The sequence below is a fragment of the Rhinopithecus roxellana genome, chromosome 13 (genome assembly GCF_007565055.1).
Source record: "Rhinopithecus roxellana isolate Shanxi Qingling chromosome 13, ASM756505v1, whole genome shotgun sequence".
Taxonomy (NCBI): Eukaryota; Metazoa; Chordata; class Mammalia; order Primates; family Cercopithecidae; genus Rhinopithecus; species Rhinopithecus roxellana.
Genome location: NC_044561.1, coordinates 20,181,673 through 20,301,906, shown reverse-complemented (window position 1 = coordinate 20,301,906; position 120,234 = coordinate 20,181,673). Strand labels below are relative to the sequence as shown.

Here is a 120,234-nt window from a genome sequence, read left to right as displayed (position 1 = left end):
GGTAGCAGGTGCAGAGGGCCCCGGGTTCCCACCCAGTCTGTGCCTGACACAGGTGGGGGCAGGGTCTTGGAGTGGCCGAGGGGAGAAGCACGGCTGGGATGTGGGAGGGGGCTTCCTGGTGCCCAATGCCCCTGCCCGGTGCTGCGTGGCGAGGCTGTTGGGGCCTGAGTCACAGCTGACAGGGCCGCGCCCAGCCTGCCTGAGTGACCCAGGCCGGCATAAGGCGATGACTGGGCAGCCCTCCACATGACCGCAGGGGTCGGCCTTAGGTGTTTTGACTCAGACCTGCCACAGGCCGTGTGCAGCACAGCCAGCCTCCCCTTGTCCCTGTCCCCAGAAGAGTCACAGGGCTGCAGTTCCCCCAACGAGACACTGGGCCCCCTCCCAGACCAACACTCCCTGCCCTAGCACCTACCTCCGAACCTGGGGTGCCACCTGGCCATCTGATCCACCCTTGCCACAAGCTCCAGGGCCCCGCCTGCCCAACCCCCTCCCTCAGAGACCTTCGCCCCTCCCCGAGCCCAGCCCTCCTGAGACGTAGGGAGCTGTAGGGAGCCATAGGGAGCCAGGCCAGCCTTGGGAGGGCCTCCCCACTCCAAAGGAGCGTGGACTGTGACCCTTCCTCGGCACTGAAAAAGGGCTTTTGTGGGGATCCCATGTCCCAGCCCCTGGGACGACGTGGGAGGCAGGCAGGGCAGGTGACAGGACAGGGACAAAGAGAAAAGAGCCGAGAAGAAAGAAAACCACTAAGGAGGGAAGGGGAAATAAGAGAGAGCCTCAGCCACGCTGGCTCAGGGACGGCCCTGCCATCAACGTCGTGTCTGTGCTGTCTCCCAGGGAATCTTTGTCACAGCTGGGAGGTGGGCCAAGTTGGCCCCATTGTACAGAGGGGAAACTGAGGCTCGACCCGGGCAGGGTACCCAGCTAGGGGGCTGAGGTCTAACTCGTTTTGTGTAACTCTAAAGTATTTTAAACTCATCCCTGGGAAGAAAAAAAATCACACTGAAGACCTGCAGCAAAGAGTCTAAGGCCACAGAGGCCCACGGAAGGCCCGGGTTCGCATCCTGGCTCTGCCGTTTCTATGCTGAGAGTTTGTTCTGTAGATTAACAAAATGTGCCAGGACCCCTCCCCGCCTTTTCCTGTAGTTTTGCTGTCCTAGGGAACTTTTAACCCATGTGTGTGACATGCAGCATTGACTGAGAGTCCCAGACCTCTGCTCTGAAAAACTAAGAAAAAGAGAACCCAGCTTCGAGTGGATTCAGTGGCTGGACTGCACCAGGATCTCTTTATGTTCCTTAGCCTGGTGCCAGCGGACGGCTGCTCGTGACCCCTTTGTCCCTTATGTGAGTCAGTGCAGGGAGCACACACTTCATGGAGGGCCCCCTCCCTCTAGGGAAAATGTGCCTAGCAGAGAGTCAGCTCTTGCGCACTGTGGCAACAAAGCAGTAGTTGACACTAGTAGACTGCTGCCTCTCATGGTGGATGGTTGTGGGGACCATCACACAGCAGTCCGTGTTGTGGAGTCGGCAGGGTGATTCAACAAGGCCCCGTTCTGCCTCTGTCTGATGGAAACTCCACAGTGGCACTCTGTAAGCCACCCACAGCACCGGGGCAGCCCCACAAGCCCCCCTGGGTGGGAGAATCACAGAGGTGGGGCATCTGAGCTTGGCCTCAAGGGCAGGAAGATGTAAAAAATGGGGAGAGGGGCCAGGAACAGAGGCTGATGCCTGTAATTCCAGCACTTTGGGAGACTGAGGTGGGAGGGTTGCTTGAGGCCAGGAGTTTGAGACCTGCTTGGGCAAAATAGCAAGATCCCATCTCTACAAAAAAACAAAAATTTAGCCAGGCATGGTGGTGCATGCCTGTTGTCCCAGCTACCCAGGAGGCTTAGGTGGGAGGATAGTTTGAGCCCGGGGGGTCGAGGCTGCAGTGAGCCACGATCGTGCCACTGCCCTCCAGCCTGGGCGAAGAGCAAGACCCTGTTTCTCCAAAGGGAAAAAAGAAGAGGGGGAATAGGGAGCTCAGGCTGCATGCAGGGGTGCGAGCAGCTAAGTGGATGGAATGCAGAGATGACCTGGCAAAATGGGCCATGCCTGAGAGCTGGGGGCCTCGGATGCTGCAGCCAGAAGTTAGGAATGGATGCCCTGTGCACTAGGATAAGAGGGAGTTCCAGAAGGTTTGCGTGCAGGAGAAGATAGGATGATAGTGATACTTTTAGGCTGTGTCCAGGGAGCCAGAGCCTGGCAGGCAATGGGGTGAGGAGTCGCCTGCAAGAGATGGGTATGGGAGAGACCACAGGACCGAGTGATGGAGGGGAGAGGAGGGGCCAAGGGAGACAAAGGCAATGGGCTGGGATGCTGGAACTTTAGTAGGGGCAAACAAGAAGCAGAAAGCAAGTGTAGGGTTTGGGGGCAGAACGGTGAGTCTGGCTTCAAGGCACCACTAAGCCAGGAGATTATCCTGGTAGCTGAGTCTGTAGGATCCGGCCTTGGGAGGGATCAGACTGCAGGTGGTAGTTTGGGGTTACCTGCACCTGTGACTCCTCGGGAGATGTTATGGGGCGACAAGTCCTCATAGATAGTGTACTTGAGACCCCTTCCCAGAATCAATCTCCCCCATCTGTTTCCTGTGGGGTGGGTGTACTCTAGTTCAAAGTCAGCCCCAGACACCTCTCCTGGGCGGTGAGAGGTGGGGGACGGCCAGGGGTGGGGGCAGCCATGCTGGGCTTCCCAGCCCTTCCCCCATAGGCCAACCTCTGCCCTCCTGGAGGGCAACCCCAGCACCGGCCACATCGCCTGCTCCCCTTCCGCTCCAGAAACCCGAGTGTGCCTGGGTTTTGGTGTCTGCCACCTCCCACCCACAGCTTCCCAGCAGCTGAGGTCGAGGAAACCCCCTTCCACCAGCTGGAGCAGGGAGACACACAAGTGAGGGCAGCCCCTCTGCTGTTGGCGGGGCCTGGAGCCAGGGCAGGCCAGGTGTGGGAGTGGCACCTGTCTAGGACGGGCTCCCTGGTGTATGCCTCAGTGCCTCCGCTTCCCCCCAGCAACACACTTGCCTCTGTCTTCTCCTTGGGGCTGGGAGGCGGGGCCCCACCTGCCCTGCTCTTCCTTGAGCACCTACTGTGTGCCAGGCACCATGCGGATGCAGGGACAGCATCAAGCAAAGCAGACTCAGTCTCCGTCCTCCATGCTAATAGGAGACACAGTTGGGAATGTGAACACCAGAGTGCGTGCTGCCGGAAGGGAGGGCGCAACCAGGTTCCCAGACCCAGACTCTGGACGGGCGAGAAAGAATTGCTAAGGATGCATCCTCCAGCTGAGATCTTACAAGGAAGGAGCTAACTTGACAAACAGGATGGGGAACAGCATTCCAGGCAGAGGGAACAGCGTAGGAAGAATCCCTGTGGTAGGAAGGAGCCCCGGGCACTTTGGGAGCCAAAAGATGGCCGTTATGGTAGGACCCCTGAGGGCGAGGGGGAGCCCAGTGGGGACCGCGGGAGGCCCTTGCTAGGTACTTGGTAAATAGGCTGCAATATGTCAGGCAGCTGCCCGGGAAGACTGCTGGTTGGGAGTTAGGGGCCTGGAGTTCTAGCCTCAGCCCTGCACTACTTTGCTCTGTGACGTTAAGCAAGATGCTTCCCCTCTCTGGGCCTTTGGGCAAATCCTGATGCCCTCACTCGTGATACTCTGATCCCTGAATGCTCAGAGCCTTTGCCCTAGCTCTTCCCACCTCCCCATCTGCACGTCACTCAGACCACAGTGTGGACGTCACCTCTCCAGATACCACTCTGGCCACTCGCAGCGCCTGGCTCTCCCGCCGCTGTTACATCACCCTGCTTTATTTTTGCTGAGCTCATCCTGCAATCTCAGATGCTCCTGTTGGTCCTTGTGCCTGTCTATTGTCTGTCTGCCCCTTGCCCTGGAGTTCTGTGCCTTCAGGAACTCATGAAATTGTCAGCCAAGTTATAGAGGAGGAGGGGTACCAGGAGGATGCTCCCACCCAGGAGTCCTATGGCCCTGAATTCAAACTGTGCCCATTCCCGGTTAATTTGGTCTAAGGATGTGGGCTGGCCACTCAGGTTCTCTGAGCCTCAGTCTTCTCATCTGCAAGATGTGTCATGTCTGTTGCAGGGAGCTCTGCACTGGCTCTCCTCCACCCTAATGTCAAGTCCTCCTGTTCCCATCCCATCCCCAGCTATTTTTGCCATTTCAGGAAGTAGGGGTAGCCATGGACCGATCCAAGTCAAGCTCACCTGCCTCTGGGAGCCCTTGCCTCAGCATGTTTTCGGTCTATACATGCTCGCCCGGGCATTTGGGAGGAGCCCAGTTTTCTGGGGGCCAGATGGAAACCCTAACCCCTTGGGCTCTTCAGGAAGCAGTTTTAAGCACAAACCAGGTCACTGGCCCTGTCTGAGGCAGGATCTGTTATTCTTTTGTTCATTCCACAGATGAGGAAACAAAGGTTCAGAGATGTTGAAGAATTTTCCCAAGGTCACCCAGATAGATGGAAAGGGGCTGAGACAGGATTTCAAGCCCAGCCAAGTCTCTTCGTCCCTCTGCACACAGCCATTCCTCATGTCTGCTGCATGCTCAGTCCACATCAGGCAGGATGCTGGTGGCAGGGGTGTAGCTGTGAACTCACTCTTTGATTCATTCCACAAATGCCTAGGGCACCTTTCATGTTCCAGGCACCGGATGTGCCCGTATCCCCCCAGGGTGATCCAAGAACATACACACGTATGAGAGGACACACTGGCACACACCTAAGCTTGCACATGTGCAGACACGCATGCAGAGACACACCCAGACATGTCTGCACGCATTCATAAATACAGATACAGACATAAACTTCCATTAGGACACTGACATCCAGGCTTCGAAATTAGGCAAGAGAAATACACATGCAACACACATTGGTATATAACACACATCAGCTTCCAATGTCCATCATTATGCAGACCTCAACCACATACCCATGGGGGCCCAGAAGCAGCCCACACACTCAAGCCTTTCTTCCTCTCCTCTTGCTACCACATCTTGACACCCCTCATCCCCAATATGTCAAGGGAGCCCCATTCGGCCATAACCAATGCCCTGTCTGAGTTTGACACCCCACCCCACCCCACCACAGTCACAGCCCCCGACAGCTGGGGTATGTGATTTCCCTTCCTGAGCACAGCAGAGACCTCCAGCCCATCCCCAGAGCGTGGATGCTTTTGGCCTTGCCCACCTAGGGTTCCTCCCCTCTCTAAAAGTCCACCCCAAATCCTCTCCCCCAAGACAACCGAGAGACACAGAGGCTTTAGAAACCAGGCAAGTTTTAAATATATGTTTGCACAATATTAACATTAAATATACATCATAAATAAGCCTTATAAATATAAAACTGATAAAAATTGATAAAAATCGATAAATTAGTCATGTCCCTCCAAGGAATTGGCCTCGCAGCTTCTGAGACCCCCTCTAGGAGGGCAATGGCTCCTGCGTGAGAAAATTCCAGGATTCACCACCAGGGGGAGCAGCCAGCAGCAAGGGCCCAAGACTGGGGCTTCCCGGCGCTGGGAGGTGGGTCTCCTTTTACAGAGACCTCCGTGTACACCACCCAGCACCATTTGCACCACATGTCCTGAATTGCAGATTTTAATATCCACCCTATGTCAGGGAATCCAAGCAACTGACAGGCAGTGGGGGCCTTGTACAGCCTCTAACTCCCTAGCTTCACAAAGAGAAAACAGGTCCAGAGAGGTAAAGTGACCTGCCCCAGGCCACATGGCGACTTCGGGGCTGGGCTGGGACCTGAGCTCCATTCTCTGGACCCCCGGATCAGGGCTCCTGGGACACCCTGCTGCTGTTACAGCTGCCTAAAGTGAGGTCACCCAGACATCCAGGTGTCTGGCTTGGGACGTGATGAGGCATAGGAGGCCAGCTCAGGCTGTGACCTCCCCTTCAGAACCACGGAAAGGAGGAAGTCTGGGGGCAACGGCCCTGCAAGTCATAAGAGGGAAGGACTGGCAGGCCTCGGGGAGCAAGGCAGGGGGGCAGTCAGCCTGGCCATGAGTCAGCCTGTGTCATCAGACCCCTGAATCAATGGAAAGTCGGCCCCGCGTGGCCTGCCTGGCCACCCCACTGGGTCTGGGGAACTTGGGGCTAGGAGGGGTTCAACAGCCTGACTCTGTCCCACAGCCTGGAGGAGGTAGAGGGGTCTGCCCAGCTCCTACCTCTTAAAGTGCACTTCTCAGTGGCGAGTAGTAGAGGGGAACAGGTTTGGGGACCTGGGAGTTGTCATCCTGAGATGGTTCCTCTCATCCACAGAGCACCTGCCGCATCCTTCACCAGCAAGGGGTGCTACTGAGGCTACCGGGGCAGCTGTCCCCTGGGCATGAGTCTATTGCCTTTCCTGGAGGGTCTCGTCCTGCGCACCCCCTTCCGCAGGGCCTGGTGGGGACTGTGTCTCCGGCTCCGGTTCGGGCTCTCCCCCCACTTGCTGAAGACCCGCCCCACTGAGTGCATGAAGCGATGGTAGCCACGCAGGAACCTGCAGCCCTCCAGCTTTCGCTGAAAAACATCCGAGGTAGGGGTGGGGGTGGGCGGCTGAGAGGCCCCCCGGCCGGCCTTTGTGGGCTCAGTCATGTCTGAGTTGTCCAGCAGCTGGGCCATGCAATAGATGTTGTTCCTGAGCCCGAGGACATTCGGCCTCGCCATCTGCAGCTTCTCCAAGTCCTCTATGTTCAGCCCAGACCTCTCCAAGTCCTGGGCCTTGGGGAGATGCTGCTCTAAGTCGGCCAGTCTGTGCAGAACGCAGCCCAGTGTGGCATTGAGCGTCTGTAGGAAGCCCCGCCTGCCCAGCCCCCTTAGGGTCTCCTCACTGGGGAAGGCCCCAGGGCTCTCCCTGCAGTGCTCTCTCAGTTTAGGAATATCCAGGCCTTGGATACGTATCTGGGGGGAACAGGAGGATCACAGGGTGAATGCTGAGGACCCGGACCACACTCACAGACAAGTCAGCCTTGGAATGCTAGACCTCATGCACCCTTATCCAATCTCCCACTGGACGGATCCGGAAACTGAGACCCGAGAGGGAAGAGGACCCCAAGATCACTACAGGCAAGGTCGGAGGGATGTTGGGGACCTGGCTGGTGGGATGCCTGTGGAGAATGGGGAGCTTCAAGAGCGCTGGACTCTGTCTTGCTCACTGCTACATCCCAGTGCCCAGACCAGAGCCTGGCAGGTGTGCAGGAAACACTGAGTAAGCAGATGAGGGCGGTGGTGGTATCTGGAGTCCCGCCCCGGGACCACAGAGCTACGGAAGCTGGAGGGTCAGCCTTAGCTCCTCAAGGTTAAGGCTGGAATAACTCAGTGACTCAGTTCCCTTACCTGGCCATATGGAGTGGGGCTGGGCCTGTCCTCCCTGCTTCTCACTCCCTTCCCCACAGTTCTCTGAGACTCAGATGCCACAAGGGCCCAGGTGCTTACATAGGGGTCCAGGAGCCTGCTGGTGTCCTGCATGAGATCTGTCTGCTTCTGGAGCTGGCCAAGGAGCATGCGGTACTCTTTCGAGCAGCTGCCCATAGCCGCCATGCTTGCCATGCTTGGAAACAGGAGTGCAAGGACCAGACCTAAGGCAGAGAAGAGGGGTATCACCCAACTTGGTGAGGAAAGCCACAGATGGGAGCCTCAGGGAGAGGGTTCAAGAGGGCCTTGAAAGGTGCCTCCTTCATCCCGGACTTTGTGTAGTTGAGGGCGGGGGCTGGGCACTGTGTGGCATGGTGTGTGCACAGGTGTGCCCACCAAGGCCACCATCATCTCCCCAGTAAGTCACTGCCCAGGGCCTGACACAGCAAGCAGTGGGAGGGACTGAGACAGTGGCTGCGATTTACCAAGTAGGTCTTTGAGCAAAGGCTGCAGCGCCTGACTGGATCCAATCCTGCCTACCGCATGGTTCTAACCTCGAGAGCTGACTCTCTGCAAGGTGGGACTGGCTCCCTGCAAGACCACTGGGCTAAGGACCGGCCACCAGCCTAGAACCCTGCCTTGTCAGCTGCTCTGGCCATCCAGGGAGATGGGCCTGAGAGGGCTTCAGGGCAGGCATCCCGGGAGCGGCTCGTGCCCTCAGCTCTGTCTAGAACCAGGAGATGCCGCCTTTCCAACCAGAGGCGCAGCCTGGAACAGATGCGGGAGACCTTCTAGTCCACGTCCCCACTTTCCTGACAGGTAAACCAAGTCTCAGGAGAAGGTCCTGCACAGGTCATAAAGGCCAGGGTTCTCCCCTGACCTCTCATGCCTCCCTCCTCTCTCCATAAGTGGTTCCTTCTGTCGGGCCCACCAGGGATGCTGTGAACCTGTCAGAAGGCGTTGGGGGTGGATACAGTTACGGCTCTCTACCACCCCCAACGGGGCACCGGCAGCCACGTGGTCGGAAGGGGCCTGTGGCGCAATGGCCCGGAAGGCAGTGACACCATCGTTCCCGTCCTAAGAACCATCCGGCCCTTTGGGGAAGACTGGCTGCTGGGGAGGGCCGAGGGGCCGGGCACCCAGACATAGTGACCCCAGAGCACCTTCGTCGCCTCCCCAGGTATCTGCTGCCGGGTTCTGGCAGGGGCCTGTGCGTGTGGCAGCGCACGTGGGACTAGTGTGTCTGCGTGGCTGTGCATCTGGGTCTGTGTGCAACATGAGGGAGAACTGCTCCCTTCACCAAGGGGACTGTGGTCTGCGTGTGGGGGTTCCTGGGCTGGTGAGATGCAGGGCTGTAGATGACGTCATATGGTTCTGTGTGCATGTGGCCATGTGGGTGTGGCTGTGCATGCTGTGTGATTGTGTGGGCTCTGGGGCCCCCAGGGCCGGGTGACTTTCTATTCATCCGGGGCAAGCTGGAGGCCCCACAATCCCTCCACACCTCACGCCACTTCCCTGCCCAGCTTCTGAGCCTCCCTCTCCTGCCTAGCCTCTTCGCCCATCCTCTTCTCTCACTCCCTGGTTCCCAGAGTTGCCTCTACATCTCGACATCACCTCCCCCTGGAAGCCTTCCAGGGATGCCCCTTCTCTACCTGTGGAGATGCCAGGTTCTCAGTGGACCGCTCTCTGCCTGACCTTCTGGCTCTCTCCCCTTCTCAGCATCCTTCTGCCTGGCGCCCGGCCTCCTCCGGTCCCAGAGGGCAGAGGGTGCCTCTGCTTCCCACCGGCGCCTGTGGACAGACCCAGCAGGCGGGTTCTGGCGGGGAGGAAGGAAGTACTTACTGAGTAGCGTCCTCCGTGTGAGCGGTACCCCCATGCTGGGTGCCCGTGCTCTGGCCCGCGCCCGCTGGGGGTGACACCTCTCGGCTGGGAGCCCTGCAGGCTGGCAGCCACTTTATGCCCGCTGGGGCGATTGGCCAACACCTCATGAGGTGGGTGGGGATGGGGAGGGGGGAGGGCAGGCCTTCTGGGAACATGACCCCAAAAACCAAAATTTCCACGGGCGGCCAATGGGCACTGGGCGGGGTGTATGCCCGCTCCTCCTCCTGTTTTCTTCGAATTCGTTCTTCGAGGTCAGCCCTACGCCCAAGGATGATGTAAACCGCAGCCTCAGCCTTCCTGGGGTGAACAGGGAGGAAGAGGGTCCATGCCGTCTTCGGGGAACTGGGCCAGGGATGGGCAGGAGGGACTTCAAGGTGGGCCTCTGGAGGCCCCAGGCCAGTCTCGGCCCAGGAGCCACTGGCCTCGCAGGACACAGTGGTTGGGGGCTGAGGGGGGCGAGACATCTTCCTTCTTGAGTGCCCTTCCTGCCCTCTCGCCAGGGCTGTTGGGACATCTGTGAGCGGAAACCACCGGGCTCTGGGCACAGAGCCAGACGCAGGCTGGCAGCCCCGAGATTGTGGTTCAGGCCCCAGGACCAGCATCCCCCAGCCCAGCTCCTGACCGTCTCCTTTCCCCCATTGTGCACCCTCTGCCAGGCCCACTCCCCAAAGCCAGGCCCTGTCTCTGTAGACAGGCTCCACGGGGGAGAACTGGACACTTGGAGCAAGAGAAACAGGAGGCCAGCGTTCAAGCCTGCTGAGGTGCTATGTGACCTGAGGCAAGTCATGTAAACTCTCTGGGCCTCAGAGACCCCCAACTATAAAATGAGGAGGAGAAAAGTCTTTCCCAGCCCACCTCACAGGGTTGCTGCCATCATGGACATAAAAGGAAAAGACCTTTGAAGGAAAAAGAAAGATGAAGGTCTGATTCCAAGTATTAGCTGTCGAGGGGGCGGGATGGGGGAAGGAGAAGATGGGGAAGCTGTGAGCTCAGAGGGGAAGCCGGGAGGGGGAGTTGCCGCCTTGACGGTTGGGGACCAGGTTTCACTTTCTCTGAAAGATAATGATCTTAGGTTGGTCCTCTGCGAAAGGGCCCTGGGAACAGCGCCTCTCTAGTCAACTTGTTACTTTACTGTGGGGTAAACTGAGGCCCAGGTGAAGGCAGACAAGGAGGCCAAGAGGCTGGCCCAGGCCTATAGACTCTGCCTGGTGGCTTCAGCACATCTCCCAGGCCCAGAGGAGGGTCCTTGGCCTGCATCCTAAGGAACCCCGGGTGGGAGGAGGCCCTCAGGAGTCTGGGGAGTCATGGTGGGACCCCTGGAGGCTGCCAGGGAGGCCTAAGCTGCTCCAGCTGGAGGGAGCATGGGGTCTGGGGCACCTAAGCAAGGAGAGCGGGGGCAGCCAGAAAGGAGGAGGTTGGATGCACCCTATCCATGCCTGCTCCCGATGTCCAGTGTGACCGCCAAGGCTGTTGCCATCCATTCTCCCCATCACTTATTCATTCATTCGACAAGCCTTTATTTGGTTCCATGCTGCACCAGCCACTCCCAGGTCTAAGGATGACGTAGTAGAGGCAAAAATAGGCGACTCCACGCCCAGGAGGCTGCTCTTCAGCCCCTACCCACTCCCGGGAACCCGGGCTGGGACTCACCACACCAGGCCTCATAACTCCCCCTCGCCACCCCCAGGGGCCAGTTCTGGATTCTCATCCTGAGAATGTCGCTTCTGCTAAAGTCCTCATCTCCATGCCCACCCCCACAATGCCGTTTCCTGGGGCCACGCCAAGAGGGGATCCTTCTCCATTTCACATCCCTGATCTCATCTTTTTTTTCTCTTTTTTAAATGCAGGATCTCGCTCTGTCACCCAGGCTGGAGTGCATGGCACCATCGTAGCTCACTGTGGCCTCCAGTTCCTAAGCTGAAGCAAGGCTCCCTGCCTCGGTCTCCTGAGTAGCTGAGACCACAGGCATGCATCACCATGCCCAGATAATTTTTTTATTTTTTGTAGAGACGGGGTCTCGCTGTGTTGCCCAGGCTGATATAAACTCCTGGGTTTAAATGATCCTCCTGCCTTGGCCTCCCAAAGTGCTGGGATTACAAGTGTGAGTCACAGCACCCAGCCACCAATCTCATCCTGCAACAGCCACGGGAGAGAGAGCTGCTGGGCAGAAACGCCTCAGCTCCCTTCAGTGAGGAGCCCGAAGCTCTGAGAAGTTTAGGGGCTGGCTCAAGGAAGGAGTGCCAGATCTGAGCAGAGGGCTCCAGGCATTCTCAGCTATGGCTGACCGACCACCATGCTTGGCAAGAAACAGCCACATGCCTTTATCTTACTCTATCCCCACTTTGGTCCTGGGAAGCCATGCTGTCTCCTCATGGCACAGAGAGAGGAGGTTGCTTTGTCTGAGGTCACCTACGAACTGTTAAGAGGAGAGGGGCATTTGACCAGGCATGGTGGCTCATGCCTGTAATCCCGGCGCTTTGGGAGGCCAAGGCAGGTGGATCATTTGAGCCCAGGACTTCGAGACTGTGTCTTTACAGAAAATTTAAAAATAAATTATCCAGACATCGTGGTGCATACCTGAAGTCCCAGCTACTAGGGAGATGGAGGCAGGAGGATCACTTGAGCCCCAAAGGTTGAGGCTGCAGTGAGCCATGATCATGCCACAGCACTCCAGCCTGGATGACAGAGCAAGGCCCTGTCAAAAAAAAAAAAAAACCCCACCCAGAAAAGAAGGCGTTCAAATGAGGCCCCCACTCTTTGCACATAGCTTATGAGGGTGTCAGCCACAGGGCCGAGGACCCAGGGTCACTGAAGGTAAGGAGAGCATGTAGATTACATTGCGAGGGCTCCCATAACAAAGTACCACAGACTGGGGGCTTAAATAACAGAGATTTATTTTCTCACAGTTCTGGAGGCTGAAGTTTGAAATCAAGGGCTCGTTCCCAAGGCCTCTCTCCTTGACTTGTCCATGACTGTCTCTCCCTGTATCTCCACATCGTCTTCCTTCTGCTTGTCCATGGCCTAATCACCTCTTTTTTTTTTTTTTTTTTGAGACAGAGTCTACGTCTGTCACCCAGGCTGGAGTGCAGTGGCACGATCTCAGCTCACTATAACCTCTGCCTCCTGGGTTCAAGCGATTCTCCTGCCTCAGCCTCCTGAGTGGCTGGGATTATAGGAATGTGCCGCCATGCCCGGCTAATTTTTGTATTTTTAGTAGAGACAGGGTTTCGCTATGTTGTCCAGGCTGATCTTGAACTCCTAACCTCAGGTGATCCACCTGCCTCGGCCTCCCCAAGTGCTGGGATTACAGAAGTGAGCCACCACACTTGGCCTTGCTGCTTCTTATGAGGACACCATTCAGATTGGATTAGGGCCCACTCAGTGACTTCATTTTAGCTTAATTATTCCTTTTTTTTTTTTCCAAGACAAGGTCTTGCTCTGTTGCCCAGGCTTAAGCGTACAGTGGTGCTTTCATAGCTCACTGCAGCCTTGAACTCCTGGCCTTAAGCAATCCTCCTGCCTTAGCTCCAGAATAGCTGGGATTACAGGTATGTGCCACCACACCTGGCCAATTTTACCTTAATTACTTTTTTTTTTTTTTTTTTGAGATGCAGTTTCACTCTGTCACCCAAGTTGGAGTGCAGTGGCGCCAGTTCGGCTCACTGCAACCTCTGCCTCCTGGGTTCAAGCAATTCTCCTGCTTTAGCCTCCCGAGTAGCTGGGACTACAGGTGCCCATCACCATGCCCAGCTAATTTTTGTATTTTTTAGGAGAGACGGGGTTTCACCATGTAGGCCAGGCTGGTCTCGAACTCCTGGCCTCAAGTGATCTGCCCGCCGTGGCCTCCCAAAGTGCTGGGATTATAAGCGTGAGCTACCACACCCGGCCCTTGATTACTTCTTTAAAGGCTCAACTTCCAAATACAGTCACGTTCTGACACACTATGGTTAGGACTTCAACACATGAGTTCGGGGGAGACAGCATTCGGTCCATGCAGCCTGCAAGAGGAGGGCATGACTGGAGGGCACAGGGGCTGGGGCCACCATCAGAGCATCCAGAGTGCAGTGATACACAGGAGGACAGGGAGTGACCTGGAGGTGAGGAGGCCTGGCTGCTGACCGTCCCAGCCAAGCGTGAGGAAAGATGCGTCAGCATTTCTGGTGAGGTCAGCAATCAATGACGTCCCTCTCACCAGCAGGAAAAGCTTGCAACATGGCCCAGCCAGTATAAATAGGCTCCCCGACCACAGGACCCGGGCTGTCCCCTCTTCCCGGGCCACGTCAGCCAGGCCCGCGTGATTTGGAGAGGAAGAGAGGACCAGCTTGGTTCCTCAGAACTGCTGCTTCCTTGCTTTCCGGCTCACCCTCTGGCTATGGGGGCCCTACCCCTTTAAATGCAAGGACAGAACCTGAGATGGCCTGGCAGGGCCAGGTCAAAACTGGAGGCTGGGGAGAGGTGCTCCAGTGGGGAGAGAAGGTGGCCCCCAATCTGCTGGGAGGAAGGTGGAGATCAATCCAAGTTCCATCTCAATCGGCCTGTGAACCCAGTGTCCCTGGACCAGTCATATCCCCCTTCTAAGCCTCGGTTTCCTCTTTTTAAACAGCAATGACAGAACTGAACAACAATGAAAAAGACAAGCAATCCAATTTTAAAATGGGCAAAGGATTTTAATAGACATTTCTCAAAAAAAAAATAAAAAGATATACAAATGGCAAACAAGCACGTGAAAAGATGCTCAACACCAGGGAAATGCAAATCAAAACCATGACGAGAAGCCATATCACATCCACTAGGGTGGCTATAATCAAAGGTAGATGATCATACGTCTAGCGAGGAGATGGAGAAATGAGAACCCTGGGACATTGCTTGTGGGACTCTACAATGAATGGTGCCGCCAAATTGGAAAACAGTTTGGCAGTTCTGCAAATGGTTACACACAGAGGCCGGGTGCAGTGGCTCACGCCTGTGATCCCAGTACTTTGGGAGACTGAGGCGGGCAGATCACTCGAGGCCAGGAGTTTGAGACCAGCCTGGCCAACATGGTGAAATCCCATCTCTACTACAAGTACAAAAAATTATGCAGGCATGGTAGCGGTCGCCTGTAGTCCCAGCTACTCGGGAGGCTGAAGCAGGAGAATTGCTTGAACCTAGGAGGCAGAAGTTGCAGTGAGCCAAGATTGGCTGCCACTGCACTCCAGTCTGGGTGACAGAGCGAGACGCTGTCTAAAAAAAAAAAAAAAAAAAAAAAAAAAATAGAGATATCATATAATCAACAATTCCACTCTTAGATATGCACCCGAGAACTGAAAACAGGCTAGGCGCGGTGGCTCACACCTGTAATCCCAGCACTTTGGGAGGCCAAGATGGGAGGATCACTTGAGCCCAGGAGTTCAAGACCAGCTTGGGCAACAAAGTGAGACCCCGTCTCTACGAAACATTTAAAAATTAGCTGAGCATGGCGGCATGTGCCTGTGTGGTCCCAGGTCTCAGGAGGCTGAGACCAAAAGATCACTTGAGCTGGGGAGGTCAAGGCTGCAGTGAGCCATATTCATACCACTGCACTCCAGCCTGAGTGACAGAGTGAGACTCTGTCTCTGGACAAAAAAAAAAGAGAGAGAGAGACTGAGCACGGTGGTTCACGCCTTTAATCCCAGCACTTTGGGAGGCCGAGGCAGGTGGATCACCTGAGGTCATGAATTCAAGACCAGCCTGACCAACATGGTAAAACTCCATCTCTACTAAAGATACAAAAATTGGTTGGGTGTGGTGGTGCACACCTGTAATCCCAGCTACTCAGGAGGCTGAGGCAGGAGAATTGATTGAATCTGGGAGGTGGAGGTTGCAGTGAGCCAAGATTGTGCCATTGCACTCTGGGCTGGGCAACAAGAGCAAAACGCCGAAAGAAAAAAGAAAGAGAGAGAGAGAGAGAAGCAGAGAGGGCAAGAAGAAAAGAGGGAGGGAGGAGGAAGGGAGGGAGGGAGGGAGGGAGGGAGGAAGGAAGGAAGGAAGGAAGGAAGGAAGGAAGGAAGGAAGGAAGGAAGGAAGGAAGGAAGGAAACAAAGAAACGTACATCCACACAAAAACTTGCAAATGTTCACAGGAGCAATTATTCAGCATAGCCAAACAGTGGAAACAACCCAAATGTCTGTCAATAGAAAATGGTTAAACAATTAAACAAAATGTGTTCTATCCATACAAAGGGATATTAAGTCACAAAAAGGAATGAGGCATTGCCACGTGCCACAACATGCATGAACCTTGAAACCATGATGCTGCATGAAACAAGCCAGACACAAAAGGCCACATGTTGTATGATTCTTCTGCGGGAAATGTCGGGAATAGGCACATGGAGAGACACGGAGAATACACCAGTGGCTGCCGGGGGCTGGGGCATCCAGGGCTGGGGAGAGACTGCTAATGGGCACGAGGTTTCTTTGGAGGTCATGAAGATATTCTGGAATTACATAGTGGCGATGGTTGCACAACCATGTGAATATACCCAAAACCCCCAAATCATACACTTTGAAATGATACATTTGGTGCTAGGTGAGTTGCATCTGAATGTTTTAAAATGCAGTAGCAAATGCACCTTGTAGGACAGTCAGCAAAATGCAATGAGGTGAGCACGTGAGTGCCTGGCACATTGGAGCAGGTGCTTGGTCACACTTACCCACCAGCCGCCGGGGCAGACGAAGGCGGGCATTTGCTTATGTCACACGGTGGCTTTGAGGGTGATTGGGAAAGGCGGTGTTACATAAACCCCAGGGTGAACAAGGAGCCACCAAGCACCCTCCCCAGAAGGTCATCGAGGTTACATTGGGATCGGGGGGGATCCCTTGGCTTGCAACATCCACAGAGTTCTTCTGGGACCTGGAGTGTCCACCCACAGGTGTAGGAGAAGGAACCCTGTTCTGTGCAGTAACCTCCAACTGTCAGCGTCACGGCAACTGAATCCATAGGTCCTCAGACAAGGCCCCACCACTGTCTACTCTCTGACTGGCCTGGTGCTCTCTTTGAGCCCGGGATCCTGTCCTGAGATGAGGGGACATGTGAGATGACCATAGAGTGCCCACAACCCTATAGAGCCAGGCAGAGCCCCCTAGCGGCTCTAAGCACTGAAATACTACCCTCAGCATCAAACAAGGATACAACCCTCAGCATCAAACAAGGATAAGGAAGTCTAGTCTGACTTTTCTCTTGATGACAACATACCATACCTATTTTGAAACGTCAGAGTCTGGCCAAAAATGTTTGGGTGAATGGGGTCATCATTATCAGGAACATTTCTGGAGCAATCTCTGTGTACTGGTCCCGGTCCTAAGCATTGAATCCTTGCAACCACTTTAGGAGACAAGTATCATTATTTTGTCCTGCAGATGGTGAAGCTGAGGCCTGGGAGGCAGAGACCTGGGAGGGAGCAAAAGCACACTGGAGCCCAGGCACCCCTCCTAGAGCCACAAGATCGACCCACATGCCCAGTGGGTTGTCCAGAACTGATGTTGCCAAGTGGCTTGAGGAAAGCAAAAACAACAGTTTGGAAAAGAAGCCAGGAGAGGGAGGAGATTCCCTGTCACAGTGGGAGGCCAGCCTGGGCGCAGGACGGCACAGGCCTAGTTTAGAGAATGGCAGGTGTGGCTAGAAGTCTGACAGGGAGGGAGGAAGATGAGGAGTGAGGGGTAATGGCATCCCACTGGGCTTTGTTGCTCTTGTGGCCCCTAGGGAGGGGCTCATACAACATAGTCGGGTCCATTCCCTCTGCTTAAACAGTCCCTGTCTTCCCATTCCCATTCTGATAAGGCCAAAGTCATTACCACGGCCACCAGGTCCTGCCCACCTCTCAGCCTCACTAGTACCTTTCATTTGCCTGCCTCTTTCTCTGGCCTTCCTCAGTCCTTCCAGGAGCAGCTGTCACCTCAGGGCCTTTGCACATGCCGTTCCACTTCCTGAGCACCCTACCTGTGACCTGCCACCTAGACATCAACATCCAGTCCACGCTGCACCTTTTCAGGGAATACCTCCCTGACCTTCCTCACCCCAGGCTGGTCCCCACCCACCTCCTGGGACCCTCCCAGAGTATCACGTATCCCTCCTCACCATGCTCTTCAGAGGTGTACATTTTTACAACTATGAGGTTGTCTCTCCAGCCAGACTGGAAACTCTCAGAGGGTGTATACTGTGGTTGTGGCCCCTACCCCCATTGCCTCTCCAGAGCACAGCAAAGCCCCCAGAATGTAATAGGCTCTCCATACATTTTTTTTTTTTTTTTTTTTTTTTTTTTTTTTTGAGATGGAGTTTCACTCTTTTTGCCCAGGCTGGAGTGTAATGGCGCAATCTCGGCTCACTGCAACCTCCACCTCCCGGGTTCAAGTGATTCTCCTGCCTCAGCCTCCCGAGTAGCTGGGATTACAGGCGTGTGCCATTACCCCGGCTAATTTTGTATTTTTAGTAGAGATGGGGTTTCTCCATGTTGGTCAGGCTGGTCTTGAACTCCCAACCTCAAGTGATCCACCCGCCTCGACCTCACAAAGTGCTGGGATTACAGCGTGAGCCACCGCGGCCGGCAGTTCTCTTTACATTCTTGGTGAACCGATGAATGCATAGCCATAAAGCTGGAGCCATCTTTAGAAGCCTGGGGAAAGGTGAACTGTGGTTCCTAGGCTGCCAGGACCCAGAGGTGTCCCTGTCCCACATCTGGTGAACCCAGAGCCAGGCCTCTGGAAGTGCAGGGCCATCTCGCTGTGGGCAGGAACAAGTCTCTCAGACCCTTTTCCATGCATTCTCCCGGTCCCCTCTCCCAAAGAAATCAGAGCTCTATCAATCACAGTCCATCAGAGCGTGTGATTCTGTTTCTGGGAAACTTCAATTTCAAAGATGCTGAGTTTCCTTTTGTGATCATTTTGTTTAAAGGGAAATCAAAATCTGCTCTTTCAGTCACTGCAGAGTTCAGCACTTTCCTGGAAAATTGACTAAAAAAGAAAAAGCCACTGGTACTTCTTTTAAAGAGTTCGCTTCAGAATGAATTCCACACGAGTGGCACCTGACGGTCTGAGAGAAAGAGATTGGTCTTCGTGGAAAGGGGCAGTCCTACCTTTTGCAAAAACAGACAAATCACAGTGAGTTCTCAGTCTGTCATTTGACCTATATTTGAGTACCCACTGTGTGCGTTGGGCACAGGCTAGGTGTGGAGGATAAAGTAGAGAGAAGGAAAATGCTTCTGGTCAAATGAACCTGCACCGAATGTCTTTTTATAGCCAGGTTTTGAAGGGTGAGTAAACGCACATGCTCACACATGTGCATACAAGGGCCAACACCCGGCACATGGAAGGGTCTGGAAGACCCATCGATGGACCACCCATTTCTCACCGCAGGCCACAGAAGGGAGCACCTGACTCACCTTCGCTTTTGTGGTGTAGCAATGCACCTGTGTCCTGAACAGGACCAATCAGAATCCTTCCCTGGGATGACGTCAGACTCAGGAAGCATACGTTTGTCACATGGCTGGGATATCACTAATCTGCCGCTATGGAAAACCACCTTCCCCAGCCTCACAGGCGGAGGTGGGGGGTCCTGCAGAGTGGACAAGAATGTGGCCAGCGCAGCCAGGGAGGCTGAGGGGTCTCCCTGAGCCCTGAGCCCTGTTGAAGCCAGGGACATACACGTGGTGTGTCCCAGCCACATGGGACAAGACATAGGTCCCCTCTTTGCTAGCTGCGCTGGTTTTCTGGCACTTGGAGCTAGGAGTCCTTCGTCCCACACAAGCATGAACATAGAGGCAGGAGGCACGGAGGACAGGGAGGAAGGAAGTTGGTCGGACTCAGAACCTTCTCTTGGTGCCAGGTGCACGGGCACAGCAAGTGCCGCAAAACCTCAGAGTCTTTGCCCAAGAAGGAGACAACTGCAGAAGATGGTGGGAAGAGGCCAGGGTCCCAGTGGGGCTGTCTACAAATGACAGCCCTGATCCCAAGGGGAAGTCTGGGACACAGAGGTGGGGCTCCCAGGGAGGCTGACCACCACCTGGGGGAAGTGCCCTGGGACAGGCGCTGTGGAAGGTGGCTTGCCTCCCCGTCCTGGTCTCGGAGAGACACTAAGGAAACTCTGGGTGTTTATTCTGATACAAAAAAAGAGAAACAAATCAGGTAGTTCTAAGGGAGAGAGAAGGCCATCAGCACTTGCTCCACCCAAAGGCCTGCTGGTGGCCATTCAATGGGTGATAGAGGGTGACTGGCCAGGGCCAGGACACTCTGTCCACAGAACAAGCATATACAGAAGGAAGGCAGAATAATGTGTCATTGAACAAAAGTGCTGGGCGCCTCCACAGTCAAGAAGGCAGAGCCTAGTAACCGAGAGGTGAAAACAACCCAAATGTCCTTTAACAGATAATACAGCTGGGCGCGGTGGCTCATGCCTATTATCCCAGCACTTTGGGAGGCTGAGGCAGGTGGATCACTTGAGGTCAGGAGTTCAAAATCAGCCTGGCCAACATGGTGAAACCCCATCTCTACTAAAAGTACAAAAATTAGTTGGGCATGGTGGCGGGTGCCTATAATCCCAGCTACTCAGGAGGCTAAGACAAGAGAATGTCTTGAACCCGGAGGTGGAGGCTGCAATGAGCTGAGATTGTGCCGCTGCACTCCAGCCTGGGCAACAAGAGTGAAACTCCGTCTCAAAAAAAAAGAGAAAAGAAACAAAATGTGGTCTACCCAAACCATGGACTATTATTCAGTCATAAAAAAGAGTGGAGCACTAACACACCCTGCAACGTGGATGAACCCCAAAGACATACATACACATGTATACAAGCATACATATGCAGAACCAAAGAATCTAGATGCAAAAAGTCACCTATTACACAATTCCATTGCAAGAAATATCCACCATGGGCAAATCCATAGAGACAGAATGCAGACTGGTGGTCACCAGGGGCTGGGGGAGAGAGGAATGGGGAGTGGCTATTAATGAATATGGGGTTTCTTTTTGGATTCATGAAAATGTTTCAGAAATAGATAGACAGTTGTGCAACATTATGAATGTACTAAAGGGCTCCGAATTCATTTTCTTGTTTTTGTTTTTGTTTTGTTTTGTTTTGTTTTTTGAGACAAGGTCTGGCTCCTTTGCCCAGGCTGGAGTGCAATGGCATGATCTCAGCTCACTGCAACCTCCACCTCCTGGGCTCAAGTCACCTCAAGCCACCCCCTGCAGCTGGGACTACAGGCACATGCCAACACGCCCGGCTAGCTTTTAGTAGAGATGAGGTTTTGCCATGTTGCCCAGGCTGGTCTCAAACTCCTGAGCACAAGTGATCCACCCACCTCAGCTTTCCAAAGTGCTGGGATTACAGGCTTGGCATCCAGCCCAATTAGTCATTTTTAAAATGGCTGGTTTTATATATTATGTGAAGCTCACTGCAATTAAAAAAAAATTTTTTTTAAGGCAGAGTTGAAAAACACAACCACCCCAGGAAAGCCAAGGGGGCTGGAAGACAGTGAGTCAGACGGCAAGGGGGCAGGAGAAAGTCCAAGGGCCTCCCCTGGCTCTTCCTGTTTTATTGCCTATTGTGCACTTATCTAAGAGCTTTTATTCATAGACACAGAAAAGCCTCACTTAAGTTGCAAAGGCCGAGGCATGCTGGATTAGGACATGGCCTGATGGCAGCTGGGAGGGCGGCTTTCCTCTTTGGGAGAGAACAAGCATGGGGAGGCGCCAACCAGAAAGCTGGTACAGGCTGGGAGGTCTCAAAGGCAGATCTTGTGAGCAGGGGGCTGTGATCAGGGAGGGAGAGGACACACTAGGGTTGAGACTGAGGCAGAGAAGCTGCGAGGAGTCTAAGGCAGCAACAGAGGAGACAACACCGTGGCTGAATTCGGTCCCTGGAAAGCATGGGGTGCCGACTGCGGGGGAGCACTGGGCTGGAGAGCTGGGAGGGTGCGGGGGCTCTGTGTCAGGGTAGGCTGACTGAGCAGAGTCCAGGCTGAGCAGCTCTGGACACAGTGGGCAGAAAGGAGGGGCAGGCATGCTTCTGGCTGCAGACAGAAGGAGACAGAGAAGGAGAGGAGGGAGCGGATAGGAGGGAAACCGGAGAGGCCAAGGCTGAGGAATCCAGGGCAGGAAGGTGGAAGGTAGAGGGTACTGGTGACTGCAGGGGAGCTGGGCCTTCTGAGAGCTGGGCACTAGAGCCAGCACTGGGGGAGGTGGAAGTGCAGCAGCAAATGTCCCCTGATCAGGGAGAGGCAGGGAGGCCTGAGGGCATGTGGGTTCAGGGTAGAGAAGTAGGCAAGAGGGTACACACGGGTATATGTGTGAACACAAAAACGTGAAAGATGGCCGGGCACTGTGGCTTATACATGTAATCCTAGCACTTTGGGAGGCCGAGTGTGGATCACCTGAGGTCAGGAGTTCGAGACCAGCCTGACTAACATGGTGACTAACTTGACTAAAAATACAAAAATTAGCCAGGCATGGTGGCACGTGCCTGTAATCCCAGCTACTTGGGAGGCTGAGGCAGGAGAAGCGCTTGAGCCTGGGAGACAGAGGTTGCAGTGAGCCGAGATCGTGCTACTGGACTCCAGCCTGGGTGACAGAGTGAGACCCTGTCTCAAAAAACAAAACAAAAAAAAACATGGAAGATGCCTCCACGTGCACATACTCTCAGAAACATACAAAACCAGCCCTGACACATAGAAAAACAGACTTGCAGAAACACAGGCCCCCCACCAACACTCACATGTGTACACACATGCACAGATGCACAGACACATACAGCCATATATATGCAGGCAGGCACACATGCAGAAAGGGAGCCAGTGTTCTTATGTAAGCAGATACATGTACAGCCACAGCCAGCCAGACCTCTAGTAGAGGTCTGAGTACACACCCACACCAGGACACACCGTCACTTCTACATGTGTGTAAACTGTCTCACATACATGCGCACCTTCCTGCCAAAACAGACTCATCTGTAGACACGTATACACAGAGGTGTGCACTCACTGCGAAGGCAATGCTGTCCACACACACCCAAGCAGAATGCACCCATGCAGTACACACACCCATGCAGCTTGCAGACATCCCCACAGCACAGTCACCCATGCAGCACACACATCCACATAGCACCATGACCAACCCCCGGGAAGGCAGCTCTGGGTACCCCATAAGAGGCAGCCTGGCTCTGGAACCCCAGTACCGGGGCTTGCCTGAGAAAGTGAGATGCAAACCGCGGCCATTGCCCAACATACCCACCCTGCCAGCCCCGGGTCAGGAAGGAACCAGGGCCAGGCCTCGCGTGCCCGCCCACACATCTGTTGCCACCAGCAGCAGACACCCGGCCACCGACGCAGACAGCTTGGATTGCAAGGGATCTTGCAAAATCTCCCGTCCCTCAGGGTTCAGCTAAAGCGTCTCTTTGCCCAAGGAAACTCCCCAGGATCCTGTAGGGACTCCTAACCTTCTTTTGGAATTCTGGTTTCACATTGCCCAGCTGTGTGACATTGGGCAAGGCACTTCACCTCTCTGTGCTTCACGTCCACCTGGGTAAAATAGGGATAACAAGAGCATGTGTTGAATATGCAGTCATGCACCGCATAACATTTTTGTCAATGATGAACCACATATATGACGGTGGTCCTATAAGATTATAATAGAGCTCAAAGGTTCCTGTCGTCTAGTGATGTCTGGATGATCCGACCTTGTATAGACCTAGGCTAGTGTGTTAGTGTGTGCGTGCTGGTCATAGTTTTGGTGGGTTTTTGTTTTTGTTTTTTGAGACAGTGTCTTGCTCTGTTGCCCAGGCTAGAGTGCAGTGGCACAAACACAGTTCACTGCAGCCTTGACCTCCTGAGCTCAAGCAATCCTCTAACTCCAGCCTCCTGAGTAGCTGGGAGCACAGGTGTGTACCACTATGCCCAGCTAATTTTTATTTTTTGTAGAGACGGGGTCTTGCCATGTTGCCCATGCTGGTCTCGAATTCCTGGGCTCAGGTAGTCCTTCTGCTTTAGCCTCCCAAAGTGCTAGGATTATAGGCGTGACTCACTGTGCCCGGCTTGGTCTTAGTTTTTCAACAAAAATGTTTAAAAAGTTTTTAAAAATTTAATTTTAAAATAGAAAAAAGTTTATGCAGTAAGGATATAAAGAAATATTTTTGTATAGCTGTACAATGTGTTTTAAGCTGAGTGTTAATACAAGAGTTAAAAATTTAAAAAAAAAAAGTTTACAAAGTAAATGTTACAGTAAGTGAAAGTTCATTTATCATTGAAGAAAGAAAAATATTTTTAATAAATTTAGTGTAGCCTACGTATACAGTGTTTATCAAGTCTACAGTAATGTATGGTAATGTCCTAAGCCTCCACATTCAACTCACCACTCACTCACTGACTCACTCTGAGCAACTTCTAGTCTTGCAAGCTTTATTCATGGTAAGTGTCCTATACTGGTATTTTTTATTTTGTTTTGTTTCTGAGATGGAGTCTCGCCCTGTCCCCTAGGCGGGAATGCAGTGGTGTGATCTCAGCTCACTGCAACCTACGCCTTCCAGGTTCAAGCAATTGTCCTGCCTCAGCCTCCTGAGTAGCTAGGATTACAGGCGTGCACCACCAGGCCTGGCTAATTTTTGTATTTTTAGTAGAGATGGGGTTTCACCATGTTGGCCAGGCTGGTCGCAAACTCCTGAACTCGTGATCTGCCCACCTCAGCCTCCCAAAGTGTTGGGATTACAGGGGTGAGCCACCACGCCCGGTGGGTGTACTGTTTTTATAATTAATTAATTTATTGACAGAGTCTTGCTCTGTCGCCCAGGCTGGAGTGCAGTGGCATGATCATAACTCACTGCAGCCTTCAACTCCTGGACTCAAGTGATCCTCCCTCCTCAGCCTCTTGAGTAGCTGAGTAGCTAGGACTACAGGCACACACCACCATGCCCAGCTTTTTTTTTTTTTTTTAAGACAGAGTCTCATTCTGTCACCCAGGCTGGAGTGCAGTGGTGTGATCTCGGCTCACTGCAACCTCCGCCTCCCAGGTTCAAGTGATTCTCCTGCCTCAGTCTCCCTGGTAGCTGGGACTACAGGCACGTGCCACCATACCCAGCTACTTTTTTTTTTTTGGTATTTTTAGTAGAGAAGGGGTTTCACCATGTTGGTCAGGATGGTCTCAATCTCTTGACCATGTGATCCACCTGCCTCAGCCTCCCAAACTGCTGGGATTACAGATGTGAGCCACATGCCCAGCTATTTTAAAATTATTATTATTATTGTATAGATGGGCTTTTGCCATGCTGTCCAGACTGGTCTCCATCTGGCTAAAACTGCTAGGCTCAAGTGATTCTCCTGCCTCAACCTCCCAAAGTGCTGGAGTTACACGGTGAGCCACCACACCTGGTTATGCTTTTTTTATACCGCATTTTTACTGTGCCTTTTCTATGTTTAGGTACACAAGCACTTGCCATTGCATTACAACTGCCTACAGTATTCACTACAGAAACATGCTGTACAGGTTTGTAGCCCAGGAGCAACAAGCTAGCCCAGCTAGCCCAGGTGTGTAGTAGGCTATCCCAGCTAGGTTTGTGTGAGTACACTCTATAATGTTCACACAACAACCAAATTGCCTAAAGATGCATTTCTCCGAACGTATTGCCTCTCTTTAAGCAACATGTAGACTGTATGGATGTGAATTAACCAAGCACAACACCTGCCCTCCCATACAGGCAAATGAGGGAAGCGGCTTCCCTGTGCTTGCTCAGTAAGCCAGCCACAGATGGCTCAGCATCCCCTGGTACCCCTTTCTCCCCTTTCTCCTGCCTCCTGCTCAGGCCCTTCCCACCGGGCAGAATCCTGGGTCCCAGAGGAAGATGAAGAGCACGTACAGTTTCTTCTCACCTCTACAGAGGACCAAAAAGCCAGCTGTGGAACCACTTGGCAAGCATGGGACCTGGTGGGCCCGCCTGCCAGGGAGGGAGATGAGGACTTTAAATCCTGAATCTCTGCTCCAGTATTTCAGAGGAGGGGAATTTAGGAGCTCACTTCCTCTGTCTTGGCATGAAGATGAGAAAGGGTGGAAGTAAGCCGCTGACTCTCCCTGGCTGAGGTTTCCTCATCTCCCGTCCCCACCCACCCAGGCCCACATCCTCCCTGCAGATGCTGGGCACTAGGCTGGTAGTTGGAGGGCTGAGAGCCCCTTCCCTCTCCCTGAGGGACCATGGGCAGGCCCCTCCCTGGGACCTGCTGCCATCTTTATGAAGACAGGCACTTCGGCTCCCCAGCCTGTGCTGATGTGGACAGGTGACCAAGAGCTCCCAGGGTGCAGGATGTGGGCTGCGTGCCAGAGAGTGCCGCCAACCTCAGTTATGAATGACCCACATGGAGCCCAACCCCAGACCCAGGCTGACCAGACCAGCTTTCTGTGCCCCAGGACTCTCTGGGGGCCTGGATAGGACAAGGAGGTAGCTCTGTGTGTCTCCACCTTAACTTGACAGAGCTCAAGGTCAGTCTGTCTGACCTGACACACAGCATCAGCTGCGTGTAAGATTCAGGGTCACATTCCTGGAAGGCGCCCCCACCTTCTCACCTGTGTGTCCCTGGGACACCTCCCAAGCTCTGTGCCCCTGAGTCCAGCTTGTTCTCATGATCTCCCCAGCACTCCTAGGAAGATGGCCCTATCTGTAGCCTGCTGGAGGCAAAGAGCCGGCCCAGTGACTCCTAAGGACCCTATTATGTCGGAGCTAAAAATCCTCCACACAGACACACGGGTATGTGGCAGAGACACACGGGCACACTGACCTCAGGCCTGTGTGTGAGTCAGAGCAGCCCGCAGTGATGCGCCTGTGGCCCCTCACCCAGGCCAGCCGCCTGGACAACCCCAAGAACTAGCCGAGGCCAGGCTGGGACTTGGTATGAGGGACCCAAGAGAGGCCTGAGGCCCTTGGTGAGCCGGGGTGACAGGAACACCAAACCAGGCAATGACTCACAGGCAGACAGACAGATGGTGAGACCCCCAGGGCTGGATGAGGAGCTGGGAGCCCACTAGCTATAGGTTAAGCAGCCCCAAGAATCCTGACTCTGAAGCCCCCACTTCAAGCCCAGACATCCCCCAAGCCAGGTCCCACACCAGACCCTCAAAAGAGAGGAACTGGGACTCTCACCCCCCTCAACCTCACCCCCCCAACAAGAGACAAACTCGGCCTGGCGTGGCACTTTGGGAGGCCAAGGCAGGTGGATCACTTGAGGTCAGGAGTTCAAGACCACCCTGGCCAATGTGGTGAAACCCTGTCTCTACTAAAAATACAAAAATTAGCCTGGCATCATGGTGGCCCCCTGTAATCCCAGCTATTCAGGAGGTTGAGACAGGAGAATCTCTTAAACCCGGGAGGTGGAGGTTGCAGTGAGCTGAGATTGTGCCACTGCACTCCAGCCTGGGCGACAGAGCAAGACTCCATTAAAAAAAAAAAAAAAAAGTCAAACTCCAAAGAAATGCCCCCTTCCCCGTGTTCCTGAAGGAGCTGTCTCCTAGGTCTCCATGCACATGGGAAAACTGAGGCTGAAGGGAAGGGCTGGCCCGGGCAGCCCCTGCTGCTCACTCACCAGGCTGTGCTGTGCTCTTGGCTCCTGTGATCTGCAGCTCGAGGCCCCAGACCCCTGGTCCCCAGGAGCAGGGCGGGCGCATTGCCAGAGGCCTGTCCCTGTTCTGGCTTTTCTGAGGAGCCACCACGACCTCTGAGTACACAGAAGTCACACCCTTCTTCCCTGCCTGAGCATGGGCGGGTCTGGGCTGAGGGTACCCGATAGTCCCCCTGGGGCATCTGTGGGGCCTCATCAGGCCATGGCAGGATCCCAGCCTCACCAAGCAGGGTGGCGGCCCCCGAGGAGAGAGCGGGCTCCAGGTGGCCTCCAGGTCCCTGTCCCGTCCTCCTGGCCCTGAACCTTAGGAGTGACTCCAGGAGAGCCCCGGTGGTAAGAACCGACTGATCTCTTAGCCAACAAGAGGGACAGCCAGAACTCAGGCAAGGCCCAGAAGAAAGCTGGCAGTGGGCTAGAAGAAAGCAGGCAGCAGGCTGGAAGAAAGAAAAGTGCTTTTGGGCCCTCCTTGGTGGGTTTCATAGCAGGCTGGCCATATCCACAGTGACAGGGAAGGCTGGGAGACTCCCCAAATAGGAGGGTCTGGGAGTCTCTGCCCAGGTTCAGAACCCTCTGGGCTATTTGGAAGCTATTCTGAAATCTGGGAACACCCCAGATTTCAAAGGCAGGCATGGGAATGGGAATCACGTGACTTTGGCTAAGTCATGTCACCTCTCAAAGCTTCGGTTCCTCATCTGGAAAATGGTGATAGTTTACTGAGCTGTGGTGAGAGGTGAATGAGGCAAAGCCAGGTGAGCCCAGCCCCCAGCCAGCTACACAGAGAGAGACCAAGACCTCAGATAGAGGGGACCATGAGGTGGAGCCATGGCTGAGACTCAGACCCAGAGGACCCCCAAGGACCATAGCCCAACCCAGTCACTACAAAGTCCTTTATTAACAAGTCAATAAAAACAGAAGAGAGAGATGTCAAAATACTTTTCTCGGAGGTCCCAGGAGGGACAGGCACTGTCAGGACTCACCTGGCCAGGGAAGGCAACCCCACCAGAGGCAGAACAGAGGTCAGGGCCCTGTCTGGGGGACAGCTGGCCCAGGAAGGCTGGGGGGATGGCTCGGGCCTCAGGCAGGGACTGTGCAAACGCCGAGGCCGCGCAGGGAGTGATGGTTTGGGGGCTTAAGCCCCAAGCACCGTGTTCCCCTGTGTGGGCAGACATGCAGTCAGGCTAGCACCTGCCCACTCCACCTGCGAGTGCACACAGGTGTCTGCGTAAAAGCCGGTGCCCGCACGCAGCTTACGTACAGAGAGTGGAACGAGAGTCCCCGGCAGAACAGGGGGCTCATTCCAGAGCTTAAGGAAATAGCTTTAGAGAAGTCTTTGGAAGCCTGGGTCAAGGGGAGAGCAGGGTGGCTGCTCTGTTCCCCACGGGACTCAGGAAGCCAGTCCTTCCTGCCGCCGCTGGAGGACCTCGATGACGCTGCCGATACCGTCCTCGGGCACCTGAGGGCAGGTGGGCAGGAGGGAAGGGTCAAGGCAGAAGCTGACCAAGGCCACCCCTGACTTCCTGGCCCAGCTGAGACCACCTCCAGCCGCCCACATTTCTGGGCCTCACTCTCCCCTCAGGAGCTCCCCAGCCCCAGCCCCTGGTGCTCACCAGGGCGTGGTCGAAGTTGAAGGTGCTGATGTAGTAGGCAGAGATGTCAGCAGCTGCCAGGGGACCCGCGATCTGCGCCACGATGCCACATTCATCTGAGGGTGGTGGAGGAGGGGCACATGTGGCACATGCCGGTTGCTCCCCAGACACTCCCCAACCCCCCAACACCGGGAACGGCCCTCACCAAAGCCCAGGGGCTGTCCGCCGATGCGCACCATCCTCCACAGCTCCCCTGAGGAGCTGGTCAGCAGCAGGTCACTGGGGAACCTGGGGAGGGAGATGGGTGATGGGCAGGGCACCCCCATCCACCCCTGCCTGACCATGAGCTCTGGGACAGGTACACCTGCTGACCTCAAAGTCTGATGCCCCACCTCCTCCCTGCCTGGACTGGCTGGGGCCTGGGGCCCACCCGGGGTCAGGGGTCACCTACTTTTTCTGTGTTTCAGCATCCATGACAATGGAGATATAACCCTCGATGAGGGAGAAGGCAAAGAACGTGATGGAGCTGGGTTCAGGACTGCTAGAGGCTGCCTCCTTGGGGGTGCTGGGGAGGGATGGGAGGTTTAGGGGCTCTGCCAGGCACCCAGCCTACTGCCCCTGCTGGAGGACCCCGATCAGCCTCCAGAACCCTGAGAAGGAGCTGGCATGGTGGCCTGGGCAGGCTCTGCTGTCTCTGCTACCCGCCCAAGGGTCCAGCCCTCTGGAAGGTGTGGGTGGGGACAGGGAAGGACAATGAACCCAGCCTGTGCCAAAAACAAAGGACCCCACGGTTAGCGGGCCAGACCAGGGCACGGCTCAGAGGACACCACTGGAAAGGGATCCAGCTTTGGGGCAAGAACCTTCCCCGAACATCAGTGAAGCACAAGTGAGTGTCATGGGCTGCCAGGAATCCCAAGAGAGGACAAGGGAGAGTTGCAAAACTGATGGATGGGCAGAAGGTGGGGGGACAGAGTGTAGGGAACAGTGGCGTGAGGACAAAGATTAAGTTCCAAGGTCCACCTGTGTGAGTAGAAGAGGACATCTATGAGGGTGGTAGCGATGGCTGGAAGCGTCTCAGGGTCCAGTGTGAGGACACAGAAGCGGTTCTGTGGGCTCTGGATGGGATGCACCGTGGGGCTGGGCCCTGCTGGAGGACAGCAGCAGGTGAAAAGGTGTCCGTGGGCTGGGGCGCCCCCTGGTGGCCAGTCAGGGAGAGGCGTGGGCCCGGGGCGGGTCTTGCTATCCAGGAACTGGCCAGGGTCCTCCTGCCCCATTGCGGCCTACAAGGGAAGAGATCCAGTGGGAAGAGGAGGCCCTGCCCAAGTCCAGGTGTCAGAGGGCGGCCCTCACCATGCTGACTGCGGGGAAAGCCATTACTGGAATCATCCCTCGTCACAGGCACAGGCTCTCCGCCCACCTCGCGGTAAATGTCGAACTCCTGGGCCAGCGTGTGGATCACTACGGACAGGTCCTGCTCCCGCACCTGGGCCACAGCAGATGGCACATCACATGGGCTCCCAGGTACCTATATCCACCCTGCTCTGCATCAGCACTAGCAGGAAACTCACCAGGATGAAGTCCGTCTGGTAAGTGGACAGCATCAGCACAGACACGTGGTGCTCGGCCAGTGGCGCGATGACCGAGCGGGCGATCTTGGTGACCCCAGCAGCCTGCACTGCCGCACCGCTGTGAGACGACACGTTCAGCACCAGCCATGTGGCCTCCGCTACTTGCAGAAACTCAGATGGGGGCAGCTCTGTGGGCAGGGGACATGTCAGGTCAGGGTCTGCAAGGCTGGCCCCTGCCCCTCTCTGAGCCTCAGTTTCCCTCTCTGTGCCTCGGAGGGCTCCATCAAGGTAAGGGCAGGTCTGGAGGCTGGGACTGTCTCCCCCCAGCTCTGCTCCTGAAGTCCCTATGTTTGCAAAGACTGAGAAAGGCTTCAAGTGCTGGCCTGGTGGCATAGAAACTTCCCACTTAAGATCAGAGGTCCAGATTCAGACAGACCTGGGTTCAAATCCCAGCTTTGTTAATTTGTCTTGTGACCTGGGGCAGGTGATTTGAGTCTCAGTTTCCTCATCTGTAAAATGGGACGACAATATCTACCTCACTACCGTGTCTTCTGTGGGTTAGCAGAAGCTTTATACCACACGGCACCACCAGGGGGCATTCGCAGATCAGGTTGGCTGGGGGACTGCCTTCCCCCTTTTGCAGACCCAGACTTCCCTGAAGTAAAAACAGGGAAACTAAGGCCTGCCGTGGAGCAGGGGGACAGGCCAAGCTCCAACTAGCTCGCCTGAGACTCCAAGCCTGTGAGGATGGGCCGGGCCAGCAGCAGGAGGAGGAGCTGGGCGTCAGCTCCAGGGCCCAGGGAGGGCCCAGGCTGGCGTCCAGTGCTGAGCAGGGGCCAGGGCCTGGGTGGCTGCTATTCACCCCAGCACAGCCAGGAGGCCTCCAGGACCCTCCCCTGAGATGGCTGCCTACTCCTGCATTCCTTCCCTCAGACTCCTGGAGTTCCCAGACCAGCAGGGGAGGAGGTGACCCAAACCAGGGAGATAAGACCAGGAGGAAATAATACCCAGGGACTTCTAACAGCAGCACTTGCCTGGAACCATAACAGAGGCCCTTCTGCAGGCCTGACTGCTGAGTGCCCTTCAGCGGTTTTGAGTTTATAAAGCCCTCATGGGACCCTGTTTATCAGAACCAGAACTAGACCCATTTTACATAAGAGAAAACAGCTCAGAGAGGGGAAGTGATTTGCTCAAGGGCACACAGCCAAGGAGTGGTGGAGTAGGATTCGAACCCTGACACATCTGCTTTTAAGGCTTAAGCTCTTGGTACGGATCCCAGCAACTGGTGAGAACCCTACAGAAGGGGAGTGCGACAAGCCCCTCCCGTACTCCCGTTCCCCAGACCAGCCCCCACCTTTAAAGCCCTCCTCATCCACCATAAGCGTGTAATCCTCAGGGGTCTCCGTCAGGCTGAAGAACTTGCACCTGGTTGGGGGTGGGGAGCATCTTCAGTTTCGTGTGGAGAACTGGGGATCGGGAGTGGATTTCTCTCCAACTGCCCCGAGACACCCCTGCGACCCCGGGCCAGCGCCTTCCTGCCCCCTCGGCCTTTAATTTCCAGGGCAATGGGATGTTAGGCCCATCTCCGGGGTTGGGGGCTACTTTCCGGCCTCCCGACCTCTCCAGGGGCCTTCCACCCCTCTACTCCTCGAGGGAGGAGAGGTTCACACCCGCGGCGACAGCCTTAGGGGCGTCGGACCTTGGACCCCCTAGTCCAGCCCCTCTGACCTGAAGGGAGGTGTCCTGGAAGGAGCTCCCCGGAGTGACCAGGTAGGAATGCCCACATTTGACACCACTGAGTTAAGCATTGCCCATCCCAGGCTGTTTGCGCTTTGCCCCTTGGAGGGGGCCTCACGGGGCCGGATAGGCTGTGGTCCCCCAGGCCGGATGGCGGCCGGAAGGGGAGAGCCCTCCCCACCCGCTCCCGCCCCCCTGCCTGCCTGCCTTACGGCGATCCTAATCCTCCGACCCTGGCCCCGAGCGACAGCAGAGCCCCCAGCCCCCATCTGCGCTCCCGAACCCGGGCGCGCACCGGCTGCGGTGGGGCAGGAAGAGCAGCTTGATGAGCGGGTGGGTGTAGAGCCAGAGACCCCGACGGGCGACGCTCAGCACCCGCACCCGGTGTTCTAGGATGTGCAGCTCCATCGCGGCTCGCGCGGACCCGACCCCACCGCCAACTAGACCCAGGCCGCGCGGGAGGCGGGGCGGCGGGGGTGGTGCCCGAGCCTTAAAGGAGCCGCTGCGCGGCCGCGTCCACGCCGCCCGCTACGCGGCTGACCCACCCGCCCAGCCAGGCGCGGCGTCCAGCTCTTTGACGGCCACGCCCCGCGGGAAGAGAAGACTATTGGGTGGTCACGCCTCCTCCTAATACCAGAACCGCTTTCCAGCCCACCGAGACCGCCCCGAACGGCTCCGCCTTTTTTAGCACTGGCTCGAGGATAGACCCCACCCCGTCTGACTCCTCCAGGTCCCGCCCCTGACGCGCCCCCTCCCTGGGCTCCGCCCTTCCCGCGGAACGCCGGCTGCGGAGCGGGTGGGAGCATCCCGGAGGCTAGGGGACGTTTCTGTCCTTCTGGCACACACGTGGGTTTTATGATTGAGGTCCTTGAGACAGAAGGACCACGAAACGAACTGGAGCTCGGCTGGGACCAGAACGCTGCCCCCAAACCCCTGAAGCGATGACAGGCATAGGTCGGCTTTGCAGCGGCCGTCCACCGGGCACCTTTCGCTCTCCTTTCGCTCTCCTGCCTCTGATGGCTGCAGGGGGCAGGGCCGCCAGCAAATGATTGCGATTGATACCTACCCTTCCCCGCTTGCGAGGGGGCTGCCAAGTTGAAACTTGGCCTGGTAGCCCCACTTGTTCCTTTCATCCAACTTTCAAAATAGAAGGCTCCCCACCAGGGACACACAGAGATAGAATTCTAGCCACCTCTGCTGAGCGACATACTTTGGGTTAGGGGGCTGGAGGTGGCCAAGGCCTAAGACTTGAGGTCCCTCGATACAAACAAAACCCAAAAGTGCTTGAGCCAGTGATGCCCAGTGCTCAAACTTTGGTGGGGGAGGCCCATGCAGCTGAGGTTCAGTGAGTACTCAGACCTCAAGCCTGAAACTTGAGCCCCAAAGCCTGCAGCCGTTAGCTGGCCTGTGCACATCTAAACTTGCTTCAGGTTCAAGGAGGCCCCCGGCACTGGCAGACACCCCAGATCTTATCAGGCCCCCACAGGTCTAAGAAGACCCCAAGGCTGAGCAGGCATCAGCATGTCCATGTTGGCTCCATGCAGGGCCGAGAATGCTCCAGGGGACCCTTGTCTGCCCCGAGCACCCTGAGGCCTCAGATGTGAGGCTTTGAACCAAGTAGATTAAAGCAGGCCTCAGGCCTGATTGGGACCCAGCAGGCCTGAGCAGGCCCTCTGCCTGCTCTGGAGCCCCCACCACAGGCAGATAGAAGCCAAGCTAAGCCTCCTCCCTGGACTCTCGGGCTTGACACATTCCTGTGGAACACTGTGTAGCCACCACATCCTGGCCTATCCCCTGGAGGACTAGGGGAAGGAGGAGCTTCTCAAAGGCTGAGCCCATCTCATCAATGGCAGGTGCAGATAGAGTGGGAAACCACAGGGCTGAGGGGAAGGAGGCAGGAAGTGCGGTGGCCTACCCTGATAGTCTCTTGAGACCCTTCACCTCCCTAGGCCTCAGTATCCCCAGCTGCACCAGGACAGGATGTTCCAGGCCCAGGCGAAGCCTGAAAGCTCCCAGGGAGGCTCTGCTCCTCCCTCTCCTGCCCCCTCCCGCTCTGGCCTGGCCTGGCCCAGCTTGGTCATCTGCCAGTAACAGCGCTATTGTTTGACTGGAAAAGCTGCTTCCTCAGCAGAAGGGGGGCCTCTCCCAGGGACACCCTGTCCTTGCCCTCACCAGTCATCAGGTTGTGACCGCAGTGCCTGCCTGGGCCCTCAAGGGCAGAGTCAGGTCTCCTGGAGCCCTGGTCAGGAGAGGAAGCTGAGTGAGGGGCTCTTGGTGCAAATCTGGCTGAGGCTGGGTGGTTCCTTTCCCAGTCAGCTCATGTTTCCTCATCTGTAAAATGAGGCTAATCAAGCCTACTTGACCAATTCAGCCTGGCACTTGGCAAGTGTTCAGTAAATCGAAAGTGGCATTTTATCAAAGATCCACACTTCGCCCCTCTCCCTGAGGGCTGAGCCTGTAAGGACATTCACGGTGCTCCACCCTGGGCCCCATCCCTGACCCCAACCCAGAATGAGCTCTCAGAAACTTACTGGAGCCTGAGGTAGCATCCAGGGCAGGCCTTGAAGGAGGAAGACCCTGAAACCTCCTCCTTAGGAGTCCCTGCCCCCTTGGTGGCGGGTGAGGATGAGGCCTAGGGAGCATACCCTGCTCTGCCCAGCACTGAGCTCCAGCCCTGGCGTCCCTTATGTCTACCCTGGCAGAAGGTAGACATAAGGCAGTGGGGATGGGATGAGTGAAAATGGGGGTTAAGAATGGGGACTGGCCAGGGACTTGGCATGTCCTCTGGTAAAGGTACCTCTCAGAGAGACTCTGGTGCTGGGCTGGAGCCCAGGAGGAGGGGCTCTGTAGGGCAGAGAAGAGATGCTGAGCACCAAGGTAACCAAGGTGGTATACGAGCTGTCTACACAAGGCTGTTTATTTCTGTACAAAACCATGTTTCTATTTTACACAAAGTACACCCCACCCTTTCCCCTCACACCAGTACCCTAACACTGGGGAGCATCCCCCCAGGAGGAAGGGGCTGAAGGAGGCCCTACCCCCAGGCCCTAGCTTCTGCCTGCCCTGGCTGGGCCACCCCGAGTGCCACTGTAAAGAAAATAAATAAGGAGACTCAGGCAGAATCTGTGTTGGACCAGCCAGACTCCAGCCCAGTGGCCAGGCAGCTTGGTCCTCAGAGGGTGGGCAGGCCGTGGAATGTCAGTTCATGAACCGTGTAGGTATGTGGAGACCCCACCCTGGAGGCCTGAGCTGCCAGGGTTACAAGTAGGTATCCTCACTCCCTTGGGATGTCAGGCTCTCCTGGGAGCGGTGGTGAGCTGAGACCTGGGGAGCCGAATCCTGAGGGGCTGAGTCCTGGGGGCCTGAGTCCTTCGGGGGCACATGCTGTGGGGGACATGCATCTCCTGCAGCGGCCACCACCATGGCTTGATTTGGGGCTGGGGGCTTCTCCAGCTGCCCTCTCGCCTTCATCTGCTTCCGCTGCTCCTTCTGGGCCTGCTTGGGTGGCTTGGGCTTGGCTTTGGAGCCAGGGAGGGGGACATCTGGGGGCAGGCGGATGGACGGTGAAGGTTGTAGGGCAGGCCGGGGACCGGGTTCTGCGTCCAAGATGGCCTTGGCACCATGCAGCCTGGGCGGGGAGCAGCACTGCAGCTCACCCCGGGTCTCCTGCCAGCGCCGCAGCTGGATGAGGTGTTCACGCTCAATCTGGCGCTCTGTCACAGGCAACTCCACCACCTATCGGGGCAGTGACACAGGCAAGTGGGCGCCAAGAAGAAGGACCTTCCCCTTCTGCCTCCCAGCCTGGGCCCCCAGTCTTTCTGAGCATCCCCCAGCCCTGGCCACTAAACACTGACCTCAGGAAGGATGAGGGTCTAGTCCCAAGCTGCAGTCACAAGGCCCAGAGCTGAGTGCTAGGTGAGCTGGACACTTGAGACTCACCGCCTCAGAGGAGAAAGCTGCCCACATCTTCACGAGTCCACCTGCCTGACTATGGGGCTGAAGGGTAAGACCCAGATAGACAAAAACCTGCTCTCTGCCAATCTGTCCTCCACCACTGCCCAGGGCAGCCTGGCTGCTTAGGCTCAAACTCCAGCTCCACCTGGGTGGGTGACTTTAAGGGGAGTTGCTTAGTGATTCTGCCTCTGTGAGCCTCCATTTCCTCATGTGTAAAAGCTGGCCACGCATGTTCCATCTAATTGCCCCTGAGAGACAAGTATCCATAAAGAAAGAAGAAAGGGAAATAAGAGCTAAGGCTGTGAATGGGGTACCAGGGAGGAAGAGGGGGCCGTGGGTCAGCACTCTTCATTCCCAAGCGGCTCAGATCCAGAAGGCCCTGCAGAGCCAGGCCTCTCTGTGTCCCATGCTCCTCACCAGACAGAAGGATGAGGTCCACCCACATGTTCTGGGCCGCCTAGCAATGGTCCTGGCATAGGTGACCCACCCTCAGGGGCTGAGGGTTAGAGGGACCCCCTTCAAAGGACCCCCACCTGTCTTCCTCCCTCCCCGTGGTAAGGGGCAGGCGCAGGCTGTACCTCCTGGACCAGGAAGGCCTCCTGCATGATCTTGGGGCTGAGGCTCCGCAGTCGCTCGATGGTCTCATACTGGCCCTGGCAGGCTTTGACCTTCTCGGGGGAGCCCAGCGCATGCTTCAGCAGCACCAGCCCTACCCGGAAGATGATCTTGACTCCTGCATGGGGGATGGGCAGTTAAGTACAAGGAGCCTTTTGGGAGTTTCTCTGTAAAGAGAGGCCCCCCTGTGGGCCTCTGTGGGCTGCTGGGAACAGGGGTGCTCCCCCCAAGCCCAGCCCAGTACCTTCGCAGAAGAACATGTCCCAGACGCGTAGCACAGAGCTCCAGGGCAAGGTGCGGGAGAAGGCGCACATGAACCACTCTGTCATATAGAGGAGTGGGTCGATCTTCTGACGGCTGAGGTGCTTGTGGGCCACCGGCGACACCTTCTGCAACAGCGAGAAGAGGATCTCCCCATCCAACTGGATCGCCTCCTGGGGAGACACCAAGGCCACGGGACCATGACCGTGGGCTGCAGGAGCCAGGGCAGGGACTACACCCCAGCACCCAGCACCCAGCAGGCTCAGGCAGGTACCGCCTGCAGGGTGTCTGCCTTTGCCAGGTGCTAGGATACAATGATGAGCAAACCAGAGCCAGCTGGTCCCCCGGAGTAGCTTATCCCAAGAAGGGCACATGAGCAAAAGAGGCTGGGGAGGGGAGGGGCTGAGTGCCTCTAACAAGGCTGGGGCAGGACTGCTCTCGAGCATGTGCTGGAGGGCCTCATCTGTCTGGGTCAAGAAAGCTCCCTGAGGGCTAAAAGCTGAAGCAAAAGAGAAGTTTGTAGGGGACAGCACGGGGATGAGAGCTTCCAGGCAGATTTTAGCCTAGGCCAAGGCCAAGGGAGGGAGGAATTTGGTGCCCTGGAAGAACTTCAATCCTGCCAAGTGGCCAGAGCACCTAGAAGCTGAGATGAAAGTCAGTGTAGAAGGGATAACATCGCAGTCCAAGAGACCTAACCCTGGCAAGCCTTGGGACTTCAGCCTGAAGGCAACATAAGGCCGGGCAGTTTTTAACCTGGGCAGGAGTTACTATGAGAGAAGGGCCTGGAGGGGCCACAGAGGGTGTCCAGCCTGGGGCAGGTCCCAGGCCAGGCGACCACTCACCAGTTTCTCGCTGTAGTAGCCGGGCAGGTACTTCTCACAGATTTGTACCAGGCACCAGAAGGCTTGCTGTGGGCGAGAGAGACGTGAGGCCTTGCCATTGGGGGTTCCCCACCCACCCTTCTGCCTGCCCGGGGCCTGGTGGTACCTCAGCAGGCATGTGCATGAGCAAGACGGCGGCAATGGGAGCCTGGGCCTGGCAGTAGCCCTCCTCGGGCCGGTACAGTGTGTAGGCCTTCAGCACACGGAATAAGTCCTGCTGGCTGTGGAGAGGCCAGGCAGAGCAGTGACGACCGGGGTGACTCTGCTACCCATGGCCTTTACCTGTGCCCCACTGGACCAGCCTGCCTCAGAATCTGCATCTCCCTTGAGAGGGGAGGTGATCTGCTTGTGGTCACCAAGGGATCAGTCTCCTACTGGAGCACATGGACTCTCATGTGCCCAGAGGAAGGAGGTGGGGAAGGTCTCCCCCATGACAGGGGAGGGCAGAGGCTCAAAGAGAAAACAGGGAGCAGGGCCAGGGAAGGATGTAAGGCTGTGTCAGGGCTGGAAGTACGGGCCCCTCACTCAGCAGCTATGGCCCCTTGGCCAGGCCAGCTTTGTCCCTGCGTCTGTCTTGGTCCCCTTGCCTGCCCCATCTCTCCCCTGCATACCTTCCACTCACCCACCTCCCTCTATCCCTCTTTCTCCCCAACAAAACCTGTTTCCCGAAGAGAGCCAGGCTGGGCAAGCTCTAACACTCTGGAGTCAATGAGGAAAGCCCCCCCTAGAGGTAAGAGGAGATGCTGAGAACATACATCAGAATCAAACCAAAAAAAGGGAAATGCTAAGAGTGGAGTTGGGGGCACCCAGCTTCTGAGGCCCTGAGCTCACTGTACCTCCTCAGACCCCTTAGAGACAGGGCCTAAAGACACCTCCCACCTCACAAGGCCCAGCCTGCTCACCCGTGGCCCCCCCGGGACACAAACATCTCATGGAATGGGAACTGCCGGTGCAGGTCACGCTCAATCACGTCCAGCCACTTGGGGTCCCCAGGGGACATGTCCAGCTCCTAGAAGCAAGGGCACATATTAGAGGCTGGGGAGGATGGAGGTGGGCATTGCTGCCAGGACATGACTGCCCAGGGATTAGGGGAGGGAGGCCTCCACCAGGGGCAGTGCCCACCCAAGCCCATCACAGACTGGGCCTTCCCAAGGACAGGAAGAGAAGCTCAGGTAAGGACGCCTGGGCAGGGGCAAAGGGGCAAAGAGGGAAGAGCCCTGGAAACCTTAAACCTGGCTCTAGGAAGACCGATGCGGGCAAGAGTGTCTACTCGAGCTGTCGCTGGAAGGACCTCTAGACATTTCATTCAGGAGTCAGTTAGATACATTGTGTCACATCCTTAAGACAGAAGGCTGCTTCTCTCAGCAATAGCTACCAGCTGTTCTCACTTCTCTGAGCCAGGCGCTAAGCTGGGCACAGGGTATCTGTGGACCTCACTGATCCTTCTCCTCAGCCTCCCGAGATAGGACCTATCATTATACCCTGTTTGCAGATGAGAAAACTGAGTGTCAAGGCCTCATGGCTAGAAAAATGGTGGAGCTGGGACTGGAAGCCAGGTCTGACTCAGAGCCGTCCATCCCAGCTCCTCAGCTACGTGGCTCCCTGTGCAGGTGGTGTCACCTATCCAGGAAGTGGAGTGTGTGTGAGATCTGCACAGAGCTCTTTTTGGAAGGACATGACATCTGTCAAACCTTAACCTCAGATACTTCTCTGGGTGCCGAGGTTTCAACAAAGTTTTACTCTTTTCTTTGAACTTCTGTAAACATTTCAGTATGGACACCTTTACAAAACAACAAAACCATTACAAAAAGGAAAATCTTTTCTTGGTCATTTGAAATGTTCTCCACCTTGATTTGCATGTTGGTTACATGAATGTGTATTATTTATCAAAACTCACCGAACTGCATGCACATTCAAGATCTATGCATTTTATTGTATGTAAATTCATACCTCAATTTTTAAGAAAGAATGAAAAAATAAATAAGGAGGAAGCCCAGAGGGCTGAGCAGGGAAGCAGAGTATTCACCAGAGGAACCAGAATGTGCTCAAAGGCATGGCCCAGGCACTTTCATGGGGGTGTTGGTTTAAGTACAAGTTGCCTGCAGGGCAGGGGCAGCATCAGGAAAGGCCCTCAGGAGGGAGGCCAGGTCCTCGGCAAACATACCCAGTGGGCACAGACCCAGGCCCTGCCCTGAAGAGCAGGTGACTTCACACAAGCCCCTTTCCCTCTCTGGCCCTCAGTGGGAGTGTCCTAGCACTAAGCTCAAGAACCTAGGGTGCCAGGAACTTGACTAGAGAGTAAGGACTGAGAGGAGCGGCTGACAGAGTGTTCAGGGCTGGAGGGGACAGGGAGGGGCTGGGGCCTCCACACAGAGCCCTAGAGCAGCCACATAGCGGAGAGATGGATGCGTGCCTTTGGAGCCCCAAACACACTTGTGATGGGGGTCTGTACTGTGCACCTCTAGGTACTGTCTGAGCAGCAGTGCAGGTTTGCTTTTGTCAGAAAGGGGAAGAGGGCCCCACAAATTCTCCTAGCAGTTCCCATGAGGTAGAAACCCAAAAACCCCAAAAGTCAGTTTCTAGGATGTGTTCATCTGGTACCTCAGCAGCCTAAGGCACTTGGCCACACATGGTTGGTGAGAAAGGAAAAGGGGGTAGCTGCAGATAGAAAGGGCATCGGCAGACAAGCAGGTACCACGGTCACGGGGCCTATAGCCTCCACGAGCCTGAGGGGTACTGGCACCATCAGAATGTGAAGCCAGAGAAGAAAACCAGGTAAAAAAGGACAAGGTGGTCCTGCCTGCCCAAGGAAGGAGGAAGAAATAGCACATGCAGGAGAAGAAGGAGCCACCAGGGCCTGCAGAGTCTGCCCTGAATGCTGAGGTTGGGATGGGCCACCTGGACTGGGTATTGAATGGAGGGCCCTGTGGGGAGAGAGCACAGAAACAGGTGCACGCTGCCATCACAGACTGCCACTGTGCCCTGCCTCGGCATAGGACCCACAGCAACCAGGGGAAGCTCCTCATGCTTCCTCTGGGTCACCACAGGCAAAAAAAAAAGTCCTTCCAGGTGTGCTCACCAACCATTCTTCCAGCCCCCAGGACCGTGCCGAAACCCATCACCCAGCTTCGGTGCATCAAGAAGGCCTTCTCTGCAAATCCACCTCCTCACACGAGCAACCTTCCAGACCCCCCGGGGGTGGCTGATTCTTCTCCGGAAGCACAGCTCTGCATGCACATGCACACAGCTCTGCATTCTGCTGCACACACGCTCACACTTGCTGAACCACACAGCCAGGAGGCTGGCCAGGCTGCCCACGCTCTTGGCTCTCATGCCTGGCTCTGGCAGCCTGACATTAACTATGGACTTGGACTGGGGCTCCCACCCCTGAGCCTCCCGCTTTGCCCAGGATGCAGCCCCTCAAAATGGGAGAGATGTAGCCACTAGGAGGAAGACTCTGGAGTCGAGAGGCTGCTCCAGTGGGACCTGGTATTGGTACTCTGGGGAATAATCCAATCAGCCAGATTCAGACCTACCCCAGCCAGACACTCTACCAGCTTCCCTGCCCCTGCAAGTCCACGTGTTGCCAGCAAAAAGCTCTCACCCTCTCTAGGTCAACAGCAGGAACTCTAGGCTACCTTGCCCTGCTCCTGCCCAGTCATCTCAAGGAAAAGATTTGGCAGGACAGGAGTGTTCACTGAAGAAGCATGCGATATGTCAACAAAGAGCTGGTGGTGGGCAGCTCTTCTCTGTCTCACTGTCTGCCTGTCACCAGTCCCAAGGACCTGTGAGAAACCCTGATGCCTGGGGCCAGATCTGGCAGGTAAGCTAGGGCAACCCCAGGGAATCCAACTGCTTCCCCATAATTCCCTAAGGGAGCAGGCTGGAGGAGCTGCCCAGCTCTGAATGGAGAGGTATTTTACTCTGGCCGGCCATGGGGCAGGGAGCAGCAGGAGGAGTATCGGGACAGGAGGAGGGATGACAACAGAGGACACCCTCTCTGGCCACTGAGTGGCATCTGACCCCTTGAGATACTTGGGCAGTTCCCTTCAGCCCCTTTGGGTTTGGCTCTGCTACACCCAGGGCTGATGACCTCAAAAGACACACAGGTGGGTTGTGCTGGCCAGGCTTGGACAAGGCAGGAGAAAGTAGAGGATGGGAGGCCAGGAGACATCAAAGGACCTGTGGTCCTGCTGGTCAAGCCCCCAAAGGCCCAGAGCACAGGGCCCAGAGCAGTCAGGGAAATGGTCTGAGTGTCCCCTCGTGATCACCAAGAGCAGGGATGTAGCCTACTGAGCCCAGGAAAGCAAAACCTGAGTGGTCATCAAGAGAAAGAGCTGGAATAGGGGGTAGCAAATCTGGCCATTCCACTGAGGGCTGCTCAGGGCTGGAGCCTCAGTTGTACAGAGCCTCCAGGAGACACAGGTGCCCAGGACTGGGCCAGTGTGGCCTGCTGGGGCCTGGGCAGTTTGGCACATGACTGGAGGTTTTGTGGACTGCTCATCCTGTGAGGTTCAGGTGAGCACATGGAGGATTGCTGCCATGGGGAGGACGCCCAGAGATGCGGAAGGGAGGGCAGGACAAAGGAAGGGAAACTTACCTCAAACTTTCCAGGGTTCTGCTGTAACTTCACTTTGCCTCCTGACAGGTATTGCCAAGCACGGCCCCGCAGAGAAGGCGGGATGCCCTTTTGGCACCGCAGACGAATCTGAAAACCAAAAGGACAGCTGAGCCCATGCAGCCACCCAGGCAGCTCCCCCAGCCCAGACCCTTTCCCAGTGCATGGTGGGCCCTCAGTGCACACAGCAGCAAGAGCAGAAACAGGGAGAAAAGAGGACTTTCGCCGGGCAAGGTGGCTCACGGCTGTAATCCCAGCACTTTGGGAGGCCAAGGCGGGCGGATCACCTGAGGTCAGGAGTTCGAGACCAGCCTGGCCAACATGGTAAAACCCTGTCTCTACTAAAAATACAAAAATTAGCTGGGCATAGTGGTGGGCGCCTGTAATCCTAGCTACTTGGGAGGCTGCGGCAGAGAATCGCTTGAACCCAGGAGGCAGCGTTGCAGTGAGCCAAGATCACGCCATTGCACTCCAGCCAGGCGACAAAAGCAAAACTCCGTCTCAAAAAAAAAGAAGACTTTCCTACTGTTGCTACCATGTAGATCCTAAGGTGTGGGGAGAGGAGGTGAATGCAGTTAGATATGCTAACACCAGGTGATGGCAGAGTCCCACATCCCTGGTGACAACACGGGCATTCCTGAGGTCTACCATGGAATTCCAGACCCTCATAACTATCTTCTGAATCAAAATGGAACCCTACAGGCGGGCACGCTGGCTCACACCTGTAATCCCAGCACTCTGGGGAGGCCAAGAAGGGCAGATCACTTAAGGTCAGGAGTTCAAGACCAGCCTGGCCAACATGGTGAAACCCTGTCTCTACTAAAAATACAAAAAATTAGCCAGGCATGGTGGTTGGCACCTGTAATCTCAGCTACTTGAGAGGCTGAGGCATGAGAATTGCTTGAACCTAGGAGGTGGAGGTTGCAGTGAGCTGAGATCGTGCCACTGCACTCTAGCCTGGGCGATAGAGTGAGACTCTGTCTCAGAAAAGAAAAAGGAAAAGGAACCATTACAAGTTGGGTGAACCCCATGGTCTGTCGCCTGGGAGGGCACTGCACTGTGTGCGGCTCAGCTGCACCCCAGGGAAGGTAGCTCATGTGCCCAGAGGTGTTGCCCAGGCACTTTCTTTCTTTTTTTTTTTTCTTTTCTTTTTTTTTTTTTTGAGACGGAGTCTGGCTCTGTTGCCCAGGCTGGAGTGCAGTGGCCGGATCTCAGCTCAGTGCAAGCTCTGCCTCCCGGGTTTACGCCATTCTCCTGCCTCAGCCTCCCGAGTAGCTGGGACCATAGGCGCCGCTACTTCACCTGGCTAGTTTTTTGTATTTTTTTTAGTAGAGACGGGGTTTCACCGTGTTAGCCAGGATGGTCTCGATCTCCTGACCTAGTGATCCACCCGTCTTGGCCTCCCAAAGTGCTGGGATTACAGGCTTGAGCCACCGCGCCTGGCCAGCCCAGGCACTTTCATGCAGGTATGTTGGTTTCAGCAGCCATGTGGTAGGATACCGCCAGCCTAGAGGGGAGAAATCTCAGCAGAACTCAGAAAGAAGATGGGAGCTGCTCAAATGGCTCCCTCTTTGTGTTGATCAAGAATCCCTCTCTCCTCTCATTGACCCTGAGCTCCCAAGATCACTGGCCTGGGGCATAGGCAGCTGGCCTGAGTGTGAGTCCTGATCTCAGCCGTTGCTAAAATGGCCCAGGTCTTCCCTGCCATTCGCAGAATGGGAGAAGTGAAGGAGGAAGTATTTGAGGCAGCTCATAACCCAGAGCTAGTGCTTAATTCCGGCTAGTTGTTTTTATCAGGAAAAGTTTTCCACTGACAAAACTCAATCTGAAAACTATCAAGACTATCATGTCTTTTACAAATGGGGAATTGAGGGTAGGGGAAAATTCGTGGGGGAAATTTCATCACACAAGCAGAGTGGGGGTAAATGTGTCATACAATCAGAAACCCTACTATCTCCTAGCTGTACTGCACAGACTGAGGGATCCAGCCCCGTGTACTTTCTACATCACCAGTGGGCTCCTCCTGGGCTTGGGACCAGAATGATGCTCTGAAGGCAGTTGCCCTGACCCGTCGAGGTGAGCGAGGACAAAGGCAGGGGCATCGCTCCTGTGAAATGCTGTCGTGGGGGAGGGGCGAGATGGCCAATGATACTCCCTCAACCCCTGCACTAAGCAGCCTGACCTGGGGATGAGCACTCAGGGCATGAGAAGAACATCTGGATCTGGGTTTGAATCTAGCGCTGACCTTCAGCCAACCACTTCTCAACTGTAAGATCTGAATGCTAATACCTCCTACTGTGCAGAGTTGCCAAAGGAGTCCATTCGAGAGGGAAAATGTGCTTAGTGTGGGGCCTGACACACTGTCTGTGTTCAGTAAGTAATGGCTTCCTCTCTGCCCCTCCATCCCAGGAGGATGCTTGACACAGAAGCTCAGGACCTCAGCTCACGCCTAACTTCCCCTCACCTAGAAACCCCCTTCAACAGTCCCCCTGGAAGCTCTCAGAGGAGGGAGCACAGAAGCCCTGGCCTTCCTGGTGACCAGTGCAAACAAGAGAAAACTTTCCAAGGGTCAGAGAGAGTCAAGAACCAGGAAGGAGCCAGGCAGACAGGCTGAGGGTGGTGGGGGAAGAGTAGCGGTGGTGGGGGAAGAGTAGCAGTGGCTGGTCACAGGTGCCAAGTGAGAGCTTCTGGGACTGCATAGAAAGAAGGCAGAGGAAGGGGGCTGAAGGGAACTGCCCAAGACTCAAGGAACAGTTTCCTGCGGCTGTGGGACAAGGGTCTCCTTAAGGAAGCCAACTTGGGCAGGCTTTGGCAAAGGGATATGCTTTAGCCCAAAGCCACAGGCCCTTCAGGCTCTCCCACAGAGCCAAGCTCAGCAAGAGGCAGCCCCACATCATCACAGCCCCCATCATACTTGGCCTCCTCCAGGAGAGCCCTGGAACACTTCGCGGGGAGCAAAGAGCTGGGAGTACTGCCAGCCTTTCCCACTCTGGCCTCCTCAGCATAAAGGTGCTGGAGAGGGTCATCCCTACCCTGCCTGCCTTAGGGAGGATGGTAGGGACCAATAAGGATAAAGCATGAGAAAGTATTCCCAGAAACCACAGGATTACCATTCTCTGAGGCCAGGGCTTGGGAAAGGAGATCTCTGATGAAAGCTGAGTGAGGCCACACCCTTGCCTGCTGAACTCTGTGAGGACAGGGCCACTGCTTAAGCCTACCCCAGGGCAGGGCCCTGTGGGAAGACAGCATTCCAGCCCCTGCCCTGCCTCCCTGCAGGACCAGAATTCTGTCCTAGACATGGCTGGGAGTCGCAGAAAGGAAGGCACCCTCCCAGCAGGACTATGTATGAGTCCAGGAGAAGTGTTGGGTCTGAGCCCACTTCCTGAAACAGGTATTACCCTTCCTGTGCCATGACTTCCTGACCAGAGGGAGAACTCAAGCCTCCACAGGCAGGCTGGAAGAGCACCCAGGGCAGGGCTCGGTGTGGCCACAGCTGAGGTGGCAGGACGGGCACCCAGGATGGTTCTGGGCTGGAGAGAAGCAGTGGGTTAGGGCCTCTGAGCATGGTGGATTGAAGCACTTCCTGTGGAGGCCTCAGCTGGGCAGGGGCAGGGGCAGGTCTCGGGCTCTAACCACAATGCCAGGAAAGAAAAGGGGAAGTACCCGCTGCTACTCTGCTGAGAGGTGCTCCCCAAAGCTCCCCTCTGGAATCCCTATTTTCAAGAACACAGAAGGTCCCTGCCAACCACCAGTCACCACAACAGATTGCTGGAGAGCAAGCTACAGCTCAGAGTAAGAGCCAGAGGAACCATGAGGCAGGGAAACAGAGCCAGAGTCAGGCAGGAAGCAGCTGAGGAATAACTGTCTTAACATTGTTTTTTTAAAAAAGAGATAGGCTGGGTGCGGTGGCTCATGCCTGTAATTCCAGCACTTTGGGAGGCCGACACAGATGGATTGCTTGGGCTCAGGAGTTCCAGACCGGCCTGGGCAACATGGTGAAACCCCATCTCTACAAAAATTACAAAAATTCCCCAGGTGTGGTAACATGTGCCTGTGGTCCCAGCTACTCGGGAGGCTGAGGTGGGAGGATCACTTAACTCCAGGAGTTTGAGGCTGCAGTGAGCCAAGATCATGCTGCTATACTCCAGCCTGGGTGACAGAGTGAGACCCTGTCTTAGATAGATAGATAGATAGATAGATAGATAGATAGATAGATAGACAGACAGACAGACAGAGAGAGAACAACAAGCAAGAGCCCAGGTCTGGGTGAGCCTCTCCTCTCATAGCACAGGGCTTCACCATCTATGACACCGTCTACGAAGCACTTACCACCACTTCGTGGGGAACAACAACAGGATTATCACTCCCATTTGGCCAGAGAAACTGAGGTTAAGAGGGTGAGGTGACTTGCCCAGAAGTTCTACAGTTAGCCACAGGTGTGAAGAAAGGAAAGGAGTGGGGCTGGGCCCAAGTCTATATACCTGACGGTCAGTCCGGAGCTTTCTGTGAGGCCTTGCAGCCAGCTGTGCCAGCCTGGACCAGACCAGAGTGTCAGCTGATGAGAGCGGGCAATAGGGTTCATTCTGTGCATTTGGGAACTTGTACAGAGAGACCCTAGCTGTAAGGCTCAGAACAGGCCTCCTCTAGGCCACGTAGTAACACCACCATGCCGGGGGCAGCCAAGGACATCAACACACACACTTAAGAGTGGTGGGCAAGAACATTCCCACAGGGCAATCGAGCTAGTGTCTAAAGATAGCCTAACTCGAAAAGGACTACTGGATGATTTCATTTTTGTAAGACTATTATTAAACTGTGAGGTTACTTTCTTCTTTCTTTGGCCAGGAGTCAAGAGGGAAGTCATCAAATTAATCTAGAGGATAAAGAAGGCCTCGTACTGTGGTGGTTAAGAGGGGAGGTGCTAAAGGTACACTGCTTGGGTTCAAATTTTGATGACCAGGCCATCAGTAAAGTGGGGATACTACTATTACTAACCTCACACTAGGATGCTGTAAGGAATTATCCCAAGCACAAAGCAAACGTTCCATACATGCTAGTTACTGGTAGTATTGTGAAGTCCTCCTTGATAGCTGGTAAGCAGCACTAAAGTCCTTCTCCTGGGAAGGCTATAGGAAAGCTGTGTTACAGCTGTTGGCTAAGAATGGCTTTGAGGTTTAGCTCCAGGACAACGTTCTGCATGAATCTGAAGTCACTGTGTGAGGGCCCAACCTTCCCCCTGCCTTCAAGTCAGCTTCTGTCTTGCACTGGCAGTTGGAGGACACCTAAGGCATCTGGCAGTTAGAGAAGCCCCTGCTTTCCTAAGCTGATGAAGTTCCTCCCTCCTCCTCCTCCTCCCCAAGCTGCCAACTCCCAGCCCGAGACCTGAGGCCAGGCCCCTCACCTTTTTGTGCTTCTTGGCCATCCATTTGTCCCAGTTGTTGAGCATGTCCAGCCACTTGGACTCCCTCTGCCTCAGCACCTCCAGGGGGACTTCCTCCAGCCTGTGGAGCAGAGGGCAGGGCCTGTGAGAGGTGCCAAGGGAAGCAAAGGCCCTGACTTCGTTCCCAGCCGCCAGCCTGGTCAGACCTCCATTCTTCCTGCCTACCATCCCTACTGTTCCCCTCAGGACTGCTACCTCGGACCACCGTCCTATTGCAGAGGAGAGGGAACACGCCACCTCCCCACCCACTGCCTCAAGGCATAGGCTAGAGACACAGCAGGTGGTTCAAGTGCCTACTCCCCTAATGTGGTCAGGGGCCACGGTGCCTCTCTGGGGCAGAGGCTGAGTGAGTGTCTGCATCTGTGCACCAAAGCAAAGCATTCCTGTCCTGGGTCTGCCTTAGTCAATAAGCCTCTTCGGAGGGCCAGTATACAAGGTGCAGAGTTGAACACAAAAACTAGTCAAACGAGTACAGAAATAATATGCTCACCTCTTTACTTGAGCCAAACTCATTACTCAGAGTTTCCCCATTTATGCCCTGGCCCTTTCCCACCTCTCAGCCTTTACTCATGCCAGTCCCTTTGCAGGAATGTTTCCCAAATTGTCTCTACCCATCAAATCCTACACACACTTCAGAGCCCCATCAAATACCACTTCTTATATTTGTAGATCTACTGACTGGGCAGCTAGCACAACTGTGTTGCACTGTTCTAGGGCGAGGGACTCTGGGTTGTGGGGATGCCGTCCCATGATTAAAACAAAGTCCTGACCCTCTTGGAGTTGATGTTCTGGTGGGCATTGAATGTGGGGAAAACACCTCAGCACCAAGGTGCTTTTTTGTGCTTTCTTAACAGAAGAAGATATTAATGACAGACGAGGAAACAGGCTCAGAGAGGTAAGATACCCAGGAAAGGTATCTTGCTTAGCGTCCAACAGCAAATCAGTGGAATAACCCAGACTCAAATCCAAGTCAGGTCCCAGCCAAGAGCCAGCACACAGTGCTGCCTGACCTCTCAGAAAGGAGCACAGGGTCGGAGGCAGCTCAGAGGAGGTTCTCAGGAACAGGACACGGTGGGGCTGGGGCTTGGCCCAGGCCTGAGTCTCTGGTCCTCTCTCTGCCGGAAGGAAATATGCTACTGTGACTTTTACTGGTTGGAAGAGCAGAGGGAGGGGCCCTGGCAGAGCTGAGGCCTCTAAGACACAAAAGGGAAGGTCTTCTTCAGTGCATTTTATCTGGGGAACTGCCCAGGCCTGAGAGCAGCCTTGGAACTGAACATCTGAGGAAGGACTACAGCCTAGGCAAAGGAGGCCCCCTCAAAGCACTGAAACAAAGCACCCCCCACCTTGAACTGCTGCCCCTCTCACCACCTAGAGGCAAAACTAGGGCATGAGTTACTCCTTTCTATGCTTTTCCTGATAAGAGCAAAGCAGGGACCACGCCTTTACAAAGGGTCAGGTAATTTACAAAGGGATGTGCATCTCCGGGCAATCCCCAAACATCCCAGGAGCAGAAACTAAGGGCCCACACCTCCCAGGCCATGGTACCTTCCACCACCTATAATGCACTGCTTATGCAACAAGTCAGGGGAACAGCCTTCTAGTTAACCAGTCAGAAGGGTGCCCAAACTGAGTCAACAGGAAGTTCTGGCAGTTATGGATGTAGATAATGGCTGATCCAACATCCCCACCGCACAGACGAAAAAAATGAGGCTTACAGAGGGCAAGGTTTTCACTTGAGATTACCAGTTTCCAAAGAACTCATAGGTGATTAAATATGTCTATTTGATACCTCAACCCTCAGTCTGGCTTTATTGATAAAATGTAACTGCAGGGACTCAGAGACACCCATTCTCCCAACTGCAGATACACAGAGGAACATGTTAAATTCGGAGTTCTTTTAACTGATGCCAGATAACAGCTCTGGCAGTTTCAAACCCCCAATGTCAAACCTCAAACCGGAATTTCAAAAGAGTACAAAACAAACTACCATATTTCCTGGATTCTAAGACACCACTGATTTTAAGCTACACCATTGATTTCGTAAGATCTCAGAAACAAACAAAAAAGCCACTACTACTTTAAATGTGCATGTCAATTGAAAGATCTGTTTTGATCTTTTAAATCCTAAATTGGGAAAATTTTGAGGCAATATGGCCATCTGAATGGCCTTTCCTTTAACAGCAGAGGAGTTTAATGTACCTGGAGATGGTGAGAAAGAAGACACTGGAGGTCTGGCTGTACCTGGCACTCAGCGTACCACGTGCTCTCTAATGGCAGGTAGATATCTCTAGGCACAGGATGTGCTCCTGAAACACTGCAGGCTATATATATATATTTTTTAATCAGAAGGTTCACATATCCTTCAGTTAACTCAGTCAGGATCTTAGAAAGCATCTGATCCAATTGCTTTCTGATATAGAAATCCTTTCTACAATAGGCAAGTCCCCTTCCTTCTCTGAGCCTCAGTTTCCCTATATGCTTGTGCAGCCTATCTTATGAATTGGACCCTCTAAGGATGCCCAGAGAGGAGCCGTGAGATGAAGCTGGGGCCAGAGGGGTCCCTGAAAATAGTGTGACAGTGTTGAAGCCCTGAGGTGGCTTCCTCCTGACAGTGGAGAGGGCAGGAACCAATTGCTAGTGAGAGAGAAGCTGGCCTGGTATAAGGGACCAAATGGCCCACGGGGGATGTCGCAAACCTGGCGGCCTCACTCATCCTCCAGGAAACCCCTCCTTCCTTAAGGTAGCCTAAGGGAGTCTCTGAAGCCAAAAGAGACAAGTGAGACCAGTTTCTTGTGGCTCAGTCACTGCTGGAACTCCTCCAGGGGTGGGCCTTCCTTACCTCCAGGTGAAGTCACCCTACTGTTAAACAATTTCCACTGCTAAAGCTTTCTTCCCCACATTATGCCAAAATTGTCCTAGTAACTTCTACCTATAATCTCAACACCCCTTTTGAGGTCACACAATTCTAGACCCCTCCCATACCAGGCGCACACATTTTTATCCCTCATCATCCACTCACCCCTACCTGAATGCCCTTTCTTCTCCCTTCTCCAAGTAACAGTAACCCTTCAGAGCCCAATATTACATTAAAAACCACAACTACAACAACAATAATATCAGCAACAGTAGTTACCATTTGTAGATTATTTACTACTTATAATTTTCTTCTCAATGCTTCACATACCTTTATCACATGTACCTTTTGTAATAACCCTACTATAACATCATTCTCCCCTTTTTATTTTATTTTTTTGAGACAGAGTTTTGCTCATGTTGCCCAGGCTAGAGTGCAATGGCACGATCTTGGCTCACTGCAACCTCCGCCTTTCGGGTTCAAATGATTCTCGTGCCTCAGCCTCCCAAGTAGCCGGGATTACAGGCGCCCATCACCACACCCGGCTAATGTTTTGCATTTTTAGTGGAGACAGGGTTTCATTATGTTGGCCAGGGTGGTCTTGAACTCCTGACCTCAGGCAGTCCACCAGCCTTGGCCTCCCAAAGTGTTGGGATTACAGGCGTGAGCCACTGTGCCTGGCCCATTCTCCTCATTTTAAAGTAGAATTCGAGGCTTAGTAAGGTTAAGAGTGTTCCTTAAGACCATATAGCTATAAGTGGCAGAGCTGGGACTCAAACCCAGGCCTGACTGACTCTTAACAGCTCATGCTCTTGACCCTTGTACTACACTTCTCTGCCTCCACAGGCCAAACCCTCAGCCTCCACACAGCCTGCATGCCTGCCTGCCTGCGCAGATCTCGTAAAATGTCCTGAAGATCTTCATCCTGGCTTAGAACACCATGTCTCACACTTTTTAAACTGAGACCCACACAAACACACATACACACACACAACCAGGACACATTTTAGGAAACGAGTTGCCCTTACATGTACTAATGCACTCTGATATTTCCAGATTGATTTTACATTATTCTATTCTATTGTTTTAAATGCTGGTCACAAGCCCCTAAAACTGATTTCAGCACCAACTGATAAATGAGTCAAGTCATTAAGTGTGAAATACGTACTTCATTACCACTTGCTCATATTACTCAGCACTGTCCCTCCCCAAATGGACCAGGTCTTGAACTTCTTCTGTGACTGCCACCGCACCCCGCCCCCGCAGGTGTTCAACAGCTGCCCGCCTGGCTTTCTCCATGACATCATTACCCTCATCTGCACTACATCAGGGCTACAAGTTACTTCTGTCTTAGAAAGTGTACGTGTCCCTCTAATAGCTCAGTGAAGTGGGGCCCTCACAGATTAATTACCATTTCTATTTGGCCCATGACAGACTTGGCCTGATCAGAGAGGTTGTATGACTTGGACAAAGTCACAAAGCTACTAAGTAAGTGGCTGACCCAGGGCTTCCCCTCTGTCACAGTGGCCAATATGCTACTTCTAGCTCCCCGGGGAAGGCTGTGGGGAAATCAGGCCCTTCTCCAGATGCTTCTGTGTGGCTCTATCTCTGGCCCCCAAGCCACTGGAGACAGTCTAACCCCCTCCTCCAGTGTTCTGACTGCCCCACTGAGTGGCCTGCCCATACCTAGCAATGCTCAGAGACACCATGGGATGGTTTGCCAGCACAACCTCAGTTGCAAATGGTAAGCCTGGGCAACCTGCCTTTTTTTGTTGTTGTTGAGACGGAGTCTCACTCTATCACCCAGGCTGGAGTGCAGTGGCGCAATCTTGACTCACTGCAACCTCCGCCTCCCGGGTTTAAGCGATTCTCTTGCCTCAGCCTCCCAAGTAGCGGGGGCACCACCACACCCAGCTAATTTCTGTATTTTCAGTAGAGATGAAGTTTCACTATGTTGGCCAGGATGGTCTCAATCTCTTGACCATGTGATCCGCCCACCTCAGCTTCCCAAAGTGCTGGGATGACAGGCATGAGCCACTGCACCCGGCCAGGGCAATCTGCCATTTGCTTGCAGCCCCAGCTTCTGAGGAGGAAAGGCTTAGAGGAGACAAAGGTGGCACCTAATCACAGATCTTGTCAGGCTCCTGGACTGGAACAGGCTTAGCCATGCTGTGCCATGTCATGGTCCAAGGCAGCAGTGACTCTCTGCTGACCCCATTCTCTGTAGGTTTCCAGTTTCCCAGCGTTCTCCCAAAACCCAGAGGCTTGAGGCTTCCAAAAGTTTAGAAGGACAAGACTGCTTCCCAGGCTACTGAGACCAAGGGCTGGGGTTCTCTCTTCCCTTGTCCTTCTAGACATCTGCTTTCTGCCCAAGCATATCTCAGCACCTCTGGCTAGGCAGGTTCAGCAAGGGCAGTGCCCATGCCCATCACCTCCTTATCCTAGCCTGTCGTGGGAGATAAACCTGGATATCAAAGAACCCATCTACACCCTCCTCCAAACCTCACTCCCTGAACCAGCTCAAACAAAGAGAAACACACCCTAAGCAGAAAGTCTGAGGTCACAGACCACAGGACTGATCCTCCTCTCACCCACTGGGGAAACCAGGTGGGGTGCAGGGTAGAAGAAATGGAGTGGAGACTTGAAGTTAACTGAGCTAGTACTCCAGTTCCTCCGTCTACTAACTGGGAGACCATGTGCAAAACATGTGACCTCCTAAGCCTCAACTTCATCTTTAAGTGGGGTCATAATGCACACCTCATCTTTTATAGGGCTGCAATGAGGAATAAATGTGTATAAGGGCCCAGCCTGGTAGGTGGCCAGCAAATGGCAGCTATTAGGTGACTGGTATTTGCAGCTTAACTAGCACTTTCACATCTCCTTCCTCATCTGACTGGTCCCCATACACAGGCCTTTGAGGAAGGCAGGGCATGATTACCACCATTTTACTCATGAAGCAATTAAGGCTCTGAGAGATTACTTAATTTGCTCAATGGTAAACAAACTCTAACTCCTGGCTGCTGATCCCAGCTCTACAGCTTTACAGCTGTGTGAAACAGGGCTGGCTGTTCTGCTCTCTGAGCTTCCAGTTCCTCATCTGTAACCCAGGAGGAATGCCACCTCCTCAGAGAGCATGGGTAAACATGATGTGAGGCAGTAAGAGCTGACACATTTCATGCGCTGGCCGTGTACTAGCTCTGCCAAGCACTACACAGGCACACAATCCCCCAAGGAAATAGCTTTAATTATCTCCATTTAATAGACAAGAACACTAAGATTCAGCACAGTGGAGTAATATGCCCAAGGTTACATAGCCTGGAATTAGAGGCTACCATCCGAGCACTAAACTCTTCAAGACATATAAAGTCCCCCGCTCACACCACGGCTTCAATCCCTGTCACATTCTCTTCCCTCTTCTTATCACCCTCTGTGCCGAGAAAGGCAGGAGTGAATAATGTGAAAATAACCCCTCACGCTTGGGTCTCCAGGATGGAGAGGAGGCAGCTGGAGGAAGTCCCACCAAACTGTGGAAAACTGGGAAGTGGATGTGCAGGGGGAGCAGGGCCATCACCAATCCAGAGGGCTTCCCTCTCCACCCAGAGCCTGAAAGTGAAGTGAGGACAAACAAAAGGCTGACCTGTTTTGCATATTAGGCAACAACCTCTGGAGTTCACTACCCTAAGAGGTGGTAATGAATGAAGGTATAAATGGCTTTTAGACCAGTTCCATAAGAAGTGAAATGGGAAACCAAAGTGCAGGAGAGGGTAGGCTGGTGGTGTGCAAATGGCTGTCAGGACTGGGAAACCTATGAGATCATGCAGTGAGGCCATCCCCTCCCCAGAAGGTAAGCAGTCTGCCTGAGGCCACGCACGCTGTGAGTTGGTAGGAAAAAGGAAGACGGTCTGCAGCAGCCTGGCACTCCCTTCTGGGGCCCGGCCACCCCTGCCTGGGAGCCGGCTGGCAGTGTCCAGGCTCCCTGTCTGAGTGAGAGAATCTGGCTTGCTTCACTCTCCCTCCTTCCCAATGCAGGCTAATTCTGGGGCTGCCTGTCTTCCCCATGAGGAATTCCCTGGCTCTGTTCCTTCCAGTGCTAGGTCAGTGCACAATGGTAAACAGGTTCTCTCCACCCTTTACTGGCCTTGGTGCCCTGGACCTGTGCCCAGCTCTCCACTCCGCTCAACTCCACCCTACTCAGTGTGAGAAATGGTTCCTTTAGGCACCAGCCTTGCTGGCTCCCAAAAACAAAAACCAAGGAACCCACCCTCCTCTGATGCACTCATAGGGAAGGGCACAGAGCACAGAAGAAACTCCAAAGCAGTTCTCCCTGACGACTGCAGAAACGTGTTAGACGGGGTCTTGCTCTGTCGCCCAAGATGGAGTGCAGTGGCAAGATCTCAGCTCACTGCAGCCTCCACCTTCTGGGCTTAAGCGATCTTCCCACCTCGGCCTCTCGAGTAGCTGGGACCATAGTCTCATGCTACCACGCCCCACTACATTTTGTATTTTGTGTAGAGACAAGGTTTCGCCATGTTGCCCAGGCTAGTCTCAAACTCCTGGGCTCAAGTGATCTGCCTGCATCAGCCTCCCAAAGTGCTGGGATTACAGGCATTAGTCACTGCGTGCCGCCCGAGACTATTCTCAACAGAAGACATCCCTTCTCCAAGTCCCAGCTCCCACCAGGCAGAGTGCTGTTTGGAATTCCCTTGCTGGTGACTGGGTCCTTGGATCACAATCTCACTGCAGGCACCCAGGGGCCACCCTGACTCATCCTTACCAAACTGCTAGATCTCATTGATAGATCTTACCAAAATTAGTCTTGACTCACTGTTTATATAAGGCCCCTCCTCTACCCAGACTGGTCCATGGCTCCCTACTGCCCTCATTATCCAACAGAAACCTCACAATGTGCCACTGCACCCTAGACTGGGCCACTGGGTCACAGGGCAAGACCTTTTCTCAAAACAAACAAACAAAAAAACAAATAACAAAAATAACAACACCACAAAAAACAAAGAAACTTCAGGCCCTGGCTCTCAAGGCCCTCCTGTTCCCCTGCACATCCCTTTCTCCCCTAGTCCCATCTCTAGAGGACCCTACCCTGAGCCATCTTCCTTCAACCCCCATTCAATTTTGGTGCCATCATCTTGGGAAGCCTCATTCCGAGCTCCTTCTCATCTCTACAAAGCCTCTCCTAACTACTCCAGGGACAGAACACAATCAGCCCCTCATTATATTCCATGCACACCTTTCTAGAGCCTGTGTTCCAGGCTCTGAATCTACAAAGATGAATAAAATGTGGTCCCTGCCCTTGAGGAGGTCAATCTGGCAGTGACAAATGGGTAGGTAAATAATTAGCACACAGAGAGGAAATGCCATCACAGGTGCATGTAGAGGGGGCTAGGAGACTGCAAAAGGACCCCAGGGTGAGGATGGGCTGTTTAGAGAAAGCTTTAAAGGGGAGTTGACTTTTAAATTGGGGTTTGAAGGATGACAGCAAGTAGCTAGGCCGAGAAAGGGGAAAGGACACACCAGGCAAAATAGTACGTTCAAATGCAAGTTAATAGGAAAGGGAATGACTTGTTCGGGGAATGTGAGCAGTCCAGTGGGACAGGTGGAGCTTCTCCACCGGAAGGCTGTTCTGCAGAGGCAGCATTTCATGAGAAGGTGCATTCCTGGAGGGCAGGGGCTCTCTTGGCCTCATTCTCTGCAGTGTGTTCCAAGCCTGATACCTAGCTGGTGCTCAACAAATACGTGTGTGAGTGTGTGTTGTTGTTTTGAGACGGAGTCTTGCTCTGTCGCCCAGGCTGGAGTGCAGTGGCGCAATCTCAGCTCACTGCAACCTCCGCCTCCCGGGTTCAAGCTGTTCTCCTGCCTCAGCCTTCTGAGTAGCTGAGACTACAGGCATGTGCCACCATACCCAGCTAATTTTTGTTTGTTTGTTTGTTTATTTATTTATTTTAGTAGAGACGGGGTTTCACCATGTTGACCAGGATGGTGTCAATCTCCTGACCTCATGATCCACCCACCTCGGCCTCCCAAAGTGTGGGGATTACAGGCATGAGCCACCTCGCCTGGCCAACAAATGTGTGTGTTGACTGATTCATGAGCGTGGTGACCTCAGACACTCTGAATTTCATTAAGTGTTGTCAGCAGTAAGGAGGGAATATGCTCCTCTCTACCTTGAGATCAGGTGGGTAAAGCATAGTAAGAACTTGATAAAGAGCATTCCCTCTCTGGCCTGGTACCAGCTCTAGATCCTCCTCAAAGCCCAGCACAGGGCTGAGCACAGATCTGCTTGATGATGGCATTTTATAACATTACAATTCTAATATTCAATTAACTTAACTGAATTCTGTTATAACACTTACCAGTCGCTTGCACCAGACACTGTTCAGCACTTAACTTACATTATTTCATTTAATCCTGACAAGCCCATGAGATAAGTCCTCTAATTATCAACTCCCTTTTGTGAATAAGGAAACTCAGGTTCTTCAGAAAGACAATAACTGGCCAAAGTCCAAGTCAAGCAGGGGATGGCACTGGAAAGTGAATCCAGGCCCTGCTCATCTCTCCCTCTGTCACTCAACTCCACCACCAAGTGCTGTCCAGTAGGCTGGGGATACACAGGCTTGCTCCTGAGGAGCTTGGAGCTCAGTGGACTCAGAGACACAAACTGTGTGACGCTTGGCAAGTCACTTTGCCTCTCTGGGACTTGGTTTCTGCCTCTGTAAAATGGGGACTACAATGATAAATGCTCTCACAGAATTAAACGAGGTGATGTAGGTGAAAGCCTCGTCCACCATATAGGCTCCTGTATGGAATGGCATTACAGTGACTATCCCGGGAGGATGGAGGGGTCACTCAGAAGCAGAACAGGAAGCTCAGGATGAAAGTCTACATGGTGCCAGGCACAGTAGCTCATGCCTATAATCCCATTTTGGGAGGCAGAGGCCAGAGGATTGCTTGAGGCCAGGAGTTTGAGACCAGCCCGGGCAAGAGAGTGAGACCTTGTCTCCACAAAATTCTTTTGAAAATTAGCCAGGCGGCCGGGCGCGGTGGCTCAAGCCTGTAATCCCAGCACTTTGGGAGGCCGAGACAGGCGGATCACGAGGTCAGGAGATCGAGACCATCCTGGCTAACACGGTGAAACCCCGTCTCTACTAAAAATACAAAAAAACTAGCCGGGCGAGGTGGCGGGCGCCTGTAGTCCCAGCTACTCGGGAGGCTGAGGCAGGAGAATGGCGTAAACCCGGGAGGCGGAGCTTGCAGTGAGCTGAGATCCGGCCACTGCACTCCAGCCCGGGCGACAGAGCAAGACTCCGTCTCAAAAAAAAAAAAAAAAAAAAAAGAAAATTAGCCAGGCATAGTGGTACATGGCTATAGTCATAACTACTCAGGAGGCTGAGGTGGAAGATTGCTTGAGCCCAGGAGTTCAAGGCTGCAGTGAGCCATAATCGTGCCACTGCACTCCAGCCTGGGTGACAGAGGGAGACCCCGACTCAAAAAAAAAAAAAAAAAAAACCCCACAAAAAAACCACAGAGGAGGGTAGTGGTTAATTATTAAGCAAACTTGGACTCCTTCCCCAAGTGAATGCCACCACCCAGGAGGACAGAGAGGCCCCGGGCAGCACTCTGGTTGCAAGCCTTGAGTTGAATCTTTCGGGAGGCCCACCTTTGCTCTTACTTCTGCTTATCTTTACAGACCAAGGAAAGGGAAGGTCAGGCCCTCAGATCAGAGCCCTGCTCCAGATGACTCAGTGAGGAACTCATGGAAGGATTCCCAACCTGCCCTGGCAGGCCAGGAAGCTCCAGACCACAGGCTGAGTGGGACTGGCTCCTGCCTAACCCTCATGGTCATGAGTAAGTTGGAAGAGCATGTGAGGGAAGCCAGATCTTCAACCCAAAGCTGCATTGCTCCCTTACCATTATGCTAAATGCCTGAGGTGAAATCTTACAGGGTAATTTACACTTGAATTGTGAGAGCCACCATGTTCCACAGAGACCTTTGTGACAGACACTGTGCTGGGTGCTTTACTCACAACATCTCCCTTAATCCTAATAATACTCCCGCTCCCAATGCCACTGCCACACCCAGCTAATTTTTTTGTATTTTTAGTAGAGAGATGGTTTTGCTATGTTGCCCAGGCTGGTCTTGAACTCCTGGACTGAAGTGATCTGCCCACCTCGGCCTCCCAGAGTACTGGGATTACAGGCGTGAGCTGCAGTGCCGGCCTAGGTTCTCCTTTTTTGTGAAGCCAAGACAGATGAAAGGGAAAGCAGCAGCATTCTCCAAAAGTGGCTGGCCAGGGAAGATCGCTTCTGGACTCAGTGTCCAAGGCCCAAAGCACTGAGGAGGGACAGGAGTTCTCCAAACTTATGCTCCTTCACTGGGCCACTCACGATCCAGCTGCTCCTGCCTTCTCTTGGGGTACATATGAGGAGCTGTGTGTGGAGTCCTGGGACAGGAATTGTGTCATCATTATGACAACTTAGCAACAAAAACAACCTGAGAAGCCTGGTAGGAGAAGTGTAGACACTTGGGGCTGGGCTGAAGTCCTAAGCTGGGACAGGAAGGGAAGGAGGAGAGACCACACAGTGGTCACCAACTTTGGTAAGATGGGAAATTGGGAAGGAGGAGTGCTAGGTGCCAGGCCCAGTTCCATCACTTGTTCACCTATGGTTTCCTTATCAGGAAATAGGGTAAAATAATAGCCTACCAATTTCCCATTGCTCCCATAAGGGTCACTGAGAGGCAGTGGAAATGAAAGCACTTTGCAGACTAAAGAGCTAGATAAATCAAAGCATCCCTTGATTTGATTACATCCCCAGAGACCTGAGGGACACCAATCCTGCACACAAAGAGAAGTCCAGCCTGGTATGGTAGTTCATGCCTCTAATCCCAGCACTTTGGGAGGCAGAGGCAGGAAGATCACTTGAAGCCAGGAGTTCAAGACCAACCCGGGCAAAAAAGTAAGACCCTGTTTCAATCAATCAATAAGAGAGGTCCTCTCACAAGAGGAACAGAGCATGCTAGGAGCACTGGCTTCTGTGGCATGTGCCATGGTGACCCCGCTGAACTTGCGTGGTACTACATACAGAACTTCTCAAAGCACTATTTTTTTTTTTTTTTTGAGATAGGGTCTCTGTTGCCCAGGCTGGAGTGCAGTGGTGCAATGGCTCACTGCAGCCTTGATTTCCCAGGTTCAAGTGATTCTCCTACCTCAGTCTCCTAAGTAGCTGGGACAACAGGTGCACACCACTATGCCCAGTTAATTTTTAAATTATGGGATGTAGAGATGGGGTCTCCCTATGTTACTCAGGCTTCAAAGTACTTTTCATATACACCACGGTCAGTTTCAGGATGTCAGATGTAGCTGTCTTCAAAACCATCCCACCAAAACTGCCTTAGTTGGCTGGCATAGTGGCTCATGCCTATAATGTAAGCACTTTGGGAGGCTGAAGAGGGAGGATCGCTTGTGCCCAGGAGTTTGAAACCAGCCTGGGCAACATAGTGAGATTCTGTCTCTACAAAAAGTAAGAAAAATTAGCCAGGCATGGTGGCTTGAACTTGTAATCCCAGCTACTCAGGAGACTGAGGTGGGAAGATCGCTTGTGCCTGGGAGGTTGAGACTGCAGTGAGCTGTGATTGCACCACTGCATTCCAGCCTGGGTGACAGAGTCAGACCCTGTCTCTTAAAAACAAACACACACACACACACCTACAAACTGCGTTATTTTTATGTGGGGGAAACTGAGGTTAAAAAAGTTAAGCAACTTTTGCTGGGCATGGTGGCTCATGCCTGTAATCCCAGCACTTTGGGAAGCCGAGGTGGGTGGATCACCTGAGGTCAGGAGTTTGAGACCAGCCTGGCCAACATGGCAAAACCCCGGTCTCTACTAAAATGCAAAAATTAGCCAGGGATGGTGGCGGGCACCTAAAATCCCAGCTACTCGGGAGGCTGAGGCATGAGAATCACTTGAACCCGGGAGGCGGAGGTTGCAGTGAGCCAAGATCAATTGTGCCATTTCACTCCAGCCTGGGCAAAAGAGCGAAACTCCATCTCAAACAAAACAAAACAAAAAAAAAAACAAGATTAAGCAACTTTCTCAAGGTCACACAGCTAGTTAGTGGCTCAGTAAGGCACAGGGCTAAGGTCTCCAGATCTCTGTTCAGCAGTGTTTGTTTACACTATGTTCCCAATCCAATTATTTAATTTGATCCTCACAATCCTTTGTATACAACCACACCTGGTAACTTCTTTCTCTTTTTGAAATTTTTTTTAGAAATGGGGTCTCACTCTGCCATCCAGGCTGGAGTGCAGTGGCACAATCATAGCTCACTGCAGCCTCAAACTCCCAGGCTCAGGCTCAGCCTCCGTAGTAGCTGGTACTACCGGCACGCACCCAGCTAATTTATTTTTTAGAGACGGGGTCTCACTATGTTGCCCAAGCTGGTTGAAACTACTTGTTTAATGTCTGATTTCCCTGTGAGGGCAGGATCAGGTCTATATCCTGAGCCTAACACAAGGCTGCACATATATTAAGTGCTGGGTGAAAAAAACTGAAAGCATTAGCCCCATGGTTGGGTGAGGGATGTGCCTAAGTCACATATTACAAAGGTCAGTGGTGGAGCCATCACTGACACTCTGACCCCTGTGCCTGGTTCAGAGCCCTTTCTCAGGGCTCTAGCCTAAAATCCACATTTCCAGCCAGAATCTCGCATCTCTGAGATGCCCCTGGTGGTGCCCCTTTAAGTGCTGAGGAGTTTGCCTTCTCATAGGTTTTGTCCCAGCCAAGGCACCACCTCTAAGAACAGAATAAAGGTGCGAGGTGAGGTCAAACAAGCCTCCAGTTGCCATCTGCCTCCCCTTGATCAGTGTATGCTGTGTCCAAAGGCCCAAACCCTCCCCAGTTGCCATACCACCCTAAGGTAGGTTTTCCATGACCTCAGGTCCCACTCCTCTCTTCTGGTTCTCCTTGCATCCTTCCTTGCCATCCAACATGTCTGCCAGGCAGAGACAAGGAAGCTCAACACTGCTTAACCTATTCCTTCCCCAACCAGGTCAGCCGACCCACTCTCCTGCTGGAAGGAGATAAAGAACCCCTTGATGTGCCCTGGGCAAGCCAGCCATACCAGGCACCTTGGGGAGCCCAGAGCTGTGACAAAGCACAGTCACTAACAGCCCACTGCCCACTTCAGAGGAAGGCCACAACTGGCCTTGCTTCCTTGTAGCCAGAGGGCTCTAGAATGGACTCTGTAAGAGGCCGAAGCCACTTCAGCTAGTCCAGAGTCTTCCTGCTTCTCCATCAGCCCACATGGCAGTCATGAACCAAGCCCTAATGATTTGCCAGGCTCTTTATCCTCACTGCTCCAGACCTCTTCAAGGTCTCAACCTTTTAGGCCATCCTTGATTCTCCCAACAGGTCTCACTGCCTGCAGTCCAGCTCCTCTTTAGATCATCTTCCATGCCAGACCTGAACTAACTTTTATGCAGTTAGTTCAGGTCTGGCATGGAAGATGATCTAGAGGAGGCCTCTGCCTGACATTCAAGGCTAGACTCGGACCGCCCAACCCATTTCCTTAACCTACCCTTGCTTCGTATCATCCTACTGCCTCCCGTTCTTCTTGTCGTCTCTGCCCTTGGCTCAAACAACTGCTTTTGGGAGGGACTTTGCACATGGGTCCCCTCTCATCCAAAGGACAGCCCTGCCTTGCCTCTTCTGAAACCTGGATCAAATGCTACTACTTTCTAGGCTCCTGTAGGTGGGGCTGGCTGCTTTGTCCTCTATACTCCCAGGGGAACTGCATGCCTCGATGACAGCCTTCATCATTCAACACTGGAAAGATTTGTCTGTGGTTCTATTTTTCAGCAAGTCTGTGAGTGCCTTGAGGGCAATAAAACATAGACATCTTGTTCAGTTCTGTATCTCTTGCCCAAATCACAGGATCTGACAGAGTAGATGCTCAATAAATGTGTGGTAAATAAGCTTACTGCTAAGATGGATAAGCTGGCAAAAGTAAGCCTTGGTTTGCTCTCCCAGGCTGCTGGGTCTGCTGAGTCTTTCTCTACCTGAGGAGGCATTGAGTGCTAAGCTATGGCAGCCTCTGAAGACCTGGACAGGGCACAGAATGCAGTAGGGTAGGGTAGGAGGAGGAGAGATGGGAAAGGGAAGGATGAGACAGAGAAAGCCAAAGTTGGCATGAAATCCTAGGTGGGGGCTTCTAAGCAGGTTAAGTATCAGGAGCATTGACTTGCCAGTGGGGTGGCCAGTACAGTTTTCTCCCTGCCAGAGAGGGTCTCTGGGCCCAGGATTGCGGCAATAGATTTACCAGGGGCAGACTAATCAGTTAGAGGAGGCCTCTTACCCCTCAAGTGTACTGTCTGCGGGATAAAGTGATCAGCTAGGATAATGGATGGATGATGGCAGGGCTCTGCTCTGGTTGGCAATGCATCCTGAGCCTGGAGGCTCAATTACCTTGACTGAGGAGGAGAGAGGGGAAGAGAATGTGCAGTGCTATGCAGCTACAGGAGCACTGGGTGAGAGTCGGAGGACCTGGGATTCCTCTTTGATCTGGCTCCACAGTTCACTGACAGCAAGAGTTCTCCAACCTTCAGATTCCTCACCGGTACAAGCAACATAATCCCTGCCTCATCTACAAAGTAACACTTCTTCCAAAAGGCACAGACTAGATATCAAAGTCAAATGGCCATTATGCAGTATGTTGGGGTCAGACCAATGCAATCCGGACTCTGGCCTATGGGAGAACTAGGCCAGGCCTGATCTGGCCATGCTTCCAGGATCTCTCCCAAGGATTTTCCTCCCTGTGCGTTTCTCCTGCTTGATGGCCATGACCTTTCATTGTACTGAGACCTGCTTTGCCCTCCAGACTGGGAGGGGGAGGCAGCTAGATTCCTGCTAACTTCTGCCCTGGGTGTGGGGGCCTTAGGGACTGGTAAGCACCTGGCACCCTGCCCACTGCCACCTTAGCAAGGCGTAGTCACTACTGGATTCAGTGTCAAGAAACAGGTTCTAGTCCCAGTTCTGCCATTTACCAGCTGGCAAACCTTAGGCACCTTCTCCTCGGTCTTCAGTATGCTCATTCACAGAATGGGGATAACCACCCCTCTCAGGGGAAGTGAGGATTCACCATGGGTTAGGGTTCATTCCTGCCCACAGGGGCTGGGCCTCACTGACACTCATCATTATAGCCAAAGATGGAAGTAGAAAATGAAAAGATAGAACCACAAGCCGCTCCAGTCTTTAAGAGGGAGAAGAACTGAGCACCTACCCTGTGCCAGACTTTTTCAAACATTAGTTCATTTAAACCTCAAAATGATCCTCCAAAGTCAGTGTTATCATAACCATTTTGCAGGTAAGAAACTGAGGCTCAGAGAAGTGAAGCAACATGTCCAAGATCACACAGCCAGCCAGACTCTGGAGCTTGTGTGAGGAGGGAGCATACAGCACCTTCTCTCGCCCACCTCGATATAAACAGATCGAGTGGCTAGGCCAGAGCCAGGACTCACTGCCCCTCGGGAGGTCCTGTTTCAGGCCCAGATGCTGGTAGGACAAAACATCAAGTAGGTGCTACCGTCTTATCTCTTTCCCACAGCTTAGAGTTTCCCAGTAGGCGGACACACAGGCACCTTCCCAGGGTAGCAGCTGGTGTGCCGGCTCCCTCCTTTACCAAGTCAGGTCTTGTCTGAGGCCCTAACACTCACAGCGCCACCAAACCGGATTTTCCTTTGAGGCTAAGAAGGGAAAAATGAGAGAAAATGGGAGGCCTGCAGTCTAGAGTCACAGCCCAGGGCCCCATATATATAAATGCCTCCTTCCAGATGGGCCACCCAGGGACCACCTCATTGCCAGCTCCATGTTCTCCTGGGATCTGTAACAGCTCAAGAAAAGTAGATGCTCTGAGTTTACAAACTAGAGAATAAGGCAAGGAGTCAGGATCTGGCCTGCCAGGAGGGCCCTGACCCCACTCCAATAAAAACCGGCACACAATAAACTATGAGGATGCCAATTAAGCCAGTTCTATGATTTCCAAAGTTGGCTAGTAATGAAAGGCCCAGGGAATGGTAACTGAAGAAGGCAATACTGCTGTTCCAGATGTTTCTCCCTGGGTCCAGCTCAGATCCCTTGCTCCCATAAGAGGAAGCCAACACCCATGGGATCCCAGAGAGCATAGCTCCTCACCTCATCTGGCCTGCAGATTGAGTGGACTGAGGCTGGGTGAGAAGCTCTCAGCCTCAGGAGGCCAGACCTGACAATCATAAAGGAAAACGAGAAGGTCAGGGACCACCTCTCTCAGGTCACCTCCCTCGGGCCAGCAGACCTGGTATACAACTTGTATCCTTCTTTCCCTTCCTGACCACTTCCTCTATGCTACAGAAGGGCCACCAAACAAGTCTGTTCTTCCTACCCCAAAGTGACAGGAGGGATATCATCACTCCTCCCACCCTTTCCTGCTGAAAATATGTCTTTTGCCTCATCTGGTCCCTCCTGGACTTCCTTTTTTTGAGACAGGGTCTCATTCTCTCACCTACACTGGAGCGTAGCAGCATGATCTCAATTCACTGCAACCTCCACCTCCCAGGCTCAAGCGATTCTCCTGTCTCAGCCTCCTGAGCAGCTGGGATTATGGGTGTGCACCACTACCGCCTGGCTAATTTTTGTATTTTTAGTAGAAATGGGGTTTCGCCATGTTGGCCAGGTTGGTCTCAAACTCCTGACCTCAAATGATCTGCCCGCCCCGGCCTCCCTAAGTGCTAGGATTACGGCCGTGAACCCCTGCACTTGGCCCTTCCTGGGCTTCAATGACCAACTCGGTCTCCAGCCAAGCCAGAAGAACTAATGCTGTGGGCACTCTGCTCTATGCCTATGCCACCCACAGGATCATTTACTGGCTAGCTGCTTTCTTGCCTGTGGCTACTACTCAAAAGCAGACAAGGACCATCTCAGTCTCACTAAAGGTTCCCTGCAGAGTAGGCTCAAAAGACAGATAAGGTGAAGAAATGGAAAGGCCTAGGACTGGGAATCAGGAATTCCAGGTTTCTCACAGGCCTCCAGTTTATCTGTATGCTGATGGCCATCTCTAAGGCTCTAAGGTCACTTTCAGCATTTTTTTTTTTAGGCAAGGTCTCCCAGGCTGGAGTATAGGCATGATTTCAGCTCACTGCAACCTCCATCTCTTGGGCTCAAGCAGTCCTCCTACCTCAGCCTCCCGAGTGGCTAGGACTATAGGTGTATGCCACAAAACCCAGCTAATTTTTGTATTTTTTGTGGAGATAGGGTTTCACCATGTTGGCCAGGCTGGTCTTGAACTCCAGGCGGACTCAAGCAATCTGCCCGCCTCAGCCTCCCAAAGTGCTGGAATTACAGGCATGAGGCACAGCGCCCAGCTTTTTTTTTTTGAGACAGAGTCATGTTCTGTCTCAAAAAAGAGCTGGGTGGAACACAGTGGCGCAATCTTGGCTTACTGTAACCTCTGCCTCTACTGCAACCTCCGCCTCCTGGGCTCAAGAGATCCTCCCACCTCAGCCTCCCGAGTAGCTGGGATTACAGGTGCCCACCACAATGCCCACCTAATTTTTTGTACTTTCTTGTAGAGACGGAGTTTCACCATGTTGCCCAGGCTGGTCTCGAATTCCTGAGCTCAAGCGATTCACCTGCCTCAGCCTCCCAAAGTGCTGGGATTATAGGTGTGAGCCACCATGCCCCACCACTTTCAGCTTCCTAACTTGAAATGTCTCCCAGTAAATAAGTATTAATTACTCCACCGCAGACTAAGGAGAAAAAGGTGAATGAGCCTCTTCCTAGTCCTGAAGCTAATCAGTCTAATGAACTGGTAATGACAACATACTCTTACCTTCTGGGCCACTTCTATTAGCCTCATATACTGCTGAGAGAGTCGAAAGTGCTGAGCTAAGCCAGGGAAGGTAAGAGCAGGCAGGTGACTGCTAAGACACTTCTGTTCTACCTGTCTGACACCTGATATCCTGCAGGGACCAAAGGCCATATTTATGGATGGTGAAGGCAGTGGAAACTGTACTGAACTGGGAGTCAGAAACCCTAAATCCAAGTCCTAGTTCTGCATTAATATGCTATGATCTTAAGTTATTCTTCTCTCTGAAGAGAGAGAAAAGGTCTGAGCTGGTCAATCTATTAAGATCCCTTGCAGGCCAGGCACAGTGGCTCATGCCGGTAAACCCAGCACTTTGGGAGGCCAAGGCAGGCGGATCGCCTGAGGTCAGGAGTTCGAGACCAGCCTGGCCAACATGGTAAAACTCCATCTCTACTAAAAATATGAAACATTAGCCAGGCGTGGTGATGGGTGCCTGTAATCCCAGCTACTCAGGAGGCTGAGACAGGACAATCACTTGAACCCGGGAAGCAGAGGTTGCAGTGAGTCGAGATTGTGCCATTGCACTCCAGCCTGGGTGACACAGCCAAACTCCATCTCAAAAAAAAAAAAATGTATCCCTTACAGTGCAGTCTATGGTTTTTTGATATACTCATGCCATGTAGCTAATAGTCACCTGAGTAAGGTAGCCTGTGACCTGCTTTCTTACCCCCAGGGCCTGGCAACTTCCACAACCAAAATGTCTTGAGACAACCTTTGGCCCAGGGTAACTGAAATGGACTTTTAATCTGGAGTCAGAGTCCCCACCATCACCACAGTACCCATGAGTGCTAACGTTTCACTTCTCTAGCATAGAACATGGACTCCTAGCCTTCAACCACGAGACTGGGTTTAGGGCAGTCACCCTGAAACTTCCCATAACTTCCCCTCTATGGCCTTGGGCAGGGACTTACTCTTGGCTTTTTTGAAACCACAATATAAACTAAGTAGGGAACGTCGAAGCTTTCAGATACCAGAGATTTTGGGTTGACTGACAGGCTCCAGAAAGTGAGAGAGGGAGAGAGAACTGGACCTGGGATCCCAACTCAGTCCCAGCCCTACAGACAGCAGCAATGTAGAGGGTGTCTGCAGAGCCACATCCCAGGTTTGTGGTTGTGGGGTAAGAAAGACAGATGTCTGGCTGCCTGGTTGGGGACTACAGCCAAAGGGAGGTGCTTACACTGGGGCCTCACTCTGCCCATAAATAGCAGAGATATGCCCTCATTTTTCTCTTCATTTCTCAGACCCTTAGAAGGAAAGAAAGAAAACTAACATTTTCTGGGCCACCACTTGTGCCAAGTGCTGTGCTAAGCACCTTCACATATCTGATCTCATTTAACCCCCAGAGTAATGTTGGGAAGTGGGTGTTACTGTTGCCCTTTACAGTCAGTAAACAAGCTCAGGGATTCAGGATCTTGCCCAAGGTCACAAAGCTAGCAAGTGTAATTCCTTTTCCTAATATATCTCATTGCTCTGCACCCCAAGATGTGGTTGATTGCCTGATAAGCATGTAGTAGAAATTCTCGTGCCCTAGCATTCTCCCACGAATCTGAGCTCTTCCTTCCAAGGTCCCATAAATGCAACTGGGAACTCCTTTCCCAGATCTCAAGACCACACTCCTTCCTGGGCCCTAATCCCAGGTGACTGCTCTTCAATTCAAAACACTCCAGGTCCCCACTAAGTTCTCACAAGTGAATCCCTGGGGAACTGCGACAAAGCATCAGTCACGGGGAGGGTTCAGAATGAGGGGTGCTCTCTCTGAGTCCTGGACTAAGCTTAGCCTGCTGTGAACCAGTAGGGAGGTATTGGAGGAGACAGATCCAGTGGGTGAGAGGGAACTCCCCTTAGGGGAGGGGCCTGGATTTCTCCAAGGAAGAAGGAGGCCTGGTGAATAAGAGGCTTTAGGGCTGGAGAAAATCCCGGAAGTGACAGGGGTTCTTAGACAGTCAAAGGGCTTCCATAAGTCATGAGAGAGTCTCGGGTGACCTTGGACAATCTCAATTGGTCAGAGACGGGGAGAAAGGATATTCTCTGGAGTAGGGTCATGGCAGTGCCTCAGGAGCTCCGACTGGTGATTGGGATGGAAAGCACACATCAGGAGGGAGCCTTGTCAGTTCTGTGCACAACACTGGTCTCACATGACAGGACAGCTGGGATGGGAGTGGGGTATGGAGTCCATCTTTCCTAAGGGGACCACCAGCCTGTACACATGATCTCTGAGGCCTGGGCTCAGGGGACTCTGTGGGGCAACGTGCGGCCCAGCTTGGAGGCAAGGTGCTAGCCCACTGCCCCACATTTCTCTGTCTGCTAGCTGGGTGTCTGGGTGCTCTCGGGATAGGACATCGGGGGATGCTATACGAGCAGGGACCCTGCTGTCTCCCTGCCTGCCCCTGTCCCATGCCCAAGATCTGCCTTTGGGAGAAGGCGTATGTTCCCAGGACACACAAAGAGCCCATCTACTGGCTCCTGGGGCTGCTGGAGCTGATGGTCTGTCCTAGTGGTGGTGCTCCCTGTCGCCCTGTAGGTGCTGGGAAGGGGGAGTACCTGCCCACCTGTTGCCGATGCCAGTGGAGGAAGCTGTGTATGAGCGGGTAGGGGGCCATTTTCTGACCCTTCCATGAGGAGAAGGGACTGTCTGTCCCAGGATGGGGCTGAGGGGAGGGAGGCGACCAATGTCAGTCCATCCAGAGGTATGTGTGCCTCGAGGAAAGGGTCAGTCCTGGGAAGGGGTGGGGGCAGGGCAGTCAGTCCTGAAGTCGGTCTGAGGTCTCTTGGTGTGGGGGCAGTGTGGGGGGCGGGGAGACAAAGGCATCTGTGGATTTGTGGTAGGGGGAGGGATGGAGAATATGTGTCTATGGAGGGGGGCGCCAGCCATCTGGGAGCCTGTCGGGGTGGCAGAGACAATCCTCCCTAAGGCCTTGGAGGCAGGGGTGGGTTTGGGGCAGTGTCTGTCATTCTGTTCCACTGTTGGGAGGAGGGCACAGTCGGTCCTTCCTGGGGGCGGGTCAGTCTGGAGGGTGGAGGTGGCAGGTGGAGGTGTGGACCCGTCCGCCCTCTGGGTCGGAAGTAGGACTGCGAAGGGGGCGGGTCTGGGAAGGCAGGGGTGGTGGGGGTGGGGCAGGAGAGGGAAGGGGGATTAGTGGTCCCTGCTTGGGAGGGGGACGTGTCGGCAAGTCCCGAGGCCGCCTCCGTCTGTGTCGAGGCCCCCCGCGTGGGTACCGCGCTCAGTCCCGACCCCCAGCGCTACTCACGCGCCTTCGGCGCCCTGTGAGCCCACGATGAAGCCGAACTTGTCGATGCGGCGCTCGGCGAAGCCGTTGGCCTCCGAGTCGGATCCGAGAGAGCTGAGTTCGTCGGTGGTTGCGGCGTCGGGGCCCTGGGCCAGGCTCTCCCGGGTTCCCGACAGGCTTTCCCCGGCCGCGGGCGCGCGCGGCCCATTCTCTCCGTTGCTCTTCGCCATCCCGGCCGCGCCCGCCGCCTGAGCCCCAGCGGCCACCTCAGCCGCCCGGCTGCCGCCGACGCCCCGCCCACGCGCGGCGCCTATTGGCCGCCGCAAGGGAGGGGGCGGGGCTCCAGTCCCACCCGGGAGCTCTCCCCCCACGCCCAATGGGCGCCGCGGACCCCGAGCCCCGCCCACCTTTCCCTGGCGGGCCCCAGCAAGCCCGACGTGAGGAGGCGGGGCAGCCGTCAGCGCAGCCCTCCCCGCCCTCCTCCGGGCTGCCAATCACAAGAACTCACCTGGACGAGCTCGGGCCTTTCCGGGTTAGCCCTAAGGGGGGCCTGTCACCTACTGCAGAGCGCGAGCCAGAGGCCCAGGGCTTCCTCCATGGATTCCTCATCTGCCTCCTGAGCCCCGCTCCTTGCGAGACCTCAAGGACGTGGTAGGGATGTTTCCCCCATTCATATATGAGGAACTCTGAGGAGGCCCAAGTGAGTTCAGGGACACAGAGCGGCTTAAAGGCCCAGCCTGAGCGGGAAGTTTGGCAGTCCCATCGCACTCACTGCTTCTGGGGTTTTAAATTATCTCGTGAGACCTAATTATTAATATTCACCAGCGTTTACTGAGCCACGCACGCCCAAAGCTCTACCTACGTTCTCCTGCAGTCTTTTCCCCAGCAGTTTTATGGAACATAAACGTACCATAAATTCACGTTTAAAGTGTACACGATTTTTAGCATATTTACAGTTGTGCAGCCATCACAACACTCTAATTTTAGAACATTTTCATCACCCCTAAAAGAAACCCCTACCAATTAGCAGTCACTCCGCATCCTGGCTTCCCCAGTCCCTGGCAACCACTAATCTGCTTTCTGTTTCTATAGATCTGCCTTTTCTGGATATTTCATATAAATGGAATTATACAATATATGGCCTTTTATGTCTGGATTCTTTCTCTTGAACATTTTCAAGGTTCATCCACATTGTAGCATGTATCAGAGCTTCTGGATTCACATCTGCCCCAGGTATGTCTGGCTCCACCCCTCCCTTTCCTGCGATAGGCCCACACCGCCATGAAAGACCCATACTGCCCCTCCTGGGAGCTGGGACTAGACCAGATTTTGTTTTTCCATTCATCAATGATGGTCATTCGTGTGTTTTCAGTTTTCAGCCATTATGAATAATGCTGCTCTGACCATTCAGGTACAAGCTTTTGTGTGGGGGCCTATGTTTTCATTTTTCTTGGATAGATAAGGAAGAGTGAAATTACTGGGTCATATGGCAACTGTTTAACCTTTTGAGGAAGTGGCAAACTTTTCCAAATTGGTTGCAACATGTCTTGTAATCTCTTAGCAATGAGATATACACCATTATTAGTCCCATTTTACAGTTAAGGAGACTGAGGTAAAGTCAGGTAAAGTCAGTTGCCTAAGGTCCCAGAATTGGCTGTGACTAGAGCCAGGGTTCGAACTTAGTTCTTTTTTTTTTTTTTTTTGAGATGGAGTCTCTCTCTGTTGCCCAGGCTGGAGTGCAGTGGCATGATCTCGGCTCACTGCAAGCTCCGCCTCCTGGGTTCATGCCATTCTCCTGCCTCAGCCTCCTGAGTAGCTGGGACTAAGGGCGCCCACCACCACACCTGGCTAATTTTTTTGTATTTTTAGTAGGACGGGGTTTCACCTTGTTAGCCAGGATGGTCTCGATCTCCTGACCTTGTGATCCACCTGCCTCGGCCTCCCAAAGTGCTGGGATTACAGGCATGAGCCACTGCACCCGGGCTCGAACTTAGCTCTTACCAACTGTTTATATTTGGAGGGATGGGTCAATTTTATCTGTATGGGCTTAGCCCCTAGCAGCTAACTTCTGACCCTAGAGATTGTCAACTCTTGGATCTATAATGATAGCTCCTTACTTATGTCTAGTGCTTTATGGTTTACAAGTCACAGTCTGTTGTCATCTGACACTCCCTGTAGACCTGTGGGAGAGACAGGCCTAGAGAGGGGAAGGGACTGGAAAACTCAGGCCTGGCTGCAGGGCCTGGGACAGACTGCTCAGGGCCCCAAGGCAAGCCCCAAGAGGGGGTCTTGAGCCTTGAATGATTTCACCTTGATGCCATGTGGCCCGGACATTCTTGATGACATCATTGTACAATCCTCACATTCCATGAGCTTCTGACTTTCCATAAACAAGGCAAGAGCAGACATGGGAGTGGGTACAGACTATTTTGGTCTTAAACCCTCAGTCTGGGAGGATGTTCCTTCTCTTCAGTGACTCCAGACACAGTGGTGGGCTCCTGGTCCCAGCTCCCAGGAGGGGCAGTATGGGTCTTTCCTGGTAGTGTGGGCCTATCCCAGGAAAGGGAGGGGGAGGAGCCAGACATACCTGGGGCAGATGTGAAGCCTCAAGTACAGCAAAGAAAAGTATCCATGACCCTTTGACTTCATAATTCTATCCCTAGGGTCATATCCTAAACATGTCCTTACTCAGCTGTGTGAGGGCACAAATATAGAGACATTCACCCCAGGGATATTTGGGGAGGGGGCAGATTAAGAGACCCTGAGTGTTCATCTTTAGGAGATTGTATAGATGTTACTCCACTGATGCTTCAGCTTCTAATCTTCTTTAATCCAACCACCAGGATTTGAATTTATGCTCTGTGACCTTGAGCAAATTACTTCTCTCTGAGCCCATTTCCTCATCTATAAATTGGAAATTGTGAAAAAATTCTTCCTTGGAAGAGTTGTTCTAAGACTTTAGTGGGACAGTATGCGCTAAACACCTGACACATGGAGAAGCCCAGTAAATAATGGCCAGGAGCTAGGCTCATGCCTGTAATCCCAGCACTTTGAGGCTGAGGCGTGTGGATCTCTTGAGATCAGGAGTTCGAGACCAGCCTGGCCAACATGGTGAAACCCTGACTCTACTAAAAATTCAAAAATTAGCTGGGCGTGGTGGCAGGCGCCTGTAATCACAGCTACTCAGGAAGCTGAGGCAGGAGAATCACTTGAACCTGGGAGGCGGAGGTTGTAGTAAGCTGAGATCATGCCACTGCACTCCAGCCTGGGTGACAGAGCGAGACTCCATCTATCAATAAATAAATAAATAAATGCCAGGAGTGGTGGCATTTGAAGCTTGCAAAAGGAATTGCAAATTCATTATTGTCTTGCGTGTTCCCCATCACAGCCTGTGGCTGCACCGGGGGAGACTACCCAATTTAATCTATGGCATATGGCTTGGGAGACTTCACTTCGTGCCTATGCCCCTCAACAACTGGGTGTTCTTGTGTGAAATCGCGAACTTTTGTATTTTTTTGTAGAGACTAAGTCTCACTATGTGGCCTAGGATGGTCTTGAACTCCTGGGCTCAAGTGATATTCCCACCTTGGCCTCCCAAAGTGTTGGGATTACAGGCGTGAGCCTCCAAGCCTGGCGAAACTCCAGAGTTCTTCATTTAATACACCTATAATGAGCCAGACGTTAGTGCAGGGGTGTCCAACCTTTCGACTTCTCTGGCCACACTGGAAGCAGAATTGTCTTAGGCCATACATAAAATACACTAACAATATAGTTGATGAGTTGAAAAACATTGCAAAAAAAATCTCATAATGTTTTAAGGAAGTTTACAAATTTGTGTTGGGCCACATTCAAAGCTGTCCTGGGCCATAGGTTGGACAAGCTTGCTCTAGTGAATAAGAGATGAAGTCCTAGGCCAGGCGCGGTGGTTCAAGCCTGTAATCCCAGCACTTTGGGAGACCGAGACGGGCGGATCACGAGGTCAGGAGATCGAGACCATCCTGGCTAACACGGTGAAACCCCGTCTCTACTAAAAAAAAAATACAAAAAACTAGCCGGGCGAGGTGGCGGGCGCCTGTAGTCCCAGCTACTCTGGAGGCTGAGGCAGGAGAATGGCGTGAACCCAGGAGGTGGAGCTTGCAGTGACCTGAGATCCGGCCACTACACTCCAGCCTGGGCGACAGGGCGAGACTCCGTCTCAAAAAAAAAAAAAAAGAGAGATGAAGTCCTGGCCCAATAGAGTTTACAGTCCAATGGAGGAGGGACAATATGAATAAGCATAGAACATCTATCAGGCAGTGAGAATAAGAAAATAAAGCCAGGTAAGGCATGGAGAATGCTGGAGTAGGGGTTGGGGAGGTGGTGAGGGCCGAAAATGAGGGAGACCTTCTGCAGGACTGAGAATAGTGTACAAGAAGCATGGCAGCAGATGCTGTTTCCCCTTGAAGGAGAAGCAGGCTGTGTTGTTAGATTGGAGTGAGAAAGCAGGGCGAACAGTGAACCAATGAATGAACGATCAAAAAGCATCCCTGCAGAATCACGTGGCTCACTGGAATACAGAATTTCAGAGTCCTTAGGCAATGCTGTGGAACATCCTGGTGAACGTGCTGTTGTAGACATTCTTTTGAAGATAGAATGTGTTGATATACCAGAGTCTCATCCTGCTGGGGTCATTCCCAACAGCTGGGCTTGAGGAGCTCACACAGGCCCCTCTCCTGGATCCTGGAATGTGCAGTTGGCATGTACTCAGAAAACCTGTGAGCACTGGCCATGAGCAAAAGTCCAGATGCCGTATCTTTTTTGTGCATGTGTGAGACAGGAGTCTTGCTCTGTTGCCCAGGCTGGAGTGCAATGGTGTGATCCTGGCTCACTGCAACCTCTACCTCCTGGGTTCAAGAGATTCTCAGGCCGGGTGCAGTGGCTCACGCCTGTAATCCCAGCACTTTGGGAGGCCGAGACGGGTTAATCACCTGAGGTCGGGAGTTCGAGACCAGCCTGACCAACATGGAGAAACCCCGTCTCTACCAAAAATACAAAATTAGCTGGGCCTGGTGGCACATGCCTATAATCCCAGCTACTAGGGAGGCTGAAGCAGGAGAATTGCTTGAACCTGGGAAGCAGAGGTTGCGGTGAGCCGAGATCGTGCCATTGCACTCCAGCCTGGGCAACAAGAGTGAAACTCTGCCTCAAAAAAAAAAAAAAAAAAAAAAAAAGAGATTCTCCTGCCTCATCCTCCCAAGTAGCTGGGATTACAGGCGCCTGCCACCTGTAATGACAGTATTCTCTGTAATGCTCTATTTTAATTAAAAGAAACTTTTTTAGAGATGAGTTCTCACTATGTTGTCAAGGCTGACTTTGAACTCCCTGGCTCAATCTTCTTAGCCTCCCAAGCAGCTGGAACTATAGGTGGGCCACTGTGCCTGGCAGCAGTTTATTTTGTCCTGCTTCATGGATTGTAGCATCCAAGGGTACCTAGAACTGTTCACTCACATGCTGGGAGCAGTGGCAGGGCATGGTGTCGGGGCACTCACCAGGCGGAGTGTTCTTTTATATAACAGTGCAGAATTGTGTGTGTGTGTGTGTGTGTGTGTGTGTGTGTGTGTGTGTGTGTGTGTGTGTATATATATATATATATATATTTTTTTTTTTTTAGACGGGGTTTCACTCTTGTTGCCTAGACTGGAGTGCAATGGTGCGATCTCGGCTCGCTACAACCTCTGCCTCCTGGGTTGGAGCAATTCTCCTGCCTCAGCCTCCCAAGTAGCTGGGATTAAAGGCGTGTGCCACCATGCCTGGCTAATTTTGTATTTTTAGTAGAGACGGGGTTTCGCCATGTTGGCCAGGCTGGTCTTGAATTCCTGCCCTCAGGTGATCTGCCCGCCTCAGCCTCCCAAAGTGCTGGGATTACAGGCGTGAGCCACCACACCCGGCAACAATGCAGAATTTAAAAAATTTAACAATGCAGAATAGTTAAGAACAAATCTCCATATCTGGTAAGAGTTAATGATCGTATCTCCAAGATCTTACATTTTGCTTTTATTTTTAAAAAACTTCTAAAAATCTTATACACTGGTATGTGTACCCATGAGCTATATTATGCTTTCTTGTCTAATTACAGGGATAAGTAAAATATGACGATTGCTAATAGTACATGTATTTCCATTCAAGTATATATCCTAACATAACCCAATATAACCACTTAATATATTATCTAATACAATATATTAATTTTAAAGTAAAATGGTTCTGATTATTACTGGCCTCCTCTAAGAGTACATGACAAGTACTTAAGTAGTGGGTAGAACTGAAATTCCTTATTGTCTACAATTCCTGGAGCCCTCTGCGTGCAAGTCTTCAAAATTATGGTGACTTAAGTGCCACCCCACCCATTTTCCCAGCAGTCCTGCAACAGGAACATTTATTCCTATTTCACAGTGTGGTCTGGTGGAACACAGCAGTGTGGTCCCCAGGAAGGGATGAGCTGCTTTGGCTTTCCAGAGCACTCACTGGCTACATGACCTTGGGTATTCCACCTCATTTTAAAAATGGGGCAGATAATCCTCAGGAGATTGCAAGAAGAATCCGAAAAGCTGCTGTGCAGAGCAGCTGTGTATTATAAACACCAGGACACTACCTACATGCTACAGGTCCTAAACGAGTACAGTGCCAGGCAGCATACTAGGCCTGTGGCCACTGATGTTCGCAAGGCCTCATGGTCAATGGAGCTTCTGTGTCTGAGCGAACCAGGACAGATGTTCATTCAGGAACTCCAGGAAACGATTTGCTCTCTAGAGGGCAGCTCAAAGGGCCCATTCACTCACATTCCACCCAACGGCATTCCTGGCCTCCGGTCACAGCCTCAGCCACGGAAGTTCTGCAGGGTTTGCCGGTCTGTGGGGATGAATGCCCTGACACCATGACCTGCCCACTGCTCCCAGAAAGAAAGAAGAGCTTGGAGTATGAGACTCCCCAGGTCTCCTGACCCTCTTCCTTCTTGGAATGAGACCCAGTGGTGCTCAGGGTGATTTCTGGTGTTGGCCACGGCCAGGCAACCAGCAGTGGGCTCACTTTAGGCACCCAAACCACAAAGCCCACCTCAGGAAGCCAAATTTCAACTCTGGCCCCTGGGACAAACTTCTAGCAACCAGGCCAGAGGCAAATGTCAGACAGGATAAGGGGTGACATCCCATCAATCAAGTTGAAAATGGGAGGGACCCAGCAGTTGGTAATAAAGCCATAAAACTGGTACTGACTCTGGGTGAGAGGGAGAGGCAGGGGTAGGCTGGTGACTAGAGAGCTGAATCTGTGACCTTGGGAAATGGTCTCACCCCTCTGAGTCCTGGAGATGACCTGATAGGGGAGCTAGGAGGGCCAAATGGAAGGACTGCAAATAAAAGGCACTGGGAATTCTCAGGGGCTACAAACACGTGAGATCTTCCCAATGAAATCAGCCTTAGCTTTAAAACCAGGAAATTGTTAGCAACAGGCTCTCACCTTCCTCCCTCAACACCCACAGCATCGCCTATCTCCCTGTGATAGTTTGATTCTAAAGATAACAGCCTGCCTTTACTCAGAAACCAGGACTGTGACGTGTTTTGCACACATTCTCTTTTCACTTTCATAGTGTGTGACTATGGGCATGCAACTTATGTTCTCTGTGCCTCAGTTTACTCGTGTTAAACAGGAATACTCACATGAGGATTACGTGAGTTAAAATGGATAAAATACTTAAAATAGTAAATTATTTAAATTTTATCCCTTGGCACATGACCTTAGTACAATTAAGTATCTGTTAAAAACATTTTAAAGAAACCACATCATATCCACACACCTATGAGGCACCTGCCCAGGACCACAGAGCCAATCAATCAGGTGATGGGATTCCAGGTCGACCGGAAACCACCGCCCACTGACACAGGGACTGCACCATCTATCCTTGGTTTTCGTGGTGCCTGCCATGCTTCCTGTATTACTGTTAAATACAAGGGGCAGGCCTCTGGAGGATCCCAATGTTTTAAAAGGGCAATACGAATATGATTCTAATACATAAAAAGTATGAGGGCAGCAAGAATTTAGTTACAAAGCCCAAAAATTCTCAGAGAAGCCACATGGCACTCTGCAGTGTTACCACTGCATCGAGTCTGGGCAGGGCACAGGTGACCAAGGGACAAGTCTTATTTAACTGATTTCACAAGGGTCCAAGAGTTTTATTAGGCAACCCATGTCAAGGTACAAAATGATTAATGACAATAACAGCCATATTCTATTACCCAAGTGCCACTTGTCACTATGAAACTATCCTGTAGGACATCCCTGGGCTCTCAGTTGCTAATGGGCTGCTTGAAGAAATGAATGTCCTCAAATCAAGACCCTAACACAAAGAGATTCCAGAGAGTGGCTTAGAAAGCCCAGCTACTCTTACTAAGGTGGGGAAAGGGTCAGGGGAATGAACCTCTGCAGGACAATTTGAATTCCCAAACTGAGTTAAGAGGGAAACAAATATGCAGGCAGGGCAAGGCCTCAGGGGGGCTCCTGGGTCTGGGACAGGGGGTGGGAGACAGGAGAGGCAAAATGGCAGGGACTTGACAGCAGGTTCCTCTTGTCTACTTCTTCCTCCCGCCTCTCTCCTTGAGGGCCAGGTGGATGACTGCGCCATTGGCCATGTTGTAGTAAGCCAGTGAGTTGGAATCTTTGATGAAGATACCCTGGAAAACGGAGAGCATGCCTTAGCGTGGGGCAACCCAGCCTTGGGCATACCACTGCAACCTTACAACTATGCACCTGGTCCGTTTGCGCTCCGGACTTAGCAAATACAGGAGCTTGTGAGAAGGTAAGGTGTTGGGGATTAGAGGCCTCTCATTCCTCCCACTGTTTCCTTTCTTCCCACCAATTACGCTCCTCCCCTTTGTCAACATTTGACTGAAAAGCTCAACTCCGCAAAAAAAGTTGGCCCTGACCAACTTCATGGAGCTCTGACTCTGAAATCACAAGACCTTTAGGGATCACTTAGCCCAACAGCCTCAATGTATAGAGATAATTGAGGCCCACAGCGGGAATTTGTTCAAGTTTAGAGAGGAAGAACATAACACCTCCGTGTGACCTGGCATCAGGTGGGGTTAGACTATCACCTCCAAGTCAGGCTGCCTGAGGTCGCACCAGCAGGGATGGCCCAACCACTGGATCAGGAACCCACCACAGCATGCCTAAGTCTTATCCCTAAATCTCTATGCCCCATCATTGAGGCAAAGAATCTTACAGATCCCACACAAAGCTCTACTGTGACCCCACCAGAGCCCTGCATTGTTGGGCACACCTGCCCCAGCACTCCCAGCCAGCATCATGACTTCTAGGACAGATTCACATGGCCACACCCAGATATCACTTCACTCCCCTTTTGGCTTCCATGAGAGATTTAGCTTCTGTGAAAGCAGAGGTGTCAGGACCCAAGGGGCAGGTCTGTGGACAAATTGACTCACTTCATACTGTAGCTTCTGTTTCCCTGCAGGCATGCCTGTGGCTTCATGAATCTTCACCTTAATGACAGAGACCTGTGGGATCAAGCAGCAGTCATTCAACTCCTTGGTAAGGCCAGCTAGAGGAAGCTTTCCCCTGACTGCTTGGTTCCCATGCACCCGATGCCAGTTTGTGGCAGCAACCCATACCTGGTCCGTGAGCGGGAGTGTGAAGACCAGCACCTGCCCATTCAGTTTCCATTCTGTCTTATCCTGCATGTTGGGCACCTGGACTTTGATGGACACTGGACCCTATAAAACAGGAGGTGGTCACTATGCCGAGGGAGCCCTGAACCAATCAAGAACTATCCTCTGCTATCCCGAGGCCTGTCCAGACAATGTCACCTGTGCATCTGGGCTCCTGGACTCTGGCCTGATTCACCACTGATACCACTTGTAAGGTTGTACAAGTCACTCCCCCTCTGCAAGATTAGGTTTCTTTTCTTTAAAACCATCTCTATCTTGTCTCCTGGTGAGTTTGGAGCTAAAGTGAAGAACTTTGGTGAAAATACTCTGTACATCCCAAGGGAAAACAATATAACCTGCAGGGTCAGAAGACCTGGATTCCCAACTCAGCTTCCCAGCTAACAAGGTCTGTCTGAGCCTCAATGTCATTATCCATCAGAGAGGGTTAATGACTGTTTTGAGTATTGAGGGGGAAGTATCTGTAAAGTACTTAGCTCTTTCCTGGTACTTGAGTTAAGCATTTAAGAAATGGGAACTATTATTAAAAAACAAACAGGGTGGGTGCGGTGGCTCATGCCTGTAATCCCAGCACTTTGGGAGGCCAAGGTGGCGGATCACTTACAGCCAGGTGACAAGCCTGGCCAACGTGGCAAAATCCCATCTCTACTAAAATACTAAAAATACAAAAAGTAGCTGGGTGTGTGATGCACACCTGTAATCCCAGCTACTTGGGAGGCTGAGTTATAAGAATCACTTAAACTCGGGAGGCAGAGGTGGCGGGGGCGGGGGCGGGGGCGGGGGGCGGGGGGGGGGGGGGGAAGAAAAAAAAAACCAAACAAATAATTTGGTCAAAGACATTGGGGGAGCAGAAGCTGGGGCTGTTTCTATATCCTTACTGCAGCCTGACAGCTTCCCTAGGGACTGGCAGTGACAAGGTCCCCACCTCCCCTTATTCCAGGACCCCAACAGGATCCCACCCAACAGGCAGACCTCCTAAGGGCTAGAGCTGGGGAGGAAGGCCACAGTAAATTTTAAAACACCATACACAATTTCCTCCAGGGGTCTAGGGTCCCTCTCACACCTGAGTTGTGCTGTCCGTGCAGCTGGGTCTCCCTGTTGGCCTGTTAAGTCTACACCAGAGGGACCACTACAGTTACCACCTCTGCCACCACCACCATCACCATCACCACCAATGCTCTCTGCTCCTCCAATTGTTGACCCCACATTCACGGTGTGCTCAGAAGCCCTTAGATGCCTCCAGCGGCTGACCTAGGCCCCAGAAGCCAAGACTGGGAGTGAAATAGTGTCAGTCTGGGAAGTGTACGACAGGGGTGGGGCTGAACCCTCCAGCTAGAAACTTGAGCAGTATTCTGGGATCACATACCTTGTTTCTGCGTAGGAACTCCTCCTCTGGCATGAGGCTGTCCTCTGTCTTCAGTTTTTTGGAGGTGGGCTCATCTTCCATGGGAGGTGGGGGATGAACAGGGGGCATTGGGGCTGGAGCTGGGACAGGTGCCACAGGTGGAGCAGGCACAAAGGCTGCAAAGACAAGAATAAGTAGCCCCATGAGAGGGCAGAAGGGGCCCAGGACTCAGGGCTGATGAGAAGTTGAGAGAGGAGTTTGCAAAGGTTTCCTCTAGTCAGAGGTGTGAAGTGCTGTTCCCTGCTGAGTCTGACAGCCAGCAGGTTCCCCAGCAGGGGGACCTGGGAGGCTGCCCAGATTGGACGGCAGAGGACTGCAGGAGGGGCAGGACTGATGGATGGAGCTAGTGCCAGGCAACAAGCAACTCTCAGGCCTCTGAGCCTGTTGGGGACCTGACCCCTGAATGCAGACACTGGCTACATCATTTCAGCCTCCCATTTCTACCAGGAATGGTGGCTCCCAGCTCTAGAGTTGCGGATCTTCCACACAGGAAGCCAGGGCTCTGGGCTGGACACCCTGCTGGAACAGCTGGCACTAGCATCAGCCACTGCTCTGTTGACAGTACTTGGCCTGTGGTTCCTGACCTAACGGCCTGGAAAGTGATGCAAGAGATACTGACCTGTTGGCACAATCATAGGGGGTGGGCGGGGGGCCATGATAGGAGGGGCCGAGGGAGGCATGGGCACCACGTTGATTCTGGGCGCGTGGATGATGGGCGGCATGGGGGCGATCACTGAGCCTGGGGGCAGCCGAACCACAGATGCCATTGGGGGCCGGGGCATGACAGGTACTGCAGAGACAACCGTAGTACGAACTGGAGGTGGCATCTGTGCAGGAAAGAGACCCACAAGTTACAGGAAGCCAAAGTTGGACTCTAAGGGCACACACAGTTGGCAACTGGCTGCCAACTCTGAGGATGGAGGTTAGACAGCTCCGTCCTGGCCCCTGGTACTGAGAAACTGTGGCCTCACACTGGGCGTCCAACAGGAACTGAGCTACTGAGAGCCCGAGGATGACACTCACTCTACTTGGGACTTGGCAAGTCAAATTCGACCAGCTACTTTGGCAATCACTGAGTCACTAAAGAGGCTGAGACCTTGGCCGGGCACAGTGGCTCATGCCTACAATCTCAGCAATTTGAGAGGCTGAAGTAGGCAAATCACCGGAGGTCAGGAGTTCGAGACCAGTCTGATCAACATGGAGAAACCCTGTCTCTACTAAAAATACAAAATCAGCCCCGCGTGGTGGCGCAGGCCTGTAATCCCAGCTACTTGAGAGGCTGAGGCAGGAGAATCACTTGAACTCGGGAGACGGAGGTTGCAGTGAGCCGAGATCGTGCCACTGCACTCCAGCCTCGGCGACAAGAGCGAAGCTCCATCTCAAAAAAAAAAAAAAAAAAAAAAAAATAGGGAGAGGAGCTGAGACCTCAACTAAATCTCCTGGAGACAGGTCAGCAGTCCTCAAAGACTCAATAAGCCCTGCAGCCCTTCTCTGACACAAACTGGTTTCTCACATTTGCCTCTCACCTCCCTCCTTGTTCCAACCCTCCTCCACAAACAGATTAAGCTAGAAGTTCCCACTTGCATTTAAAGGGCTCTTTCTCTTTCATACTGACCCACCCCACACTGTAAGGCAGTTGCCCATCTCAGCCAACAGTGTCCGACCTCAAGAACAAAGCTCTAAAAAGTCAGCTGCAGGGTAGATGCTGGCTTACTGTGGGTGGTCGGGGCACTGAAGTGATGGGTGGGGCTGAGCTAGGGATGTTGGTGGCTGAAGATGGTGGCGGTGGCTGTTGAGGTATTTCATTGGGCTTGCTGGGGCCAATCTTCTCTTTGGTGTCATCCTCTGGCACCAGGCCTTTGGCCTTGTGAATGGCCTCAATCTGCTCCTGGAGGGTGATGTTGGCCTGGGCAGCCTGCTGGGTCCGGGCCATGCTGCCTGAGTGGCCATCCCAGGTCACCTGCAAATGAAAGCAAAGCCACAATGCTCCTGGAACTAAGCCCAAGTGTGAAAGATGGGGGGCAGAGAAGACACTAGGTTCCACTTTAGCCGCACCTTTTCCTCTGGCTTCTGGATCTCCTCCTCACCGATCTTCTTACCAATGGCTGTTTCCTCTACACCGAAGATGTCAGTACGCCGCTCAGCCAACTGCTTCAAGCTGCTCTCAATATCCAGACCTGTACAGTCACAAAACAAAGGCAGAGGATAGAAAGAGAAAATAAACCAGATGTCCTGACAAGAGAGCAGCTTTTCTGATGTGCAGGGAGGAGGCCAGTTCCATGGAATGAGGGTGACTCAGGGCCCCAACACAGCACTCTTGTTCTCTGGGCTCAGGGAAAGCTATCCAATCAGTACTAAGCCTACAAACCCAGTGCTTGTGCAACCCCTATGACTTAGAACAGAACAGTAGGCCGGGCAAGGTGGCTCATGCTTGTAATCCCAGCACTTTAGGAGGCCAAGGCAGGAGAATCACACCTGAGGTCAGGAATTCGAGACCAGCACGGCCAACATGGTGAAACCCCATCTCTACTGAAAATACAAAAATTATCTGGGCGTGGTGGTGCGTGCCTGTAATCCCAGCTACTTGGGAAGCTGAGGCAGGAGAACTGCTTGAACATTGGAAGCAGACGTTGTAGTAGCCAACATGGTGCCACTGCACTTCAGCCTGGGAGACAGAGTAAAACTCCATCATTCATAAATTAAATAAATAAATTAATTAATTAATTAAATAAAATAAATAAATAAGATGGTGAGTCAGAGAGGGCAACTGTGTGGAAAGGGCCACATGGTGTAAGTGGCAGAGTCAAAACTAGAAGTGCAGTCTCCCACCTCTGGCACAGTCCCTGCCCCATTCCAAGCAGCTTGGGGTACTCTAGCCATCAGTGCTCTCCTTCTAAACAGCCACAGGAAGCCCTCCCAGCTAAAGCCAGAGCTTTCTCTGGGATGTTAACAGGCACATGTCCTCTCCTTCAGTGTCTGCCTTTGGGGAATTTCTATGGGGAGTCTTCTGGAAAGTGGGGATTTCTCTTGCAATATCACAGGGTGCAACTCTCCTCAAAAGCTTCTGTTGACCTCAATTATTGCTTTCTATGTTTGCTCAGAAGAAGTTGACTGTAATTTGGAGATCACCATGGGCTCTCCTGGAACCCCCACCTCACCTGGTGCATACACCTCGTCATCACTCTGCTTCTCACGGATGGAGCGATCCCGCTGCTCCAGCCAGCGAGGGTCAAGAAGGCCAATGCGCATGTGTTCTTGCATTTTGCTGGCAGGGATCTTCTCACCAGTAATGGGGGACACAAGATACTCATCTGGAGCAGGGGCTGGAGGCAAGGGCTTGGAGGCTAAAAGGAAACAGATGTTTCAGTAAGAACACTGGTGGGCAGCCACCTGAGTTAAGAGGGTGGTATTTCATTCATGCATCATTCATCAAGGCATCTATTCAGTGCCACTCTTGTACCTGGCACTGTGAAAGGCACTAGGGCACCAGAGATGACTGGGCCCTGTTCCCCACCATGAAACCTGTAACAGATGGGCTTGCAATGCTTTTACAATAAGCTGCACCTCAAGCCCTCCTAGAAAGACGGGTGTGAGGAACACACAAGGGCACACAGGACCTTCCTGGGCAGTCCGAGGGTTGGGAAGCAGGCCCTACCTTTGGGATCATAGTCCTTGCGGACAATGACTTGGTCTGGAGTTGGGGGCAGAGGTGGAGGCATGGGCGTCTCTGGGGGTGGGGGTACTTTCTGCCCTTCTTCTTCATCATCTGAACCCTGAAAAGCAAAGCAATGGCAGGACTCAAAGAGGGGCTGAGGCCACATCCCTGTAGCTGAGCCTGGCAGCTCTCTGGGTGGCAAGGAGCCTTGGCCTCTGCCAGCCAGCATCCATGTGCTAAGCCTCCCAGGGCACCTGAGGCCAGCCGGCAGCAGGCCAACCTGCTTCCTCACAGCATGAATGGGAGCGCTGGGGCCATGCTCCTAGCACTCCTCCCAGGCGTTTCCAGCAGCTGGCACCAGGCAGTCCTGAGAGGCCAAGGGCACTTAACATGCTGGGGGGGCAGTGCCGGGGGAGTGGCAGAGGGGGGCAAGTGGGCAATCAATGGTAGCCGCTCACACAGCAATGCTGGGAGGGAGAGAAAAAGTCATTTCCCACAGACAGGGGCCCTTTCTTCTCAGGTTGTGCACAAATTCTTTCCGAGAGGGGGAGAACAGTCTGGTTCTGGAGACTCCATGCCTGCTTGAAGGGCCTGGCTTGAAGGGGGTAGGGATGCCTGAAAGGAAGTGTGGGCTACATTTAGAAAAGCTCTGGGAGCTTGAAGCCCAGCTGAGAGCTCAAAACAGAATAGGGTAATGCAGTGAGTTCCCTAACTGAGGGCTGGCATGAGGCAGTGAGAGCAGGGTGTCTGGGCCAGGGAGAAGGCCACAAAACAGGTCAGCACAGCTTTTAGATCCTTGCCTATGAATGAATCTTTGTTGCCGGAGCTGGAAAGAGGCTCTGTACTGCCTGGGCTTGGGCAGCTGTATGGCCTTTTTCAGGACCCACGCGTCCTTTCAAGGCTCACCAGGGAGCTGGATCTGACTGGTGGAGAGCACTTCGATCTCCTGGGGCTTCAGGAGACAAGGTCATCCCTAAGGCCCGCCCAGCAGCTTACCTCATCCATGTCTTGTACTTGGGTGTCCTGGTCCAGCTGGGAAGGAGGCTCCTCTGACTTCTCCTGTTTGTCATCCTCCTCATCAGACTCGACCTCCATCTCAACTTCCTCACTCTCCCCAAACTTCTCATAGCGCTCCTGAATGAGGATTCGGGCCCCCAGCTCCTCCGGCGTGGTGGGGGGAGGGAAGTTCCCTAGAGGGTGAGCCAGAGACAAAGGTATTCCTTATCAAAGACCCATCTATTTGCCCTGTCTGAGCTTCCCAAGGGCTGAGGCTATGTCTGTTTTCTCTCCAGCTATCTTCAGAGGCCCATCTAGGGTCTGGCAAGTAGCTACTGAATCTAACTTGGGCAAAGTGGTAGAACCAAAGTCTTTTGGGAGCAGGGAAGAAACAGAGACTGATAAAGCCCTCTGAGAGATTCTGCTGCTCTCTAGGAACACTTGCACAAGGCCTCCTGGGAAGTCTCAGAGTTCGTGGCTTCCCATCTGGAGTCACTCCTCACAGACCTACCTTGCTCATTGGGTTGGAAGTCCACTGTTTCCACAACCACAAAATCATGCCAGTCAATCTGGGCATAGGCCACCCGCTCCTTCTCCTTCTCCTCTTCTTCCTTCTTCCTCTCACGTTCCTGGAATTTGGCCCATTCCACTCGGTAACACACCTACAGAGATGGGAAACAGCTCGGTGCTAAGCTGAAGCAGGGTCTGCTCCTGATGAGGCTACCACCTCCAGGGCTTTCATCAAAGCCAGTGCCTCCTTCAAAACAGAATGGAAGTATGGTTCCAAACTATGGCATTTGCACCGGGTTCCACCCAGGGGCAGAGTTCGGACAGAATGAAACCTCCACCCTCTGATCTGCTTGGCAGCTGGCCTTCTGCCTTCTAGCTAGAGTGGAAAAGAGGGAGACATATTGAGGCTGAGAGCAAAGCAGAAAGTTGTGGTATGTTGGGAAGCATCCGGACTCCAGGTTTCTTTGGTCTTTGTATCTAACAAAGCCTTTTCTCCCACCATTCCTGTGACTGCAACATAACAAGGTCCTGCCTCAGAGACTGTTTTCAAACATAAAACAGAACCCAACATGAATAACTGATTGCAAGAAATCCTATTCACTTTACCTGATCCAAAACTTCTCGGGGGTTTTCAGCCTCTTTCTTGAGCTTTGAAAATAAACCTTTGGGTGGAATCAAGATCTGAAATACAGAAGAGTTAAAGCAACTGTCAGTGCTTTACAACGCGGTACAAAGAGGCAGCCTTCCTGGGCCTGTGATAAAGCACAGGAGATGAGGAAGCATGGGATTCTGTGTCCCAATCCCAGCCCCACTTGGCTGTGGGACTTTGGGCAAGTTACTTAACCTCAGTAACTTGATTTCCTTCTCTAAAATAATGGCACCACCACTCAAAGTTGGCACCATGAACTTAAAAAGGCTGCTTCAAGGATTAGCAGGAAAGCATGCAAAGCACTAGCAGATTACCCAGAACATGGTCAGTACGAGATGGCTGCTTTCATGAGACTGACCTGCTCTTATCCTTTCGAAAACACTACACAGGTCTCCCCTGACTATCCTATTCAGAACCGCAGTCTACCTGCCCCACCTCCCTCTATTTCTGCCCCCTGCTTTCTCTCTCTCCATAGTATTTACCACCATGTGACAGACACTAACAATGCACCTGACTCCTCCTCACTGGACTAGAAACTCCACCAAGACAGGGATTTTTCTTTTGTTCACGATTACATCTCCAGTCCCCTGAATAATGTCTGACAATGAATATTTACTGAGAGAACAAATGTTGCCTTTGTTCTAAAGGGCCCAAAAAGCTTCTACTGCCACTGGCAAAGTGGCTCAGCCCTATCCCAGTCCCTCCTTATATGTTTACCCCAAGAATCTATCTGCTCAGTCTTCCATGGCTAGAAACAGACACCAGTACCCTCAAGTTACAGTGGTAAATGCCAATACCCAAGTTCTGAAGAAGAAAAAACAGGAAAGTAATAGAATAAAAAGTGATCTGGGACCTTTAACCCTGGAAGCAGTCCACTGGGAGAAATTAATCCAGGGCTCCTTTAAAATTGATATTGCATATTTATAGTAACTCTTGGCATTGGGCCTTCAATGATTGTTATTTAAGCTACCATACTAGCTTCTGGATTTGGTCATTTTTTAAACACATACATTTTTACAATTCTTTCTAATTATATATTTAAAAGTGAGTAAAGTTAGGAAATTCTCAAATCCTTTCAAGTCAGATCTTTGAAGTGTTGTTTCTGGATATGAAGAACAGATGTACAGACCATCCCACTGAAAACGGAAGGAAAACAACCTCCATGATATGTGTAGCAAGAAAAATGTGCCACAGGTAAAGCTATACCAGCACACTTTGCAATACATTAATAATCTAATTATTTTAAATGCCAGAACTGACTTGTCTAGATTCTTGATTGCAGCTCTGTCACATGATAACTGAGCTCTCAGGGTCTGGAGTAAAAATGCCAGAGCTCAAGCCCCAGCCCTGCCACCTCCTAGCTATGTGACCCTGGCCATGTTAACTTCACTGCACCTATTTTCTCTTCTGTAAAGTGAACATAATAAGAGTGGCTACCTTATAAGCTACTGGAGATTAAATGAGAAGATGCTGCACACATAATTTCTTAGTGATGTTAGTTATACTGACTCATATCACATCAAAGCGTCTCTCAATGCCTATTTAAATGCTATTTCCAATTTAAGGCACTTTATAAGCTGAAGAACCAAAGTTTTAGGGTCAAATGTGGTTTAAATCTCAGCATAGCTACTTACTAGCTGACAGACCTTGAGTACGTGACTTCACCTTTCTGAGCCCATTTCTGCTTCTGAAAGATGGGGGGAAAACACCTCATGGCTTCTTGTGAGGACTAAATTAGGTAAAAGGAGGCAACTGTTAAAGGCTGACTTCTTCTCAGGGCCTTACTAGGCCCTGAAAATGGAAATGTACTTAAAAGCAGCAAGCACCACTTGGCCTTGTCACATAGCAGGCAATCGCCTAATGGTAGTTAGCAAGCATGTACTTCCCTTCTTTTTAGAAACAAGCACTCTGTGTTGCACTGAAATAAATAACTGAATAGAAATCAAGGTTTTACATTAAACTGGGATTCAAAACATTTGCTCAAAGGCCCCATGGAGAAGCGATGTCCTTGTAGACAGTGAGTGGACACAGTGCTTCCAAGGGTAAGATGTTTTCCTTTCCTGGGCCCAGGACCCCAGCCCCATCCTACCCAGGCACCTTGGTGTACTGCTCCACTAGCTTCGTGAAGTAGTTGAAGAGGCTGTGCTGTGGGCGGAGAAAGTCAAACTGGTAGTTGCGCTGCTCTTTCTGCATCAGCTGGGTCAGAAACTGGCGCCCATTCCTGGCCACAAACTGAGCTGTCAGCTTCACCACATCCAGGTCGAAGGCTGAGATGGAGGGGGGATCAGCAATAAACTCAAACTCAGGAGGAGGCTCTTTGGGCACGATGGTCTCTTGGATTACTTGGGCTTGGACCTAAGATGCAAAGGGAGTATGAGGCAAGGGGCACAGGAGTGAATAGGCTCCAGGGGAGGGGAGGGGACATGGGTATACACCCCTCAACAAGATGCTGTGAACCTCTAGACTTCTGTTAATTACGTACACACCACTAGCAATTGGTGTGAGAGAATTCTAAATCACAAGAGCATTGATTTCCCAGCCAACTATGGCCTCAACTCCCTGAATGGCTCTGAGTGAGAACCATTCCCCTCTGTACCTCTGCTCCTGACTTGAAATTGAGGGCCAAAACTGGGTGACAGAAGATCCAACAGGAATATGGCTTATTAAATCCCATCCAAGAGTGACGGAAGTGCAGAAGGCCTACGTGTGTGCAGAAAACCCCACTGTACAAAATGTTTCCATGACCTCCGCATGAATCGTGAGGTAGAACAGGTACTGTGAATCTTCTTTATAGATGAAACAACTGAGGTAGCCTGAGGCTCTAGGAGTAGTACACTACAATGTAAGGTCTTAGAACCTGACCTCAACCTTTATATCCCACTGCAAAACGAGGAGCTGCCTTTTCCCCCATGGTTCAGGAGTACAGAAGGCAGGTCTGGACTGGAGGAATAACATGTCAGCCTCTCTCTTCATTCATAACCCTAATAGTCCCTAGTGCTGGGCCTCAGTACAAGGAAGTGGTATTAGGGGAGGCCAGATAGAGGGGTCCTGGGAAGAAGAGACAGAAGGGAAGGGATAGCATAAGGAGGAGCCCACAGGCCACACTGCATCCTTCAGCACAGCCAACTAGGAAGTCCTTCACCCATCATGGCACTGCCCTCACACTCTGAGCAAGGCCTTGAATAAATCACACTTCCCCCGACTCTCAGATTCCTCATACAGCCTCTGTGAGGGGTCAATGAGACAAGACTCCTGAAGTTTTAAGCGCAGAGTTTGACAAGGAGTGCTTGGGAAATGCCAACTAACATCAGTACTTTGCTGTCTGGGTCTCAGTCTGCCTCTGAGAGATGGGGATAACAACCTCACTTCTCTCCCTGGGTGGTTGTGAAGTTTGGAGTTAATTGTGTACCCCCCCTCCCTATCCCTGCTTCCCTCTCAAACCCTGCGTAAGTGAAGGGGGCACTGGGCTCCAAACCTTCTGGGGCAGCTGCTGCTGGGTGGCCTGCTGCTGCTGCTGCATGACCTTGGGGATGGCAGCTGACGGCTCCTGAGCCTTCCCCTCCTTGAACTCGCTGACCTTGTGGCGGTAATAGGCATGGTAAGGGTCATTGGGGTTCAGAAAGTTGAACTTGGGGTTGTTGATCTCGTTCTGCCGGATCCTAGCTTCAAATTCAGGCCCATTTCTAGAAGGAGAAAAAATAGCAAGAATAAACACCACATCCCTTGTGCCTGCTGAGATCTAGAACACTGCCCATTGGAACGTCCTTTTTGCCACCACCCACTGCTCAAACCAGTCCAGCCCTCAGCACAGCAGATGTCCTCCTCCAGCCTCCTGGCATTGGCGATCAGTGCCATGTGCCTCATTCAGCTCGAACCAGGCCGCCTCTACCACAGGGTCTCCCTGAACCCAGTCATTCCTTAGCTCCTTTTCCAGTTCTGCCATTTCCAAAATCACCTAGGTTATCGCTCATTTCTTTTAATAAAATTTACTTTAAAAAAAATCTATTTAAAATGGAGAATACACATTACTACCTCAAATTTTAAAAAATCATATGCCTTTACCAACAAAAGGTAGCCAAAAGTGAATATGATGAAAACAAAGTAATACTGTCAAAGTTTAGCTGGAAGTTTGCTGAGACTAGTTCTCTTAGTTCAAAGGGGTAGCAAGTGCTGGAGAGGTGTAAAAGGTACATGAGCACCAAACCTAGACTTTGTCCTCTGAGTAACGAGAAAGACTGAAAGACATGAAAATTTAGTTGATTTGAGCTTGGGCAACAAGAAAAGACCCTAACTCTACAAACAATTTTAAAAATAAATTAGCTGGGCATGGTGGCTTGTGCCTCTAGTCCCAGCTACTCAGGAGGCTGAGGTGAGAGGATCACTTGTGCCCAGGAGTCTGAGGCTGCAGTGAGCTAGAATCGTGTCACTGTACTCCAGCCTGGAAAACAGAGTGAGACCCTGTCTTTTGTTTTTGTTTTAAGAAACAAAAACAAAAAAACCCAAATTAATTGGTTTAATGACTTGTCCAAGTACTGCCTAAAACCACCCCAATTATAATAGTGAGGCCCACACAGGAAACATGCTCAGCAAGGACTCAGCCTCGTACAGTTGTATAAGGCACCTTCAGATGACAGGGGTGTGGTAAGATCAGCAGGGAGGTCTCCAACCACTGTCTGTACTTGGGATGGTTCCCCAGATATGCCCCATGTCCCCAGCAAGCCTTCAAAACCTCAGGATAATGAAAAAATGTCCCTGTAATATTTAGGGAGCCCTGATTTTTAAAATGTCCGAACAGTAATACTTCAAAGTGCCACACCTACATACGACACGTTAGTCAGAAAATCCATGGACCTTAAAGACACAAGATATGAACACATTCAAGTTGCAGGTTCACTACCGACTCACTCTGACCCAGAGCAAGTTACCAAACTACTCTTTGATTCCATTTCCCCACGTGTAAAAAGCAGCTAACACCAGTTTCCCTTTCTACCTTGAAACATTATTGAGGAGATGCCAAAGTCTTCTTTTTGTTTTAGAGACAGGGTCTCACTCTGTCACCCAGGCTGGAGTGCAGTAGTACAATCTCAGCTCACTGCAACCTCCACCTCCTGGGCTCAAGGGATCCTCCCACCTCACCCTCCTGAGCAGCTGGGACTATAGGCATGCACCACCATGCCCAGCTAATCTGTTTTATATTTTGTAGAGATGGCATTTCGCCATGTTGCTCAGGCTGGTCTCGAATTCCTGTGCTCAAGTGATACACCCACCTTGGCCTCTCAAAGTGACAAAATTACAGGCGTGAGCCACTGAACCCAGCCCTTAAAGTCTTTTCAAATCGTACAGTGGCCTGCAAATGCAAGGGGCTAGGAGGGGTTGTTCCATAAACATCGTCTGTGGGGCCTTCTATTGCTCCTCTGGTGAGAACCTTGTACTTAGAACTGCCCCAAACACACCAAGGCATGGCCCCAGCATCTATCTGGTGCCAGCCAGCTGGCTCCACTCTCTTCTGACTTTCATATCCCTGGCCTGTGAGTTTAAGAGGGGGTGAGAGCCTGGCACAGTGGCGCACACTTGTAGTCCCAGCTACTCAGGAGGCTGAGGCGAGAGGATCACTTGAGTCCAGAAGATCATATCCAAGCCTGGACAACAAAATGAAATTTCATCTCTTAAAAAAAAAGTGTTTTTTTAATTTTAAGAGAGACGCAGTACTGTACCCCAGATCAAGCAGTACAGCAATATGTGCCACACTAGTGATCAACACCCAGACTTGGCTCCTCAGCAAGTCCTGGTCATACCCTGCCATGTGACTAACATCATGAGGTCTCAATTTGACAGTACATTAGTCTAACTGGAACCTCATGCTTTGGAAAAAAAATTCTCCCTACTCCTTAAATAATGCAAACCACACATAAGAATGAAGGTGAATGCACACTTAAATCCTGCTCAACTAGGCCACTATACCCAGCAAATGCCTCGGGCAGACAAAGGGCTCCTGGAAAAGGGGGCCCTGGTTGTCTCCTGTACCACTGCCTAGGCCATAACTTTACCCCATCTGGGAACAATCTGAAAGATAAAACAATGAGAAGGCTTGGCATGTTCATGCCAAACTATTCTGTTGCTTTAAATTAGCTTAACGTTAATTTTAGAATCATACTCTCCACCAGAACGAATAGATTTCAACAGAAAAAAACATGATTCTGACTCAACCCAGCTGCTGGGACTTTTTAAGGGTAATTTCCACTCCAGTTTCTTGCAGGAACATGCAGGAAACGAAAGGCCTAACCTAGTGAAAAAACTTTTGGAAAACTGCTCAGTTGTGGATTTCTACTGCATGCTCCATAAATACACATGAACCTAGGAGAAGTGAAGCACAGAGTTCTGCACGTCTGCTTTAACTCGGATATTGGTCTGTCTCTTTGTTGCAATGTAAACCATAAGTTCACAGATTTTATTTGTTTATTTGCTTTTGAGGCGGAGTCTCATTCTGTCACCCAGGCTGGAGTGTAGTGGCACCATCTTGGCTCACTGCAACCTCTGCCTCCCGGGTTGAAGCAATTCTCCTGCCTCAGCCTTCCAAGTAGCTGAGACTACAGGCGCCCGCTACCACACCCAGCTAATTTTTTGTATTTTTAGTAGAGACGAGGTTTCACTATGTTGGCCAGGCTGGTCTCGAACTCCTGACCTCAGGTGATTGCCCGCCTCAGTTTCTCAAAGTGCTGGGATTACAGGTGTAAGCCACCACACTGGCTCACAGATTTTAGAAACGCCTACAAAAGCAATCACCATAGCTAAAAATCAATCTAGGGATGTGCATGGGGTTTTGGATTTTTTTCTTTTTTTTTTTTTGAGATAGGGTCTTGCTCTATCGCCCCAGGCTGGAGTACACTGCCATGATCATAGCCTTGACCTCTCAGGCTCATGTGATCCTCCCAAGGGGCTAGAACTACAGATATGCGCCACCACACACAGCTAATTTTTTTATTTTTTTGTAGAGACAGGGGTCTCACTATGTTGCCTAGGCTGGTCTCCAAGTTCTGGGTTCACGCGATCCTCCCACCCTGGCCTCCCAAAGTGCTGGGATTACAGGCGTGAGCCACCTAACCTGGTCATATATGTTTAAAGGGACTTTGGACGCACTCTTATTTCTTTAGCAGCAAAAGATGGCACAAAATTATTGGAAAGCTACTTGGCAAAATGTTTAAGAAATCTTTCAAGGATGCTCTTTTAGCCAATAATGAGCCACACAGAATTTTCTTCTAAGGAAACAATCTAAAAGGGAAAGAAAATGCTCAGAGATTTCCCCACAGCTTACTTTGCCAAAATGAAATGTTGGGAACAGGCCAGGTGCAGTGGTCATGCCTATAATCCCAACACTCTGGATGGGTGAAACATGAGGATCACTTGAGGCCAGGTGTTCACGACCAACCTGAGCCACATAGAAAGACCCCATCTTTACAAAAAAACTAAAAAAAAAAAAAAAAAAAAAAATTAGCTAGGTGTGGTAGCAGGCACCTGTAGTCCTAGCTACTCAGGAAGCTGAGGTGGGAGGATAACTTGAGCCCAGGAGTTCGAGGTTGCAGTGAGCTAAAATCGTGCCACTGCACTCCAGCCTGCATGTCAGATCGAGACTCTGTCTCTAAAAAAGAAATGTTGGAAACCTCCTCCTCTAAGGAAAATACAGAAATGGTGGCCAAGTCAAGGGAAGTATTTCACCTCTACATGATGCATCCTCTTAATAAAGGACCACAGGGCATTACGAAGACCATGGAGCACAATGGAAAAATGCTTACAACACAGAGTTGAATGTGAAAGTATCTTTGCTAATATTACAAGGGTCAAAAAGGATGCCAAGGACAGAAGGAAACAGAAAAAAGTGAAAACAGCTGGTAGACACTATTCTGGTAATGAGAATATGGTGATTCTTCACCCAACTCCCCTTTTTTGTATATTCTGTTTTTAAAATATCAGGGGAAAAGGGGAAGCATGAACACGGCTAAGAGTCATTAAACATTTATCTTAAACACAACAAACACTGTCTAAATCTGACATGACCCAATCATCATCATAATGTTCAATCAAACACAGAGCAGCTTTCAACCTAATACTCAGGGTAATCAAAGCCCTTGAAATGTAATGAGATGAATCTGCAGAGCTGACGCAGTGAAAATCTAACAAAAGTAGGCTGGCGCCATGGCTCATGCCTGTAATCCCAGCACTTTGGGAGGCCCAGGTTGGGGGATCATGTAGTCAAGAGATTGAGACCAGCCTGGCCAACATGGTGAAACCACGTCTCTACCAGAAATACAAAAATTACCCTGGCGTGGTGGTGCATGCCTGTTGTCCCAACTACTCGGGAGGCTGAGGCAGGAGAATCACTTGAACCCAAGAGGCGGAGGTTGCAGTGAGTTGAGATTGCACCACCGCACTCCAGCCTGGCAACAGAGCGAGACTCCGTGTCATTTAAAAAAAAAAAAAAACAAAAAAAAAAAACAGTCTGACCGAAGTAATCTTTAATTTTATTAGGTTGGGAAAGGAAGGAACATCCGTTAAATGATGTATACTGACTGAGACACTGCCTCAGGGGAGTGACGTGATCCCTGGAGCATGCTTCCACACACGAAGGAGCTGTCCAGAAATGCGGACTGATTGTAAAATCTCATTTTTACTTGTTTTGGTTTGAGACAGGGTCTCACTGTCACCCAGGATGGAGTGCATAGCTCACTACAGTCTCAACCTTCTGGGCCCAATTGATCCTCTTGCCTCAGCCTCCTGAGTAGCTGGGACCACAGGCCCACACCACCACAGCCAGATAACTTTTTATTTTTTGTAGGCGGGGTCTCGCTATGTTGCCCAGGCTGGTCTCAAACTCCTGAGCTCAAGTTATTGTCCCACTTTGGGCTCCCAAAGTGCTAGGATTACAGGCAAGAGCCACAGCACCTGGCCTCCTCATTTTTAAATACTAGCAACAAATTGAGTTTTGAAAAACTTACTGTGAGGACAAACAAAACATCTGTAGGCTGGACATGGCCTGAGGGCTGCCAAAGGAATACCTTAAATACCCTAGAGGATGTATTGACTTTTGGAGTCAAGGGGCCATCAAAAAAATTCCATCTAAGGATGTGAGGGTAAGTAGAGCGGGGAGAGACAGGAGGAACTCTGAGCAATTCCCATTCCATCTAAGGAGATGGCTAGCACCTGCACGGAACTATGGGGAGACATGGGAGGAACTTGGAGCAATTCCCATTCCACCTGAGGAGACAGCTAGCACCTGCATGGAACTGAACTGCATGCAGCCACATGACCTCGCTCCTCCCTCACAACAACTCTGAGATGGCATTTTGTTCCATTTTGCAGATGAGTCATTTGAGGCTCTTGGAATGTGGTGTTTGTACAATGAGAATAATAAACTCCCCTTTTTATTTTCCTCAGGCCAGCAGCTCAGGTACAGACACACACCATCTGTGATGAAGCAGCTTTCTGGGCATTTCCTCAGGCCAGTTTTAGAAGCAGAGGCTCCTGGTGACTACGGGGCTAAGTGTGATTCTCACTTTGGCTATTGCTATGCTGTGTCAGGGACACCAGTGCTACCTATTGCCTACCCCAGTGCCATGCTGTGTTTTTTATGAACTAAAAGGCCCAAGCCAACAATATCTCTTTAAAAACCTTTGTGCTCATTCAGTGCTGAGATCTCTTCATGCTGAAACCCACCGCTGACCCACCCAGGTAGCTCTGTTACCTGGCCACAAAGCTGGCAGTCTTGTCAACAATATTTCTGACCTCTGGAGGAGGGTAAATAATCCCCACAACCGGCTTAGAAGGTGCAGAATCCTCCTTTGAAGATGCTTCTTCTTCTGTGGGCTGTGAAAACAGGAAAAGAAATAAGGTTTTAAAGTTCCTGGTTCAGAGCAGGTTCTCCACTATCACACTCCTCTAGGATATCATTCAGAGTAGACTTTCACTCACAGACTTCGCTCAGGTTAGAACCCTCTGCTTCAGAAAAGCAGTTCTCTTAAGTTCACTGCACCTGCGGGGGCTGCTCCTGGGGACCCAGGGAAAACAGCAGCTTCCCTGGCTCCTCTCTAGTTGGACTGTCTCAGTGACACCAGGAATCTGCATTTTTACCAAACGCCCAGGTGATTCAGATGCAGGGACTCCGACTACATTCTGAGAAACCATGTTCCAGAATCCAGGCCATGTCTGGACTCCACGCACCCAGCGATGGGCTTGGCATGTAATTTTTAATGATTGTTTGCTGAACAAAGAAATGGGAAACTAAGGCCGGGCGCGGTGGCTCAAGCCTGTAATCCCAGCACTTTGGGAGGCCGAGACGGGCGGATCACGAGGTCAGGAGATCAAGACCATCCTGGCTAACACGGTGAAACCCCGTCTCTACTAAAAATACAAAAAACTAGCCGGGCGACCTGGCGGGCGCCTGTAGTCCCAGCTACTCGGGAGGCTGAGGCAGGAGAATGGCGTGAACCCGGGAGGCGGAGCTTGCAGTGAGCTGAGATCTGGCCACTGCACTCCAGCCTGGGCGACAGAGCGAGACTCCGTCTCAAAAAAAAAAAAAAAAAAAAAAAGAAAGAAATGGGAAACTATTTGCGGACAAATTCTTCTGCCCTGAATGCCCTCTCTCTTTGCCTCTACTCCACTGTCAACCAACATTTGATGCTCAAGTGTTTTGTGAAATTCCACTGGAATGCTCAGCATTAACTATGCCATAAGTACCAATGTTTTTTCTCCAGCACCTTCTTCCCTTTAGTAAACATAGGGTCAAGTCTCTTATCTTAGAAAAATGAAGTTTCTCCTCTGCCTCCATGTTCCTTTCTGCCACTGCCTTCTCCCACCCCATCCTCTGGCAGCTAAACATCCTGAGTTCTCTTCAGTTTGCTGATCCCACTTCCCTGCCTCCCATTTGGTCCCCATTCATTTTAAGTGCTCTCAACAAAGTCAAAAACCACTGCCCGCAGCCATTATCTGGTCATGAATGATGACCACTCCTCCACGAAAACTCTCAACTCCTAGACCCCATTCTTACCTGTCTTCCCATCTTGCTCACCATTCCATCCAAGTTTCCTTCCTGGCCTATTTCACCTCCTGCTCTGTGAAGTTGGAGATCCCCGCTCCCGCCGCCCAATACTGTTCTTGGTTCTCTTCTCAGTTTTGACAGTGTCCTCCACTTCCCCTCCCGCCTCTATACAATCTGGCCCAAATTGATGTCCCAGAACACTCTCGTGTACTGAACAACTTCGGGTCCAGCTAACTACTGGGCACTTTCATCTCTAACCTCTTTCCTCAGGAATAGCTACTCAGTCATCTACGCCACAAAGTTGGGGCTCCTCTCTCTTCCTCAGCTTCCACACTCAATGATAATAACATTTATCAAGTTGGGCACAATGGCTTGCACCTATAATCCCGGTGAGTCAGGAGGCTGAGGTAGGAGGACTGCTTGAGCCCAGGAATTCAAGGCTTCAGTAAGCTATGACTGCACCACTGCATTCCAGCCTGGGTGACAGAACAACACCCGGTCTCTTAAAAAAACACTTTTATCAAGCACTTTAAATATATTAACTACTCTTTTTTTTTTTTTTTTTTTTGAGACTGTCTCTTGCTGTCACCCAGGCTAGAGTGCAGTGGCATGATCTTGGCTCACTGCAACCTCCGCTTCCCAGGTTCAAGCAATTCTCTCCCGAATAGTGGGGATTACAAACATGCACCACCACACCTGGCTAATTTTTTACTTTATTAGTAGAAACAGGGTTTTGCCATGTTGGCCAGGCTGGTCTCAAACTCCTGACCTCAAGTGATCTGTCTGCCTCGGCCTCCCAAAGTACTGGAATTACAGGCGTGAGCCACTGGGCCGGCCAAGTACTCTTAATATCTCCACACTACAGATGACAAAACTGAAAGATGGAGAGCTTAATGTACAACTGGCAGAACCAGAATGCTAACGCACCACTCTGGCGCCTGCCCACCCTTCTGCCCTAATCTAGGCCAGGCCTTCAGCCCCTTGGAATAGCGTGACTGGCCTCCCCTACTCCTAGTGACTCTCCACATGCCTGCCTACCTGAATTTCTGAAACACAAATGTCACTATTTGGCTTAAAACCCTCCCTTTTCTTCCCACTGTCTACAAGGAAAAGTTCAAATCCTAAGTAAGAATCGCCTCTCCTGCCACCACGCTCCTAAGTCTATGCTTCAACACTTGTTCATTTACTCTTTTTTTTTTTTTTTTGAGACGGAGTCTGGCTCTGTTGCCCAGGCTGGAGTGCGGTGGCCGGATCTCAGCTCACTGCAAGCTCCGCCTCCCAGGTTTACGCCATTCTCCTGCCTCCGCCTCCCAAGTAGCTGGGACTACAGGTGCCCGCCTCGTCACCCGGCTAGTTTTTTGTATTCTTTAGTAGAGACGGGGTTTCACGGTATTAGCCAGGGTGGTCTCGATCTCCTGACCTTGTGATCCGCCCGTCTCGGCCTCCCAAAGTGCTAGGATTACAGGCTTGAGCCACCGCGCCCGGCCCATTTACTCTTGATCAGAGACACCGTTTGATTCTTACCTCAGTGTCTTTGTGCATATTATCTGGCCATTACCTTATTTTCTCCCAACGCCTGGGAAAATGCCAGGGACACACAGGTACTTAAATATCTGTGGAAAAGGCATGGCTTCTTCAGTCATGTCGCCCTTATTCCGAACCCAAAGCAATGATCAGCATATATGCTCAATAAATATTTGCTGGATGAATAAACGATGTTATTTCCCTTCCCTAGTCACCTACCTGGCAAACTCCTATTCCTTCTTCTAAAAGAAATTTACCTCTCACTCCCGTGGGCTTCCCTACCTTAATATCCCTTCTACTCCAGCACGCAATGTTGATTAGATTTGTACCTGAAACTTCTACCACAAGGCATATCACACCGTACTACAATGGTTTATACACATTTGAGACTCGAGAGGTTTATTAAGGGCGGGCTGACACTGTATCATTGACGGCCATCGGAACAATAAACATTTGGTGAGCATTCTCGTACATGTCTTCTCGTTAGCCTGTGAGCTCCCCGTACCCCATTCATTCCAGTAACGTGGGAGCGTAGTACGGTGTCTGGCTTGGGGCAGACACTGAAATAGATGCTGAGAATTAACATCCAAAGATGTACCGCCCAGGCTGGGAAACTGGGCATTACCGGGGAAAGGCTGGGGCCGGTGGCCCCAACTGCCACAGATCACAGGATGGGCTGGATCAGCGCCTCTCACACTTACAAATCAATCACCTTAGGATTTTGTTCAAATGTAAGATCCCTATTTAAAAGGTCTAGGGCGGAGACTCCACGTTTCTAAGCTCCCGGCTCGTGCCGACGCGGCTGCTCCGCGGACCACTTTGAGAACCCCGTTCAGGGCGGCTGGTTTCTTTACCAGAACCACCACCATAGCGCGGGAAGCGCGCAGCCTCCTGGGACTTGCAGTCCCTCCAAGCCCTTCATAGCGGCCGCTTATTCCCGCTCAAGTAAGGAGCGCCCAGGCCCACGCTCCGGCTGCAGGTTGAGGGGCGGGGGAGAGATACCTGTTTGGGCTCGGTGGCCACGGGCGGCGGCGGGGGCACCGCCTGCACGGGTCCGGCCGGCATGACTGCGACGCTGAGGGCTGCCAGTGCGCCTCGGTGTCGGTGAGGGGTGCCGCCTCAAGACGGCCTCCCCGCTCGAATAGTACGACGAGCTCGCAAAATGGCGGCGGCCGAGCGACTTGTGGCCGCGAAGGTAAGACTGACGCACTTCCGGGACCGCCCCCTCGCCGTGGCGCGCTTCCTGCTCCTCCCCTCGGGCACCGCGGCGTCCGACGCCGTTGTCAAGGCAGCGGCTTGATCGCCTGGCTAGGGGTTTCCGGGGATCCCGGGAGCCGCAGGCGCGCCGGGGGCAGTTCCCGGAGGCGATCAGATACGGAGGCTGAAACCGAGACGCCGAAGACAGGTGAGATGTTCTACGTCACCCGCCGGACCCCCGCCGCACTCAGCTCGCGCCTCCTTTACTCCACAGGCCAGTGCCTCGCTCCCTTCGACACCGCCTTCCAAGAGCCCAGCTCCCTCCCATTGGCCTCTCATTTTGGAGAGCCCCTGTGCCCTCAGGCTCGCCGCCTCAGAGCCCCGCTTCCCTAGTCCCTTAGTCCCCCCTTTCATTTCAGGCCCACATCCTCCAAGCTGCTCTTCCAAATCCTACGCCCTTAATTCCCTTTTCCCATAGGCCTGCCTTTTCTTGCTTCCACCCCCTGCCTTCCGTAGTCCCGATCTCAAGCCCCACTGGGGCCTCCCTCTCAAATCAAGGCTGCTGCTTTTTCTTTCTTTTTTGTTTTTTTCTGAGACAAGGTCTTGTTCTGTCACCCAGGCTGGAGTGCAGTGGCGCAATCTTGGTTCACTGGAACCTCCGCCTCCCGAGTTCAATCGCTGAGTTCAAGCAATTGTCCTGCCTCAGCCTCCCGAGTGGCTGGGACTGCAGGCGCCCACCACATCCGGCTGTTTGTGTGTGTGTGTTTCATAGAGACGGGGTTTCACCATGTTGGCCAGGCTGGTCTCGAACTCCTGACCTCAAATGATCCTCCCTCCTCGGCTTCCCAAAGTGTTAGGGTCACAGGCGTGAGCCACCGCGCCCGGCCAGTTTTAAAATTTTTTTTTGTAGGGACGTGGGAGGACGTCTCCCTATGTTGCCCAGGCTGGTCTCAAACTGCTGGAGTCAAGCAGTCCTCCCACCTGGCCTCCCAAAGTGCTGGGATTACACGCATGAGCCATCACGCAGGGCTGCTGCTTTAGGCTTCACCCCTCACTCTCACAGGTGCGCCCCTGCAAGCTATGCAGCTCGCTCCCCAGAGGCCTACCTCGAATCCTGCCGGCTTTCTCTCCCTCTCCTGAGATTCACCCCCTCTCTCCTTCCTCCCCTCCTCAACTCTGGAAAGCCCGGAGCTGGCTGGGAACCTGTGCCTGGACTTCAGTTTCCTCACCTGTGAAATGAGGGAGTGATAGGAAAGGTTGCTCTCTCAAGTCTTCCCCCTCCCCCACACACATCGTAGCTGTGTGTCATGGTTGTTATTAATGTAGAATAATGATAGCTAGGATGTATTGGTCATTTACTGTGAGCCGGATCCTGTGCCCAACACTTCATGTATTACATCATTTATTCCTTATAGCACCCTATTTACAAACGAGGACAGTGAAGTTTGGAGGTGGTAGAGTGGGAATGCAAGCTCAAGCCAGTCTTATTCCTCTACTAGTGCAGTTAGTTATTCTTTTGTCCTCAGTCCCTTCAACGTCCCCAGGGATCCAGGCAATTAACAATCTCATGTCTGAGACTGACATCTGCCACAAAGCTGGTTTTAGAGTTTCCCATGTTTTCGTGGTGGTGACTTTGAATCTCAGCAGTCACCGTGGCTGGGAAGTAGGCATCATTTTTACCAATAGGTTAGGGTGCTAGTTCTCAGAGAAGGCGCTGGAATGTTGAACGGAAGTGTAGGAAAGGCTCCTGCTCTTCTCTGGGAGTCAAAAGTCCGCCTTGAGCCCCAGGAAATTGAGGAGAGGCAGAGATAGCTGCTGCTCCTTCCTAAGGGCTCAATTAGTGCAGTCACCTATGTGTTCCTGGGTACAGTGCAGGGCCGGCAGCCTCAGACTGAGGGTTCCACTCAAGACCGGGGAATTACAGAGAGAGCTCATGTCAAGTGCTTTTTCACTTGATATGCACGTAAGTACTTTTTTTTTTTTTTTTTTTGAGACGGAGTCTTGCTCTGTCGCCCAGGCTGGAGTGCAGTGGCACAATCCCTCCTGGGTTCACGCCATTCTCCTGCCTCAGCCTCCCGAGTAGCTGGGACTACAGGCGCCTGCCACTATGCCCGGCTAATTTTTTGTATTTTTTAGTAGAGATGGGGTTTCACTGTGTTAGCCAGGATGGTCTCGATCTCCTGACCTCATGATCCACCTGTCTCGGCCTCCCAGAGTGCTGGGATTACAGGCGTGAGCCACCACGCCCGGCCGCATGTAAGTACTTCTTAAACCATGCTTGTATCTGCATGACCTCAATTTTCAGAAGAAGCAACATAAGGTCATCTTGGATTTTCCTGAAACTTGGGCATTTGCTGCTGCTTATCTGAACCAGGATCTAGTGGGAGTTGATATCCAAAATTGCCCCATAGGGCAGCTGTAGTTATTTGAAGGTGAACAGATCAGTGTTTCCTGGTGCCTTCGCAAGCACGCTTATGAATTCCAGGTGCTTTGCACCTGAATACACTTCCTCCCAGGTTGGGGCTTCTTGATTGCTTTATTTCCTTCATGCTCTTTTCAGGAAGGAAACCCAGAATACTTCCATGTGTTATTTTGCCTTTGTTTCTTTTTTTTTTTTTTTTTTTCTTTTTTTCTTTTTTTTTTTTTTTTTTTTTTGAGGCGGAGTCTTGCTCTGTCTCCCAGGCTGGAGTGCAGTGGCCGGATCTCAGCTCACTGCAAGCTCTGCCTCCTGGGTTCCCGCCATTCTCCTGCCTCAGCCTCCCAAGTAGCTGGGACTACAGGCGCCCGCCACCTCGCCCGGCTAGATTTTTGTATTTTTAGTAGAGACGGGGTTTCACTGTGTCGCCAGGATGGTCTCGATCTCCTGACCTTGTGATCCGCCCGTCTCGGCCTCCCAAAGTGCTGGGATTACAGGCTTGAGCCACCGCGCCCGGCCTTGCCTTTGTTTCTGCCTCCCTCCTTGGAGACATAAAATCTCTTGGGCAGCAGTAGTTCATGAGGGGCAGTTGCCAAGACAACAGGAGTGTGGGATGTGGGCATGTGTATTGTGAATGTCATGGGGCAGACACGTATCACTTGGGTGATATTCCATGGGTGAAACTGGCACACACAAGCTTACCCCTTGCAGAGACCCTCAGATATCATTGATAGTTCCTGGAGGACAGGGCTTCTTGTGCCCTGCTGTGTTCCTGGTCTTACCATAGTGCCTGGCATGGAACAGATACTCAGTCCTCATTTACTGAATGCACACACAGCATCTGACCCTCTGCACCATCCAGTACAGTACCTACCAGCCAATATGACTTTTGAACATTTGAAATGGTTTCTGGTTCAAATGGCCATGTGTTGTCAAACAGGCATTAGATTTTGAGACTTAATACCATAAAAATGTAAAAAATCTCCTTAATAATTTTGTATTGGTATGTTGAAATGGTAATGTTTTGGGTATATTGGGTGAAATAAAATATGCTATTAAAATTAATTGACTTTTTTTTTACTCTTTTTAATGTGTAGGGGAGAAAAAGTAATATCTTTTCCTCACTCATTGAAAGTTTAATAAAAGACAGATTAAAGTGGCTCACGCCTATAATCCCAGCATTTTGAGAGGACAAGGCCAGAGGATCACTTGAGGCCAAGAGGCCAGGACCAGCCTGGGCAACATAGCAAGTCTCTGCCACCTGTAGTCCTACCTACTCAGGAGGCTGAGGTGGGAGGATCACTTGAGCCCAGGAGTTCGAGGTTACAGTGAGCTATGATAGCACCACTGTACTCCAACTTGAGCGACAGAGTGAGACCCTGTCTCTAAAAAATAAATAAATGAAATAAAATTTTAAGAACAAATTAACAAGAGAAAAGCATACAAATGTCTTTTATAAAAGTTTTCCCTGACATGGAAACCTTCAGAAATGAAAACCCAAAGAAACAAGGAGATCTGTGTTTTTATGGACAGTGTGCAGAATTATGATTGGTGGACCAAAAGGTATGATCTGGAGGGGCACGGTAGCTCACACCTGTAAGCACAGCACTTTGGGAGGCCAAGGAGGGTGGGTCACCTGAGGTCAGGAGTTGGAGACCAGCCTGACCAATATGGTGAAACACCATCTCTACTAAAAGTACAAAAAGTGGCCAGGTGCGGTGGCTCACACCTATAATTCCAGCATTTTGGGAGGCCGAGGCAGGTGGATCACGAGGTCAGGAGTTTGAGACTAGCCTGGCCAACGTAGTGAAACCCCATCTCTACTAAAAATACAAAAATTCGCCAGCTGTGGTGGCACGTGCCTGTAGTCCCAGCTACTCAGGAGGCTGAGGCAGGAGAATCACTTGAACCCAGGAGGTAGAGGTTGTGGTGAGCCAAGATCATGCCACTGCACTCCAGCCTGGGCAACAGAGCGAGACTCTGTTTCAAAAAAATAATAAAATTAAAAATAAAAAAAATAATAAAAGGCTGGGCACGGTGGCTCATGCCTAATCCCAGCACTTTAGGAGGCCTAGGTGGGTGGATTACGAGGTCAGGAGTTCAAGACCAACCTGGCCAACATGGTGAAACCCCATCTCTACTAGAAATACAAAATTTAGCCAGGTGTGGTGGCACACCCCTGTAATCCCAGCTACTTGGAAGGCTGAGGCAGGAGAACTGCTTGAGCCCAGGAGGCAGAGGTTGCAGTGACCCGAGATCATGCCACTGCACTCCAGCCTGGCCGACAGAGCGAGACTCTGTCTCAAAATAATAACAATAGTACAAAAATTAGCCGGGCATAGTGGTGTGCACCTGTAGTTTCAGTTGTTCAGGAGGCTGAGACAGGAGAATTGCTTGAACCCAAGAGGCGGAGGTTGTGGTGAGCTGAGATTGCGCCACTGCACTCCAGCCTGGGTGACAGAGCAAGACTCCATCTCAAAAAAAAAAAAAAAAAAAAGTATGATCTAATAGTAATAAATGAGGGAGGGCGTGGATTTAGCAAGGCCTGTTTGCTCAGATTCTTCTTGGTGTTCCTGTGTGACATTCCTCCCCATCTGGGTATAGGGCAGGACACCTCTCACATGAGGGTCTTCAGGGGAGAAGGAGGGGAGAGGTCACAGACTGACCTTCCTGGCGGCCTGCTTCAGAGAAGGATGAGGGGAAGATGAGAGTGGCCTTCCTGCTTCTGCAGTTTTTTGCATTTCTAAGGTGCCATATCTTGGAGTAGCATTTCCTGTACCCCGTCAGTGGCTAGTAGAAAAACCTAAAATTCCGTGTGTGACTTGTATTATATTTCTTTTAGACACTGCTGCTCTAGAAGTAGCATGGCCTGAGGACAGAGCAGAGATGGTGGACTCAGAATCTCAGCTCCCTGAGAGACCTCTGGCAAGCTCCCTAACTTTTCAGAGCCTCAGTTTCCTCCTCTGTAGAAATGAGGCAGATTCAGGGAAGTGGCACACGGTAGTTCTTCAGTCAAACCAGCACTACTGAAGAGTGCCCTCTGCTCAGGCTGGAGGCAGGCAGCCCACCTGCCCCTTCTCTCACCTCCTTCCTCCAGCCTGGAACCCCTTCTCCTTCCTAGATAGCCTTCCACCCTGCTCCCAGGAAGCCCTGCCTGACTGTGCTTTCACTCACTGTCACTGTCATCCCTTCCCAGGGTCTGAAGAGCTACTCAGGGCCAACCCTGCACTGGAGACAGGAAGCCGGGCACCTGGATGAGCCTCTGACCCAGAGCCCTGGAGCCCACAGGCTCATCTGAGAACTAGACCAGTCACTCCAGCTCCACGGGCAGGCACCTGCACAGAGGTAAGGAGAGGGCCCCGTCCTCTGGGAGGTTGAAGAGTCCAACACCCTTCCCCTGAGTGCCTCTGAGCTTCCCAGCACCTGTGGGCACAGGCTGGCCCTTAGTCCTCTCAGCCCAGGTGACCAGGTCATACCACACGCTCCCAGGGAGACAGGCTGCCAACCACAAATAACTTCGCAAATAATGATTCCATTCTGGCAGGTGGTGTGTGCTGGGAAGAAAAAGAACAGGATGCTCTGAGAATGTGTGACAGGGAACCTCGCCCGACCTGGGGCCCTGGGGAGTTTTCCTGAGGAGAGGATGTTTGGCGGGGGGGCCTGAGGGAGGTGTCTTATCTAGAAGAAGTTTGGGGAGGGGCGCATTCTGGGTGGGGAGACACTGAAGCTGGGGCAGGCCACACAGGGCAGGAGCCCCAGGAAGCATTCCAGTCTTGGTGCTGTAGAAAGAGAGGAAAAGGCTCCAAGCAGGGGTAGGTTGCCTTATTAAACAATCACTCTGGTTGCCATGTACAACCAAGAGGGACCAGGTGGTACAGGGCAGAAGGGAAGTGGCTGATCCCTCAGGGAAGCTCTGGCAGTGTCTCGGGAGATGATGGGGTAGGAGCAGTGTCGATGGAGAGAAATGCTGGGTTTCCAGTGTGGTCTGGATGTAGGATCAGCAGCACTGGGTGTAGGAAAGAGGGAACTCAGGAAATGCCTAGGCTAGGGCCAAGCCAGGTGCACTCAGTGGGGTGTTGTTTTCTGAGATGAGGGAGGTTGGTGGGGAGGTTAGGTTTGGGAGAACAATTTTTCAGCCAGGCCTGGACTTGCTGGAGGCAGAAGGGGCCATGGCCTAAATGCTGCCCAAGCAGCCCCTGCTTCAGGGAAGTGTTAGTGCGAGGAGGTACTTCCTGCTACTGAGAAATTCACCAAGGACAAGGGGGCCCCGCTGGCAGGTGGAGAGGAGCTGGAGCTGAGCATCCGCATAGCTGCCTGATTCCCAGCAGAATGCTGGATCTGAAACAAGCTGCCAACTCACACCCCAGCCTTGCTGGAGGGTGACAAGCCACAGGAGGGACCAGGGCAGTGTCTTGCTTCTCCACTTTCTGAGTCAAGGGTCACAGAATGTTCAGATCACCACCTCAGATGTCCACAGGTGGCAGAAGATGGACCAGAAGCATTCTGTGGGCCGCAGGGGAACTGGGGAAGAACGGGAGCCAGGCACCCACACAAGACAAGGATGGGCTTCGCTATGGTTACTGCTAATAATATTATTCATAATAATAATAGTTAATATTGGTTGAGAACTTTTACTGGTGCCTTGCTTTGGACCAAGCACCTTACTCATGATCCCTTTAACGCCTTCACAACAACCTGGCCTGCTTGGAGACAATGTCCCCATCTTATAACTGAGCCTCAGTGACTTCCCTGAGGCCAGGAAGGGGCAGGACTGGGATTCTCTGCATAAAAACGTAATAGCAGTCCTGGTGTTCAATAGATCACAACAACCTGGCCTGCTTGGAGACAATGTCCCCATCTTATAACTGAGCCTCAGTGACTTCCCTGAGGCCAGGAAGGGGCAGGACTGGGATTCTCTGCATAAAAACGTAATAGCAGTCCTGGTGTTCAATAGATCAGTAGGGTGATTAGTTTATACTGATCTATTGTACATTTCAAAATAGCTAAAAGAAAATAAATAGAATGTTTCTCTTTTTTTTTTTTTTTTTTTTGGTAAGACAGAGTCTCGCCCTGTCACCCAGGCAGGAGGGCAATGGTGCAATCTCGGCTCACTGCAGCCTCCACCTCTGGGTTCAAGCAGTTCTCCTGTCTCATCCTCCCAAGTATCTGGGATTACAGGTACCCGCCATCATGCCCGGCTAATTTTTGTATTTTTGTAGAGATGGGGTTTCACCATGTTGGCCAGGCTTGAACTCCTGACTTCAGGTGATCCGCCTCGGCCTCCCAAAGTGCTGGGATTACAGATGTGAGCCATTGTGCCCGGCCTCAAATATTTCTTAGCATAAAAAAAAGACAGGCTGGGTGTGGTGGTTCTCACCTATAACCCCAGCACTTTGAAAGGCCAAGCCTTTCAGAGAGGACTACTTGAACCCAGGAGTTTGAGACCAGCCTGGGCAATACAGTGAGATCCCATCTTTACAAAAAATTTTTAAAATTGCCAGCTCAAGATGTTACCCCACAAAAATAATAAATAATTAGCTAGGTATCGTGGCACATACCTGTAGTCCCAGCTACTTGGAAGGCTGAGGCAGGAGAATCACTTAAGTCCAGGAGGTTGAAACTACAGCGAGCTGTGAGGGCGCCACTACACTCCAGCCTGGATGACAGAGGCCATGCCTCAAAAAACAAAACAAAAGGAAAAAAGAAAAGACAAATTTAAGGTGATGGATATTCAAAGTACACTGATTTGATCTTTACAAATTATATATGTATTAAATAATCCTGAAACTATGTACCTTGAAACTGTGGACATCTATCATGCATCAGTAAAAACAAAAATTGTTTTAAATATATATATAATGGGATTGAGTGTGGTGGCTCATTCCTGTAATCCCAGCACTTTTGGAGGCCAAGGTGGGTGAATCACTTGAGGTCAGAAGAACATCCTGGCCAACATGGAGAAACCCTGTCTCTACTCAAACTACAAAAATTAGCCAGGCATGGTGGCAGGCACGTGTAATCCCAGCTACTCAGGAGGTTGAGGCAGGATAATCGCTTGAACCCAGGAGGCAGAGACTGCAGTGAGCTCAGATCACGCCACTGTACTCCACCCTGGGTGACAGCGCTAGACGCCATCTCAAAAACAACAACAACAACAAAAAAAAAAAACCAAAAACATACATATATATAATAGGTTCCCTGTCACCAGAGTAACGACAATAGGTCTCAATGCAAGTTTTCACATTTTCCTCTCTTGCACTTTAGAAGTCAAGTGCATTTTAAATTTTCTTTGCGATTCTTTTTCTTTTCCCTATTCAATCACTCAGTCATTATTTGCCAGTGAGCATCTACAATGGGCCAGGTCCCCAGCTGGCCACACTGGGGACACCACAGGGGCTAAGATGGCTTGGAGAGAAGGCCGTTCCAGCAGACAGCAGTCAGAGCTGAGATGGGGGAAGCCCAGAGGGAGTATCTAAGCCAGCATGGAGGGTGCTTAGGGAAGCCTTCTTGGAGGAGGTGATATCCAGGAACCCTGAAGGATGAGAGGAGTTAGCCATGTGATGGGAATTGGACAGGGGAGCATGATTCTGACAGAGAGGACAGATGGGCGAGGATTTAGAAACAAGTGCCTCGTGTGCATGAGCTGCTACTGGTAGCTCATGGTGGTAGGAGGGAAGACTATGAGGTAGAGGGGAGGGGACTAGAGAGAGGCGAGGTGAGGGATGTGTCCAGAAGTGGCTTTTCTTCCATAGGCCACAGGGAGTACCAAGGCATTGTGGCCAGCATGACATGGTCCAGTAGAGTTTGGTCCAAATCTGTGGAACTGAAATCTCTGGAGGCCTGCCCTGTGACCCAGCTAGAACCTGCTGCAGTGGTCTAGGCAGGATATGACAGTGGCCTGGTGGGCCCAACACTTCCCATCATGCTTGCCATCATGCTATAGCTGTAACTCTCAGTTGTGTGTGCCCTGTTCAAGGGTTCACTCTGGGAGGAAACGATGAGAGGCATGTTCTTGTTCATAGCTGTATCCACCCAGCCTTGAGCAGGGGACCCGACATATATAAGTCCTTAGGAAGGACTTGTGGAGTGATGGACTCTGCAGGATGTGCTCAGGGTAGCGGGACTGAGAGGCTGGTGAGGCCACCCAGAACCAGGTCCAAAAGGCCTTGTCACCTGGGGCTGGGAAACAGACTTCTCCCCAGGGTCTGGGGTGAACTTCTGGCCTAGTAGCCCCTGGGCAGATGAGGGTTTCAGGGAGTTTCCTCCAGCAGCAGCCACGTGACTTTGGCTGACAGGGCTCTTCTGTGCTCACCCCAGGAGCTGTGAGGATGGCGCACCTGCTGGGCAGCCAGGCCTGCATGGACAGCCTGCGCACAGACCTCACCGACCTACAGGGTGCCATCGTAGACGTCTTCTCCCGCGCCGGGCCTGTGGACTTCCCCTCCTGGAAGTTCCCTGACCGCATGGCCTGTGACCTCGACATGGTGGCCCTGCTGGAGCACTATGACCATGTTCCGGGTGACCCCGAGTTCACGCAGCTGTCCCATGCTGTGCTGCTGGAGCTGGTCATCGACAGGTGAGGGCCTTGACCAAGCCTGGTCATCTCAGGATGCCAGCACCTGCCCCTGAAACCAGTGGCAGCTACAGAAGCCCCTCCAGAGGCGGGGGTGATGTTGGAACAACAGTCACCATTGAGTACCTGTCGGGGCCACATCAGCTCAGGACTTTCAAAGTGGTCTTACCTTTTATCGTTTGTCTTGTGTTGTGTGCTGTGCTATCCTGTGTTAGGCTCTCCTAGCCTGTCCACCTCAGGCAGTTGATTTCCACTCCATCGGTCTCTGTGGCACCACATCTGTGACCACGGTCTCTCAGCTGCTCCCAGCTGCCTCCTCAGGGTTTCTGTGTTGGGGACCCCATAGTTGCTTCTGAGAGTTTCCATCCCAGCCTCTCTTTCCTGTTGTCCTGTGGGTTGTGCTGTTCCCTCTGCATATCACAAGGCCAGACACGGGATGTGTTTTTCCAAATCCTGACCCGCTGGGAAGAGCCTCATGGATTCTCCTGCAGCCCCAACACTTCTAAGCTATCATTAAAGTTAACATGGTTGACGAGGCACGATGGCTCATGCCTGTAATCAGCACTTTGGGAGGCCATGGCGGGTGCATTACTTGAGGTCAGGAGTTCAAGACCAGCCTGGCCAACATAGTGAAACCGTGTCTCTACTAAAAATACAAAAATTAGCTGGGTGTGGTGGTGCGCTCCTGTATTTCCAGCTACTCAGGAGGCTGAGGCATGAGAATCACTTAAATCTGGAAGGCAGAGGTTGCAGTGAGCCAAGATCACGCCAATGCACTCCAGCCTTGGTAATGGAGTAAGACTGTTCCTCAAAAAAAAAAAAGTGAAAATAAAAATAAAGTTAACATGGTGTGCCGGGCACAGTGGCCGACACTTGTAATCCCAGCATTTTGGGAGGTTAATGGGAGAATCATTTGAGAGTTCAAGACCAGCCTAGGCAACATAAGGAGACCCCATCTGTACAAAAATATTTTTAAAATTAGCTGGGTGTGTTGGTGTTTTTTTTTTCCCCCCCCGGAGTTTCGCTCTTCTTGGAGTGCAGTGCTGTGATCTCAGCTCACTGCAACCTCTACCTCCTGGGTTCAAGAGATTCTCCTGCTTCAGCCTCCCAAGTAGCTGGGATTACAGGTACCCACTGCTACGCCCGGCACATCAACCTGTGGCTGTGGGCAGGCTCTTCCCCTTTCTGGGTCTCAGCTCTGTCATCTGTCAGGTGGAGGCTCTGGGCCACTGAATGTAAGGCAGCCGTTCACCCAGAACTTTTCAAGGACTCAGGATACAACTGAGGCAGGCCAGGCCTGGCTTCACAGAGCTCCCTGGTCCAGTGGAGAAGAGCCAGGTAGAAGTGCCACCCAGGAGATGCAGAAGAGGCTCCCAAGCTGAGGTTGTGGCCAGGGAGGGCTTCCTGGGGGAAATAGCCCCTGGGTTAGGTTTGAAGCTGGCCCAGCAGAGCATATTCTGAGACTCTTCAAGCCCTTGATGTCTGGGCCAGTTCCCCAGAGCCAGAGCTGCAGTTGTATGGTCTGAGGGTGTGTTGGCACCAGCCTGAGCCCCAGCAACCTAGCATCTCTGCCCGCAGGCTCCTGCTGCTGCTTCAAAGCTGCATGAGCTACTTGGAGAACCTTGGCTCCGAGCAGATGATGCCCCCCGCACGGGCTACGGGGCCCTGCATGTCCGTGGGGCTCACGGTGCGGCGCTTCTGGGATAGTCTGCTGAAGCTAGGCACGCTCCACCAGCAGCCACTCCCCCAGGTGGGTCCCAGCCTCTGTCTTCCCACTGTGGTGGCCTTCACAGCTCGCCCCAGCTCTGGCTTCCTAGCCTACCACTGTGTGCACCACAGCCTTCACTGGCTCCCACCGCCCTCCCAGTCAAGCCCCACACAGTGTGGCGGTTAAGAACACAGGCCTTGGGGGTCATGCCTTGCTCCCTGGCTCTGACACCCCTGTGGGACTTTGGAAAAATCTTGCCTACTCTGAACCTCAGTTTCTTCATCTGTACAATGGAGATCACATGAGCCCTGTTTGTTATGGGCTATCCCATAATCCACACAACCACCCGCTGGGGAAGGACCACTGTCACCGTGATGGGGAGGAAACTAAAACTGAGAGTGGTTATGGTGACATAAGAGCAGGCACGTCCACTAATCAAGAGCCCAGTAACCAGCAGCTGTGACGTCACCATCACCCAACACCATGCGTACAATCACATCAAGCCTGGAGCTCGGGGTGTGGGCCACAGAGAGGAGACCTGGGTGTGGTAACTTGAGTCAGAGTAAAAGAGGGAGAAAGTTCTCTCTTATTCACGTCAGTGTCAGAACATCTGAGGGTCTGCGTGTCAGGCAAGGCTGTCACACTGTCACAGAACATCCCCAGAGAACCAGTCACCTCCCTCTCTACTTTCTCCCTCACCTGCTTTCCCTTGTCTTTTTCTGAACACAGAAAGGGGCAAACCAAAGAGAGACTCCCACCTCCAAGCCCACCAAGGGCGAGCCAGCCAGGAGCCCTGAATGTCTGCCTGCCAAGTTCATCAAGCCCTCCTCCCCAGTGCCAGGCTTGCCCCAGACCTGCCAAGAGCCAGAGAGCATCCCTGTCAGAGCCTCCCTGCAGTTCCCAGCCACGACCGCCAAGAACACCAGGAGTGTCTACTCCCAGACCATTGAGACGGCCCTGGTGCCCTGTGACGCATGTGCCAGCGTCCAGGGAAACCTGCAGAAGGTGGGCAAGGCGGTCATCAGCCTGTGTCAGAGCCAGAACTTGCCCTCATCCTTGGGCCAGTTCCAGCAACTGGTACAGGACAGCATGGGGCTCAGGCCACTGCCGGCTGCCACAGTGGGCCGCTGGGCAGCAGAGCAGAGGAAAGACCTGAAGCGCCTCAGTAAGCATGTGGAGGCCCTCAGGGCCCAGCTGGAGGAGGCCGAGGGGCAGAAGGATGGCCTAAGGAAGCAGGCGGGCAAGCTGGAGCAGGCGCTGAAACAGGAGCAGGGGGCGCGGCGGCGACAGGCAGAGGAGGATGAGCAGTGCCTGTCCGAGTGGGAGCGCGACAAACAGCAGCTGCTCACAGGTCTGTGCCCCAGAGGCCAGACGCCTGGTGCCAGGGTCTCTGCCACAGCCTTTGCATGGATGTTTGTGAGACAGGACTTCCAGGGCAAGTGGTTTGTGTGGAAGAACCCAGGCTGGGACACAGGCAAGAGGCAGGGAAGGGAGGGCAGCAAGGAAGGGTGTGTTCATCCGGTGGTGACACTGTGATCTCAGTCCAGCTGGGGCTGGGAGCTGGGCTAGGACACTTGCCCAGACTCATCCCTCAGTCAGGGAGGGAGCTGAGGTATGTATCCACTTACACTGTCAGTCATTGAGGGCTACTTCCAGAAAGTTATTCCCCTGGCACTTCCAGCCAAGCAGAGCAGCCTCTCTGGTTTTGGCAAAAGCCATTAGAGACGCAGTTCCTGGCACCAGAAGTTGGCCAGTGCTCACTGACGGGAGGCCTGAGGGATTTGCCCTTTCTGAGCCTCACAGTTGCCTCCATGGATGACATCAAGGCCCAGAGAGGTGCAGACACATGGCAGCCAGCACATGAGAAGCAGGGTGGACAAGGGCCCAGCTGCCTCCACCAACCTCCCCAGAGCTCCTCCCATGACTGCAGGTGGCCTCTCTGCAGGCGATAGGCTGCCTCCACTCCATGAGGCACACTGGGCATGAAGGCCGCTGGCCAGCTCCATGGGACCCTCTGAAGGGCCTCTCTCTTGGCTGCCATAGAAACAAATGACCTAAAGACAAAGATGGCCACCCTGGAGAGAGAACTGAAACAGCAGCAGGAGTTCACACAGGCTATGGGTAAGGAACCCCGTCATAGGCCCCGATGCCACATCTCAAGCCAGGGGTGTGGCTGGACGAGCATCGTCCATCTCTGTTCCCTGAGCATCCAGAGTGAAGACGAAGGGTACCAGCCACAGGAGGGTGGGCCTGACCAACCACACTGTTGGGTGATGACCAAACTGGGGTGCCGCCTCCTACCCAGAAAGCACCTTCTATTTTCCAAACCCACCTCAGGCAGGGTCTAGAGCCCCATTTGGTTCCTGAGGACTCTGAGGCCCGGAGATGGGATATGAGCTCCCATCCTGGGTCTGAGGTAGTACAGCGCTCCCCTGCCCTACCATCCCATGTCCACTCAATGCTGCAGAGGCAAAGGCCCAGCAGCTGCAGGAGGAAGGCGAGCGCAGGGCAGCAGCGGAGAGGCAGGTGCAGCAGCTGGAGGAGCAGGTGCAGCTGCTGGTGGGTCGGCTGGAGGGCGCTGGCCAGCAGATCTGCTGGGCCAGCACGGAGCTGGATAAGGAGAAGGCCCGTGTCGACAGCATGGTCCGCCACCAGGAGGTGAGGCCGGGGCCCTTGCCAGCCTGGGCATCTGCAATGTAGGCTGCAGGGAGAGAGGGCTCCAATGTCAGGGAATCAGGGCTCATCTGTATTGGGCACCTGCTCCCTGAGATACCTCGAGGTGTGGGGGTTGACTCACCTTTACAGAGAGTCTGCCCTGAGCCAGGCACTGGGGGAACAGTGATCCAGGGACAGATACTGCCCAGTGAGGCCTCACTCTGGAGGAGTGCCCTACAAGCAAAGATGAACAGGTGTGCCACACTCTCCTGCCAGATGGCTAAGGGGTGCAGGGAGGGATGGCCACATCTGCCATGGGAATCCTGAATAGCTTCTAGGAGGAGGTGGCCTTTGAGCTGGATGCCCGTGACAGGCAATTAGCCCATCAGCCAGGGGAAGGATAGGGTGGGCAGAGGGTGAGCCAGGGCCCACAGCTGTGCTCTGGGCAATGGGGCCTCACAGGAGTCCTCAGAAATGTGGTTGAGGGAGTAGGTGATCTGTTCCCCAGTGAAAGGGGCAGGTCTGGGGGCTATCCTGGCTGGGTCCACCCTCAAAAGCTCAGCAAGGAGCCAGGAGTTCAGTTGAGAGTTCCCAGGGTCAGACATGGGCCCAGGGTAGGGGAAGCCTTTCTACCCCAAGTGGATGCTGTTCTCTGCCTTGTAAACTGTCACAGCCACCATGCATCAGGTGTCTGCTGTGACCCAGGCTTCAGGAGCCACAGACTCTGATGCTTACTCCTCACTACAGCAATAGGAGGTAGATACTCTTGTCACCCCCATTTTACGAATGAGGAAACTGAGCCTTATTGAGGTTAAGGAAGTTGCCCAAGGCTACATAGCTAGTGAGAGATGGAGCCAGGACTCCGAGCAGTCCAGCGTTAGTTCTTCCTGCTTTCCATTCAGTGGGTGTTAGGAAATGTGGGCTTCAGTGACATGGGATTATGTGACACTGGAGACCCGAGGAGAAGAAAAACTTAGTTCCCAGAATTCCTCTCCAAGTGGGGTCTGCGTGTGACTGGAAGGAAATGGGAGTGAGACCCCCAGAGTCAGCCAACTGAGTTCCAAGGGCCAGGGTCTTCAAGCCGGGGTCCTACCCTTGACCAGGTCTGGTGTGCATCTGCCTGCTGCCAGCTTCCCCCAACCCCTGCCCTTCCATGTGTGTGACCAATGTTCCCTAGACACAGACACACGCCCCAGGGGGGTAGCAGCGGGGGGTAGCAGATGCTGTAGCCTCCTTAGTTCCACATGGCTGGGCCTAGCCCTGTAGGTCTCACAGCCTCCCTGCTTGTCTGTTCCTGCTCAGTCTCTGCAGGCCAAGCAGCGAGCCCTGCTAAAGCAGCTGGACAGCCTGGACCAGGAACGTGAGGAGCTGCGGGGCAGCCTGGATGAGGCTGAGGCCCAGCGGGTCCACGTGGAGGAGCAGCTGCAGAGCGAGCGGGAGCAGGGGCAATGCCAGCTCAGGGCCCAGCAGGTGAGGGTGGGGGTCTTCCTTTTTGCTGGAGAAGTCTCTGGCCAACTGAGTGCCTGCAGGCCTGTCCCATGTCTTGTCTTGGGGTAAGGATGGTGCCCCAGGGGTGCTTAGTGCCATGTGGCTCACTCAGGAGCCAGGCCTGAGCCTCCCCCTGCCCCAGGAGCTGCTGCAGAGCCTGCAGAGGGAGAAGCAAGGCCTGGAACAGGCGACTACGGACCTGCGGCTAACCATCCTGGAGCTAGAACGGGAGCTGGTGGAGCTGAGGGAGCGGGAGCGGCTGCTGGTGGCCTTCCCAGACCTGCACCAGCCCACCGAGACCCAGATTCAGATCCATGGTAGGAGACTGGGGATGGTGCCAAGGGTATGCTGGGGCTCAGGGCCGGCAGTTGAGGGCTCATGGGCAGGACGCTGGGGACTGCAGCTCCCTAGCGTGCAGCAAGGGTGTTAAAGCCGGGCGGCCAGCAATGCAGCCCCTGTGGACCCACCACAGTACACAAGCGCTTCATGCGTCATCCACTCTGCATAGAGGGATGTGAAAGCCCAACAGTGATGTGACTGCCTCTAGTCACAACAGCCAAACCCAGACACAGGTCTGGTTGTCCCCACAGCCCATGCTCTTTACCACATCACATGCTAATTCTTGCTTGACTTCTCTGTGTCCCCCTTCTTGGTTCTTGGAATGGGTCCCCAAACCACACCATGGGACTAGTCCCACTGTACTGGACCCCTTGGCCCAGGAGTGCTAGGTACCCGTCTTGGCACAGGATTGGATATCAGGTGACCTGGATTTTCCCAGCCTCTCCAGACCCCTAAAGCGCTGGGGCAAATCCATTTGCAGAGCTGGCAGGAAGATCTGCAGTTAGCTGCTCGTGAGACATCATCCAGGCCCTTCTGTCCCCTTCTCAACCACCCTGTGAGGCAGGTCATAGCCCCTTTTTACAAAGCAGGAAACTGAACCATAAGGGGCAGCAACTCCCCCAGGCTCATGGAGCCAGAAGGAAGCATCCATCACAAAAACAGGGGAAGAGCAGTCTTGCCATTCCCATGCTTGAGCTGGCTGGGTGACCTTGGACAGCTCACTTTGGCTCTAGCCTGTCCAAAACAGGGGGCCTTGTCAGAGAGAGTCACTCTCCTCTCCTGCTTATTTGCTAAGTCTTTTTTTTTGTTTTGTTTTGTTTTTTGAGATGGAGTCTCACTCTGTCGCCAGGCTGGAGTGCAGTGGCGCAATCTCAGCTCACTGCAACCTCCGCCTCCTGGGTTCAAGTGATTCTCCTGCCTCAGCCTCCTGTGTAGCTGGGACTACAGGCGCCTGCCACCACGCCCCAGCTAATGTTTGTATTTTTTAGTAGAGACGGGGTTTCACCATGTTGGCCAGGATGGTCTCAATCTCTTGACCTCGTGATCCACCCACGTCGGCCTCCCAAAATGCTGGGATTACAGGCGTGAGCCAGCATGCCCGGCCTTGCTAAGTCTTTTGAGAGCTCTAGGTCCCACCCAGCTCTCAGATTTTATAATATTATGGTCATCTTCCCAGCAGGTGAGGGGAGAGGGAAGGGGGAATAAGGCCTCTGGAGAAGGAAGATGAGCTGGGAGGCCTGGTGCACTACACAGCTCCCTTGCGCCTGCCGGGCCACCCACCCAAGCTGGTGTGCCTCCCTTCTAAGGTCCTGTCCCATTGGGCACAGGAGGCAGATCCAGCAGCGTGGAATCCCAGATAACATGTCCCACAGACTCTGGCAACATCACAGATCAAATGGAGAGGCAAGTGCAGGCCAACGACATCCGCATCCAGGTCCTACAGGAGGAGAACGGGCGGCTCCAATCAATGCTGTCCAAAATCCGGGAAGTGGCCCAGCAGGGTGGCCTCAAGGTGAGCCTGAGAGGGCGGCCTGGAGACCAGGAGGAAGCCTCTGCCCAGCAGAGGTCTTCAAACTCTGCCTGGGGAACTTGTGGAGAGCCCACCTTATCACATGAGGCCTTAGGCTGTGCTTTTGTGAAACATTTTTCACATTTCCCTGAAGGCGTGAGGATGTTACGGATCCAGTGCCTTCCAGTCCCATATCCCCGCTATAGCCATTCATGCCTTCAGGTGCAACAGGAAGTCTTGTCGGGTCGGGTGTGGCGGCTCACGCCTGTAATCCCAACAATTTGAGAGGCAGGCAGATCACTCGAACCCAGGAGTTTGAGACCAGCCTGGACAATATAAGACCCTGTTTCTACAAAAAAAAAAAAAAAAAAAAAAGCCATGTCAGAAAGAAACCTCCCCATAATTGCTGCCTGCCCGAGGCTCTGCAGCTGAGAATAGGCCCTGGAAGGCTTCCTAGGCACCGCCCCTAGGTTGAAGGGCCCTTGGATATGCGCCTGGCCCTTCCCTCCCCATCCCTGGCTACGACACCCTCTCTGTACAGTGGGGAGGGGACTCCTGAACCCTTCTAAGACTGGCTTTTTTTTTTTTTTTTGTAGCTGATCCCACAGGACCGGCTCTGGTCCCCTTCTAGCAAGGGAACCCAGGGAGCAACACAGCCAGTCCAGGCTCAGAGCACATCCCCAGGGTGAGTGAGGCTTTACCAGAGGTGGGGCAGGTGGGTGGAGCGTCCCCCGCACTCACAGGGGATCTTGGATCTGGTTTTCCTTCAGGCCCTTGGGCAGACAGCACCTTCTTGGCAGCAGGACGGGCAGGACCCTGCTGGGCCAGCCCCGCGCATCCCCACCTCGGCAGCCCTGCAGCCAGCCCAGCAAGTCCTTGCTGGAGGGTGTGACCCACTTGGACACCTGCACCCAGAACCCCATCAAGGCCTTGGTCAGGCTGAGGAAGAGACTGTCACCTGGCCAGGGGACAGGCCAGCTCTGCACACCAGCCCCAGGAGCGGCCCATGTAGCCTGTGGCAGTGCTGAGGGTGGATGGCAGGTGGCTGGCAGCCCACCCGCCATAATAAAGCCCCAGCCATTGGCCCACAGCAGTCTTGGCCTCACAGTATGACTGACCCAAGGAAAGAGCCCTTCCTTCCCTGTCCTGGGCAGGGGCCACTGAGTCCCCAGCCATGCAGTTCAGTCAGTCAGCAGAGTCCTGGCACTATGGGCCCTCAGTAAAAGGGGCCTTCCTGCTTCCCTCCTGACAGAGGCTGTGGGATAGGAGAGTACACCCAGGGCAGAGGAAGCTCTTAGGACCTGGGCTAGGTGAAGGGCCGTCTTTCCCCAGAGCAAGGGACGAGGGGTGAACCTGGGCTCAGTGGCCTGCACTGACTCAGAAGGGGATCAGGTGGGAGTGGACAGAGGAAGGGCCGGTGAGGACATCTGAAGCAGGCAGCAGGCAGCAACACCTTCAGCCTCACCCTGGTTCTGGACCTGTGCTGGGCACATTAAGGACCCAAGAGGTCAGGCCTCCTTTCACTGCGGAACTCCTTGCCTTTAGGAAATGGTGACCGTCATGAAGGTTTCTCTAAATCCTGGAGGTCATAGCCCCAGGAGGCCACTGAAGGCAGGGCAAGGCCTCCCCCAAGTAGAGGACACCCTGCCAGCCCTGGCTTTCCCATCCTGTCCCTTGGGGGTCTCTTCAGCCCAGAATGCCATGTGGCCAAGACTCTGGGGTTTTCCTCACGAAGCCACCAGCCTGTCCTGAGCCACTTCACCTGTGAAGGAGTCTCCAAAAACTTGCTGAGGCCTCAGGGTACACGCTCCCAGATGCCTGAAGCATTTTCCCTTGGTGAAGAGGCCCTCAGAGCGCTTCAGTTCAGAGAGAAGGGCCAAGAGAGGCCATGTATATAGCTGAGCTACCACAGCCTTGGTCAGCCCAACTTCCTGCTTCTGAGGGGCCCGGGAGATCCTGAGGGAGGCTGGGGTGCCCCAGGCACACCCCTCTCAGGGCAGCACCAGCCCTCAGCACCCTGAGCCAGGAGGCCTGTGCCCAAGTCCAGGGGCAGGACCTCACCAACTCCGCAGCCATGTATTCATTAGCTCCCAGTTCTAGAGGTCAAGTCCAGGTTCTGTGTGGCTGGGTTTTTTTGCTCGGGGTCCCAGAGGGCTGAAATTGAGGCATCTACCAGGTTGCGTTCCTTCTGCTGGTTCTGGGGAAGAACTGGCTTCTGAGCTCCACTTGGCAGAATTCTGATCCTTGCAGCCATGGGACTGAGGTCCCCGTGTCCTCGCTGGCTGGCTGTAAGCCAGGTCCTCTCTCAGCTCCTAGAGGCTGCCCACTTTCCTTATCATGGGGCTC

General features: G+C 52.6%; 5 protein-coding genes and 1 long non-coding RNA gene across 13 annotated transcripts; 2 read left to right on the top strand and 4 right to left on the bottom strand.

Annotated features, from left to right (window-relative positions):
* Positions 1-5,301: 5,301 nt before the first annotated feature.
* Positions 5,302-9,362, bottom strand: OSM (oncostatin M). Of its 2 annotated transcripts, none has more exons than XM_010359558.2 (3): positions 9,232-9,362; positions 7,471-7,613; positions 5,302-6,936 (listed from the first exon to the last, which is right to left on the bottom strand). In XM_010359558.2, exons 1-3 carry the CDS (start codon positions 9,263-9,265, stop codon positions 6,355-6,357), a joined length of 759 nt encoding a protein of 252 aa, XP_010357860.1. In that variant the 5' UTR covers positions 9,266-9,362; the 3' UTR covers positions 5,302-6,354. The 2 variants fall into 2 exon arrangements, with proteins under 2 accessions (XP_010357860.1, XP_030771080.1); XM_030915220.1 differs by lacking the exon at positions 9,232-9,362 and adding an exon at positions 9,042-9,158.
* Positions 8,444-11,806, top strand: LOC115892810. The gene is made up of 3 exons (XR_004052730.1): positions 8,444-8,569; positions 9,927-10,191; positions 11,118-11,806. It is a non-coding gene; the product is annotated as an uncharacterized LOC115892810 (long non-coding RNA).
* Positions 11,807-27,742: 15,936 nt separating this feature from the next.
* CASTOR1 (cytosolic arginine sensor for mTORC1 subunit 1) lies at positions 27,743-32,363 on the bottom strand. Of its 7 annotated transcripts, none has more exons than XM_030915214.1 (9): positions 32,057-32,358; positions 31,379-31,449; positions 30,025-30,212; positions 29,874-29,939; positions 29,477-29,736; positions 28,908-29,021; positions 28,662-28,744; positions 28,478-28,572; positions 27,743-28,323 (listed from the first exon to the last, which is right to left on the bottom strand). In XM_030915214.1, the coding sequence occupies exons 1-9, from the start codon at positions 32,167-32,169 to the stop codon at positions 28,255-28,257; spliced, it is 1,059 nt and encodes a 352-aa protein (XP_030771074.1). In that variant the 5' UTR covers positions 32,170-32,358; the 3' UTR covers positions 27,743-28,254. The 7 variants fall into 7 exon arrangements, with proteins under 7 accessions (XP_030771074.1, XP_030771075.1, XP_010357869.1 ...); XM_030915215.1 differs by having other exon boundaries at positions 29,477-29,603; positions 29,807-29,939; positions 32,057-32,354; XM_010359567.2 differs by having other exon boundaries at positions 29,477-29,600; positions 29,807-29,939; positions 32,057-32,346.
* A 2,299-nt stretch (positions 32,364-34,662) lies between these two features.
* Positions 34,663-69,831, bottom strand: TBC1D10A (TBC1 domain family member 10A). Its single transcript, XM_010359574.2, has 9 exons — positions 69,543-69,831; positions 47,492-47,591; positions 42,073-42,180; positions 38,375-38,481; positions 37,579-37,693; positions 37,434-37,499; positions 36,575-36,764; positions 36,294-36,448; positions 34,663-35,496 (listed from the first exon to the last, which is right to left on the bottom strand). Exons 1-9 carry the CDS (start codon positions 69,749-69,751, stop codon positions 35,020-35,022), a joined length of 1,527 nt encoding a protein of 508 aa, XP_010357876.1. The 5' UTR covers positions 69,752-69,831; the 3' UTR covers positions 34,663-35,019.
* Positions 69,832-77,253: 7,422 nt separating this feature from the next.
* On the bottom strand, positions 77,254-100,222 carry SF3A1 (splicing factor 3a subunit 1). Its single transcript, XM_010359576.2, has 16 exons — positions 100,005-100,222; positions 96,186-96,307; positions 89,925-90,132; positions 88,547-88,804; positions 86,407-86,481; positions 85,802-85,952; positions 85,291-85,484; positions 84,295-84,412; positions 83,798-83,983; positions 82,695-82,816; positions 82,354-82,599; positions 81,259-81,466; positions 80,601-80,755; positions 79,181-79,282; positions 78,995-79,066; positions 77,254-78,223 (listed from the first exon to the last, which is right to left on the bottom strand). The coding sequence occupies exons 1-16, from the start codon at positions 100,065-100,067 to the stop codon at positions 78,122-78,124; spliced, it is 2,382 nt and encodes a 793-aa protein (XP_010357878.1). The 5' UTR covers positions 100,068-100,222; the 3' UTR covers positions 77,254-78,121.
* Positions 100,184-118,900, top strand: CCDC157 (coiled-coil domain containing 157). The gene is given in 13 exon segments (XM_010359575.2): positions 100,184-100,407; positions 105,812-105,960; positions 109,933-110,191; positions 111,767-111,938; positions 112,626-113,247; positions 113,940-114,017; positions 114,364-114,554; positions 115,854-116,021; positions 116,182-116,356; positions 117,707-117,891; positions 118,485-118,573; positions 118,659-118,851; positions 118,853-118,900. Coding segments are annotated over 11 exon segments (2,169 nt in total). The 5' UTR covers positions 100,184-100,407; positions 105,812-105,960; positions 109,933-109,943.
* Positions 118,901-120,234: the final 1,334 nt, after the last annotated feature.

What these genes read in the sequence shown, in the direction of transcription:
- OSM (XM_010359558.2), bottom strand. Translation starts at nt 9,265, where the DNA reads ATGGGGGTACCGCTCACACGGAGGACGCTACTCA. An exon ending in CACACGGAGGACGCTACTCA is followed by an intron (nt 7,614 to 9,231) that starts GTAAGTACTTCC and finishes TCTCTGCCTTAG; the next exon opens with GTCTGGTCCTTGCACTCCTG. An exon ending in GCAGGCTCCTGGACCCCTAT is followed by an intron (nt 6,937 to 7,470) that starts GTAAGCACCTGG and finishes TGTTCCCCCCAG; the next exon opens with ATACGTATCCAAGGCCTGGA.
- CASTOR1 (XM_030915214.1), bottom strand. Translation starts at nt 32,169, where the DNA reads ATGGAGCTGCACATCCTAGAACACCGGGTGCGGGTGCTGAGCGTCGCC. An exon ending in GATGCTGAAACACAGAAAAA is followed by an intron (nt 28,745 to 28,907) that starts GTAGGTGACCCC and finishes CTCCCTCCCCAG; the next exon opens with GTTCCCCAGTGACCTGCTGC. An exon ending in TCAACTTCGACCACGCCCTG is followed by an intron (nt 28,324 to 28,477) that starts GTGAGCACCAGG and finishes ACCTGCCCTCAG; the next exon opens with GTGCCCGAGGACGGTATCGG.
- TBC1D10A (XM_010359574.2), bottom strand. Translation starts at nt 69,751, where the DNA reads ATGGCGAAGAGCAACGGAGAGAATGGGCCGCGCGCGCCCGCGGCCGGG. An exon ending in TCATGCACATGCCTGCTGAG is followed by an intron (nt 37,500 to 37,578) that starts GTACCACCAGGC and finishes TCTCGCCCACAG; the next exon opens with CAAGCCTTCTGGTGCCTGGT. An exon ending in GCTACTACAGCGAGAAACTG is followed by an intron (nt 36,765 to 37,433) that starts GTGAGTGGTCGC and finishes GTGTCTCCCCAG; the next exon opens with GAGGCGATCCAGTTGGATGG.
- SF3A1 (XM_010359576.2), bottom strand. Translation starts at nt 100,067, where the DNA reads ATGCCGGCCGGACCCGTGCAGGCGGTGCCCCCGCCGCCGCCCGTGGCC. An exon ending in CCCGAGAAGTTTTGGATCAG is followed by an intron (nt 85,953 to 86,406) that starts GTAAAGTGAATA and finishes CCATCTCTGTAG; the next exon opens with GTGTGTTACCGAGTGGAATG. An exon ending in AAGTACAAGACATGGATGAG is followed by an intron (nt 84,413 to 85,290) that starts GTAAGCTGCTGG and finishes TTTGCTTTTCAG; the next exon opens with GGTTCAGATGATGAAGAAGA.